General features: G+C 42.8%; 5 protein-coding genes, 1 long non-coding RNA gene and 1 other non-coding gene across 11 annotated transcripts; 4 read left to right on the forward strand and 3 right to left on the reverse strand.

Annotated features, from left to right (window-relative positions):
* Positions 1-13,234: 13,234 nt before the first annotated feature.
* Positions 13,235-13,933, reverse strand: LOC102518048 (mitochondrial import receptor subunit TOM6 homolog). Its single transcript, XM_006188120.3, has one exon. It carries the CDS (start codon positions 13,771-13,773, stop codon positions 13,549-13,551), a length of 225 nt encoding a protein of 74 aa, XP_006188182.1. The 5' UTR covers positions 13,774-13,933; the 3' UTR covers positions 13,235-13,548.
* Positions 13,934-14,891: 958 nt separating this feature from the next.
* LOC102518295 (histone H3.3A) lies at positions 14,892-23,163 on the reverse strand. 2 transcript variants are annotated; one of them, XM_032466588.1, is made up of 4 exons: positions 23,064-23,163; positions 21,375-21,528; positions 20,071-20,224; positions 14,892-15,539 (listed from the first exon to the last, which is right to left on the reverse strand). In XM_032466588.1, exons 2-4 carry the CDS (start codon positions 21,500-21,502, stop codon positions 15,411-15,413), a joined length of 411 nt encoding a protein of 136 aa, XP_032322479.1. In that variant the 5' UTR covers positions 21,503-21,528; positions 23,064-23,163; the 3' UTR covers positions 14,892-15,410. The 2 variants fall into 2 exon arrangements, with proteins under 2 accessions (XP_032322479.1, XP_032322480.1); XM_032466589.1 differs by having other exon boundaries at positions 21,375-21,525; positions 23,064-23,153.
* Positions 23,164-35,454: 12,291 nt separating this feature from the next.
* LOC116659268 lies at positions 35,455-40,140 on the reverse strand. The gene is made up of 3 exons (XR_004314511.1): positions 39,850-40,140; positions 36,637-36,827; positions 35,455-36,542 (listed from the first exon to the last, which is right to left on the reverse strand). It is a non-coding gene; the product is annotated as an uncharacterized LOC116659268 (long non-coding RNA).
* A 26,729-nt stretch (positions 40,141-66,869) lies between these two features.
* Positions 66,870-79,615, forward strand: SDE2 (SDE2 telomere maintenance homolog). Its single transcript, XM_006188122.3, has 7 exons — positions 66,870-67,060; positions 72,529-72,646; positions 73,671-73,782; positions 74,132-74,301; positions 75,101-75,215; positions 76,742-77,246; positions 79,152-79,615. The coding sequence occupies exons 1-7, from the start codon at positions 66,941-66,943 to the stop codon at positions 79,371-79,373; spliced, it is 1,362 nt and encodes a 453-aa protein (XP_006188184.1). The 5' UTR covers positions 66,870-66,940; the 3' UTR covers positions 79,374-79,615.
* A 1,512-nt stretch (positions 79,616-81,127) lies between these two features.
* LOC102510705 (left-right determination factor 2) lies at positions 81,128-110,582 on the forward strand. Of its 2 annotated transcripts, XM_032466591.1 has the most exons (5): positions 81,128-85,227; positions 88,846-88,965; positions 106,807-107,053; positions 107,253-107,495; positions 108,340-110,582. In XM_032466591.1, exons 2-5 carry the CDS (start codon positions 88,878-88,880, stop codon positions 108,701-108,703), a joined length of 942 nt encoding a protein of 313 aa, XP_032322482.1. In that variant the 5' UTR covers positions 81,128-85,227; positions 88,846-88,877; the 3' UTR covers positions 108,704-110,582. The 2 variants fall into 2 exon arrangements, with proteins under 2 accessions (XP_032322482.1, XP_032322481.1); XM_032466590.1 differs by lacking the exons at positions 81,128-85,227; positions 88,846-88,965 and adding an exon at positions 104,785-105,921.
* Positions 110,583-112,217: 1,635 nt separating this feature from the next.
* On the forward strand, positions 112,218-116,258 carry PYCR2 (pyrroline-5-carboxylate reductase 2). 3 transcript variants are annotated; one of them, XM_014562163.2, is made up of 7 exons: positions 112,218-112,442; positions 112,744-112,814; positions 113,826-114,005; positions 114,102-114,266; positions 114,531-114,623; positions 114,809-114,972; positions 115,529-116,258. In XM_014562163.2, exons 1-7 carry the CDS (start codon positions 112,376-112,378, stop codon positions 115,692-115,694), a joined length of 906 nt encoding a protein of 301 aa, XP_014417649.1. In that variant the 5' UTR covers positions 112,218-112,375; the 3' UTR covers positions 115,695-116,258. The 3 variants fall into 3 exon arrangements, with proteins under 3 accessions (XP_014417649.1, XP_014417650.1, XP_006188185.1); XM_006188123.3 differs by having other exon boundaries at positions 112,219-112,442; positions 114,102-114,323; XM_014562164.2 differs by lacking the exon at positions 113,826-114,005 and having other exon boundaries at positions 114,102-114,323.
* Positions 116,259-116,679: 421 nt separating this feature from the next.
* Positions 116,680-116,752, forward strand: TRNAV-AAC. The gene has a single exon. It is a non-coding gene; the product is annotated as a tRNA-Val (tRNA).
* The last annotated feature ends 5,823 nt before the right edge of the window (positions 116,753-122,575 follow it).

A 122,575-nucleotide genomic window follows, 5' to 3' on the forward strand; every position in this document is an offset into this window, starting at 1 on the left:
GTAAGATCCCTCACCCCAACTGCCTGTTAATTCCTGTTTTCTCCTTGCCCGGAGCAACCACTTATCTGTTTTCTGTGTCTATATAGATTTGGCTTTTCTGGACAGTTCTTATACATGGAATCATACACTAAGCAATCTCTTGTGTCTGGCTTCTTTCACTCTGCAGAATGTTTCCAAAGCTCATTCATGAAATAGTGTGTATCAGTACTTCATCCCTTTTTATTGCTGAGTGGTATTCCATCATTTGGATATATCACATTTTGTCTATCCACTGACTGGTTGATGGACACTTAGGTTGTTCCCAGTTTCTGGCTGTTATGAATAATGCTGCTAAGAAAATTTGTGTGTAGATACCTTAAATCTGTTTGTTTGTTTGTTTGTTTGTTTATTTATTTATTTATTTATTTATTTATTTATTTATTAAATCTGTTATTTTTGATCCTCACAATCCTGTGAGGTGGGTGTTACCATCCTTGCTTTATAAATGAGGATACTGAGGGTGATAGAGATTAAGTAATTTATCCAAGGGCACAAAGCTACCATATTTTATCCGTTCTAGAACATGGTTTTTTCCTATTTTCATATTCTGAAACCAGGATGCATCTTATAATCAATGGCTCATCATAGCTTATTCAGTAGCATTTTCCCCTTTCTTAATGGTAAGTAAAATATTAGTATATTTTACAATCAAGGGCATCTTAAATTTGATTTGATATTAAGAGGCTAACCTTAGTAGCCTCCCTTATATATAGTTCACCTTTGTGTAAGTCAAGACTCTTGTTTGCAAGTGACAGAAATCCAATTCAAAGGGAAACTTACCCTCAATAGTTGGGAAAGATCCTGGAAATAGGTCATTGGGTTGGACGAAGAGTGGCAGAGACCCTGAAAGTGGGACTCAACACTGCTAGGTCTCTGTTCATCTTTCATCTCTGCTCATTTTTACCAGTGGGCTCTCTTCCTCCATAGGGCAGCCCCAACTTAATAGTCCTGAGAGTAAGATAACTCCCCAAACCTCTCCTACCTCTGTGCATCAGTCCTAGGGAAGAACTCTGGTGACTTTGCTTGGTCATATGTCCAGCACTGGCCCAATCACTGAGGCCTGGGGAATGGTGTACTACAATGGTCCCGGCCTGGCTGACATGCTTTTCCTTGTGACCAGAAAGTCTGTTACCTGAAGAAGGGAAGTAGGAGTAAGTGAGCTGGGCACCACCACCATCACTCCACTATCACCTGGCATCACTCAGTGTCACTGCAGACATTACAGACTAAGGGGTGTTTAGAGAGAATATCTGAAGTTTATGGTTCATTCATTCTGTTGTGAGGTAATGTTCCAAAGAGGTTAATTATACATCCAAGAACTATGTTGTTTGAAGGATTTAATAAAGCAATGAAATATGCATGTAATATACTAGACATAATTATGTTTAAACTTCTCATCAAGTAAAGATTTGTTTGCAGACAGTTCTTTAATAGAAACATGAAAAAATCTTTTAGGGTACTAAACCTGTGAATTTGCCATGTTGAATTTAAGCCCCAAAGTACTGACTTATACATTTAGCTTTACTTTTAAACTGTGTGCTATCTCTTGCATCTCTCCCAGAAGATCTGACACCTTCCTACCTCCACCCTTTGGCTCACTTTCCCTTTAGCTGAACTTCCCATACCCCATTTCCACCTATCCAAATCCTACTTTCAGTTTAATGCTGCTGCCTCTGCAGGAGTCTTCCCTAATAGCTCCGTCTGAAGGCAATTTCCCCCTCATCTGGGTTCCCATAGCCCCCTTGCTGGGACCAGTTATATGACACTCATCAGAGAAGACATTAGAGCTGGATAATTTCCTGAGCATTGGTTGGGGTTTTCCTCTCAGTGTTTTAATTCACATTTTACGGAAGTAGCCAGGCTGTTCTGTACCCTTGCTTTAGGGAAGGTTAAGTCACAGGGCTTGAGACACTTCCAGCATTATTTGGGTAAAGACTAAGCTGCTATAACAAAGAGACCCCAAAATACAGTCGTTCAAACAAGATAGAAGTTTACATCTCTCTCATGTGCCAATGCAGAGGAGGCCAGCTGAAGTTCAAGATGGATCAGCTGCTCTGCTCCACATGGTTATTCAGGGATCCAGGCTTCCTCTATGCTGTTGTTACTCCATCTCCTTAAGTGTTATTCTCATCTGCATGGTTGCAGATGGGACATCATCCCGTCTATGTTCTAGCCCATGAGAAGGGGAGAGTTTAGAAAAGCACATGTCCAAGGCTTAGAAGTAGCACACGTCACCCACTCACATTCTACTGCCTGGAATTAAATCGAGTGGACACATCTAGTTGCAAGGAATGCTGAGAAATGACATCTCTAGCTGGAGCCATGTGTGCTAACATAACTTGATTACTCTAGAAGAAGGGGAGAAGATATTTTGAGGCATAGCTAGCAAGTTACTACATTCTCCTTTCTGGCTTTAGTTTTCCCAAAACTGGTGACATTGAAGAGATGATGCTGTATACCTGAAATTAACATTGTAAGTCTACTATACTTCAATAAAAAAATAAGAATTAAAAGAAAAAAAAAAAAGATGATGCTGGGTGGTCCAGGGGGTGGGGAGGGGTGACAAGCAGTAAGATTCCCCCAGAGGAGAGGTCTGGGGAAAGAATTTACCTATTGTCCCAGTTATCTATTGCCACATAATAAAACACCCCAAAACTTAGTGTTATACAATGACACCATTTATTTTGCTCAAAAATCTGCTACTTGGGCAGTGTTTGGTGGGGACCAATTGTCTCTGCTCTGCTTAGAATCAGCTTGGGCCTGGACTCAAAGGCTGAGACCTCAATCACATGTTTGGTTGATGCTGTCTGTTGGCTGGGACCTCAGCTGGACCTGCAGCCAAAACACCTACATGTGGCCTTTCCATGTGGCTGCTGGGATTTCTCACAGTGTGGGTCTTGGGTTCCAAAAGCAAGCATACTGGGAGAGAGCCACACAGAAGCATATGACCTTTTCCAATCTAGCCCCAGAAGTCATGCAGCATCACTTCTGCCATGTTCTATTCACTAGGAGTGAGTTGCCAAGGATGGCCCATGTTCAAGTGAAGGGCAATTAGACTCTACTTTTTGATGGAAGGAGTTTCAAAGAATTTGTGGACCATGCTTCGAAACCATCCCAGTTCTCATGGAGCCTGCTTGCTTTCAGTGCCTGGGAAGAGGGCAGTGTTTCAAAGGGCTGGCTGCTTGTAACAACAGGGAAGACAGATCCTAGACAAGGGAGGCTCAGCCTCACCCAAGAACCCTGACTTCATAAGTGGCATGGAAGCAGCAGGGCCTCCAGGCCTGTAGTGGCCTTGTGAACTGGGGTCATAGGAGTCCCTGCTGATACCACCATGGACCTATGACCAAAGACTGGAGACCATGTGGTACCCTACACTGCACACTACCCTGGGACGTGTACTTGCTAGGATGCTTTCCAACCTAAATAACAGCAAGTCCAATTGAAACTGATCTAAAAAATAAAGAGACCTACTCTGAAGTATTTACCTTAGAGAAATGAAAACTTATATTTGCCCCCAAACCTCTACACAAATATTTATAGTTTAATAAGCAACTTTAATAAGTTATTGAACTAGAAACAAATGTTCTTCAATGAGCAAATGCATAAACAGTTCATCCAAACCATGGAACACTGCTCAGCAAAAGAAACAAACTATGATACGTGCAACAACATGCAGGAATCTCAAAGGCATTGTGCTGAGTGAAAGAAGCTAGTGTTAGAATGTTATATACAGGCTGAGTCCGTTTACATGGTATTGTGGAAAAGGCAAAGCTATAAGGATGCAGAAGCTATTGGTGATTGCCAGGGGTTAGAGGCTGGGAAGACAGTTCAACTACAAAGGGAGAGCATGAGGGGATTTTGGGGGGGAGGGCGATGGAGCTGTTCTGTATCCTGATTTTGGTGATGATTACAAAAATCCATACATATGTTAAAACTCAGAAATTTATACACACACCTGAAAAAAAAGATAAATTTTTACTGTATGCAAATTCAAAAAATAAAATTGTGCTTTTCAACAAATGGTGCTGAAACAACAGGACATCCATATGCAAAAAAATGAATATGAATACAGATCTTTCACCCTTCACAGAAACTAGCTCTGACTGGATCACAGACCTAAATGTAAAATGTAAAACTATAAAACTCCTAGAAGATAACACTGGACAAAATCTAGGTGACATTGGTTACATTGATGATTTTTTAGATACAACACTTGACACTGGCTTGTCCCGTGGAATGGCATGTGAGGGACTGGGCTCCAGTGGGTTCAGAAGGCATGAGTAGGTTGTATGAGCAGGGTGCCCAGACGCCTCTAACAGCAACTCTTTCTTTTTCATTGCCTCTTTTCCCTTAATCCTAGGACTTCATAGAAAGTTACTAGTGATTAATTGGCTGAGAAGGAAAAAACTCAGATCTGGTTTACAGATGGTTCTGCACGATCTGCTGGCACCAACAGAAAGTGGACAGCTGTAACCTTATATCCCCACCCCAGGGTGGCCCTGAAGGACAATGAAAGAAAATCCTCCTAATGGGCGGGACTTCAAGAGGCACTTTGCTCCCTTTGCCTGGACTGGGAGATGGCCAGAAGTGTGGGTCTATATGGATTCATTGGCAGGAATGTGGAAGGAATATGATTGGAAGATTGGTGACAAGGAAGTCTGGGGGAGGAGCATATGGATGGATCTCTCCAAATGGGCACAGAAAATGAGGATATTTGTGCCCCATGTAACTGCTCACTAAAGGACATCTAGTTCAAAGGAGGCTTTTGCCAATCATGTGAACAAAACATGTTCTAAGGATGTTAGCCAGCCTCTGGCCACCCAGAGTGCTTGCTCAATGGGCCCATGTAACCAAGCAGCCATGGTGGCGGGGTTTGAGTCCAAGTCTATGCATGGACTTCCCCTCACCAATGCTGACTTGGCCATCAGCCAGCAGCAGAGACCAACACTGAGACCCTGATATGGGCTCATGGAGGGCCCAGCCAGCCACCTAGTGGCAGGTTGATTACTCTGGACCCTTCCACAATGGAAGAGGCAGAGATTTGTCCCCAGTGGACTATACATGTATTTGGGATAGGATGTGACTTTTCCTGCTCAAAATGTTTCTGCAAGCATCACCAGGCATGGATTTGTGGAGTGCCTTACTCACTGTCCTGCTATTCCATGCAACACTGTCTCACATCAAAGAAGTCACCTCACATCAAAAGAAGAACAGCAAAGGGCTGATGCCTATGGAATTAACCAGCTGAACCACATACCCCATCACTCAGAAGCAGGTGACCCAGTAGAAAGGTGGAATGGCTGACTGATGACCCAGTTATGGTGCCTATTGGGAGTCACCACTTTGAAGAGATGAGGTTCTGTCTTACAGGCTACAGTGGCTGCTCTGAATCAGAGACTGTCATGTATTGTCCCACAGCCACAATACCAGGGCCTGGGAGTCAGGGTGAGAGCAGCTCCTCTCACTGTTATCACATCTAACACCCCAGTTATGGTCCCAAGTTATATATCAATCAAGGGCTAGTCAGGAGACAGAAGTCAGCAGTTTATTTCCCCCCTTAACGGAGGCACTGGGGATTGAACCCAGGACCTCATGCACATCAAGGACTTGCTCCACCACTGAGTTATACCCCTCACCCCGACACAGCAGGGTTTTTTAAAAATAGAGAACATTTAACATAAAGAACTATTAAGTAGGTAAGAATCTAAGTAGTAAGTAAAAGTAAAAAGAAAACTTCAAGTTATCACAAAGGTAGCCACTGCGGGAAGCAGCCACCACCCTAGGCCTTGAGAATTAAAGTAGTTAGAATGATGAAAACAGAAACTCACAGAAGAGGTCCAGAGCTAACACATGGACCTCAGAGAAGAGGGCGCTGCTCGGCTGGTGTTAGTGTCTCTGAGCTGGAAAGAGGGGCCCTGTGGGTCTGGAACCCACACTTCTGAGGAGGGGACATTGTCCAAAGAGCACTAGGATTTCTAGTACATGGTCGTGGGGAAAGGTGCATGATGAGGATGTTGGAGAAACTGTGAACTGGATTTAGCTGCTGCTACAGGAAAAAACTGTTGCTGTGGGTTGAAGAATTGGGACTGGGGTGCTCCCAGAAACTGGAACCAGATGGAAAGCCCATGAGAAGCCTTACATGAGGGAACAAGACCCCCTTGCCTCCTCTAGCCTGGCAGTCTCCTGCTCTGCTCCCCTGGTAGAGCCAACTGGGGAGCCAGTGGGAAAGGAGAGGTGCTGCCCCACGTTGCCAAGCAGAAATGGCACAGGGCAGTCACAAGTAGGGCACAGACCACAAGGGGGTACATTTGTCGTTCCTGTTTGGAAGATTTTGCTTACTAAACCTGCAGGTGGGTCCATGTTTGTACATACCTCACAAAACCTAACAAATGTTTCATATGTTTCTTAATTTTCTAAATTCATCTTTTTACCAAGACTGAAGTCAAAACCTGTCTTATAATTCTGATTCTGCCCCTGAAAAGTTTTGTGATTGGTGCCTGTCATTTCACAGCTCTGAGCTTCAGTTTCCGTGTCTCTAAAACAAGGAAAACAATCCTTATTCCTTAGGGTTGCTGTGATGACGTGAGAATGAAATCTTAGCATGGTCCTTGGCACATAGTGAAGAAGATATTAAAAAAGATGTGTTCATATTGACTATGAAGCCAAATGTCTCCCTTTAAGTTATTGTCAACCATTTTCAACATTAAGTTCCAAGGGTCCCTGAAAATCCATTGTTCTTTGTTTCCCAAGAGTGGACCACTGGGAGACTCCTGCAGTGTCCCTACCAGCCAACTAGCAGAGCAGAAAGGAGGAAGGCTCTGAGGAGATTCCAGGTGGCACCCAGCTGAAATCCCCAGGAGTAGAGGTGGCATTCCCCTCTCTGGGTGTGTCCTTTCCTTAGGAAAATATCCTCCTGCTCTGCTGAGGACTGATTTAACCTGCTCTTTCTTTTGGACTCACTGCCAATTGCTTGATTCTGTAAGGAGGGAGGAAATGGTCATGTTAAACCCTCTGGGCAGAGGCTGGGTTGGTACCGAGGCCTGGGCAAGTCTGCCTTGAAGGTGGTATTCGTGCTGGGGTCTCCTCCTCAGGTCTTCCCAGGCCCTCTCCCCAGCCAGTGGGAGAAGATGAGCTGGGCCTTTAAGGTGCCCTCCAGAGAGCCCCCACCCCAGCCAGGACCTTTCTACTTTTGGTGTCCTCAAGACTTGACTCCTCCAGGATCTGGGATTCCCTCTTCCCCTGGGGTGGCCCTCCATCTTGCCCTGACCTCATATGACCTCATAATTTATGACTTTGCAAACTCCGCATGACTGGTTCCTACGTAAAATCCCATTCTAAAGCCTCACTGGGTGTCTCTGGTCCTGACCTGTATAAATCTTGTTCATCCTTGAGGCCACCGCGAACGCTAATCTGGCCAACTGCTCCTACCCCCAACCCCTTCCCTCAGAGATGGTGCCCCTCTCCTAGGTGTCCCCTAAGAACGCGCCTTCTCGGGACTACAGACCACCTGGTCATCCTTTCTTCCAACTCCTAGTGGGGAGTCTGAGTCAAAGACCGAGGCCCGGGATAATAAAACTTAATCAGAGCACTGGAAATCCGGCCGGTCAAGGGAGAGCCTGGGACACAGTCTCTTCCGCTGCAGGGAAGGCTGGGGGCACAGTGACTGTCCGCCAGAAGCCTGCGGCGTCCTGGGGTTTCCTCCCTTCTTGCTGATCAGTTTCAGCCAGGTCCAGGTGGTTTAAATACTGAAGCCCGCCTTCACAGGGCAGAAGGACGCAGTCGCCAGAGACAACTGCGGGCGTGGCGGAACCCGCAACTACTGCTCCCCGGAAACCGCAGCAAGAATTAACGCAGTATTTACATACTAATGCTTCTCCGTTCATAAATGTTGTATTTTCATCCATCTACTCCGGAGGCAGCTGAGAACTAACCAGCTTTGTTTTCCAAAGGGCCAAATGTAACCCCTAGGCGGGACATGCGGCATCTTCAGGCCTGCAGCTGCAGCTCGTGGGCCTCCAGAAGTCCACCGGGCTGGGCCGGGTGCGGGGAGGTCCCTGAGCTCAGAGCCGTGCGGGACGGCCCGCACCTCATCGGGGGAAAGAGCCCTAAAACTGAGGACCGGGAGAAGCTGCGGGGACAGGGAGGCTGAGGTCTCGGAAGCAGGACTCCTCGCGGGCGCGTGGCCCGGACAGGGACGGCAGAGGGCGTCCAGGGTCATGGGGGCATCCTTCCTAGGGGTGCGGGCGGGGAGTGTTGTAGGCAAGCGGGGAAACGCGGCAAGAGCTCACCATCCCAAAGCTCCCCGAGAGATGCTGCTGGCGGAAGGGAGTGGTATCGGAGGGGGCGTGGTGGGATCCCGAGGGGCGTGGTCTGGTGGAGCTGCCACCAGTGACAGGGAGGAACACTTGAGCGCTAAGAGCTGGCCTGATCTTAGGCGGAAAGGGGCTGGAAAGATCAGATTAGCTTTTTAGGAAGGTCCCTCTGGCTCTGGAGGGGTGGGGGGAGAGACCGCAGGGAGCGAGCCCAAGTCAGGAGGCGATTTCTGAAAAGTGTGATAAAAGGAAAAGCCCTCATTAGAGCGACAACAGTGGGCAAAGAAGGAAAGGGATGGGCTCGAGAGGGGTGGAGGACAGGCCTCCCGACCTGAGGTCGACGAGGTGTGGGCGACGAGGGGTAGGGAGGAACCTGAACGCTCAGATCTCGAGGCCCCGTCAGTGCCCCGCCCTCCGCCGGCTGCTCCCGAAGGCGGGATGGCAGCCTCAGCCTTTCCCATACCCTATTTCCCGAGACGAGGGCAGCGCTCCTCGGGAATCGGTCCTTGGCCGGCGCTGCTTCGGTCTCTGAGAGCCGCGAGTCGCGCGGAACGTGCAGGAAGGACCCGTTGCGCGGCCATCTGCTGACCAGTCTGGAGCCAGCGTGATTGCCTCGGCTCAGCTGACCACAAAGCCACGAGCTCTTTAACATGCCGTCAGGCCCCACAGGCCCCTTACCTGGCCCTCTTTGAGGATGCTCAAGGCTGGTGGCAGAAATCCTAGCCAACTCTCCCCATTCCATCTCCCTCCCCTACATTCGGAATCAGAACTGCTTATTTCAAGCCCAAACGTGTTGATGATTACCAGATCTATCATGAATTGAGCACTCACTGTTTGTGTGTGTTCTTGCTGTGTGCTAAGCATTTATTCATGCGTTCTCTCATAAATTCCCAGAAACTCCTGCCACTTTCGTCATTTTGGCTTTGCCGGCACCACTTGTACTATTATTTACTTATAAAAATTTTTAATCCGTTCAAAATTTAAAGAAGCGCTATCTGAAATCACAGGTTTGATGTACAACGTTTATTTTACTAATTCATATACAATATAGATATCCTTAAAATGTTCACTCATAAGCCACATTAAATCACCTCACTTTCCACCAGTGGTCCGTTTTTCAGATTGGTAAACTGAGCCTCGTGGAGGTTAAGTGTCCTACCCAAGGTTATGGCATAGGCCAAACTAGTTCCCTACTTAATGCCTGAAACTGCTGCAAACCAGACACTGGTGACAAAAGGATGCAACCTGGAGGGATCCAAACAGGGTGATTCTCGCAAAGTGGAACCACAGACACACAAATGTATCCAAGACACTAGGTCTGGGCAGAGATGGGAAGGTAGGAATACTCTTGAGTGTCGGTTCTCTCATCTCTGAAATGGAGATAACAGTCTACTTCTTGAGGTCCTTGTGAGAACTAAGTGAGATAAAGCAGAGTGTTTGGCACAGTGCTTGGCTTGGCACCGAGCAAGCCCTCAAATCCTACTGCTGCTATAAAAAGTCAGGTAGGGAGCTCTGAGGCCATGCTTGTCAGTGAGTGGCTCCTCTGCCAGAATATCTAAGATTCCACCAACTCCGCTCCCCCTTAGGCTACCAGTTAGTGGTTTGGTGCATATATTTCCAGACCCCTCCTATGCATGTACAAAACTCTCCAGAGGCTTCTCTCACTCAGTAAGTGCCCTTATTAGGTCCTATAAAATTCTACGGTGTCTGGTCCCCATTACATCTCTGATTTCCCTCCTACTCTGCTCACTTTCTCTGTCTCCCTGTGGTTCCTGAACACACCAGGCTTGCTTCCAACCAAACCCCCTTAGGGCCTGGAATACTCTTCTCTCACCTTGGTGTGGCTTGCTCTCTAATTTTCTTTAGATATTTACTCAAAAGACACCTCAGTGATGCCTATCCTGACCTAACTCCCAACACCGACCTCCCTTGTATCACAACACTTCTTACCCGTGTTATTTTTTTCTCTTTAGCACCTACCACTGTCTAATAAATTGTTCACAGTCCTCCCCTGGTATCTGTGTGGTATCTGTGGAGGATTGGTTCCAGGACCTGCCTCCCACACCAAAATTTGGGGATGCTCAAGTCCCACAGTGGGCCCTTGGTACTTGCGGATGTAGAACCCATGGATATCAAGGGCTCACTGTATATTTATTGAAAAAAATCTGCCTATAAGTGACCCACACAGTTCAAGCCTGTGTTGTTCAAGGGGAAAGGTTTGAACTGTGTGGGTCCACTGACGTGCAGATTTTTTTCACTAAATACACCCTACAGAACTACACGATCAGCTGTGATTGATTCCCTAGATGTGAAATCACAGATGTGGAGGGCCAGCTATGGGACTTGAGCATCCGAGATTTTGATATCCACTGTGGGTACTGGAATCAATCCTTGGAGATATGGAGGGATGACTGTTACTTTACTTCTTTATCCTTATTGCCTATTTCCCTTGCTAGAATGTGGCTCCATGGGACAGGGAAACTTTATTGTTCTGTTCACTTCAGTATTGCTGCAACAGTACTTGGCACATAGAAGGTGCTCCATGAATACTCACTGAATGAATAAAGCAAGGGAGATTGGGTGATTTGCCCAGTCCCACAGCTAGGAGAGTGGCAGTTTAGCTCCAGAGCCTGAACTCTTAATTGTGAAGCTATACTGCAAATAATTATTTCCTTTTAAAAATGTTTTCTCATTGACTAGAACTTGCCAAAGAATGTTTAGGAATAAGTGGTGAAAATAGTACTCATACTGGTTTTGAGAGAATGCCTCTTACCTATGATTTCATCACTAGTTATGTTGTTTACTGATCTGACTGACTTTACCATGATGTGGTGTAACACACTTAATCCGATTTCACTTAGAGACCAATGCTTAATGGCATAAGAACGATTGCTATCCAGAGGAGACCTAATAGGAAATGCATACTACTTAGAAAATGGGAAGTTGGAAACATTTTTCTCTATAACTTTGTAAGGGACATACATGCCGATTTGCTTTATCAGAATTTTAAATTCTAGTCCAGTGTTTATTGAATATTATCTGCCAAGCTTTGTGTTTTCACATCTACTTTTACTTAATCTTCAAAATAATAAATCAGTTACCATATATTAAGATTATAGAAGTTTAATGTTAAAATCTGAAGAAAAGCAGGAACATTCATTCTAGCATGAATCCAACTGATTTTTATTCAGGTTTACTATGTACCAGCACTCAGGCTATAATGGAAAAAGACAGTGAACCCCTGATCTTGTAGCATATTCTAGTGGAGGTAGAGCTGATAAAAAAGTAACTTCCAATTTTGATAAATCAGGAAATAAAGCCAAGGGATGTGACAAAGGGTATGCGGGCAGAGGGTTTGCCTGTGGTTTAGTAAGCAAGTGGTGGAAAGAGATTGACAAGGCGAGACCACATAAGGCCTCATGAGCCAGTTTAGATGTTACTCCGTGAGCAATGGGAAACCATTAGGTATTTTTAAGTGGGGAAATTATCTGAAATGATTTATGTTTTAAAAGCATTCTCTGAGGGCTGTGTGAAGAGGCCAGAGGGAATGAGTGGATGGATGCAGACTGATTTAAGTTATGGCAACAGTCCAGGTGAGAGATGATAGCAGCTCAGACTAAGATGGCAGAAGGGGTTAAGTGGAAAATTTTGGATGCACTTTTGGAGTAATAGTCAACAAGATTTAATGGAGGTGAGGGAAAGGGAGGAATTAAGGTGATACTTCAAGACTGAGCAGGTGGTGAGCAGCATGTTTCAAATGCAGAATTTTCTTGTACTTTCTATATCCCTCATTCCCAATTTTGTCTCCCCTCTCCCCCATGTTTCTACTGTCAAAACTTAACGTCTAGTACCTCCAACAAATTAACTGCTCTTTTATATATAACAGAGCATGGGAATCAGAGAGCAAGACCTTGGATTTAGTCTACCCAGGAACAAATTCCAATCTTCAATTTACTGCATGACCTTGGGCAAGTTTCTTCACTTGTAAAATAGTGTATATAATAGTGTCTACCTCATAGGGTTGTTGAGAATTTAAATTCGAGTTGGAGCAGCTTTATACCTTTACATACTCAGCATCTGGCAGATCGAGCTATTCAAATTTGCAGTTTAACTTATTTCCTCTCAGATTCTAGGCTGTCAAGATCAGAAGGGCAAGAGCTTGGGCATTGTTCAAGCACTCACTCACCTGACTATTTAGCTAAGGGAAGATTCCCCGCTATTTACCTAAGAGAATGACATTTCCAAATTCCTTCCTAAAAGTTCTTCCAGCATTCCCCGATTTTCCCAAGACCTACTTATCTGAAGTTATTTTTATTTTACCATACAATTTGATAAGGTTTTTCATCTGTAAAGTTGATTTAGACTTTAGGAACATTTTTCTGGGATCATGTATTAATCAGCTATTTTCCTAAGATACTTTATATTCAAAAGCTGGTTACCACCTTGTTGCAATGCTAAAAACTGAACTTAATACCTGAGTAGTGGGTTTAGCTATGGTCCCCACACATCACTTTAGGCCCAACTCCAATTCACTAGACACATTTCCTGGGTAAGTTGTCATGTAGCCAACTCCAAAGCATATTAGGGAAGAATTATCCGTCCATGTTAATGAGCATTAACCTAGGGATCAATGGACGTGGCAGATCACACACATCTAAGTCAAATAACCCTAAGCTGAAAACTATGCACACTGTTTGGACCCTAGTTAACTAATAATCCTCCCAAATTTAATTGCCTCATTATAAGCAGGAATGAGTTACCTACCTTAGAGAAATAATACCTGTCAAACATCAAGAGACCATGGTATATTGAGACAAGCTCAGTACATTGACCAGACATCTATGCACTTTTGAGTGCTAAGCGAAGCTTTTTTTTTTTTTTTGTCTTGGTTTAGTCTTTATTTCAGGTATTTGTTAAAATACCACTAGATTATTCCTCAGGGCAAGAGCAAAGATCATCCCCTGCAAAAACTTAGGAACTATGTACAGAATTTTATAGAACAGAGGACACTTTAGCTGAAGCCTGCCTACTGACCAGTGAAGGGTGTTCTGAGTGGACTCAGCAAAGAAAAGGAAATCAGGCACGGAAGGAAATCAAACTTCATCTGTCATCAGGACAAGTCTTGTGATGGTCACAATTGGAGGCTCTGTTTTTGGAAGGTTCGAGTACAGCACAGGGGTTCCGTGTGTCTTTATGCCTACACCCCTGGCTGAGGTGCCATTAGGTCAATGTCACTCAAATTCCTGGCCAGCCAGACTCCCACAGCAAAGAGCCCCAAATTGAGGATTAAGTTCCTCCGGAAGTCATTCCTATCCGTAGTGAAGCGGTAAACGCCCCGAAGCCAATCTCCCATGTTGTCTGAAATTTCTGGAGCTTCATTTGCCGAGGCCACAGTGTTCACGCCGACACCGCTGGAAGCCATAGCAGAAACTCCGCCTAAGCTATTCTTTATTAAACTTACTTTAAGTTCACTAAAACTTCTAGAGCAAAAAGACTGATTCTAAGAACCTAAAGGATGCTATCACGTATTTGTAAATAGTTGGTCCACAACAGATTCTAGCAGGCAACTTTTCCTACCTTAGACACCCATTTTCCGATTATTTTTTCAGGATTAGGCCATTTGTCCCTTTTCAAAACTGCAGAATACCAAACAGGTGACATTCAGCAACAATTGGCTCTCAGTAGTTTATAAGGCAATGAATAGATGCTCCTGCTAATAATCCAAGTAATTCTAGTGCCTGCCTGTAGAAGAATATACAAAGGATCACACTAAAAAGCAGGATCCCAGGTAAACAAATTAAAAACAGGCTGTAAAATTTTTTATCATTGGATTTTATAATGACCTATAATCTAAAAATGAAGTTACTGCTAAAAAGGAGCTTAAGACCAGTGTTTACTTTGTAAGCCCAAAGTTGTATCTTGACACAAATCTATTCTTAGCTCCAATTTGTTCATCTCACTTCACTTCCAGAGCATCTTCACTCTTATGTTAAACCAGTGTCAGTAGATTTAGGAATGTTGTCTGTGGTTCATCCTTATTTCACATCACCCCATTGCTAAATAAAATGCAGTGCTAAGAATAATTATAGGTACTTAATTTATAACTTTGGGGTTAACACAGTATCTTAAAATAGCCAGCTAATTTTTGAGCTCAAGCCTTACATCTGCAGTTAAATTACCATTTAACATTCAAAGTTTAATAGTGTATATTGTTTCTAAGTGTAGTTTTACTACTGATACAAATTTAACTATTTCTATGTGATTCTGTTGGCCAGCTAGGTTTGAGAACTGTTGGTTCAAAATACACATATCCAAAAAGTTTAAATTCAAAGAGTTTTGGCAAAGACTTACCATCTGCAAATTTTTAAAAATTAGGAAAGCCAGTAGCTTGTTTCCTTCCCATACAATGCTTATACTTCTCTTGAGTCTTATGTTTCAGATATAAAGCGACAAAACACTTGTACTAAAGTTATTCTGAATATGGAAATTTCAAGTGAATTAACTGTACAGGTAAGGTTGATAGTAAAGACCAAAAGCAGGTATAGTTTAATGTATTTTAATAGCAAACTTACAGGAACAGCACAGAAGACAGACAACATTAAAAACATGTACTTGCATGTAGGACAACTCAGTTAGAAAAGTATAGTGAATGGATGGAATCTACTGTATGATAAAAATGCTACAAACACCATTTAGTTGCCATCAATAAGAAATTTACTTATTTTAAAAAAATCCAAATGCTGGCATTGTCCAGAAAAATTTAACAGGTTTATTTATAATTGTTATAAAGTTGAACTGCTGAAACTTGTTCACTGAAACATTTTGACTTGCATTAATGCTTTATGTCCCCGCATTTATATTAAAAATTCACACACAAATGAAAATGGAAAAACTGCCAATACCTGATTTCTGTCCCCTATTTTTCCACTTGCAATCATATACTTAGGTACCTTTTGACCCCATGGAAAAAAAATATCTAACGTTCAGAACTACCAATAACAGGAAGAAGAGATTTTTTTTTTTTTTAAAGAATGAAATGTTTCCCATCATAGTGGATTCTTAAGCGCGTTCTCCACGTATGCGGCGTGCTAGCTGGATGTCTTTTGGCATAATTGTTACACGTTTGGCATGGATAGCACACAGGTTGGTGTCTTCAAAAAGGCCAACCAGATAGGCCTCACTTGCCTCCTACAACAGGGATAAAGGAAAAAAAAATTAATGTTACCATCATCAACGGTTAAAATACATCTGTATCAGTTAGAATGATAAAGTTTTAAAGCACTTTAAAAACCTACTTCAGAAGATGTTGACTATTTTACCAAATCCTTACATTTAAAAATCTGTGAGACAAGGCTAAAGGCAGCTTATAGAAAGTGAAAAACTCAATTCTGTAAACCTTTATCAAATACAAAAGTCAAATTATTTCATTTCTAAGAAAAGTTTAATCTTCTAATGTAATGTTATTTCTAGTAAACTGAAATGTGTGAAGTAAAGAAATCCAACTGAAACTCTTAACATTCTCATCCTTACACAGATATATGGAATCATGCATCCAATCTGAAGTAATACTCTTTCCTACCCCATCAAGTCCTCCTTTTTCTGAATCCTACCTACACTTCATTATGTTTCAACTTTTGCCTTGCCAAATAATCCAATATAGTTGACCACTGGTTTCCATCATACGGTCCTCATCTTCCTCTCCTTTAAAACCTCACAGTTTTACCACTAGAGCACGACAGGGTGCCAGAACACACCAGATTAGTGTCTTAGTTACACACAGTGACCTATTTTTCCCCCATGTTCCTCACTAACTGTATCTTTCTCTATGAACCACAACCTCTGCAATGGCATTTGTTGCCCTCCAGTATTAATACTGACCCTCTCTGGTTTTCCCCATTACACGGTAAGATTTTTTGAAGGTATCTTCTTATCCCTATTTTCGGTCAAAAACTGCTACCTATATGAATCATTCACCAACACTTGGCACGTAAAGAGGAAAAAGGGGAATTTCTACTTACAAATAACTCAAATCATTAGTACATCTTACAATTGTCTGAAATGTTGACGAATCCTTTAGTCTACGTTAAAATATCCGCTTACTTATTTTGAAATGAAGCTACTGTTTTATCAGTCCAAATGTTTTAGTGGATTAGGAGCACTAAATGAAAGATGTTACTGAGCCTCTCTATAAACAAGTTATTTCTCTGTGCATATGTTTAGAAAAAACATGGACTTTTATAGTTGCTATTTTGTCCTAATTTAAAAAATTATTTCCATTTGGAGCCTTTAGATAATGATAAAAACTAAAAGAGAAACACATACTTGAGCAATTCAAGCCCCACAACACTATATAATACACAAGATATACAGATGGGAAGAGCCAGATTTGCTTTTTACAAACATTTTGACTTTGCCATAAAACTTGAGACTCTGCTTTTAAAAGCACAAACACAGTGGGAGGATATAGCTCAGTAGCAGAGCATGTGATCAGCATGCATGAGGTCCTGGGTCCAACCCCCAGTACCTCCATTAAAAAATAAATAAATAAAAATAAGTACACCTAATTATCACCCCCCCAAGCATTAACACAGCGACAATTAATTCAAATGGTTTACATTATTGCATCTTATGAAAAATCATTTTCTTCACATTTAAACTCTCATCCTTTTTAGCCTTTTCTCTCTCTTCCATAAAAATCTGTTGCATCCAAATTTTATCATCCTTACATGTCTTTCTGCAGCATTTGTTATCAAGAGCTGTCTTATTTACCTATCCTTTAATGCCCAGCTCAAGACTATTCCATGAAGGAGAAAGCAAACACTCTTCTTGATCCTAGTTCTCAGGTGCAGGTAACTGAACTACTAACTCCTTGGCATTCAAAGTGGCCTTGTACACCAGCCATCTTTTAATGCCCTTAAATTACTTAACAAGAAAGCTCATTTTATACTCATAATGCCTTGCCCTCAAGTAGAGATTCCAGAAGTATTTGCTCATTTTTTAATATCTAACCCTATTTGAAACTTGCATCTTTTATATGTAATTAGTCCCCTGTACCTTACCTACTCTAAAGAATACATTAAAAGCCAAACTCCTGGGGTACGGTATAGCTCAGTGGTGGAGTGTGTGCTTAGCATGCACGAAGTCCTGAGTTCAATTCCCAGTAAATGAAGCAAGAAAAAACTCCCCAATAACACCTAATTCTCGTACCCCTACCCCCACAAAAAAAGGAAAAAAAAAAAAAAAAAAAAAGAGAGAGAGAGAAAATCCTTAAATATTCAGGGATTCATTCTTGGGATATTCCAGAGATGGGTAAAAAGTTTAGAAACATAGCATACTGTAGACTATTCTTATGGGTTCACAGCACATCAGATACTAGGACTTAAGCTCCTCTAGAAAGAAAACAGTTTAATTTTGTTTCACTCAGCATATCTCAAAATTATGCAAATCTAGAATGCTTCTGCAAAAGACAGCACTATGAGCTGCTATATGGACAAGCCAACAGGTCCTGCAATTCTGAGACCATTTAAGAGTGGAATGATCTATTGGCTCCTGTGGTACTACTCAAATGTGACGTGTGACAGCTGGGGCTCTCACTGCTGTCTTAGAACCTGGCTATCTGTTTTACAGGGTTGTGTCTGGTTAACTCTGGAAGAGTCAATACTCACAGGGAATATGATCGTGATCCATATTTTTCTAATTCTATTATCAACAGGTAACAGCAAAAGAAAAAATGTAACTGGAAGGAAATACTAATTTACAACATTTTGAGTATATTCAACGTCTAACTCTCCTACAATTTCAACCTACCAATGTCCATTTTTAACACAAGGATAGCTTAGTTCAAACTCTCAGTTATTAGGGGCAAAGACTAAATTTTAAGTTAGTTAATTCTTGATATCTACAGCAAATCTAAACTAATTTCTTCACCATCCTCACTGGACACTCCTCCTATTTAGTTGTATTACAAAGGTGTACACTGTTTAATTCTAAACGCAAAAATAGTGACTTGGAATTCTACTTCAACTGCTCCCTTCCATTGTCCTATTTCCATTAGCAAATTCTACATCTTTGTTATCGTAACAGAAATGAAGTCTATGTATAAAAAAAGCAAACACAAGACAAAAATACTTGTAACAAAGATTACTCTTCCAATAAAGTTAAGAGCTACCTAATGCTACAGAACTATAGGCAGCAGAGATGAATATTTTGCTCAAAACCAATACAACCACACTTACTGGCAAATATAAAATACACACCTTAATAACAGCAACATGAAAGTTTACACAGGAATTTAAAAAAAGACAATAGTCTTTTACCTAGATTGTTTAGTAATCCCCTTACAAGTCTCCATCATTGACACTTAAGCTCAACAATGTTGGACTTTGAAGTATAATGTTGTGTTCTTCAAGCATAGCCCTGCTAACTGTAACTACAAAATTAGCAGCTCTGGATCAATGTTTGAGAATATTAGTAATATCTCTATGTTTAAAACTAGTGGGGAAAATGCGATTAGCAATTGTAATAACAAACAAAATGGGACCTAGAGATAGTTAATGATTAAAACAGAAAATAAAAGTTTTAAGTAACAGCACTGGAAGATTTTAGTAGTTTGAAATTTCAGTAATTTCAATTCATTGACAATTTAATGGATGCCTACTCCTGGAATTCACCAATCAAATAAAGTTCAGACTAACCATAGAAACAGCTCAACCAATTACACTTCAGGGTAGAATCCACCTATCAAATTTTGCTCACACATAAAGGAAAAAGCTTGGCAACAGCAGCCTTGAAAAATCCTCCAATGGAGTGCATGTAGATTCTGGACCCTCCTCCAAAAGAAATTCTGATTCAGGTCTGTGGAGGAACCTAGCAATCTGCATTTTTGATCACCTCTAACCCCACTCTCTGATGGAGGTGGCAGTCTTACCATACTTTGGACTACAATGACCTAACAAATGCCAAACATATTAACATAAAAGGTTACTTAAGTGACTGATGTTAATTATACCCACATAATCAAGTATCTTATTTGTGGGCATTTCAAGCTTTAATCTTGGCACAAACCAATATTTAAAATACATAACCACAGCTAAAGCAGTATTTCTCAAAGTTCTGACACACTGGAGCTAAGATTAAATACATTGTTTCCCACTTAAGGGGAAATCCATAATCCCCGTTAGCAAACTATAAGTCTTCAAATTCCTGTATCTCCACAAGCCCAGTATCATCTTTAAGCACATCTTTTTTCCCCGTCATCAATCCAATCCTAACTACCACTCATGCCTCTTGTACCTCAATGCACAATTCTTTAATGCTGCCTATTCTCATCCAAGATACTATGTTCTCTCCACTTTGACTGCCTCTTCAGATCCAGGAAGCCATTTATTCCAACTTTCCTTTTATACCAGTCACTGTTTGAAACTAATTACCAATACAGACCTTTAGTCCCATGACCTTGTAATGTTCTGCAGCATCCGTAAGCCAAACCTGAGGGTTTTTGTTCCCCTAAACACTGCAATGTCTAAAATTTTTAAATTACATGTTCTGTGTATGATCTTGAGCAACTCAAAATTTCCGACGTCTCAACACTGAAATAAGTATCACCTACCTCACTGGTTTGTGATGATTAAATTGTACCATCTTATGCAAAGATTTAGAACTGCTCTTGGTACAAAGCAGGACTGCCAACTCTTAGAGCCTTTCCCACCCACTATTTTACCTGCAAAGCACCAATAGCCGCACTTTGGAAGCGCAGATCTGTTTTGAAGTCCTGAGCAATTTCCCGCACCAGACGCTGGAAGGGAAGTTTGCGAATCAGAAGTTCAGTGGACTTCTGATAACGTCTAATTTCACGGAGTGCCACGGTACCAGGCCTTTAAAACAAAACACATTAAAGTGGTTACCAAATACATAGAAAAACCTAAGAGAGATGAGCTTTATAGAGATCCACGTTTCAAAAAATAAATCACTCAACTATTCTTCAGCTTCTGTATCAATTTTCACTCATCAATTTATGAGCTGAATATTCAAGTCTATTAAGAATAACACAACAATATCTTTAAAGCAAAAAGCATACTATTAAAGTAGATTCCTGGCAGGGAGTTAAATAAAAGCCCTCTTTATTTTTTTCATCTTTAATAATATATACATATCACTAACTTCTGTTATCATTACAACTTGGGAAGATAATAGGTCATTAACAAAGTCAAAATTGTTCACTCTTCTCAAGGCACCACTCTCCTTCCCACCTGTACCCACAATTCTTCTGAAAGACTTACCAATACAACCCAATGAGCTTCATTTAAAAACATACTTGTGGTATTTAAGTTTGATTTCCCAGAACACCTTTACTTTGACTACTGCCCATCCCTCATGGTTAAATTGGAATACTCTGGATTGTATGGTGTGTCTTCCATATGGAAGTTTTTTTTAAACTAAGTAATTTACAGCAAGAAATTTACCCCAATTCTGACTTATTTCTTCTATTTTATGAGCTTTTATTTTAGGTTAACTGTAAAATCATTTGCAGAGTACCTAAATACGGACAACTTCCGCCCTCTAATGGCAGATGCCCTTAACAACACTGCTCAGGGTAGTTCAAAACTAAACGTGCTAATAGAAGGAAATAAACCAATTCAAGTAAATGAAGGACAAGAACTTAACATGCCCTCCAATCTTGATTATTTTACCAAAAGCAAGAGCATCCTGAAAAACGTATTTAAAAACTTACCTATTAAAAAAAAATACATTACTAACTTAACAGCTAAATAAAATGTTACTCTATTCTACTAACGTTATCAGTGATGAAACGCCTCCCTTAGCCTATGGGCAAGATTATGGCTTCAAAAATTAAACATGTTCTCAATAAAACCTAACACTAAGATTATATATATATTTTGGAGTATTAGTAAATCAGTTTCTCTAAAGCAAAAAGTATGTTCACTATACATCTTTTTTATTAGATTATACAGACACTGCTTCAGGAGATAAGACTGTCCCATTTTTTCCTCTTCTTTTTAATACCTGTAACGATGAGGTTTCTTCACCCCTCCAGTAGAGGGCGCACTCTTGCGAGCGGCTTTTGTAGCCAGTTGCTTCCTCGGTGCTTTACCACCGGTCGATTTGCGGGCGGTCTGCTTTGTACGAGCCATGGTATAGAGACCTCCTTACTTACCTACTAGTATCAAAAAAAAAAAAAAAAAAAAAAATCACCATACGCAACCACCAAACATACAGTTCACTACCACCGCCCCCCCCATCTGGATATTATGGTCAATATTAAAAAAAAAAAAGAAGTCCGTAATGTTATATAATTTGAAAAGGTGCAGATTTTATCTACCACCCAAATAAGACTTCCTGAAACAAACTGTAGTACTAGAAAATTGTTAGCATTAACACCCATTATCTCTCAAAATGCCGAATCTGAGCGATAAATGGCAAAACAAAAAGACCCCTAATAGCCTTCGCTTCAGTTTCTTTAATTAAAGTAGAAACTAGAAATATCTGTAAACATTCGACCGACAAAAGTCAAAAGAATGAAGCCACAAACCACAGAAAGGTCGAATCAAATTACAGCAAAAAAGGTTTTAGCCCCCCCCCGCAGCCCCCCCTTACGCCTGGCAGTTGATAGATTTCCTGTAAATATCTGCAAATATTCCTGGTTTTGCATCTCTACAGTTATGTTGACAAAAAGGCGTCTCAAAAAACAAGAGAAAGCAGCTACCACCAGCGAGCAGTCTACAAAGCACGTCCTCGCGTCCAGTCCTCACAGGCTTCGCAATGAAATAATAAAAAAAAAAAGTGCCCCGCACCCGGGCTTTAATTAACGCACAAGACCGGCCGACAGGTCCACCCCAGCACCACATAAACTTTTGGTTTCGCCTTCTCCGGCCCCTCGGCAGAGGGTCCCCCCCCAGCCTGCCCGCCTCGCTCCCAGCGTCTCGCGCAGGCACAAACTAGCCTCCCAGACCAGAACAAAATGGAAACAATCGCAAAACGTATCCGATTCCCTTCCAAAGAGACAAAACACCAAAACGCTCGAAAATCCCCTGATCCCCTGCCACGTGCCGCCCTCCAAAATGCAAAAGTTTTTTTTGCATTTCAAATGCATCAAGTTTCCGCTTCTCTAAAAAAGGAGAAAAAAATAGTTTCTCTTTAAAAATTTTTCCTCCTTTTTTGAAATGGGGAAGAGAGAAACGGGGGAAAAAATATGGTCGGTGACCAGAGAAGAGAGACAAGATGGTGAAGCTTAGCAACAACTGTGGGGAGGCAGCAAAAAGCGAGTTACCCCACGGTGGGAAGCAGCGGCGATTTTCACCCCTTTCCCGCCCGAAAACTGGGGGCCGGGGCCCAGGGGCGGTAGTTAAGAGGCCCGCGCGGGTCGTGGTGAAGGTCTGGGGTCCCGGGAAGGGGCGGCGGGCGGGATTTCACCGAAGAAAGAGGAGCCAGGGGCGCAGGGAGGAGGGAGAGCAGGCTCGGCGACGCGGCGGTTGCTGCTGTTGGGCTGAGGCGGCGAGAGACGGGGGAGCCGCCGGAGCCGCCGCCGCCTGAGGGGAGAGAGAAACTCGCTCCTCATCTCCATTTCTGGGCCAAAAAGTTTGTGGGCCAAGCCGGAGGGACCCTGGGTCCCCTCCCCGCACCTCCGGGGCCCGGCCCGGGGCTGACGGCAAGCGGGGCTCGGTTCCGGGGAAGCGGGCAGACGGGGAAACTTACCCCCCTTCTCCTTCGGCTGGAGCTCGGCAAGCTAGAGGCGGCGCTGGCGTTGGAGAGCGACGGCGGCGCGGCGGCGGCTGCGAACACAATTGAAAGATGGCTGACACCGAGGCTATCCCCCAACACACGCCGCCCCGCCCCCGCGCCGCGCGCCAACCAATCACACACAATGGAGGGAAGGCTCGGCTCCGCCCCCGCCCCTCGCTCGAGCCCCGCCCCTCCCCCTCCCCCCGCGCGGCAGTTCGCTGGCGCGCGCTCGCCCCTCCCCCGCGCGCCGCCCGCTCCCTCCTCCCGGCCGCCTCGCGCCGTGTGTGTACAAACACAAAAGACACGCCGAAGGGCCGTCGGCTCCTGCCGAGACGCCCGCCCGCCTACCCCCGTTTTAACTCCCGCTCCCCGGCCCCGCACTCCCACCCCGCTGCGTGCACACACGTCATCGAACTCAGGAAGCCCGGGTTTGGGGCGTCCAGGGGGAAGTCGAGGGGAGGGGCAGGCGGGCGGAGGCGCGGCCGGTGAACGCCCGGCCTGCGGGCGTCTCGGGCCGCGGCCGGGAGGGCGAGGGAGGGGTTGCCCAGCTCCCGCGCAGGCCCCGGCGCGCGTCCCCGAGGCTCCCCGGGCGGCGTGGGGGCGGGGAGGAGGACTCGGCCCGCGCGGTCGCCGCACCCCAGTTGAAAACACTGCCCAACAGGAAGCTTGCAAATAGAAACCTTGCGTCCCGCGCCCACTTTCGGATGGGGCTGCTTTAGCAGCTGGCAGAGAGGACGGACCGCCCTCTTCACGCTCTCGCTCCGGGCCAGGTGCAGCCGGCCCGCCCGCCGACAACTTTATTCACTGAAGACACCAGCTTGGGCCGAGGCGGGCCCCGCGGTGCGGGCTGCGGGCGGTCCGCCGGGGGCTCTGCCACCTAGGACGCCCGACCCCTCGCAGGTGGCATCTCCAGGGCGGAGGGGACTGGGCTCGCCTTCTTGGGTCAGGATGCCTGATGCAAGATGGCTGTATTTTGTAAGCCTCTAAAACAATGTATGGAATACAAAGCAAACTGCACCAGAGGCATGACGACCAGTCCTGGCAGCTCGTCCTATTAGCCATTTGGGCCGTTTCAGTATTTGGTAGAATTGCCAAATACAGGATAGTCAAATGTTGTCAGCAGCTTCTGCATAGTTTAGATGCGGCGGAAAACGGCAGAAATAAGGAAGACGTTTGGGGATTATTACGTTTATCCATTTTCCAATTTTCAGTAGCATAAGAAACAGACTTCACTGTTCAAGTTATCCACGTTGTCATTTCATTGGCTTTAGAATATCTGCACCATCCCTAGATGGTATTGGCAACACTCTGCAACTATGTGTGAAGGTTTTCAATAGAAGTGTCATGCAGACATCCCATAGGATAGTGAAGGAGATAAATTTTATAGATGTAGTCTAAAGATCTTATAAAGCATCTTAGTCATAAACATTATCCTGAAACAAATATATGGAAATCAGATATGAGGGAGGGAGTAGATTTGTCCAAGGTCACTTAAGTGAGGAACAAACCCAAGAGAAACAAACAAAAATCCAAGCCTCCTGTTTCATTATTATTTAATGAATGTTAAGTGTCTGTGGTTGCTGCGCAGAACACATGCAATCTGCAAGCCTATCCTAAAAGCACATATGCAAAAAAGCCTAGACGGAGCTGCCAGCTAAGATTTCCTATAATTCAGGCCAAGAAGAGGAGTTTTTTTGCTTGTTTTTTGTTTTGTTTTGAGGAAACCTAAATATTTGTTGGTTTTTTTCCAGGAGTTTTCCAGGAAGGCTGTTCTACATCAATTAAATTCATCGTATCTTTAAGAAATGTTAAACGACATGGGTAATGTTCTCTTTATATGCTAGATTTTTCCAGAGCTTCTATTTTTTGGCTTTACAAATATTTCTAAGGATGAGAAAGACTATTTTAAGTGAAAGAATTCTGCTCTTGGATTATCTGAACCAACTCAGCTGTCCATCTGTAAAATGGAAGTAACATTTATCTATATGAAGAGAGATCACCAAATTTTTTTCTAGTTGTAGAATTGAGCACATTTAGCACCTGGGTAGGTGTCTGGTTACCTACCTAGTGGCTTCTGGAAGTTCTCTCACTGAGTGAATATTGAGTGCCAACTATGTGCTAGGCACAATTCTGGTGCTGGAATACAGCAGTGAACAACACAAACCTTCCTGGGGCTTATGATCTCTGGAAGCATTGGCTTGCCCAGGGAAGTAGCACTTGGAAGAAGGGAAGGAAAGAAGTCCCTGGAGTCCTAAGAGTGGCAAAAACTGTAGCTGAGTGGAGAAGAGGACTTTAGAGTCAAGATGATGGGGGAAGGAAGGCTGTTAGGGCAAAAGGGACTCTAAAGGGGCACCCGGGTCAGTCTTGAGTTGGCTCTACTTCTAGAACTCTTGGGCTAATAATGGCCTCAAAATTTAGAGTTTAAAACACAATGGAGAGGAGGGGAGAAAAAGCTTTTTAGTTAAAACATTTTCCCCTAGAATCGAAAGCTTATGGTCACTAATTCAGACCTGTTTACAAGTAAAAGTTTAAAAAGTAGAATGGAAAGGACTTTAAAAGGACCACTGTTAATATCTGCTGGAGTCCTGTGTCAGTCAAATGCAGAGATTACTGCCACAAGGAGCTGCTGCTTCTGGCCACGCAGGTGCTATCCCCATGCACACTTTATCATGTTGATTTATCTGTCATATTTGTTTACTTGTTTATTATCTAGGACAGCAGTCTCATCTCTTTCTTTCCACTGCTCTAGCACTGCCACCTCCACTCCACTCCACCCCCAGTGTGGGACCTTTCCCTATTTGTTGAACCTCTTCATTAAGTGATCTCATCCTGTTGCATGGAATTTTCAAACATACACAAAAGTAGCATAGTATAATGTACCTATCAGCTGGCTTCAAAAGTGATCTACTCATGACCAGTCTTGTGTTTCGTCTATACTTCTACTCCTTCCACCTACCTCCCCGACTTGAATTATTTCAAAGGAAATCACAGATTTTATATAATTTCATCTATAGATACTTCAATGTGTTTCATAGGAGCCAAACATGTGGTTGATATGCCTGTTAAATCTCTTGTCATCTGTGATTCTTTCTGTTTGTATTTTGATGAAAAATATGTCCTGAGGCTTTGGATCCCAGTCCTCTCTCCATAACTGTCCCTCCTTAAGTCTTGCCCAGTAAATGGCATTATGATTTACTTAAATGCTCAAACAAAAAAGCACAGGCATCCTACTTAAGCCTCCCTTTCTTTCACACTTATAATCCTATTGGTCCTACCTCTCAAAAGCTTCTCAGAATGACCTACTCCTTTCCTCCTCTCCTTCTCATCTTTCACCTGGACCCATAGTCACTTCCAACATGACCTTTCTTTGTCCACTCTTGCCTTTCTGTATTCCATCCTCTGCACTACTGTGCAGTGATTAAATTTATAGCATGTAAATCAGATTAAGTCGCACCCTTGCATAAATCTATTCAGAGGCCTCCCGCAGCTACTCTTGGTTAAAGCATTTCATGACCTGCCCTCCCTCATAGAATTGTGCTCCCCCTCCCTAGTGGCCTTCTACTTCAGGCCAGTTACCTTATCTTTCAAGTTATTCCCTGCTGAGGGTCACTACACTTGTGTTTTGCAGCTTGAATGCTCTCCCCACGCTTTTCACAGGGCTGGCTCCTTCATCTTCTAAGGCAACATTTCCTACTTTCCTATGTCTCTTGAAAAAAGATCCTCTTTGTAAGGTACATGGAGGAAAGGTGCAGGGGATTTGGAGCCGTTCATATGGAACTTGATTAAAACTTTCATTATATATTTTTATATTATATAACCACTATAAGAGGAAATTGTTTTAAAGAAGATAATAAATATCAAACTTGTGTAAAACTCCCAAATAAAATGTTTTTAAAGTTTTTAATGAGAAGCGTTGAGCTTATGTCCATGAACATAATTTTTTTATATCAGGTTTTATACTTGAAGTGGCCATATGCCATTTCTGATCAAGATTTCATGATGAAGAGCTCTTCATATTCTTGAGGATCTCATCATTGAAAAACTTCAATATAATTGTTATCAGTCATTTAAAAAAGTATAACAGTTGAAGTTATATATTTAAAATTCTTCCCTTTTTTTTCAATGACAAATGTAATCTTGGAATTTCTTGTGAATGGATTTTGAATCCAATTAAATTTTTTAAAGATCAAGTATGTAAAAATGATGATGCAGCTCAAATTTGCAAAAGGCACATGAGTTGCTAAGCAGTCACTCTGCAGCTGCCTTGGTCACCACCAAAGAGATTCTATGCACTAAACGGGAGAGAAGCACCTGGCAGGAGGACAGAAATTCAAATCTGCTCCAGGAGGCTGTTCAGCCTTCTTGTCCCCAACCCTGTTTGGCTGAATTTTGGGCTACACCAACACATCTTGGGCACCCGGCACAGCATTCCTCGGTCTCCTTGCCCATGACAGGCAATACTCCCTGCCCTGCAGGATTAAGCAGGAATTCAGGGGCTGGAGTACTTCCTTGGCTGCCCTCAGCACATCACATGAGCAGCAGGTGGTAGGCACCGCTTATCTGCTCAGCACTGCAGCAACCATGGGACACAGGTGAGATCCATGCTGCTCAGGCTGCCTTCCTGGGAACCCCGGAAGGGGCTGCTCACAGCCAGGAGCCCTGGGCTGTATGGCTGAGAGGAAATATCTATCTCCTGGCACCTCCTTAGCCCAGAGTGAAGACCACTGGATGGCTCTGAGGTCTCGGCTCCAATGTTACCCTTAAGAGAGCCACCCTGAGTCCCTGTCTCCCTTGGCCCCACCCTTCATGTTATACTCAGTCACATTTACTTGCTTATTTCCTTCACAGCAACTCTCACAAGCTGACATTTTGTTGATTTGTTTGCTGATTTGTGGTCTCCTCGACTAGACTAAACTTAGTGGGAGCAAGGACATTGATTCACTGGTCCCCGTCAGGGCAACTTGCATAGTACCCAGCCTATGCCAGACATTTAATAAATATTTGATGGATGAATAAACAAGAAGTGACCATATTTCATAGAGTTTGGTAACCAATTGTAAAATGTATTTTGTTTGCAGGATATTCACATCTGAAAAAATGTACCTCTTAGAGTTAAAAAGCTATAATACCCTTCTCAGTAGTCTCATCGATATAAGGAAGATAAATATCTTTCTCACAAAAATTGTGAGGATGAAATCTGCCCATTTGACCAGGGCTAACTGTCACAATGTTTTATAAGTTTTGAACACTCACAAAATGATTAATGGTGTCTGTTCTTACCATTATATCCCGCTCACCAAGCAACCTTGGGATTGCAGTTGGATTTGTAGCTTGGAGGTGCCCTCCCCAGTATCCAGGAGATCGTCACATCTTTCTGTAAATGAATAAATGAGTGTCCCGGTTCAACATCAGTCTTGGTGGAGTGGGTTAGTGTAGGTCTTCCCTGAAGAAGGAATGCCAAGATGTTAAAGGGTTTCTGAGACAGCAGGGCCCAGAGTCATGCCTGAACCACAGTGAATTCCTACGTGTAGATGGCACCTGGCAAAGCTTCCTGGACATTAGACAGCCTTTGAGATACTCCCCAACACCTTCCTTCCAACTCCAGCATTCTGATATAATAATCTTGACACTTCTTAAGTATTAATAAACAGGTGAGAAAGTTCTATTTCATTAGAAAGAAATAGAATTTTCTCACTTTTGTTGCCTGTCTCAAGGACAAGGACTTGAGTTTTCAGGGAGCCCCAGACTGCCTGGTACCATTTTTTTAATGGTCCAGACAATGTTCTTCCCCTTTTTCCTACTATCAAAAAAGAAAGTAAATTCTTTCTTCTGTAACCCCCTTTCTCACTCCTAGCACTTATAAGAATACCACAAATACCAGACAAATTAACTTATCCGTATTAAGAAGTTTTTCTTTTTAATGGACTATTTTTTTCAATTATACTAATTTAAATTATAAAACATATCTTATCAAACCCTAAGTTTAAGACTTTACCTGGAAATGAACATTTCTAAGTCACCTTAGTCTAAACATCCATGTACCTCCCCTATAGTCTCAGATGGCTTGTCTCTCCCTAGGCTGGAATATGAGAGCTCAGGGCTCCTATGGCTCCCTGATGAGACAGTAAGCTTCCCTAGGACCACTTCCAACACTGACATCCAGCCACAGCAAGACCCATCCTGGACACACTGTCCACAGACTTCTAAGAGGGAGCTCTCCCCTACCCCTGTTCATCCTCAGACTCAGCTCCACTAGGGTTGCCAGATAAAATGCTGCCTGGGACATATTTATACTAAAAAATATTTCATTGTTTATCTGAAATTCAGATTTAACTGGGGATTCTGTATTTTTATTTGCTTCCCCCTGCTAAGGGGCTGTTTCAACTCTCCATGGCCCCAGCTCCCATTGCTCAGACTTCTCTGAACTTCTTTAGCAGCTGAATCGGAATTCCTTCCATCGGCCTGGAGGGCTGGTGTCCACGTGCATTCCTGCCACATCCATCCTTCCCTTCCTAGAAAGCAGATTAATAGCTTGGTGGTAGAACACATGCTTAGCATGCATGAGGTCTGGGTTCAATCCTCAGTATCTCCATTAAAAATTAAAAAAAAAAAAAAGAAGAAGACATAAAACCTAGAATCTATAAAGAAGAGATTTAACTCCGTAAAAATTAAAAAAAAAGAAAGAAAAGAGAAGGGAAAAAAGGCCTCTATAGTTAAGGTAAGGAGTTTCTAGGCCTTCTCAGTTCTCTTCTGGGACCTGTAAACCCTCCACAGTCATGGCAAAGCTCCGTAATAGAGCTAAGGTTATTACTCTGTTCTCCCTCCTAAATATCTTGCCAAAAATCTACCCCAGGAAGTGGTCTGGGGTCCTTGTCACAGCTTACCAGTGCCGTGAGGGTTGGCAATGCCACCTGAGTATAATTCTTATTTAGTCCTTCCCCCAGTAGAACCCATGCAATGACAACGGCCATGGCACAGCCAGGAGAAAAGGAGACCAAGTGGGAAAAGAGGGGACTTTGGAGTTGAAGTCCTAGCTCTGCCACTTATTACCAGCCTCTCTGGGTCTTGTTTCCTCATCTGTAAAATGAGTGAAATGATCTTAAAGTGTAATAATAATCCTAGCTTGCCTGGTCACTTTAAGGATTAGAAAGAGTAAGTACAGAGCACCTGACACAGAGTAGGGGCTCCAGGAACGGCAGTCATTGTGCCAGACCTGTCTTTACGACTTTCAAAAGGTATGATCTGCTATGTATCAGTGCAATTTAAAGTAGCTTTATTAATAGTACCCAAACACATGGGCAAACTAACACTTTCTGAAGCATGAAGGTCTGGGTTAGCTTTAGGGGATTTATCGTGCTTTGGCTTCAGTCCCCTACTAGGTAGATAGTCAGTGTCCCCCAGGACATAGTATGGGCCCAGTACATCTACATAAGGTTTAGGAAGAAGCTGAATTAAGTAATAGCTGCATTATTGGAAGCCCCACAACGGCCCCTACTCTCTGAGGTAGAACAGTAATTGTGGAATCAGAAGGAAGATCTTTCTGTGCTGGATCCAGAGTAGTTAACATCTGCGAGAGATTCTGACTTTGCCCGGGGGAACTTTCTGCCTGTGAGTAGCGTCCTTCCCTGGATATTCTCTCTCCGTCATCAAGGACGCCTCATTGCTACTCAAAATCAATAGAGAAATCCCCTTATTCGGAGAAGGCTCTCCCTGACTTTATATGTAACAATTATTTGGGGATGGTATCTTTGTGTTTTCTCCCAGAGTGATCAGCTTTTCCTTGCTTCTGGGTTATCTTGAACACCAAAAGTAGCTTCTTCACCCTTAGCTACCAGGAGTCACTGATGAAAGAGAAATCTGTTGTTATTCCAGAGACAAAATTTCTCTCCCTAGGTCCTTTAAACTTATCAGGAGGCAAAGAAACTCCAGCACATTAAACATGGGTTTTACAGAGATTTTTCGAAGTCTTTCTAAATGCACTATTGCCCTCCACAAATTTTCATTTGTGAGCATAGATGAATCCCTTCGCTTCCTAATCAGCCCAGTGCTTGGAAAATTTAGAGGTCAATATATGTGCCAGGAAATGGGAAAAGAAAATGGGAAAACATTGGTCTAAATAATTCTGGTTAAAAAATAGTAGTTATTTGGACTGAATAGATCTTTTTTTTTCTTACTTTATTGCAGTCTATGCTTTCCAAATTTTTATTTTTACAGTGAGACTATATTACTTCTATAGTTAGAAAAAACTGAAGTGCAAAAACTGGGAAAAGGCACTCGCGGCTCCTGACAGAGTGACTGGAAACAGCAGACACAGATAAATGGCTCTGCTCTGGAGTTTGCCTCTTACAAATGTGTGGCCAGAATCTGCCCACAGATCTGTGTAGGATGTACTAGCTGCTCACTAGGTGTGAACAAGAGCAATTCAGGTCAGTTCAGCAAGCATCTATTATGTGCCCATTGTGTGTCTGGCACTATACTAGGCACTTGCTACAAAGGCAAAAAGATAGACAGCCCCTGCCCTACTGAGAAAGGGATAATCTCAATATGGTATGGTGCGTTCTCCACGAAAGTCATCTCAGGAGTCCTGTGGGAGCACCAAACAAACCTCAGGGTCAGGGAGCATTTGGGAAGGGGTGACACCTCAATTTTCTTTAGATTAAAATAAATTTTAATATTTAAACTATTTTCTTATTATAAGGAAGAAAATGATTACAGATAACTACTAACAGTTAAGAGTTTGTATTTTCAGATATTTTGACCTCTTTCCAACATGATATTCATATATCAACATGCATAAACATGATATTATTATGCAAATTTTTCTTTTCTTTTCTTTTAAATAAAAAATAGGAATTTGCATTAGCCTTGAAGGATGAGTAGGAATAGATTAGGTAAAGAAGAGGTGAAAGGGTGTTTCAAGAAGAGGGAACAGCATGAGTAAAGTTAGTGAGGCAAGCATTTTCGTAAAACCAGGACATACGTAAGAAGGCAGGAAGTCTCAGGAGAGGAGGCTGGAAAATGACCAGGGACTTGGTCCTAGGTGGCTTTGCCTATCCGGCTAAGACACTTGGGCTGCTGGGGAGGGTAATGAGGGAAGAGACATGATCAGGTTTTCTTGTATGAATATCACATTGGCAGCAGGGTTAGTGGGGAGTTTGAGAGTTAAGACTGGAGGCAGTGGGGGAGGGTATAGCTGAAGGGTAGAGTGTGTGTCTAGCACCCACAAGGTCCTGGGTTTGTACCTCCATTAAAAATAAATGAATAAACCTAATTACCTCCCCCCTAAAAAATAATAAGTTTATGTAAAAATAAAAGGCTGGAGGCAAAGAATTTGTGACAAACATGGATAGACTTTGAGGGCATTATGCTAAGTGAAGTAAATCAGACAGAGAAAGTAAATACTGTAGGATCTCACTTATATGTGGAATCAAAAAACAAACAACCCGAAGCACAAAACCAAGCTCATAGATACAGAGAACCGATTGGTTGTTGTCAGAGATGGGGCATGGGGTGTGGAGGGGTGGTGTGGGGGTTGGTGAAATGGGTGAGGGGGTCAAAATTTCCAGTTATAAAATAAATAAGTCATGAGGATATAATGTATAACATGGTGACTGCAGTTAAAAATACTGTATTGCACATTTGAAGGTTGCTAAGAGAGTAAAGCTGAAACATTCTCATCACAAGTAAAAAATTTTCTAACAATGTATGGTGACAGATATAAAGTAGACTTACTGTGGTGGATCAAGTTACAATATGCAGCTGACCATCGAGCTATATGGGTTTGAACTGCATGGGTCCACTTATAATCAGATTTTTTTCAATAATAAATACCACAGTACTACATGACCATAGTTGGCTGAATCCACGTATGTGGAATTGTTGGAATATAGAGGGCTGACTGTAAAGTTATACACTGATTTTCGACTGCCAGAGTACATCACCTGTAACTCCTGAGTCATTCAAGAATCCACTGGATACAAATATTGAATCATTATATTGTATACCTAAAAGTAATCTAATGTTATATGTCAAGTATACCTCAACTTGAAAATTTTACCTCTATTCAACAAGTATAATTGAGCATCTACTAAGTACCAGACACTTTAAAAAAAAGACTGAAGGCAAATACATATTTTTCACACTTAAAGACATAGTCAGTTTCACCTCCCTAATTAACCCAAAAGGAATTTAGCCCTTCAGTAAAAGTAGTTTAATGATTTGATTATGCCAAACTCCAAGGGACTAAACATCCCTGCTTATCCTGTGCTTTCATCTGATGGACTCCTTCATCATCATCATAGTAATATAATAATAATAATAATAATAATAATAATAATAATAATAATAATAATAATAGTAATAGTAGTAGTAGTAGTAGTAGTAGTAGTAGTAGTAGTAAACATAACTAATGTTTATTGAGCATTTATGGCACTGTGCTGAGTACATTGGATATGTTTTCTCAAGTAATAAGTATATATTATTCTGCCCCATTTACAGATGATGAAACAGGCTAAGGAAGGCCAGACTAGCAAGAGGCAGATCTGGGAGTCCATGCCCTGTATCTGCTGCCTACATGATTTGCAAACTTTTATTTGACTACAGTTAGTCACAGTTATCAGAAATTTACCTTGAAAATCTTTAAAATGGCCACATTTCCAAATAGTTTTACCTGCTAAGAATTGGTCAGTTTTTCTAGGATGTCATATAAGTATACTAAGACCCGCACAAAAAGTTGCTAAAATCCAGAATAATGCCTAATGTTAAAAGTTGCAGTAATTTTCAGAGAGATTAGTATATAAATACAACAGTCGTCTAGTCAGGAGAGTGCATGTCAACCATTTGCCATGTATCATCAGTTAGCATATTAGCCTCATGGAACTTAGTAAATACCTTTCTGTCATTTTTACTTCCTCGGGGTATACAGCTACTGCTATTCCATTGCTTCCAGAGAGAGACAGTATCTGAAACTGGGGAGACCCAGCCAAGGAGCCCGAAGTTTGGTCACTGTGCTCCTGGAACATAGTTTTCCAGTGCTGCCAAGTGAGACTGAAGGACCAGCACATTTGATTCAAGCTTATTTAAAAAAAATTTTTTTAATAGAGTTACTGGGGATTGAACCAGGACCTCGTGCATGCTAAGTACACACTCTACCACTGAGCTATAACACTACTTGCCAGATTCAAGCTTATTAAATGGACAAAACCAATGTGAAGGGCCTGGCTCTTTGTAAGTGCCCTGTAAATGCTATTTTCACCTTCCCTTATCAGTAAATAGCTATTTAGTTGTATCTAGCCACCATTTATTGTTATATTAGAAAATAATAAAGTCTATATTTGCAACTCTGAGTAGAGTTGAAAAGACCATTGTGGGGCAGTAATGCTTTCCAAGGTATTTACATAGAAATCGGACCCATCGTGTGAGGCAGTGCACCTAGAATTGTTTGGAGTTTGGCTTCAGACTCAAATCTGCCAAAAGCCTTTTCTTCTGAAAAAGCTCTCCTAATTGGGATTGCTGCAGGCCATTTATTTACCTGCCATAGTTTTGTTTCCTAGCAGTCCTCAGATAAATCATTGGAAATTGTGGTTTGGAGCATCATTTAAGTGCCCCCACTCCCCCAAACATTTGGCTTAAAAAACACCCCTGGTCAGCTTACCATCATCAGTATCTGTTTATCACCCATTCTGTACCTGTACTTTCCCTTCTAAGATGGGGAGAGGCATAGCTCAATGAAACTATCATGAGAATCATTTCAAGTTTCATCTCAGCACATTGGTTTGTTGGTAGTGATGACGTGGAACAGACACCCTCAGACATTGCTGATGGTCGTATTGGTAGCACGACTTTTTTGGGAAGCAATTTGCAATATGTATCGAAGAGTCATTAGCATATTCATACTCTGAGCCTGAAATTCAACTTGTACTAAAGAAACTAAATAAAAATTTTAAATATGGAAAATACATTACAATGGTATATGTTGTAGATTTATGAAGACCTGTGAAAATTAAAAACAAATAGAAATATAATTAATATATTTTAGTAATCTCTTGAATGAAATATTGTCCTTTCGTTCTTTTAAAATGTTTATTAGCAATGCTTTGTAAAAAATGTAATGTTGGTTGGAGAATGGATATAAAATTGTGTATTTATTTTGGTAATATGCTGAGAAAATTATATACTTGTATATACCTATACAGCAGGATGGAGGTATTATGGGTGCTGTTTTTCTTCCTAATTTTCCAGAATTTTAATAATATGATTATATTATTTTTATAGTGGAAAGATTTTTTAATAAAAAAACTCTTATAAGTACAATTAGAACCATATGACATTATGATGAGAATTTTTAGAACTAAAAACACCAGGACACATGGCCAGACTTATGGTCTGGCAACAAGACATAGGATTTGAAATCGGGAATTATTCCCCCAGACCCAGGACACATACTTACATGTAAACCGGCAATGATGACTGTAAGCCAAAAGTGAATTGGTGACAGGGCTTTATTGGAGGGAACTCCTCTAGGCATTATGTCATCAAGTGAGTCAAGGCCACCCATGTTGCCTTAGTCCCAAGGTAGTGCAAGATGTCAGGGTACAAATAAAACTGATACCCTCCACAGCTAAAACAATGAATCTTTGGGGCAATTGTCTCATCCCAGAAACTCCTCTGTTGGTGGTGTCATCATTCTTCACAAAGGCAAGTTCTAACTAACATAAACATGGGTGCGGAAACATTACGATGTCTTATGCTGCTTTCTCCCTCTCCCCACCACGAATTCGCCTTGCTTGTCCTGGGAGAAGAGCCTTCCTCATAGAGCCAGCATCCAGGCTGGTGCCTGGAGAATACACCAGATGCTCACTGCCATTGTTGTTTTCTGGCTTCTCTCTCTCTTTTTTCCTTTTCTTTCACTTTCTTTCGTTCTTTCTCTTTCTCTGCTATTACATAGATTCCAAATTAAGTTTTAATAAAACGGTATTGTTGCATGTCCTGAAGATTCATTTGGTCATTTGTTCATTTATTAAAGGATTAATTTAAACAGGCAAAATTTATTACATACTGGAAATTAAAGAGCACAGAAAAGCGTCTCTCCCCCTGCCCCTCATTTTATAGGTTAAATCAGAAATTGCCGTGGGAAAGGGGGGGATCTGTATGCTTAGGACCTGATGCTCCCTCTGCATCCGTGTTGATAGGACACAGGTGGGGAAGAGGAGGGACTTAGGAGCTGCCTGCAGAGAGTAGGTCTCAAGGGTGTGCCTGACGAGGGCATTTGGAAGGCTGGTGACTCCTAGTGTGCTGAGATTAGCTGGATATTTACAGGGAGACTCAGAAACGGGAAGGAGAAGAGACTGAGGACAAACATCACACACTAGACAATATTGTTTGTGTCATAAGTGAGGCAACAGTAGCTTTTTTCTTCTTGGATCCGCCTCTGGATTTCATCTTTGGGTGGTTCTGCAAATAGAAAAGTAATCATGGCCACCTGCCTAAGAAGCTTTCTAGGAATTTATTGACCAGATTTCTTTGATGCCTGAGATTTGATGCTTACCACAAGTCACTCGGAGCACATTCATAAACAACAGACGTGAAGACAGCATTCACAGGGGCGGTGGATGCTGCTAATCACTTCTCTTCTTCCAGAGACTTGCAGTAGTGCAGGCCCACTCTTCACCCACTCAGCACAAATCTTGTTGGCCTGTGCGCTAGTCTGGCCTTGGTGTCTTGTCTTTGAGAGGATTTCTGGAGATTATCAAGGAAGAATGTTCTCCAGCTGAGAAGATGGGAATGCAAGGCGGATGAACCCCAAGTTCTTCTCTGTCAATAGAATTCTCCCCTCTGGGCTCTTCCTTTCTCTCTTCATCTCCTTTCCCCTCCTCTCTTCCGCTCTCCCTTCTCACTCCCTATTCTGGCCAAATGGATTGGGGAGGAGGGGAATGGCCAGGTCTGGGAAATCTATTCTTATTTCTTTTTCTCTCTCTAGCAAGCCTGAGGTTCCTTCATGGAAGTGCATCAGATGCTGAGGTCAATTTAAAAAACCAGCCCAGTCTGGAAGGGATCAGCTGGGTTCAGTGACCATCCCCAGACCCCTCCCATGTCTGGGAACAGAGCAGGAAGTGGGGGGAGGGCAGGGGCAGAGAGGCCCAGCTGGGTTGGTGGTGCCAAGGGGTTAGGGGTGAGGAAGGTCTTAGCCGTTCCAGAGGTGAATATTCAGAACTCAGCCCCTCTAACTCACTCCAAAAATTTTTAAATGAGTATGTTCATGTATAATTGAAAACTTGTGCTCTACACTGGAAATTGACACAACATTGTAAAATGACTATAGCTCAATAAAAAAAAAAAAGTAAAAAAAAATTTTTTTTAATGAAAAAATTTAATCACAAACAGTCCTACATTATAAAACATTTGGAAAATAGAGACTGGATCAAGAAAAGAAAAATTTACCCATATGTCCATCACCCTATTACAATCAGTCTTAGCATTCCAAAAACTTTTAGTTATTAATTCAAGTTGGTCAACATGAAGGTACCCACAAATTCTAAACTTAAAAAAAAAAAGACTCCATTTTGAGAATAAAATTAAGAAAAATGGCTGAGATTAGCCCTCAATAGAAATGGCCTAATTCATCACATTGTCTGAGATAAGTTTGTTGAGACATTTTGGCTTTCTCATCTGTAAAATGGTGCTTGAATTCCCTTCCTTTCCGAGTTGTCATGTGATTAAAACAAAATAATTTCCTAAGCACCAGCCCTTCATGTACAATTGGATGGTCCTCAAGCTTCTCCCATCAGAGATCAGGTTCAAATCCCTTTGTTAGATATCCACCCCCAAATTCACATCTTGAAGTCCTAACTCCCAATACGCTGGCATATGACCTTATTTGGAAATAGGGCTGTTGCAGATGAATTAGTTAAAATGAGGTTATACTGGAGCGAGGTGGGTCCCTGATCCAATAGGATTGGTGGCCTTATCAAAGGGGGAAATTGGGAGACAGACACACACAGAAGATGAGGTGAAGAGACACAGGGAAAAGACAGCCATCTACAAGCCAAAGGAGAAAGGCCTGGAATAGATCCTCCCTTCACAGCCCTCAGAAGGACTCAATCCTGTCCACACCTTGATTTCAGGCTCTGGCTCCAGAAACATGAGACATCTTCTTCTTGTAAGAGATACTTTTACTCATTTGTGATTGGTTCCAGAGAGGAACTTCCTGCAGAAGGTGGGCAGGCCAGCGAGAGCTTGGGGAAATTGATTTCCAGGCTGCCAAGGCCCACCTGACACTAAAGAAAGTTGGTGACACCCATGTGAGGCCTGAGAGTTTTGGAACATGCTTTCCCTTCATCTCTGGCACAGACAGATTCTGGTTCAGAATAACCTGTATTACCTTCTCTCTCTTGACCTGGACTTGACTGCCATTCATGAGACAACTAAGATGGGCATAATACCTTCTTGAAATTTTGCTTTATCAGAACTTCCTCAGGCCAGAGGCAAGCCAGCTGTGAATCACTGAAAATCACTGTGAAGAACTCTACAGAGGTTGACAAAGGATGCCCAATGTGGACAGAGCTCCAAAGAAATGGACTGACATTTCTTTTCCCAAGGCAGGACATTGGGAGATATAGATAGGACATCTTACCCCAGAGTCCTTTGGCCTCTTCGGATGGCTAACTTAACATTACTTGGTTTCTACCAAGGGAATTTTCACTGTGAAGAAGAGGGCAGCTGGGTTAAACATAAGAATATAGTTCGGAGGTGGAAGTACAGAGTCAAACATCTAGGGCTGACAATCCAGGAAACTTAAATATGGACAAGAGGTTAGAAGATATGGAATTACTGTTAATTTTATTAGGTGCAATAATGGTATGGGAATTATGTAAGAGATTGTATTTATTCTCCACAAGGAGAGGGAGAAGGGGAAAAAGACAGAGAGGGAGAGAAGAAAGAAAATATGGCAAAGGTGAGTTGTTGAATCTAGATGTAACTTTTCTGTTTGTTTAAATTTTTCATTAAAATGTTAGGTGTGGGGAAGAATAAAGGGTGAAAAAAATCCAGGGGAGAGACACGAGACGAACCAGGACAGAATCCAGAAGAATGACATAATTTTGAAACAGAGGTGGGAGAAGGCTCTGGAAAAAGACGGAGAACTTGGCAGATTGGAGACAGACCTGAGCAGAAAGTGGCCGAAAAGCATGGGCCGCCGTTTTCACCCTTTACTCAGTTCCTTTGTGGCCAGAGGATGTTCTGATAAAGCACAAGAAACTTGAACAAAACCATCCCAAATTTCTCTTTTTGCTTTGACAATGCAACATGAGAATGAAAATGCAAACTTACTTTACGGGAATACTAACTGTACAGGGATACAAACTGTAATGAGTTTTCTAACATGAAAGGATAGCCTGCCTGCCCACGGCTGATGGACTGGGCTGGGTATCTAACCTCAGGCCAGCAGATCCACCAGCTCTACTGTGAATCGGCTCCGAAGATTTTGTTAAAAAAAAAAAAAAAGAGTGGCCGTTAGAGAGAAAATTAAGCAGAAGACACTGGGCAGGAGAGATGAGCAGAGCAGCCACAGAGGAGGAGCTGAAGAAACCAGAAGCCCTAGGAGACCAGAGGAGCCTCCCTTCCTGTCCATCCTGTTCCTCGAGGCTCCTTCCGCTGCGTCCTGTTTCCTGCTCTTGAATCTGAGAACCTGCAGCACCGGCTGTTCCCCACAGCACCTCCTGCCCACTCAGCCTCTTTGGACTTAGCAAACTCACGTGGGTACCTGTTTCTTGCGACCCAAATCACCTGGCCTGGAGCAGCATCTCATCCTTACTTGTGGCGCTCCCCAGCTGTCCCTTCCCCGGGTTGCCAGAAGCATGGACCCACCCACATATGTCGTAACCCCGTCTGTACAGATGGAAACTGTATGATTCACGGCTGTGGTTCTAGCTCCCAGCCCAATCCCTGGTATATGGTAAACACACAAGGACAGTCTTTGAATGAACTAGATGCATCCCCTCCAACCTCAGCTGGGCTCCTTCTCAGCAACTTTTCACGGGCTCCTGCTCAGGTCTGTCTCCTTCCTTGCAGGGGCTGTTCCAATGACTCCAATCACCCATCCCTGCCACCTCTCCTGGCAGTAATAATAGCTGACACGTACTGAGCGCACATTGTGGGCCAGATGCTGTGCTGAGTGCTTTACATGTGTTAATTCCTTTAATCCTCCTAAAACCTAGGATGCAAATCCTGTTATTAGCATCCCCATTTTACAGATGAGAAAGCTGAGGCATGGAGACTAGGTTCCTTCTCCAACATTACAAAACAGTGATAATGAGGATTTGAACTAGGCAGTCTGGTTCCAGAGTCAACGTCCTTAACCCCTTATTAGTTTTGTGATAATAAAACCCAGCGGTGCTCAGCAGCCTCAATAAAGAGTAGAAAAGACACTTTATTCTTCAGAAAAGAACAAGACTCTTTGTTTGTTTTTGGAAGCATGGTTGTGAAAAGGAGTGATCAGTTTCTAGCTCTAGTGTCCAGCAGAATGCAACCAGTTACTGCCTCCTAGTTCACCAAGAAAATTGAGAGAATAGGATGTGAAGTCCGCTGACTCCTGTCTGCAGACATCTCCATTGGACCACCCGCACCCGCCTTCCTCAGGCTCAAAGAACATGGTATCCCCTCTCTTTAGCTGATCTGAGTCCCTCTGGTCTGCTCTGGGGGCTGACCTCATCAGATGATCATCCAGTGTCCTGGCAAAGGAGAGCTGGCCACTGAGCACCACTTGGGCTTAACTAAGAGAAGCTTGTTGAAGAGACCATCCCTGGGGGTGTGGGCAGGGTAGGAACAATTATCCTGGGGCCCTGGGAGAGCTGGCACTGTGAGAAGGGGTTGCCTGAGAAAGTGGGGGCCTTAAATGAGGTGGAGCAGAGTTGTGTTTGAGAAAACAGAACTTGGAACACAGAGCAGGACAGAGGAGGGAGGGTCTTGGATAAACGGAGGAGAGCCACTCAGACATTTGCTACTCTTGTATTATCAGCCTCTCCCCTTTCTATTGGCTTCTTTCCTCAGCTGTATTAAAGAGAAAGTTCCCTCAACACTATTTTCCCCTTTACTGCCACCTCTCCCCTTCCTTTAATGGACAAGCTCCTCTATGGAAGAGTTTATAATACTTGTCTTCATTTTCTTACTACCTGTTAACTCTTTTAAAAACCCCTACTGAGTTTTAGATTCCAAACATATATTACGTTATGCAAAATTTGAACACTACAAAAATATGTAACATAGAAAGATAAGTCTTCATTAATATTAGCCCCCCAACTCCACCCTGCACACACACACACACACACACACACACACACACACACACACACACACACACACATCAAAAATAACCATCATCAAAAGTTTGGGTGCACCCAATGTTCACAGCAGCACTATTTACAACAACCAAGACATGGAAGGAACCAAAATGCAACCAAATTTTGGAAGTAACCAAGTGTCCATCAACAGATGAATGGATAAAGAAAATGTGGCATATATATATATATATATATATATATAAAATATATATCTATAATGGAATACTACTCAGCCATAAAAAAGGATGAAATAATGCCATTTGCAGCAACATGAATGGACCTAAAGATTATCATACTAAGTGAAGTAAATCAGACAGGGAAAGACAAACATCATATGATATCACTTATATGTGGGATCTTAAAAAATGACACAAATGAATTTATTTACAAAACAGAAAAAGACTCACAGACATAGAAAAAAACTTACGGTTACTGGGGGGAATGGGGGGAGAGAAGGATAAATTGGGAGTTTGAGGTTGGCAGATACAAACTACTATGTACAGAATAGATAAACAATAAGGTCCTACTGTATAGCTTAGGGAACTATATTCAATGGCTTGTAGTAACCTGTAATGAAAAAAGATATGAAAAAGAATATATTATGTATATGTATAACTGAATCACTATACCATACACCAGAAACTAATACAACATTGTAAATCAACTGTACTTCAGTAAAAAAAAATTTTAAAGGTTTGATGCATATTTGTCTAACTTTTAGAAAATATATGTATATATGTGTAATCAGAATGGCTAAAATAAAACCTATAACAACACTAAATCCCAATGAGGATGCAGAGAAACCAGATCTTCAGACATTGCTGGTGGGAATGTAAAATGGTACAGCCACTCTGGGAGAGACAATGGCTGTTTCTTCCATTATTAAATATGCACTTACTGTATGATTCAGCAATTGCACTCCTGGGCATCTATCTTAGAGAAAATGACTTATGTTTACACAAAATCCTGTGCATTAATGTTTATAATAACTTTATGTGTAATTCCCTCAAACTGGAAACAACCCAAATGTCCAGACAGCTGAAAGGTTCAATAAACTGTGGTACATCCATACCACAGAATACTACTTAGTGATAAAAAAGAAGGAACTATTGATACACATAACAACCTGAATGGATCTCCAGAAAATTCTGCTGAGTGAAAAAAGTCAATTTCAAAAGTTTACATAGTATCTGATTCCATTTATATAACATTTTTGAAATGGCAAAATGATAGAGATAGAAAACAGGTTAGCAGTTGCCGAGGGTCAGGTAGATGGTAGGAGGCGGGTATGACTGAAGCCTTAAAGGGATATCACAAGGAATCTGTGTGATGGAGCAGTTCTTTTTTTTTTTTTTTTTTTTGTAGGGGGAGGTAATTAGGTTTATTCACTTAGTTATTTATTTGAATTAAATTTAATTTTAATGGCGATACTGGGGATTGTACCCAGGACCTTGTGCATGCTAGGCATGCACTCTACCCTGAGCTATATCTTCCCCCTCAGAACTGTTCATGACTATGTTGTTCATGAAAGTTGCCTGTGTGATAAACTGCATAGAGCCAAAAAGAGATACAAATGAGAGTGTGTAAAATTGGTGAAATCTGAATAAGGTTGATAGATTGAATCCATGTCCATGTCCTGGTTGCAATATTGTACTATAGTTATATAAAATTTTACTACTGGGGGAATATGGGTGAAGGATCTCTCTGTATTATTTTTTTCAAATAAGGTTTATTGAGCTATAATTCACATCCTATAACATTCACCCCTTTAACATATACAACTCAGAGGGTTTTAGTACATTCACAGAGTTGTGCAACCAGCACCACTATCTAATTTTAGACCATTTTCATTACCCTCAAAAGAAACCATGTACCTATCAGTAATCACTCCCCATTCCTCCTTCCTCCCTAACCCCTGACAACCACTAATCTACTTTCTATCTCTATAGATTTGCCTATGCTGGATATTTCTTATAAACAGAATCATAAAATATGTGGCCCTTAGATCTGGCTTCTTTTACTTAACATGTCCTCAAGGTTCATCCACATCGTAGCATGTATCAGCACTTCATTTCTTTTTACAGTTGAATAATAGTTCATTGTATGGAGCTGCTTCCACGCTTTGCTTATCCATTCATCAGTTGATGGACATTTGAGTTTTTTCCACTTTTTGGCCATTATGAATAATGCTGCTATGAACATTCTTATGAGTTTTTGTGTGAACACATGTTTTCAGTTCTTTTCAGTACATAACTAGGAGTGGGGTTGTTAAGTCATATGGTAACTCTACCTTTGACTTTTTGAGGGACTGCCAAGCTGTTTTTTAAAGAGCCTGCTCCGTTTTATATTCTCACCAGCCATTTATGAAGTTCTGATTTTGCCATATCCTCACCAACATTTGTTACTGTCTGTCTTTTATTATGACCATCCTGAGTGTGAAGTGGTATCTCATCATGATTCTGTATTATCTGACCATTTTTCTTCCCCCGTCATTCCTCTCTCCCCAGCCCCTACCTCCTCTCCTTTGGTGCCCACAGTCCCATATGCACATTGGCAGCTATTGGAGGACTCAGGACACAGTGTGTCACCTGTGCACACAGAGCTCCCTGACTAGGCTGCCTCTTCGTCACATGCTTGGCCATCCATCACAATGCTCGGCATGCAGCAGTCACTTAAGGAGTGTTTGTTAGATGAATACATGGGCAAAGCTCCCCAGAAAGTAACACCAATCGAGTAGAAATTTAAGGGGCTTCACCTAATGGCAGATGGCCTCATGGAGATAGAATGGAAGGTGCTTTGTGAGCAGCAGAAAGAGGGACAGCTGTAAAGGAAGAGACAAGAGAGGAAATGCCTTGGGGCTACCACTTGGGGACTTAGAGCCTTAGAATCTGCTAGAGAGTCTTCCTCCACTGCTGCCCAGGGGTGAAGAAGGAAGGAAGTGAAAAAGTAAGGGAAGATACAGAGAACTCAGTCTATCTCTGCTGTTCCTCCTTTGCTAAACTCAGCATCTAAATTCTAAATTTGGAAGCCCTTTATTTACTGAAAAGATGTTCAGGAACAACAGCCTCAAACACTTGGCACTTCTTTTCTCCTCGGGTGGAATGAGAACCTCTCTGAGCAAAGGCTGGACAATGGCTTTGCTGTGTCCACGGGAACTTTTCCCTCTGGGAATAATGCCTCTTCCCAATTATATGGGTATTTTGAGTGTGCTCATTTTGGGAAAAGTTCAAGAGCAATTCATATAAATGCAGTCTTTTGTAATTGTAAATTTATATTTGGGTAAAAGTTCATCTATAACAGGACTGAAAGAGAAAAAAATTATAGGACCCAAAGACAGATAAAACCCCCTGGAAGAAAGGTTAACCTTACCTAAGAAAAAGTTGAGTGAAATTCATTAGTTTCTTTCTACTTATATCTATTTTATAAATGTCTTAGAATGAGCATGTTTTATTTTTGTAAGAGGGAAAAAAAGCAGTACTTTTTTTTCAACTAAGAGAATTGCTAATCAGTGGACTTGGAGTAATGGTTATAAGGAAAGCAGGGGGCCTGAAGCCACCTTCCCCAGATTGATGGTTTATAGGATAAGGGACTGTATTTGTTTTCCATGCTGCATAACAAAGGACCACAAACTTACAGTGGCTTAAAACAACACCTATCTATTATCTAACACTCTGTGGGTTGGAAGTCTGGGTAGACACAGTATAGACATGACCCTCTGCAAGGCTGTCATCGTGGCATCAGCCAGGCTTCGGTTCCATCTGGAAATGTGGCCAGTGATGGATCTGCTTCCAAGCTCACTCACTGTTGGCAGAATTTAGCTCCCTGCTGCTGTAAGCCTGAGGGCCCAGCTTTTTGCTGACTGGAGGCTGGAGGCCATGCTTATCTCCAAGAAGCTGCTTACAGCTCCTTGTCATATGAGCCTCTTACAAAATGGCAGCTTGCTTCTGCAAAGCCCGTGAGGGAGAAAGAGAGCTAGCAAGAATGGAGTCTTATATAATACAACCTGATCACACACTGACATCCCATCACCACCATATTCTAGTGGTTAGAAGTATCATACTCAGGAAAGGGGACTATACAGGGTATGAGTACCAGGAATTGGGGGTCATGGGGACTACCTTGGAGTCTGTTTGCTCTAGGGAGCTCTAAAATTTTTGTGGGAAACACATCCCCTTGTTGCTGGTACATTCTGGTACATTCCAAAGGCTGTCCTACTGCAGGCATTTGTGATTCTTTACCTGGTAACTTTCCTCCCACACCACAAACAGATGTCCTGGGAGTTAATGTCACTAGGAGCAGGCCTCAGCCAATGACAGGTGGGAAATGGAGCTCCCCCAACTTCCTCACCTCTTGGGTAGGAAAACTCAGAGGTGTGTTCATTACTGTCTCCCAGAGTCCCCAGCAGGACTGAGCCCCAGTTACAGTTGCCACAACACTAACTTGCTTAATAATGTTCCTTGTCTGGGCTTCGTTCTTCCCTGCCTAACTCCACCACTTCCAGTCTTCCTGGGATCACCTCTCAAGTAAACTAGTTGCCCTCAGATCCTGTCTCAGGGTCCCATTCTGGGATAACCCAACCGAAGACACTGGAAGTCAATATTAATGTGAGTGGCAGAGGAAAGAACAGAAACAAAAACAGTTACAGGCTGAATTTAGGATTATCCTTGAAGTCTGTCTTAGTCCATTTGGACTGCTGTAACAAAATACCACAGACAGTGTAGCTTATAAACAACAGAAACTTATTTCTCACAGTTCTGGAGGCTGCAAAATCCAAGATCATGGCGTCGACAGTTTTGGTGCCTGGTGAAGATCCTCTTCCACGTTGCAGATTGCCGACTTCTTGCTGAGTCCTCACGGGGGGAAGGAGTGAGCTGGCCCTTTGGGGTCTCTTTTATTAGGAAACGAATCCCATTCATGAGGGCTCTCCCTTCATGACCTAATCGCCTATCAAAGGTCCCATGTCCTAATACCATCACCTTGGGCATCAGGTGTTTAACGTGTGAATTTTGGGGGATGGACACAAACATTCAGACCATAGCAGAGTCCAACAAAGGGAACCTGAAATCAGCAAGGACTAAGAATTAGAGAAAGAGCCTAGGGGGTCTGGAGGTGGAAAGGAGGAAACTGAAAAATCAGACACAATCTTCAACAAATGTACAAATGTAACCTTGCTGGGAATGGTTATATTTCCTACCTATAGTCATGTAATAGTCTAAGATTCATCGCAGTGTAATAAAGCAGGTTTTTGCACCCTGCATGGCTGCCTCTGAGTGCAACAATTTGGACACATCACAGAGGAAGGGCACAGAAGAGACAGCCTGCTTGGGTCCTCTGACAATTAAGAAAGTAATAGAAGTGTCCAGTAGTTTTGGGCTGCACCAGCATCCATTGCCATTTCTTGTTATTGTACCATGATTTTCCTTGAATGTCTTAAAGGTACTTCAAAATTGATGTCTCAAACCAAATCCCTGATTCTCCTTGCTACACTCCTGCTTCTTTCAGTGTTCCGTAGCTCGAGAGGGCGCCCCTGCCCACCGGGTGCGTGAGCTAAACATGCAAGCCTCGTTCTGGTTCCCTTTCTCACAATCTATCACCAAATCCTGCTGTTTTACCTTCTCAGTTTCTGTTGAGTTCATCCATTTCTCTCTGTCCCCACCGCTCCGAATGCCCCAGTGCAGTCCCTGCCATCTCTGGACTTCCAAACTATGTCACTTGCTGACGGCCAATCCCTCTAGGTGAAAGGCCCCTCTTGCAGCCTGGGTTCCCCTCCTTAGAATCCCACTCCAAGATACATATACTCTCACAGTCCTGCAGACCTTAACATTTTAACATTTAATCACAGTTGTAACATCAAATATTTATAAACATATTTTATTATGAAAAAAATGAAACAGAGAAACACAGAGACCACATCAAGCACCTGTGTAGTCATGACTCAGAATTACCAATGCCAACATGTTAACTTTCTGTCATATTTATTTCAAATATTTTCCCTCCCCTTTAAAATAAATCAAACATAAAACAGATGCATGAACAGTTCCCTTCCCCCTCACTACTGTTCTCTTTCCCTTGTCAGAGGAATGACTCTCAAAGAATTTCATTGTGTTTCTTTCCCATTTATGATTTTATGCTTTTAATGTGTGTTAAAACTAATCATGGTTATGTTTCTTTTGTTTGTATTTGTTTGTTCATTTTTATTTTTTATTGACGTGTAGTTGAGTTACAATGTTAGTTTCAGGTGTACAGCAAAGCAATTCAGTTATACATGTACATACATATCTATTTTTTCTTTTCAGATTCTTTTTCATTTTATGTTATTACAAGGAATTGAATATAATCCCCTGTGCTATACAGTAGATCCTTGTTGTTTATCTATTTTATATGTAGTAACGTATATCTGTTGTTCCTTTTGTTTTTTTAAATTATGTTAATGGCACTGTCCTGCTGCTAGAGATCACGTTCCCCTGAGTTGTCACCACAGAATTAATAAGGGGGCCCAAATGCCTGAGGCTTTCTGTGGGATACTTTTCCCCCCTCCGCCTCCAGTCTGTTACAGAGAGGATAAGGCTAAATAAACTTCAGATTAGTTGCTTCTAGATGCAGAGGGAGGACATAAAAGGGAAACAAACTCCTTTCTGAATGGTAATGCCAGCCAGTCTATTTCCTCCAGGCTGAGAATTATACCTTGCCGTGATGAAGGGTCCCGAGAACATTGTCAACTCAGCATCTTTGGCCAGGAAGGAAGTTATAGAATCTTAAGAGGTGAGGGATCTTGTGGCTTTATGTTGTCAGCATACTTGTCACCTTTACCTAAACTGATAGGGCCCATGGGCTCCACCATGGTGGAACTTAGAACCTGCCAATACCATGGTGGGATGGACAGCAGTGTTTGTTTATCTATAAAATATATACCTGTGGGGGTTGGAAAATGAGGCAGTGGGAAGATGTGACCTTTGGAGTCAGACAGACCTGGGTTCCCCTCCTGGTTCTGCCTCTTTCTGGCTGTGTGTTGCTTAAGCTTTAGTTTCCTCTTCCATAGCACCAGGAGAAAAGTCCCATTTTATGAAGCAGTAGAGAGAATTCAGTGAAAGCACTGAGTGCTTTGGGACAGGATTGGATTACCCTTTACATGAATTTGGAGAGAGTAAAATTTCCGATTCTGAGCTGTGCCTGGGAAAGGCAGCATGTGATGTGAAGATCAAATTCGGGCGACCACACCAGTCAACAAGGTCAGCCGGCCGCCACCATCATCTCATGGCTGGTAGGGGCTGGCCGCTGAGGGATCTGGCTTTGTTTTGATCCTATGAAGTAGCCACAATGATGGTTCAGTGTCTGGGAGTGGCCTCCTTCAGTCCTCCGCTGTATCACCTTTCTCGGCTCCATCCCAGTCCCATAGGGTGGAATTCACATTTGGAAGGAGAACAGTTTTCATTTTCAGAGGAACATGAATGCTGTGGCCTGGAGGTCACTATACAGCTCTGAAGCTTCTAAGGTAGCCTGTTCAACCCTGTCCTGAGTTAAAAAAGGCTGAAGACGCTGCTATCAAACATCTCAGAATCCTTCTCCCTTTTCCCAGCTGAAAGAGCAGTTCTGTCTATGGGTCTTTGGAGCCTGTCGTCTGTCTACGATTTGGCCTTTCATCTTGGGAAGGTCTCAATGGTCAGAGCAGCTGGGTTCTGTAATTCCACCTCTTGCTCTGCCTTTGGCCATGTGTAACTTTAGGCTGGGTAAACAATGCCAGAGGAAGCATACATTATTCAGGGAATGTGAGCTTGTAGGTCTCACGCCCACAGGATGTATCCTGCACTCATCAGACAGGTGTGTTGCAGGTGATGAGTGGGGCATCTTGTTTCAAACTACATGAAGCTAACAATAATCAGAGCAAGATGTCCAAATGATACTTCTGTGGATTATTTTCCATTTAGGAAAACACAAAGAAATTTTGGTGGACAGAGTTCAAGGTGGTAACTTCTCTACCTAACCCATCTTTTTAAAATCCTTTCAAGCTGGTTCCACAAGGTTTTAAATAAGTCACCCAGTTGTGTAGGTGGAGTATTCTCTTCTGGGAACTACTCCCAGTTGTGTGAAATACCATTTGAGATACACTCTTCTGTTACTCTGGTGCCACAGAGAAAGCATCATTAAAATCATGTTAGAAAATAAATAAACAAATCAAATCAAATCAAATCAAATCAAATCATGTTAGGATTTCAGATGAAAGACAGTTCCCAAGGCCAAGGGCTTCTTTGGGGCTACAATTACGCTTCACTATGTGCTGGTCACACATGAATTTTTGTTTGACTTGTAAACCTTAACAGGTTGTTGGTTAGTGATTAAAAAATATGTGAAATCATAAAATATATATATTTATCTTTCCCTCTTTAGTTATATTATTGCCCTGGAGCTAAGGTAGCAGGTATCAGAAATGTTTAACATATATTATAGTCCATGTCTTGTATTGTGTGCTCATTTTCAGATCCAGGCTTTGGCACAGATTTGAAATACACAGATGCCAATTAGGAAACTAAAATCCAGTCATTACTCAGAGATTAAATATTTCAACACAGTGTCTCAAACTATAATTAAAAGGCAGTGAGCTTCATTATTGGGAGAACAAAAACAGAGAGAGACAGACAACCATTTATGGAATTGTTCATATCTTCAATACAATCTACTCTACATTTTATCAACTTGTTTACAGCATTTCCAACCCTACAAATCAGTCTAAATAAAATGCCTTAAAATGATATATTTGTGAAATGGCCTTGGGAGAGGCAGAGTGGAAGCAGGTAGAAGAGGTGATGAGAACAAGACAGAGGGATAGATTTCTCCCCCAAAAAAAGGTTAAGAAAGAAAATGAAATAATTAAAATCCATTGTCTGTATTGAATTTTAAGTGGTGGTACCACTTAAATTTTGACCCAGATTTACTCTGTATTTTGTTGCATCATCCAACTCAAATTATAGTTGCAAGGGTATCAAGTACATATACAGTATGTGCATATCTTCAACATCTGCTAATTAAATTCACCGCTTTATAAATATCAAGATTTCTGTCATTTTATAAATAATGGGCCATATGTAACAGAATATATATAATCAGAAAAAAATGACTTTTTGAGAGAAATAAACTTAAAAATTCTAGTTCCCATTACCTAAACATTTGATCAATTGTCTTCTTATGATTTCATTTGCCTCTTTTTATCCTGTTATTTTGGCATGGTTTGAACACTTCCTTAATGGTTTTTTTAAAAAAGTTAAAAGAATTGATATAGGTAAAGTGCCTACAAGCACAAAGTATGCACAGTTATTATACTTCTTACTCTAGAAATTAAGAGAACTAAGAATATTTTGAAGGTGCTGAGAATATTTTACTATATATTTTAATACTCATACAACACAGTTATTTCCAAAGCAGGTCAGGAAACACCACACATTTCAATAACGCTTCATACTTCTGACTATATGGAGAGTGGGGCAAATAGACCTATGGTAGGAAGCTGTATTTAAACCAACTTGAGATTCACCTTGGTTAATTACATTTTCTGACAACTAGTGTGATGTCACAGCATCCAAAATGGAAACTAATTCCATAGGTAATAATATCCAATCCATAGACAATAAGGAACTTCCCTCAAATACTTACAAATATCTATATCTAAAAGAAATATTCATTTTTGGAGCTATGCTTTACAAAGAAAAATGTCTAAAGTATTTTCCTTCTTAGTCAGTACTCCTCTAAATTTTATTGTTGCAGGTAGGTATCAAAATATAGAAAATAGCATTCTACGATAGAATTAAATAGACTCTATTTCAACAATCAGAGAAATTTGATTATAGTCTGGGTGTTAGGAGAAACCAAAGAAGTACTGTTCTTTCTTGTAGGTGTGATATCGACATTACGGTCATGTAAGAACATATATATTTTTAAGAAAGGCCTACCTAAATACGTAGGAGTGAGTTGAAGAAATTTCTAGGGTTAAAAATATAATTTGGAGAAAAAGAAAGAAAGGGATAGTGCAGCAAAATCTTGCCAGTTGTTAAATCTGGGTGATGAAGGTTTATTGTTCTATTCTGTCCACTTTTGTGTAAATTTAAAAATTCAAAAATTTTAAAGTTTTACAAAAAAGACACTCAAATATTTGGTATAACAGTTTATTTTTTTCATAGGCAGAGCATGAATTAGATGGAGAGAGTTCTACTGTATTTGAGATTATCTGTTAAAGGATTTTCTCTAGCTCAGCAGTTCTCAAACTTGAGTAAGCTGATTAAAACTCACATTGCTGGGTCCCACCCTAGAACTTCTGATTCAATAGGTCTTTGCTGGGGCCCAAGAATTTGCATTTCTAACCAAATCCTATTTGGTGCTGATGCTGTTGGTCCATGGACCACACTTTGAGAACCAACACTCTAGCTAAACCAGCTCTTCTAAACCACCCTGCTTCACTTTTTTCTGTAACTAATTCCATTCCTTTTTTATTTCATGTCAAATGTAAGTTTTAACTGTTCACCTGGGCCAGTTCTGATCCTTCTTAACTTATTCTAGAATATACGGAGAGTTAAAATCTTGAGCATTTAGTATCAAGGCTCTTCACTGTTTGACCCCAATCTATTTAGCTTTCCAATCTTACCTTTCACTATTTTCCTGACTCCAGCAGTATCAGGCTACCTAACTTCTAAACAAGTCAGTCATATTCTTACCTCAGTACCTTTGCCCATGCTATCATCCCCTCCTGGAATGCACATTCACATATACCCTCCCACAATGAGTCCAGTCCAAATACCTCTTCCTCCATGAAGCTCTCCTGGGCTACCAGATCTCACCCACTGAAAACCTATCATTTTACACTAATCATATCCTATCTTGTAATAATTTTATATTACTATTCATTATATGCATACATCTTATCTCTTCAATAGACTGTAAACTCTTTGAGAGCAGGGGCTGTGCTTTATACAGAACTTCTTTGTACAGCCCACAGACTTTGCCCAGAACTATCGGTAAGTTCACTTGCCCTACAAATTGGGGAGGAAATACTTGCTTTTTTCTCTAAATTAAGTAATAGGATGGAACCTGAAGTCTACAGATGTAGAAGAAGCATCAGTGAGAGGCAACAGAATTCTAATATCTATTTACCTCCAAGTGCTATGAGAATAATTAATGTTTACACAGACAGGTCTCTGAGATGTTCAGATGAAAGGGGCTTTAAAAGAGTTGGGATGATGATGATGATCCCCGTGACTCTTTCAAAGCCTCTCATACCAAATTTCATAACACCCCTCAGGTTTTCTCAGGCTGGGAAGAGAGTCGAGGTGCCTAAGAGTTGACTTCCCAACAGCGCTCGGGATAGTCAGGGAAAACAAACTTTAAAATAAGGCTGGAGGTGTTGAAAATCCCAACATAACAAGCTCCTGGCTTCCTGAGCGAAACTGAAACCTGAATGCACCTTTTCACCCTCCAGCAGGGATGCTAGACTCTAGAGCTGGTTCTATGTTTTATATCATCTGATATCCTCTTCGGGATTCTCACTCATAGGCTCTCAGGTGTTAGGATTATGCCTGCAGTTACCTGGATTAGAACCTCCATGTTCAAGTTATTGCAACTCAAAGGCATTTTTGGTCTGAATATATATATATATATACACACATATATATATACACACCTGAGTTCTGCTCTTCAGGACGTATTCTCTCTCTCTCTCTCTCTCTCTCTCGTAGGTCTCTTGATTACTAATTGAAAATCTGTTTGTGGCTCAAGCTAGAGAATGTTGCATCAACATCTCAGCTCAGGTTTTCTCCTGAGAAACTTCCCTTGGTAATGACTTTCCTCTCTCTTTTTTCTTTGCTTTATTCCTGCATCATTGTTTTGGTTGACTTGGCTTGGTACCACGTTGGAAATAATTTATTAACCATAAAAAAAGTCTTCTCTGAATCCGTAACTATGACTACCTATGTTAGATGAAAAGAAAAGAGCTTCGATACTTTTACAGGCCAGGCAGACATGGGTACAGTTATAATTAAGCTGTAAATCACAACAAGATACTGTTAGAGCATGCCCCAAATGTGTTGGGAAAAGTTGAATGTCCTTACCTGCCAGCAGGAAAGAAAGAAAGAAAGAAAAAAAAAGAATAGTCCAGTCAGGCTTGACTAGACAGGGCTTATACCTGGTGTGATCATAAAACCACTCCTGGCCTGTATTTCCAGGAATAAAAAATCCAATGTGCAAAGAGCCAGGGTCATATTCCACACCAGATGCTAATTCCTTTCTTAGCAGCAAGATCAGATCAAACCATTTCTTGGCTGGCAAGAGGCAGGTTTGTCTAGACTAATACATGAGATTAGAAGTCTTCAGACTGCTATGCCTTGTATACCAAGACAGTCTGCAATTTAATTAAAACAACAACAAAAATCACATAAAAAGATTCCATTCAAGACCCTAAATTAGAATGTGTTGGTTGTGAGCCTGGATCTACCATCAGTTAACTGAGATCTCAGGGCTCCGTCCTCTGGCCTTGAAGCTTCATTGTTGACATTTGTCTCTGGAGAAGGACATCAATGTGGGTGGCCCTTGAATTCTGACTCAGACTTTAGGAAAACAAACAAACAAACAGTGGAGGAAGCCTGGATTCTCAATCTCTAACTGCCCTTTGAGCCCAATTCAGGATCTGCTTCTATGAAAGAAGGAAGTCTCTCTCCTGGGCGAATATAAATGAATGATAATTTAATGATGCCTCCTTCCCACATTGCTTTTATAGTGAAATGTTTCCTGATGGATACACAACTGGCTTGTGACCTTAGGAACACATATCTCCCAGTAAGTTGCTGACTGTGTGTCCTCATTATAGGATCTGATTGTGGAAGAGAACTTACAGAAATACAGGCAAGCTCCAATTTTTCCAATGGTTTCTTTTAAAATGCTCCAAAGTTAAACAGATCAAAGGACTTGCCACAATGATAGGGCCACAGTGTAACATGTTCTCTAGGTGTGGCTCCCAAGCATCTGGCAGCCACAGCATCACTTGGGAACTTGTTAAAAATGCAGATTCTCAGGCTTCACCCCAGACCCACAGAACCAGAAACCCTAGGGATGAGGCCCAGCAATTTGTTCAGATGGTGCTGAAGTTTGAGGACCACTGTCTATAGGAAAAACATGTATTTATTATAGAGACAGAAAGTTGGGGTAGGGAGGGATGCCTTATTGTCTGTCTTGAGAGCGCTTAATATTTATATAAATAGCCATTTTTCTCTTTTCTTTGCAACTCAATTTCTTCAAGTGAAAAAATTTTAATTACTGTATTTTGCCCTCTTAACCAAGAGAGGGCTCACGATGTAATACAAGAGCATTCTCTTCCTACCTGGCTTTCATCTCATGATGGAGCCCAGACTCTGGTCAGAGAAATGCACTCGTACCAGTACCAGGCCTCTCAGCCCTGGAGGTTGCCAGGAAAGAGCTTTTCCTATATAATTCAGAAGCAGCCGGGGCAGGTTGAGAGGAGAAATCTGCTTGTGTGCTCAAGAGGACCGCCCAGTCAGGAAACACCTGGTAGGGAAGTCCACAAATGGTCCGAGGAGCTGAGGGCCTGGGGCCTTGCAAAGCAAGGACAAACATCCCCAGTAACCTTCCATGGGCTGTTATCAAAATAAATAGTAAGGTAGGGTGTGCCCAAAGGGCTCCGGGTCCAGAGAAAGGCATGGTAATAAGGACCATTCGTGCCAACATGTATTTATTTCTTACATGTGAGTGACATTTTCCTATTTATCTTTCTGCCTTTACAAATTCAGCTGGGACTTCTTGAGGAAAGGGCCATTACTTGGACTTCAGAACCCTGGACTAGGTACCTAGTGAAGTCATTCAACACTGCCTGTGTGTGGAGACAAGTTAACTGCTTATTGAACTTGGGGAGAAAGTATAGTCTAATGGCTAGGGCTGGGAATCAGACTGCCTGGTTTCTGCATTAACTAGCTGTTTGAACTTGGGAGAGTTATTTAACTTCTTTGTGCCCCAGGATTTCTACAGAAAAAGAAAATCAGTAATAATGGTACTGATTTTTTTTTTTTAACCCTGCAAAACAACCTAGTGAGACTTAAAAGAGATAGCCCATATAAGTGTCTGGTATGTAGTAAGTATAAATAAAATCAAAGTCCCCAAACCCATCCTGACCCTTCTTGCGTCTGTGTTGTTGGTTCTGCCATTCTGCTCTTTGGAACCTCCCTGTGCCAGCCCTCACCAGCCAGAGATTGCCTGTGTCTCCTCATTCTCCCGAGTGGCCTCAAATGCCACTTCCTCCTCCCAGAACCCCTCTCGATCCCCTGTCCTGTCAACCACACAGTGCTGGGATTTTATATTTTTACGGTATTCATCACATGTTCCCTCAGATTTTATAACATACAAAGGGCCTCAGTTTACTTGCTCTGTTTCATTTCTGTATGCCTCTGAAGTGCCTAGTGAGAGGTGTCCTAGACCGAGCATATTGGTGTTAACGATGTTTTCTGTCACAAGGACTCAAAAACCCAACTCAGGTTGGCTTACAAAGTGAAAGAAATTTATTGCTCATGAAAGTGAAAAAATTCCTCAGGAAATAAATTCAGGCTTCAGGTGTGGTTCTGTCAAGGGCTCAGGCTGTGTGTTCTGGGATTCCTTTGGCTCTGGTTTCTGAGGTGGCATCTGTTCTCAGTATGACCAGTAGTAACAGGCTGGGCTACATACTTCTCAGTTCAAGTCTACTGGGAGATTGCATTTCCCCAAATAGCAAATGAGAGTCTTTAACTTCACTCTGGTCAGGCCAGTTTGCATCAGGTACTCATTCCTTAACTCATTAGGGATAACTGAGGCAAGGGCGTGGGATCACCCTGACCAATCAGAGCCTGCCCTGGAATGGGGGGGGGTGTCCAACTCCCCCCAAACTCCTGCTGTTTCACTGTGGGGATGGAAGGAGGAAGTGGTAGAGAAAAGATGCTGAGCAGAAAACCTCTTATTACCCACCAGAGTACTCAATCCACGCGGGTTACATAAAAGAGTGTGTGAACAAATAGCAGTATAAGTTTTCATCACACTGGTCTGCTAGTCTTTAAAATATCTTTGTCTGGCAGTTTCTAAGTAGCTTTTTAGCTTATACTGAAGTGCAGCAACAAAAATCACTGGCCTTGGAACATTTAGAACTCAACATACCTTCTCAAAGCCCATATCTCTTTATTTTATTTCATCTTTTTAACCTCAAAATTGGATTAAAGATATCCTTATTATTCAAGCATGTTTCTCGTTTATTTAGTTATTTTAAATCATGTAACTAGCACTCATAAACCCACCCCCAAGAGACACCTGCCTCCCTCCACCTCAAGGAAACTGTCATCCTGAATCTGTGCTCTCATTTATTTGCTTGTTTTTTTTATATCATTTTATTTCATCTCTAAGTATTCCTAAAAAGTACATTTTTATCCCAGTCATTTTTTAACTGTATAAAAAGGGTCTCAGGATATATGTAATATTTTTGAATTTATTTTTTTCACTCTGTATATTGCTAAGATTCAACCATATTGTTACGTGTAGCTGTGGTTCATCTACTGTAACTGCTGAATCATATTCCATTGTCAGAATAAAACAGAGTTTTCCATACCTTATTCTTTTGATGGGCATTTGAGTTGTTTTGGGATTTTTGCTGCAGTGAACAGGAGGTAGAATATTTGTAAAAGAGGATCAGTAGGGAACAATTTAACCTATACATAACAAAATGTATTGTGAAGATACAGTAATTAAAGCAGTGTGGTACTGGCCTAGGGACAGACAAACTGACCAGTGGAAAAAAAATGGGATGGTGTGAAACTTAGCTGTGTATCAGAGGTGGCATTTAAGACTAGTGGGGAAAGGAGAGACAATTCAATAAATGGATTTGGATAAAATTATTATCCATATGAAAAAGGATGAAGTTGAATCCCTACCTCAGACTACAAGATCAACACCAAATGGATTAAGATTTTAAATATTAAAAAAAAAACTAGTTAGAAAATACAGGTGAAACTTTTAGATCTTGGAGTTGGAAAAGACTTCTTAACAAAGATACAAAAAGCATTTAACTAAAAAGGGAAAAGCTGATAAATTTGACTATATTTAAAGTAAGAACATTTGTTTGCCTATAGATTGTATGCAAACAATCTCTAGGACTGAAGATTATTCTGCTGCTTTAAATCCTATCCCCATGATAAACCTTTTATAATTTGAGATTATATTTGAATATAAAAATCACAGCTGACTTTTTAGTTTTAAAGAGAACCATTGTTTCCTCCAAATTGTAATAGTCTTACTGGAGCCAAATTACCCTCTTCCCTGGACTTGGCTTACCTTAACCAGGTGCTCCCTCTTGCTTCCTGATTGCTCTCTCACTCCCACTTGGAATATGAATATCAGAGTCTTTATAGTCTGGAAATAGTGTTGAGAGAGAAAGGTAAAATCTGCTGCATTAAAACAAGCGGGACATTGTTCTCATCCTGAAATAAAAATTTGAAGTTCCTAAAAATAAAGTTTCCAAAGAAGCTAGTGAAAATTAATAAACATTCCTTCCTCAAATATTTGTTGAGCACCAACTGCCAGAAACTATGCCAGAAGCTAGAAGTACATGAATAAATAAGATGCAGTCCCTGTTCTTAAGGAGACCACACTCTGTCCCAGGAAGACAAGGAGATGATAGGGCAACGAGGGCTCTTGGCACTGTGTTAGAATTGTCATAGGGTCCAGTAGGGCACCAGACAAAAGATGGTCAGTCCTACCAGAAAGGGCAGGGAATGTTGAGGAAAGGTAGGCATAGGAGAAGCGTGAAAGATGCAATTTAAGGAAAGACATGAAAGTATGAATAATAAGGTAAATATAGAGAAACATTAAGGAGTCAGCATGGCTGAAGCACAGAGTCCAGTGGGGGAGGTTAGATGAGATCAAGATACAGCATTAGGCAGAAGCCAGTGGGTGTGTTAACTTTCGCCTAGAAGCCATGGGGTGCCACTGAAGAGTTCTGAACAGGGAGTGACATGGTTAAACTTGGTTTTAGGGAGCTCACTCTGGGGTACGGGTGGAGGGGACTGAGGATGGTGGCAGGGAGCTCACCCAGATCAGAGACCATGAACTGAAGCAAGGCCTTAGTGCTGGGCGAAGAAGGGCTGGGAGAGGTGTGGAGGCTTTGGGTGTTGATTCCATTTCAAAGAAAAGTTAATGGTATTTCCAGGAAGCCACTTTTACCCTAAAATCTGTCCTAGATATTGTCAGAATTATAACTCAGCCCCTCTTGTCTCATGGACAGCAAACAACAATTTTGAGGCACAAACAAGGTATATATCTGATATTACAATAATCACAGAAAGGAATGTAACTCAGGGTGACAGGCTCAGGCCTAATGTCTTTATCTATTTCTGCTTCCCATGAATATCATAGGCATTCAGCCCTTCTCATTGGGGTTTTCTATTTACGCAGATCTATGATGCAAACACGCAAGCATTTTCCAGCTTCATGCAGATAATAACAGAATAGCATTATGAATTTATAACACAGACATCGACAGGCTACACATGGAACCCAGATATATAAAAGGAAAGGCAAAGAAAAGGGATCTGGCAAGAAGTACATTGATGATAAAGACACAATAGAAATGAGTTCCTGAGTTCCTTTGCTCGGCACTTAACAGTGATCTTCAGGGTTTCTGGCGGAAAGAAGACACTCAAGATTCACCAAATGTCTTCTTATTTTTTCCTCCATGAGCTTCTTTCTTCTAGACAGTGGTCTCTCTGTGATTCCTCTGGGAGGACACTAGGTCACTCTGGGTAGACAGGGAACCAGCTATCCATTCTGCTTCCTCAGTGTCTCCCACCTGTCCTTTTTTTTGCCATCACTGCCTGCAGGCCTTCATTCCCTCTGACCTTGGCAACAGCCTGATTGTGAGACCTACTAGAAGGTCTTGATGCTGTGGAATTAGTCAGACCCAGGCTGAATTTCTCGTCAGACCCAAGTTGAATTCCTGGGTCTGACACCTAATTGTTGTGTGATCTAAGTCAAGCCACCTCAGCTTTCTGAGCCTGTTTCTATGTTTGTAAAATAGGGATAGCTACCCAAGAAAGGGTGATTATGGTGCTTGTTTTCTCTTCCAATCTCTCCTTGGGTCTATTATCCTAAAATTCAAATCTGAGCATGTCTCTTCTGTTCAAAACCTACTATGGTCTCTCCTTCCTTGCAGACTGAGGACTGGACATCTCAGCCTGCAGTTCAAAGCCCTGACCACCCCTCCAGCCATTCTCTTCTACGGCTTCCACCCTTTTTCCCAGCCTCACCTGCTCTTGCAGTAACTCCAACTTCTTGCACTCCCTGCACCCTGTGCTCTCCTCTTTGTGCCTTTCTTTAAAGTATGTGTGTGTTTACGTAATCAGCCTATCCAAGGCATACCCATTCAAAACCCAAGTTCTTTGCCTTCCTCTTTCTCTTTTCTATATGCCTACAGGATGCAGTTTGTGTGTGTCTGTTAGAGTGCCTATTATAGTACTTACGGTCTGAGACATTTTAAGAATGCTTTTTCATTTATTATGGTTTTAAAGCATCAGGAGAGTAGGCCCCTAACTTTTTAATTTTGGTATCTCTCTGTCCAGTCGCCCCTCTCTCCCCTCCCTTTTCCTATACTTAAGAAGTAAGAGATAAATGGTTGTTACACTGAACTGAACATTTCACTCCCACTGCAGGTCTCTAAATCTCCAGTATGAGCTATGATGATATAGAGGCTCATCGTGTCACAGTCAATTCCTTTGTGTTTATTGACTCTGCACATGGGCATGAAGATGACAAGTACCGTCACTGTGTTCACTTATTACCTTATCCCCCAAGAGGCAGAAAGAAGACTTAGCTCACCAGCACTGATCCTAATAGCTTAGAAAAAATATATATGGAAAGTAGATTTTGATGGGGTATGGAGGAAAAAGTGCATTTGTTTTTATGAATTAAAGCAAACTGAACTCCATAATACCCTGAGGAATCACCTTTGTGGTCAATGTCTCTGGTTTTTTATTTAGAATCCCTATAGACTAATATCCAAACTATATGAAGAACTCATACAACTCAGTAGCAAAATACCCTCAAATAATCAAATTTAAAAATGGACAAAGGACCTGGATAGACATTTTACCAAAGAAGATATACGAATGACCAACAGGGACGTGAAAAGGTGCTTAACACCACTAATCACAAGGGAAATGCAAATCACAAGCAGAATGAGATATCACCTCACACCTGTTAGAATTACTATTATCAAAAGGACAAAGGAAAACAAATGCTGGTGAGGACATGGGGAAAAAGGAAACTTTGTGCACTATTGGTGGGAATATAGATTGGTACGGCCACCATGGAAAACAGTACAGAGGTTCCTCAAAAAATTAAAAATAGAACTACTATATGATGTAGCAATTCCATCTCTGGGAATATATCTGAAGGAAATGAAAACACTATGTCAAAGAGGTAACTGCACCACCCATGTTCACAGCAGCATTATTTATAGTAGCCAAAACATGGAAACAACCTAAGCTTCCATGAGCGGATGAATGGATAAAGAAGTTGTGGTACATATACAATGGAATATTATTCAGCCATGAAGAAGAATGAAATCTTGCCATTTGCAACAACATTGATGGAACTTGGGGCATTATGCTAAGTGAAATAAGTCAGACAGAGAAAGACAAATACTGTATCATCTCACTTATATGTGGAATCTAAAAAAAAATTAAAGCTCACAGAAAAAGAGATCAGATTGGTGGTTGCCAGAGGTAAGGGTCAGTTGGGGGAATTAGATGAAGGTGGTCAAATGTTCAATTTCTAGTTATAAGGTAAATAAGTATGAGTGATGCAAGGTACAACATGATGGTTATAGTTAACAAAGCTGTGTGGTATATTTGAAAGTTGCTAAGAGAGTAGATCCTAAGAGTTCTCATCACTCTTAGGGAGAAAACTTTTTTTTTTCCCATATCTATATGAATTGATGGATGTTAACTAAACTTATTGTGGTAATCATTTCACAATATATTTGAGACAAATCATGCTGTACACTTTAAACTTATATAGTGCTCAATGTCAATTATAGCTCAATAAAACTGGAGGAAAAAAAGAAACCCCAAGGTTAACCATACTTCAGCTTCAGCTTTTTTACAATACTAATCCTAGGGCATGCTAATAGGTGTATCTAGAAAAGAAGTTCCATAGTCAAATAAGTTTGTGAAATATTAGCATAAAGATAACAGAATTTCTCAGGGCTTTGATTATGTTAATAAACTTTGTGCATCCCTAAGAGGGGCATATGGAACAGGAGTGTTCTCAAATTTATTTGTAAATGGAATCCTTTTATAATAGTGCATTGTTGTGAACTAGCAATTCATGGAACACACTTTGGGAAACACTGGTTTAATTTACTATTAATATGATCTGAAGACTATATATGAATTTTTTGCACCTCCTAATAGCAGCACAAAATATGCATTACTCCTCTCTTCTTCTACCAATGTCCAGAGGATTTTGACAGTGTTTACAAGATAAATATGCACTTCATGTCCTTAATGAATCCTTTATATGGCCCAGACACATGGGTTGTAGATTTTCAGTAAATATGCAAAGGAAAGCCCTCTACCAATTTATGGAAAATGAAAGAATTTTTGTATCATTTCCAATCTTATCTTCTTATCCAGAGTGGCACAGATTGTCTGTCTTTCAAAGCTCTCTGTAATTAAAAGGGAAGTTATGTGTTGAAATCGAAGTAACAAGGAGGAAGTTGTTTATTTGTACACAAAGCAGTCTGTCTTACCCTCTATTTGAAATATGTTAGAATACAAACGTTACTTGTAGGGAGAGCCGAAACTGCTGAGAATTTCACTGTCTGGGGCTTTCAGGAAACACGCTGTTTTGGATATCTGAGTTTTCTGGACTGCTGGGACTTAACCTATATTCTCATGAATGTTCAAAATTCTACTTTTTTTGGTGGATTTTTTAAAAAAAAATGTGTATTATGCCTTCTTGTTATCTTAACTAGGGTATACTTAGCATAACTGAGCCTTACCTCAATGCTTTCACTCTGCTGTGATGGAGGAATGTCTTTAGGGTCTCTTGTGGGGGATCATGTCGTTTGATCTATTAGGAAGTCCTCCCCAAGTCCTCCCTGGCATTAGTTTTACTACGTCTTTTTATATCACCCTGGCTGGCAACTATTACTTATTCTTGTCCTCGCACCAGCCTCTTGCAGCCCCCATTTTGCCCTCCATTCTTGTCTCCTCACTTCATAGAATTTACCTCATATTAATTTACTAACTTTTCTTAGGCTGTAAAGCAGAACAGGACACTTCTTAGACTGTTTTCTAAAACAAAAACAGCCTAGGGGTCTATGAGAAAAATACACAGACTTCAGCTGTGTAAGACTTTGGGCTTATTTTATTTCTTATTTTTAAAAAGTGTGTTCTTAGGTAGGTGAGTTAGCTGGAGAGCTGAGTTATTAAAATAAATTTAGTTAATTAATTTAACCTAGAATCCTAATTCAGTTGCCCAATGACCCCTGACATTTTAATTGATAAGGTACAACACCTTTCATTCAAAAAAAATCTCAAAGGATTTCACAGTATGAACTTTTACCATACCCTGTAGTACAAAGGTAAATTCTAACAACAGTTGTAGTGTAGCTCTTCAACCATTCAGAAGCAGAGGCACAAAGCAGTCAGATGACATTATTCTGGATGAGATGAACATTTGAAACCAGTAGACTGAGTAAAGCAGATTGCTCTCCCTAATTAGTGGGTGGGCCTCATCCAATCAGTTGAAGGCCTGAATAGAGCCAAAAGCCTGACCCTCCTATTAGTAAAGGAGAGTTCTTTCTGTCTGGCTGCCCTCAAATTGGAACATCAGCTTTTTTCTGCCTTCAGACTCGAACTGAAACATTGGCTTTTCCTGGGTCTTGAGCCTGTCAACCTTCATATTAAAACTACACCGTCGGCTCTCTTGGGTCTCCAGCTTGCTGACTCACCCTACAGATCTTGTGACTCATCAGCCTCCATAATTGCATGAGGTGTGAACCAATTCCTTATAAGTATCTCTCTCTCTTTCTATCTCTCTGTCTCTGTCTGTCTGTCTATCTCTCTCTATATTCTATTCAATTTGTTTCTCTGCAGAATCCTGACTAATACAGTGGACATATTCTAGTGTCAACTAATTAAAGGAAAAAATACTCCCAAAGACCTATCACTTCTCCAGCAGGGAAATTTCCCTTTGAAAGGCTTAGGTATGCAGCATTCATAAAGGACTGTGGATTTCTATAGACTAGAGAGAAGTTAAATTTCAATGTTGAAAAAATTCCAGGGCTGAAATACTAAATTTCTGGAAGATAGGTGCTATGCCAGTTTTGTTTTATAGTCCTAGTACGCTGCATAGCATGACAGAAATTTAAAATGTTTAATTTAACATTATTTGATGGTCATGTCAGAATGATGAGACAAAATAAGCCTGTGGAAACTACTGTGGTCAGGATAACGCAGACAAGGTGATGTCTAGGGCAATCAGGAGTGGTAGAATTTATTGATGTAAGTCCACTCTTGGTGAAGATCCTTTCTTCTTGCTAATACTGCAAAGAGGGAGGCTTCTACATTCAGCACTGACTGTGGGTCCGGCTTTTTAATCTCTGCTCTGCACCTCTACCCTACTCTAATCTTCTGCCCTCTCCAGATCCTTCCCAGCATCAGAACTAAACACAAACCTCTTCTACTTCTCAACTCCACCTCATCCTTGACGTGTCCTGTTTTCTTCTGTCCAATAAAGGAAGGAGGGTGGAGCTGTGCCTTCTTTGGCAGCCAAACATCTCGGGTCCTTGCTTTAGGCTCCACCTCCCACACTAACCACCACCCAGTGGGGACTACACAGCTCTTACCCAGAAGCTGTTTTTCCATCCTAGGAGCTGACTTCATTGTTCCTGGGGCTGGAGCCATTTACAAGGCGACACTTGCCAATTTGGGAGTTCATAGCAGTTTTGTGTTTGTGGCAAGGGAAAAGTGAGCCTGTACCACTGTCTTTTGTCATCAGGACGGCATTAAAAACCTCCCTTCCTCTCCTCGAGCACGAACACGGCTGAAAACACAGAAGTGCGACTTGCATGTCACCCATGGATATAGTCTGTGAATTCACTAGTTTAGGAGCTGTGCTGTTATTTATGAAAATTGCCAGGGTGTACAGCTCTGCTTCCTGTTCTTGCAGACCAGCATGACATTTTGGCTCAGTTGAGCCCCTGTCATGGGTTGCCACAGGCATTGTTTAGTGCTGTCATTTCCTGGCAGTGGACGATTATTCCACATTGCCTCAGGACGCTCTCACAGTGTTCTTGTGGCGGCTGAACCAGTCCTCAAAAAGCAAATGTATAGCTAGAGTCAATCTCTTGGAGAAGGTGGGCAGAAACAAAGCCAGTGTGGTTTATTGGAAAGAACATCAAATACAGTTCTAAGAGTACAGCTATACTCTTGATAGTAGAGGAACTGGCCCCCACCCACTCACCACTTAGTGTCACAACCTTACATGTGTCTTCTTGTCACTTCCCTACCTAATATTGTGAGGTGGGAAAGGTGGCAGCAGCTGTCTGTTTTTCCATAACCACTGACCAGCCTGGCCACATAACACCGTCTACTGGACACCACCACACACTCTCACCATCCAGCTACTCTGTCTTTCTAGATTTTTTTCCACTGATGCGCACTGTGTTCTTGGCCACAGCCCTAATTTTAGGTATTTCAACTTCCTCATTATTTAAATGTATTTAATAATGATCAATCCAAGTTGAATCTGTATCCTTAGGAGAGAAAGTGTTACATTAGTCAAACCATTTCTTCAGAGGTGTATTGGGAATAATTAGACTTCCTACCTTAGCAATTCATCAAACATCCAGCTAATATTTAATGTCTACATTGTGTATGTCACGGTGCTAGGTGCTTACTGTGAAGATTTCACAACAGATTACATATTGCTCAGGAGATTTTTGTCTTTGAAAAGTTAATAACATAGTTGTTTCATACTTTAAATGACAAATGCCTGTTCAATACCTGGGATTTTTTTTTTAACAATAGGAATTTAAATGCAACAAAGGGACAAAGGGTGAACAATTTCATTCAGACTTCAGCTTTTGGAAGGACTAGACATAATATTGGTGTAAACGATGTGGACTTTCCCTATTAGAAAAATATATACTTGGTGAGTCACCTACTGACCCCAGGGTCACCATGTCACCCTCTGCAAAATACTGCTCTCTAGGCACAGTATCTTTATTATTTTGTGTAATTTTTCTTTATCGCCTGGCATCCCCACGGAGGCCCTTTCTCTCTCATTTTCCCGCCGGTGTAAGAAATAAAGGCAACAGAATCTATAACTTCACAGTCCTTGAAATTCTATTTTTGTTCATATCACCACAGCTAAATGATTTCTGAATTGTTGTTGCTTTCCCTTCAACAGAGTTTCATTTGCCAAGTATCTGAGCAGCGGGAATTCGATTCTGTGGGCCGACATGTGTTTAGCATGCACAGATATCGCCTAAGAACTCTATCTTCACACTCGTAGCTTTTAGATTGTTTAGGATTTTAGAAATACCATAATCTCATCATATTAAATATGAACCGACTCCTTCAGATTCCCAGCGCCCGCAAGTTGGGCTATGCAAATCTGTGCGAGTGTGTTTCCATGGTGCGGAGTAAAAGTTATGGCAGGGATTTTTTGAAGCAGCATTACTATAAGCGTCACTCCTGCCACTGCCTTTCACAAGGGCCCACTTGCTGTGAAATATTTTGAAAACAGAGCTGAAGTGAAGATAACGCAGAACGCAAACAGGCGGAAATACGAATAAACTGAGCGTGGCTGACAGAAACCGAGAGGTTTGCAGTTTATGAAAAGGAAGAGAATGTTTGGTAAACCGGGAGGAAAAACCACCCACGGCTGTTGTTCAGAGACCTCCTGACCTCTGTTTTCCCCGCCCCAAGGGTTGGGGAGATCCCCAGGGCCGAGGAAGCGGCCCCCCAAAACCGCTTCCGGGACTGCAGCTTTCCTCCTCACGCCTCCAGAGAGCAGCGTCTTCTCAGGCCACAATTCCCTGAGATCCAAAAATAACTACACAGACGAGGGAAAAGGGCCAAAGCCTGCGGCAAAGGGAGGTGCTTGGTTACCGCCTTATCGCTTACAGCCAGAACGCTGGAAACCTAACCCAGAGCCAGCCTTTTATAGAGAGTCCCTGGAGCCCCGCCCTAGCAACTTCTCCTAGCAACGCCTCGCCCCGGTGCTCCGCGGTCTTATCGGCCTCCGCCAGGCCCTTCCTGTTCCCCTCCCCCCGTCAGCGCTGCTCGCGGCCCAGGGCACGTGACTATCCCCAGGGGAGGGGCGGGGCGAGCGGAAGACTGCGGGGCGGGGCGCTGGAAGGCGAGCTTAATGTCATCAAGTTGCGCCGGGCTAATTGTGGCGCTCGGCGCTTCCGGGAATCTCGCGGTTCCGCGACTAGGTGAAATGGCGGAGACAGCGGCGCCAGTGTGGCTTTGCGGCCCTGGCTTCGGGTGCAAGGCGCTGCGATGTCCCTCGGCCCCGTGCTCTGTACGAGATTTTATCTACCAACACTGCCAAGATCAGGTAAGGTTTGCGGTTCTTGGAAGGAAGGGGAAAGAGGTGAACAGAGGGCAGGATTGGGTGCGGGGATTGTCGGGAGCGCGTTATTTCTGTGAGGTTTTCAGTTTTTGAGGCTGAGGATTCCTCAGTTTTAAGGTGCTTCCAACTGATGCTGAAACCTTTCTTTGCTTTTGTTTTGTGGTAGTTTGTCTCACATAAAGGAGAAAACCCGATCGGTTCACAGGCGCTTAGTCTGGCCCTCTGTCTGGTTTAACAGAATTCCGTTAGGTACTCTTCATGCGTAAATGAGGCAGTTGGACCGAACGATTTTTAAGGCTCATTTTCTTACATTCACTCGGGTTATGTGACTGTCCACAGATAGCACAGCCCCGTTCACTCCAACCTAGAGAAGTATGTCATATCCAAACCTAGGCCAGAGGATGGTTGGAAAGGAAATGGATTCATCTGGTTACTGGTCGAGGCCAAGACTCATATATGTCCTGTCGAGGGCATCGTTTTTAGAGCCTGTCATTTAGATGTTTTCACTAATCATTTGATGCTCTTATTTGTTCAGGCATATTTTTGAAACCTATCATGGACTTCTAAAGTTACATATATGGTTTACTTAATTATCATGTAAGCAAACTTTTTACCAACTGTAAGATATTAAACCTGTTCAATTATTTACATAATTTGGTGGTCTCCCTGAATCTAATTTTAATGTTGGCACTTGATCTGGTACTGTTCTTCTTTATAATCACCCCTCCTTATCTGTACTTCCCTTGACTGTTTCTCTGCTTGTTATTTATAAGCTTAACACATTAACACTGCAGTTTAGATCAAATCTTTACTTGGACTGGTTCCGTGAAGAAGCAGTGTGTGTTTGCAAATAATATGGTTTCTCAGTTTCCCTATTTTTCTTTCTATACTGCAGTCCAGTTTAAAAACTGTCAGAACTGTTTTTACCATCTGAATAGGGAAATGTTTTCCAAAATAGTTGGATTTTAGTATCTCTGAAAATAACTCATGAGTACAGTTTTAAAATGACCCAAAACGAGACCAGAAAAAATAAGATCTTAATTATAAGGAATATTGGAAAAAATAATTTAAGACACAAGGAATATAAATGCATGGATTCAGTCATCTACTTAAAAAACGTGGCCATAATAGATAATGAACAGAAATACAAAACTTACAAAAGGGCATTTGATGAGATACTGGAACAAATAAAAATAGCTCAAGTGCATGTCTATGCTTTTAAAACAAAACTATTCTGACACATGATAAACTTGGTGTTAGCCTTCCCCGAGAAAGTGAAAAACAGACTATTCATCAAACAGTGCTATTCATCAGGCTAGAGTAACAGGCACAGATAAGACCAGCTGCAAAGTTAATAGGAAACAGTGTTTCTCCCAAGGACATGGTAAAGTGGTGAAATGTCATGACTCCCTTGAAAGTATCCTTTTTTCTTACTCTGTCAAACCTTACCTTGAAAATCATAGACTTTAAGAATAAACTCTGCTGTTTGAAGTTGTATCAGTAAGAATGAAGCATCCCACTCTTGCCTTGAGAATCTGAGTCTCTTTGATACAAAGAAGTGCTTTTCATTTACAGTCCAGGTGCAGAGCTTCAAATTAGGGATTTCTGGTCACAATATTCCACATTTATCTTAACTTTGTAGTTTCTAAGGAAAGAGGAGCTTGAATCTCCATCACAGTCTAGACCTGATGTTGACCTTTATACACACAGCCCTGCTTCATTGTGAGCCTCTCAAAATACTGTTTCATTTAAATTTTACCTAAAAATTCCACCCTTGCCCCAAGTCCTATAATAACTATCTTTTTATTTGTTGGTGAGACACCTCATGATTCCTCTGATATGCAGTTCCTCTTCATTGCAGTGGGTCAAGAAATTTGAGTTTGTTGGACTACAGGTTTGTCTCTGGTGACCTTGAACTGATTGACCTACGAAACATGTAATACTTTGTGCTTGAAATGCTTTATAATACACAAATGGTTAAAGACAGTTAAATTGATTCTAAATTTTCTTTGTTATTTTTTCGACTAGTGATTATTATTTGATAAGAATCTTAACAGGTAGAAAATGCAATTTTGTTAATCAGTTGTCTTGTTAAATAAGAAGTTCTGTTTGAAAATGAAGGATGGTGTATAATCTTTCTGTCTTCATGTTACAGTTTTAAAAAGTTATTTAGAATTGTAGGAATACCATACCCATTAGATATATAAAGTAGTTTTAAATTTCTAAATATCAAACATAGGAGGTGTATTACATGTCTCATTTAATTTTTACAACTCTTTAAAGTAAACAGTATTTTATAGACAAATACAGTCCTTTATGTTAATCACATCATGCGTGTAGCTTGAGCTCCTCTGCTCCTCTCTTCTGCTGTCATACTTGACTGGGAAAACTCCCTTCAGTTTAAATTCAGCTCTCCACCTATTTTCCCTGGCATTTGGGCAGTGACGGTGGTAGGGAAACTAATCACACAAACCAGTCTCACTGTAAATTCACAAATACCAACCATAGTGCTGCTTGGCAAATCTACTGTATTTCTCTAATCCAGAGTGGGCTTCCACTTGGTTGCAGGACTGTTAAGAATACTGATCCATGTAGCCCTTGGGCAGCTGGACAGAATCTCAGCCCATCTTTAGTACCTTTTATCATTTTCCCCAGAGTGTCATCCACACATTTTTCGTATATACTTTGGTGGGAAAAGAGTTGAGAAGCACTGCTCAGTTCATAACTGTCACTTTTTCAGGTTACTCTTTCCCATCTTCTCTCTTTAAATCTCCAATACTTCTTCCATCCCAGAGACCATACTTTATATTCATTGAGAAAGTGCAGGCAATGAGGAGAGTTTCGTCATGCTCACACCAGTGCCTTTACTTACCTGTGGTATAGTTAGACTTCTTATCTGTTACTGTGGATGAACTGTCATTATTTTACAAATAATTAGCTATTATCTTGCACTTTCTACAGTAATCCCTCTCCCTCACCTACTAAAAGACTTATTTTGGCATTAGTTTTCTCTCCTCTGCATTTCCCAGTGTTTTCTCTTTTTGCTGAATTGTTCCTACTAGTGGGCAAACATGAGCCCACATCCCCCCAGATATCACCTCATTTTCTCTGATTTTCTTTATAAAAAATAATCCTTAAACATGAAACTTTTTTTCCTTTAGAACCCACTCTAGTTAGGCTTTTTTGTTCCCATCACTCCGGTAGAACAGCTCTTTCTCATGCGTTCAGTGTCTTCTATGTTGCCATATCCAGTGATCAGTTTCCAGTTTTCATTTTGGTTGGCATGTCAGTGTCTTTGCACAACTGACTATTCCCTCCTTAATACACTTTTCTGACTTGCCCAAACATCACCCTCAGTTCTCTTCCACTTCACTGGCCTCTCCTTTCCTGTCTCTTTGGCTACTTCCCCCTCATCACCTTGATCTCTCGATCTTGGAGTGGTCCCTCTCTCATCTCTGGAGATTTTATCCATTCTCATAGCTCTCAGTACCATCAGTATGCTGATAACTTTCAAATGTAAATCTCCCGCCCAGACTTCTTTCCCCTTCCCCAAACTCCAGACTTATGTAGCTACCAGTCAGTCCACTTGGGATCTCTACTTGGCTGTCTAATAAACATCTCAAACTGAAAAATCCAAAATGAGACTAATTTTCTCCCTCAAACTTCCTTTTCCCATTAGTCAAACCAAATTTTTGGAATCACCTCAGATCTTCCTTTTGATGTTACTTCCCTCATCCAGAGCAATTAGCAAATCCTGTTGCCTTTACCTTCAGAGTATCCTCAGAATCTCACATTTCTCATCACCTCTGCCACTACTGCCCCAGTACAAATAGCCCTCATTTCTCATCTGGATTATCACAATAGCTTCTCAGTGATCTCTCTGCTTCTGTAGTCTTATTTTCAATTTAACGCTAGAGTAATCCTTTAAGTGTGTGACTCAGATCTCAATTTGTTCAAAACTACAATAGTTTTATTCAGAGTGACATCCAGAGTCCTTACAGTGGTTTTGAAGGCCTTATCGCTGCCCTTTTATGTACTTCATTGCAGCCACATTGGCTGCATTACTGTTCCTTGAATACTCAAATCTCATTCCTTTGCATTTGCTATTGCCTCTGTCTGGACTACTATTCCCCCAGGTAGCCACATGGATTGTTCTCTCACTTTCTTTAATTCTCTGCTTAAATGTCACTTGATCAGAGAGGCTTTCCTTGACTAACTATATATATTAAATAAATTACCACCACATCCATCCACATATCTTACCCTCTTTACCATGGGTATCACCACTTGACATAGTATATGATTTTTTGTTTGTTTGCTTTGTTTTTTGGGGGAGAAAGTAATTAGGTTTATTTATTTTTAATGGCAGTACTGGGGATTGAACCTAGGACTTCATGCACAATAAGCAGACACTCTACCACTGAGCCACACTCTCCCCTTGACATAGTATATGATTTGTTTGTTCATTATTTGTTTTCCTCCATAAGGCAGGATCTGTATTCACTGTGTTATTCACTGTAGTATTCCAGCATTTGAAAAGTACTTGGCAAATGGTAGGCACTTAGTATTTGCTGAATGAATGAATGGTCCCATTGAAATAGCTGTGTGACGTGGTTCAGAATGAATGTTCATAGTTTCCACTTAAGGAAGATACCAGTAATGCATTTTTCCTTTCTTTTGGTATTTAAATCTCTTCATTCTTGATGTTGCAGGTTTAGTGGTCAGCCTTCTAAGTTCCATGTAACTTTGGAAAATACTCCTCTGTTGTCTTATTTTATGACATCAGAAACTTATTTAGAAAGACTTACAATATTTATATTTTCTTGTTATTACTTGATGTGAGAATTTTTTTGAAATACATAGAATGGGTTTGGAGGAGTATACTTGGGCTTCTGCAGTGATTGGCTGGAACTCAGGGGGACACTGGCAGAAGAGATTAAGCACTGACTGCCAGCTGGTCCTAAAACTTACAGCTTATATAGGTATATTAAAAATTATACTTTGGTCTCTTTTCTTTCCCCTTCTTATCCCTACTTAATGTTTTTCAAGATGTATATTGTCACTTTTAAACTTGGGGCCACTCAGTGTTCAACTTGATGTTACCTGTTTTAAAAATAGAACCTCCAGAGTTACTGGATCTGAGCCCTGCATAATCTACCTTGACTCTTATTCCCTATTAGAGAAGGAGAAAGAGCAGTTTTAATTTTCACTCAAGAGATGGGAAGTTCTTCTGTATATCATGACTAGGTATTTAGGAACAAATCATACCTAGAATACATCATATGAAATGACTTTTTTCTTTTAGTAGTTTTTATTTTTTTCCTCAACACATATTAATTGAATGCACACTATCTCCTTGTAACTGGAGTAATAGAAACATAAGCTAGGTCCCTTCCTTCAAGAAACTTTAGTGTCTCCTAAACAGCATTGAAAGAACCCCAACTTGTCTCTAGGATGTTCCAGTGGAATACTTCTTTGTGAAATGCAACGGATTACTCGTTAACACCAGTGACACAGTGCAGCATGGGGCTGTTTATAGTTTGGAACCCAGACTTCGTGGTGGAAAAGGAGGTAGGATATTATGTTGACGGCTTAGTCAACGTCTGCATTCTTTACATTAATACATTAATTAATACATTAGGCATTCTTTAGCCATATGTATTAAATTAACAAACTCCTTGGTCTCTGTAGTCTACTAGCCTTGATTTGCCTTATGAAAGTCTTTGTTTACTTACCTAATTTTGAATATTTTTCTCTTTTAGTCTTTTTGAGGAAGATGCTGTATGATATAATTCCCACCTTCTCTCGGCAGATAGCTCTTAGGCACCCTAGGCTCTCCGACTCTGGGGAGGATTAGATAAAGAGAGGTGATCATTACTCTGTCCAATTTCCTGACGAATGCCAAAACAATCAAATCTTTCTACTTTTTTCAGGATTTTTGTCTATTTATTGTAGTTCCAAGGGAGATCTACAGTCACTTTATGAAATACAAGTATTTATAGATTGAGGTAGATTAAAGTCCTCGCTGTAGTAACTTGTCTAAAGGAGGGGAAAAGAGCGAAAAGTAAATATGAACAGTTCTTGGTGTTTCTCCTGATGCACTAGCATATAACAAAATCTACAGTGATTTGGTTTGGTTTCAAAGAGCCAACATCTCAGATTACAATCATCCTACCATTTGAAATTGTGTCAATAAGAATGAAGCTTGTCATTGTCAGTGAGTAACAGCCTAAAATTGCCTCTCCTTTTAAACTCATTTCAAAATCTCACCATATAATTTTTAAAATCCTTTATCTTGGAATCTTGGGATCTCTGGCACTAGATAAAGCCCTCTAAAATACCCCAGTGATGCAGGTACAATATTGCCGAAATATAAGACAAATTGCGAAAGGCATGAGATTGATCAACTTTATCAAGGTTATCAACTCTCTTACCTTTGCTACCTGCTTTAGAATCTCGGTGTACATTCTCTTTAAAACAAAAAAGAAAGTAGAGGTCACCTTTAATCTAGTGATATAGTACTATTTTCATAAATTCAGCTTTTACCTATCCTTGAACACTTTTTAACCTACTTTCTCCAAATATATTTGCTCAGGTTTTGGCTCTATGCTCCGAGCACTTGGTGCTCAGATTGAGAAGACCACCAATCGAGAAGCTTGCCGGGATCTCAGTGGAAGGAGACTACGAGATGTCAATCATGAAAAAGCGTAAGATGCTCACCTGTTGTTTTTTGTTTTTTGTTTTTTAAGAGAGAAACGTACTTTTCTGTCATTAGTGATTATATTCATGCCATGCATATCGGCATTGTAAACTTGAAATACTTATGGTCTAATTTACTGTTTTCAGATTTGATTTTCCCCTTATTTAGTAATTGTATCTTCGGGTTTTAATCAAGTCTGTAACAGTGTGCTAGTAGTAAGCATGGCACACCTTTTGAGGAAATATCACAGTATGAACAAGAATGCATTAATTTGTCTGGGTGGGACGGTTTATTTATATAAAAGCACGTGTGTATAATATATCCATTCAGATATATCTCTTCTCTCCCATTGCTAGAATGGCTGAATGGGTAAAACAACAAGCTGAGCGAGAGGCTGAAAAGGAGCAGAAACGCCTGGAACGCCTGCAGCGGAAGCTTGCAGAACCCAGGCACTGCTTCACCAGCCCCGACTACCAGCAGCAGTGCCATGAGATGGCTGAGCGACTGGAGGATTCCGTCCTCAAAGGTGAGAATGAGTGTTCCTTAGTGCCATCAGCAGGCACCGCTGAAGCCAGCTGTTCCAGGCTGTTCCACACTGCACACAAAGAACAGTTGTTAAGCCTTTTTTGGGTTACAGACCTCTGAGGAGCTGATGAAAGCTGTGGAATTTCTCGCCTCAATAATGAACACAGTATACCTTACAACCCAGGGGAAAAACTCACACACTCACGCATTTGACATAGTTGACCTCTGAGCTCTGTGGGCTCTAGGGCCCTAGGTAAGAACATTTTTTATGCTTCAAGGGGATAAGGTGAGTCTTCAGGCAGTGTCTATATGGCAACATATTTGCTTCCAGTTTAAGGTCACTTTTTTTTTTTTAGTGGTTTTTAGTGAGAATTATTGTCATTAACTTTTACATTTTTAGCATCCAGAGCATTTTGCTAGGGCTATTGTGCATATAGTTGAATAAGAAGGATCAAAAGAGTTTTGACATAACGGGGGGGAAAGTCAAATGTATGCAAATAATGAGCACAAGGGGGATGAATCATTAAGTTTGGAGAAGGCTAGGTGTGAACCTGCCAGCCTCAAAGTTACAAATTGGACATGGTGCTTTAAAAATCTGGCTCAAGAACCAGATTGCTTATTATTTTAAATCTGTAAATTTGAGATTAATTTCATTTTAAACATATTAAATTTTGGTATGTTAAGAAGTTTAAACCTGGAGCTTTAGATTGCAACTCTTTTTGCAGTCCAGATTATTTATAATTTCTCTAATTAAACTTAGTCCTGATACTAGAAACTGAGTTGTTAAAATTTCTGGTTAGGTATGCAGGCCACCTCCAGCAAGATGGTATCGGCAGAAATTGGTGAGAGTCGGAAACGGCCTAACAAACCAGAAACAGACAGAGGAGCCAGCGCAGGGAAAAGGAAATGCTTTTGGTAAGTGTGTTCATTTTTATTTCAAATAGATGTTTGAAGACTGAAGGGGGAAAAAAACCCCATTTTTCCTTGTGTTTATATCTCTGGAATATCTTGTTCAGAAACTTACGTACTATATTTCTTTCTTGTCTATTTGATGTAAACACACTTTTAAGTAATGTTTGTTGGAAGCCAAGAAATTTTCTGGAGTGCTTCAGTTCAGGTTTCAATGATTCTCACATTGTACACATTAGTAATGGTTTCTGCTTTGAATGCCACCAACAGAATTTAAATGAAATATTTTTCCTTACAGTGAAAAATCACATAAAAATAGCTTTATACCTGAATTACTATTTGGTATTGAAAGAGTTAACTTTCAGAAATTCCAGGTGGAAACCATGACTTTACTTTCCAGGTTGTTGTGTTTTCTCTGTGTTTTTTCACGGTCATCACTGAGGTCTTTGGTCACTTTGCCAGACCTCTTCTGACCACTTTTGCGCTTGTGGCTGAAAAGCACAATACTTTTTATTATCTTCTCATAGTTCTCCTGCCCTTCCCAGTTGGTCTTCTGGTTACCAGCTCAGTTCCTTTGGGCTAAGTTCTAGAAAATGGTAAGTCCAAATGGATCTTGGCTTCCTTGTTGGCCTCCCCTTTGGGAATAGAAAGATAATTATTAACCAAACACCGTGTAACTCTTTGAGTCCAGCATAGAATTTTTTGTGTTCTTTCTGAAATGGGAATTAAATATTCCTGAGAGAAAAGGTAGTGGTATTATCTGTGGACTTTTTTTAAAGCCAGGTTTGTTGAGGTATAATTTATGTATAGTAAAATTTACCCTTTTTGAACAGTTCTGCAAGTTTTGAAAAATGTACAATTTGTAGTCATATAGCCACCACCAAAATCAAGATACAGAGTATTTTCCATCACCCTAAGAAGTTCCCGATTATACCTTTGGAGTTAATTTCCTTCCTTCACCTCCACCCCTGGCAACCACTAATCACTGGTGTGATATTTGTTCCTATGGTTTTGTCTTTTGAGTCTGCTTCGTTCACTTAGCATAATGCTTTTGAGACCATTGATGGTATTAAATGTATCAGTAGTGCAGTCCTTTCTATTGCCAAGTATTATTACGTGATACGGCTGTACCACAATTTGTTTATCCATTCTCCAGTTTTTAGACATTTGGGTAGTTTCCAGTTTTGGGTGATTATGAATAAAACATAGAATTTTCTTCTAATTGTTTATTATTTTACCTAATTTTCAACCGTTGACATTCATACAATATAGGGGAAAAAAGCTTTAAGCAAAATTAATTTGTTTGAAGAGATTCACAACTTTAAAAAAGAGATCCTTTGGCTCTTTGGGATGTTGGTTCCAGTCTTGCTGAATTTTTCTTTTCCTTCTGTTTATACCTCTGGAACTCACTCTCCATCTCAAGCTAGCAGATACTTTTATTCAGAGTCTGTTTCCTGGACAAACTGCAACTCTTTTTTTTTTTTAAAGTAAAACATACAAATGATGTCAGACCTTTCTGTTGCTTCTGGTAGGTTGGGCATGGAAGGACTAGAGGCTGCAGAGGGGTCCAGCTCTGAGAGCTCAGATGATGACAGTCAAGAAACACCTACTACTTCAGGAATGAGCTTTCATGTTTCCAGAAATAGCAGAGATGGTGTTGAGATGGCAGCTGAGTTTCCTAGTAGTTCTCAGCCGGCAAGAGTATTGAGGACAGACACTAGATCACCAGAAAAGTTATACATCCCAGTGACTGATTCTGGGAACAATATTTCAGAAGACTTGTGTGCTGAGCTGGGAGAGGCATCTACCAAGGAGTGTATGGAAAGGAAGATGGCTGAAGAAACAGAGAAATCCCAGGAGAAAAAGGAGTCAGAGAGTAAAAAACCCACAGAAAAGGAATCAGCTGGAACTGGCCTGAGTAAGGAGAAAGAGACAAAAGAAATGACTGATGGGGAAAGAGCTGCCAAGGTAGCACCTGGAGAAGATAGGAAAAACATTCCTGTTGCCAAATTGGAAGAAGGCCAGTCAGGAAACACAGTAAGTAAATTTCGGGGGTGTTGACGTCTAGAGCCAAATCAGCTTAATCTCTGCAATAAGTCATTGAAATGAAAAATGTGCTTTTTCCCATCAACTGCTTAGTGGAAAGACTTGTTTAATAATCAGAAATATAGATGTTGGTGAAGCTTTCCATGTCCCTCCAAAATTCCTTAGTTGTTTCTTTCTTGTGTTTTTTTAAGCTCTGGAATTGGTATTGTTTTGCCACTAGGTGGTGTCCTTGGTTCCATATTTCATCAATTCTAAAGTGCACGTTTTTCACATTTTAATATCTCTGAATTTGGATATATATCATGTTATAGTTTAACTGGTATTGTTTATTCTTTCTTAATAACGCATGCAATGGTAAAGCATATTATGATGGATGGCATTTTAGATTTGATGAAATGTGCTCATTTTCCTATCACTAAATTTCTAGTTATTCAGTTTTTCTTTCTCATGTGAGTTATCATTTCAACACAGTTGTCACTTGGATGTGAAGATCTTTCCTGTGGAAGAGGAGCAGCTCCTTCTTAATTTATCATTAAATCTTAAGCCCCACATTCAGCCTTTTAAAAATTTATTTTGATGATACATGCTTTCCTTTAAATGGTTGATTATTTGCTATCGTCAGTGGACTGACTTTCAGCAAAAATCTATAATGCTTACTCTTTGATCTAATGATTTGCTTTTTTAGGATAGATGAGACCTGAACTATTTGGTTTCTTTTGATAAACACCAAAGTCTATCATTATTTGTTTAACTGACACCTTCCCTACCCCCAGTAAGTAAGCAGAAATGCATATATTGCTTTTTCTAGGGAAGATAGTGAAATTTCTTATGCTAAGGGCTTTAAATTGATCCTCATACTATCTCTGGAGTTATAAGCACATAGCTTTTATGTTACTTGTATATGTCAGGTGTTTATCTTGACCAAAGTCTTGGAAAATGAATAAAGGAAAATAGAACTTAACGTGACTTTAAATCTTTGAGCTTTTAACTGTGGAAGTTTTGTTCTCAGTATTGTAGAGTAGCTGTTGTATTTACAAGAACCATGTGCAACCATGTGTGATCCTCTAAAGACACATAGGTGGTGGCTTCAGATTTAGCCATAAATAATGAAGCCAAGATTCACTCCAGAAATCTAACAAAATGGCCTTTGGAAAAAAAAAAGAAGAAGAAGAAGAAGAAGAAAGATCAACTGCCCCAAAGTATCTGTCCCTAGAACTCTTCAATATTTTAAAAAAGCAACTTACTGTGAGAGAAAATTATTGTCCTTTGAATATGTTTTAAAAACAAGAAAACCCTAAATGTGAAAACTCATTCTTTGCAGAGCATCCATCATTAGAAGTATTTAGTTTTGTCTTAAAGGCTGTAATGGTACTTGGTGGGTAGAGCAGTTGCAGGTCTTTTGAACGGCATTTAAATTTGTCAAGTGATGTAAGTGAGAGTCACTCACTTTGACAGTCACTCTTAATTATTTGATTAGAATAGAAAGCTTAAGATTATGGAATTAATAGATTGACAGCCATAGGAATCTCACTAAAACTGAGCTGTATAGGGTGCTGCTCTTTTCTCTGGTCATAGTGTTGGAGGTAGGCTGGGTATATTTTGCTGTTTGAATTTTTACTGGGAAAATCAAAAAAGAGGAGTAATATTAAGAATCTGGGAAACCTGTAACTTCTGTTACTGTTCTGAATACTTGTTTCTAAATATAAAGATATAAAATTAATGTTTATTAATTATGTGTATTGAGAACATGTGTAGAATAACAGATGATTATTAACAATCAGTCACAAGATATGGCAAATTAAATGAAAATCCTTGAAAGATAGAATGTAGATGACAATTGAAAGTTTTATTTAGAGGAAGAGACCTATTTCAAATATTTCTTTTTCTTTTTCTCAGGGTATCGGTCAAGAAACTGTGGATTTACTGGCATTCAGCTCTGTTGCAGAATTGGAGTTGCTGGGTTTGGAGAAGCTCAAGTGTGAACTCATGGCTCTGGGGCTGAAGTGTGGGGGCACTCTCCAGGAGCGGGCGGCCAGGCTCTTCTCTGTCAGAGGAATGGCAAAGGAGCAGATAGACCCAGCTTTATTTGCCAAGCCTTTGAAAGGGAAGAAGAAGTGAATTTCATCAGCGCTGATTTCCTGTTTCTTTATAGTCTAGCACTTCTAACCTGCATAATGTTGACTCTTGGACATTGTTCCTATTGATATTAAAGGTGACTTTTTAATAACTCAGTTCTTAACAATCCTCTTTTTCATTGTTAGATTAATAGAGTTAATGTGTAAAACCATCTGGGCGTGGTGTTTTCTTTGTGGGAAGTTTTTTTATAACTAATTTCTTTAATAAATATAGGGCTTTTCAGAGTCTGGGTTTCATCTTGTGTCACTTAGGTAAGTTATATTTTCAAAGAATTTATCTACTTGGCCCAGTTATCAGATCTGTGTTCATAAAGTTATTCAGAAGTCTTTTCTATCCTTTTAAAAAGACATCAGTAAGAGTTGTGGTGATAACTTCTTTTTCAATCTGATACTGATAATTTCTGTTTTCTCTTTCTTGATCAACAGTCTAGCTAGGAGCTTATTGTTTTGCTGACAGTGATTTTCAAAGAGCCAACTTTTGCCTTATTGACTTTTCTTAACTGCTTTTAATTTCATTGATTTCTGCTTTTTATCATTTCCTTTCTTCTACTTAGCTTGAGTTTACTTTGCTCTTTTCTCTACCTTCTTACAGTAAGCCCTAGGTCATTGATTTTAGACTTTTGTCCTAGTAATAATATTTAAGTTATATATATATAATATATATATAATATTTAAAGTTTTTCTTTAAGTACTGTTTTAGCTGCATCTCAGAAATTTGAATATGTTGTATTTTATTATCACTCAATTTTGAGTATTTTCTAATTTTCGTATGAATTCCTTAACCCATGAATTCTCTATAAGTATGTTGTCTAATTAGCTTTTTTTTTTACTTTTTTTATTGAGTAATAGTCATTTTACAATGTTGTGTCAAATTCTAATGTATAATTAGCAATTTTAAAAATCCAATCTATTTAAACAAACAAAAAAAACCCTGAAACAGTTCACTCATTTCTCCCACCCTATACCCCCTGCCTATGACAATCATTAATCAGTTCTATGAATCTATAATCTTTGGGGGCGTGTTTTGTTTTAATTTAAAAAATTTTTTTAGATTCCACATATAAGAGAGGTCATACAGTATTTGTCTTTATCTGACTTACTTCACTTAGCATAATGCCCTCAAGGTCCATTCATGTTGTTGCAAATGACAAGGTTTAATTCTTTGCTATGGCTCAGGAATATTCCATTGTATATGTTTGCCACATCTTCATTCATCCATCATCCATCAATGGACACTTAGATTGTTTTTATATCTTGGCTATAATAAATAATACTGCTGTGAACATGAGATGCATGTATCTTTTTGAGTTAATGTTTTAATTTTCTTCAGATAAATACCTAGAAGTGGAATTGCTGGATTATATGGTAGTTCTATTTTTAATTTTTTGAGAAACCTTCATACTGTTTTCCATAGTGGCTGCACCAATTTACATTGCCACCAGCAGTGCACAAGGGTTCCCTTTTCTCCATATCCTTGCCAACACTTGTTAATTCTAGTCTTTATGATAACAGCCATTCTAATAGGTGTCAGGTGATATCTCACTGTGGTTTTGATTTGTGTTCCCCTGATTATTAATGATGCAGAGCATCTTTTCATGTACCTGTTGGCCATCCGTATGTCTTTGGAAAAATGTATTCAGATCTTCTGCCCATTTTCTAATTGGAGTGTTTGGTGTTTTGCTGTTGAGTTATATGAGTTCTTTATATACTTCTCCCATTCAATAGGGTGACTTTTCATTTTGTTGGTCATTTCTTTTGCTATGCAGAAGCTTTTTAGTTTGATTATAGTCCCACTTACTTATTTTTGCTTCTGTTGCTTTTACTTTTGATGTCAAAGAATCATTACCAAGACCTATGTCACAGAGCTTATCACTGTTTTTTCCTAGAAGTTTTATGGTTTCAGGTCTTATGTTCAAGTCTCTAATCCATTTGAGTTAATTTTTGTGTATGGTGAAAGAGAGCAAATGTTTGTTTTTTCTGCTAAATATTTTATTGTTACTTATTTCTACTTTTAATTCCGTTGTGGTCAGAAAATATCCTTCTTACACTTTTCAGTCCTTTTAATTTTCTTGAGACTTGTATATAACGACACAGTGTATGATCTGTCTAGCTGAATGTTGCATGTAAACTTGAAAAAGTGGCCTTAGAATCCTTGTCTGCTCGTTCTAACACTTGGATCATCTCAGGCTCAGTCTTTGTTGATTCTCTTGAGAACAGGTCTCATTTTCGTGGTTCTTCACAGGTCAGATAGTTTTCGGTTGTATCTTAGACATGGTAAGTGATGTTACAGAGATTCTGGATTCTGTTATATGCTTTCAAGAGTATTGTTCTTTTTTTGTTTGTTTCCTTTTAGCAGGCACCTAACTTAGCTGTACTCAAACTCTATACAGTCATCCCAGGTGGACAGCACCTCATATCTCAGTTGCTGCTTGTAATCTGCCCTGTGCTTGTGTGGGTCAGAGGGCAGAGTTTATACAGACAGAATTTAGGGCTTACTGTACATTGGCTCTGCCTTCCAGGACCTACTCCCTTACTTTCCTGCAGCTGTGATTTCTCTGAATTCTTTTCAGCAAGACTCTGCAGTTTTTCCATCAGAGTTGTAGCTGCCTGGCATGGCGTAGAGTAGGACCTAAAAACTAAAAATGGGAGACTTTCCCGGTGCTGTTCCTTTCCTCCAAGGGTAAACTCCCTTCAAGTATCTGCCTACTTCTGGTCATTCTCCAGTGTATTCAGATAGTTGTTTTTTATATTTTGTCCAAAGTTTATACTTACTAATTATAGTATGATTGGTCCAAAAGAAGATGCTCAGCCACATTAGAAGCAAAACCTCTGGGTTTTTTTGTTTTGCTTTGTGGGTCCTTGCCACAGGCTGTGAAAGAATTCAGGCAGCAGAGGCAGAGGGACAAATTGAATAGCCACTTTATTGCTCAGAAGAGGAAAAGGAAAGAAAGTGCTTGAGCAAGGAAAAGGTGTTCTATTGGGAAGCCAAGATGGCCAGTAGAGACAGCTCCAGGAGCCTTTAGTATTGCATTAAAAATATGTATGTGCGTGTATATATATATATATATATATGCTGCCTGCAGGCAAAGAGACCTTGACTGGCAAAGTAAAAAGACCATAATTCTGCAATTGCTCCTTTCTTGTAGCCTTAAAGGCTGGAAGTAAGGAGGTTCACAGTGAACAGAGACTGACCATTTTGCCATCATTATATATGGCTGTAGTTTGTCCAGCTCTCACTGGTCCACTTTTAGGGGTGTTAATGGGCTTCTGCTGGGGTCCATTTCAGTAGCTTACACGTTTTTCCCCCAGCTTAATTTGAGAAATAATTGACATATGTCACTGTATAAGTTTAAGGTATACAGCATGATGGTTTGACTTACATATATTGTAAAGTGATTATCACAATAGGTTCCGCTAACACCCATCTTCATATATATGTACACACACACAATAAAGGGGGAAAATAATTTCTCCTTGTGATGAGAACTCAGGATTTATTCTCAGCAACTTTCCTACGTACTACACAGCAGTGTTGGCTATAGTCGTCATGTCGTATATTCCATCCCTAGTACTTGTTTATCTTATAACTGGAATTTTATACCTTTTGACCATCTCCTTCTGCGACCCCACCATCTGCCTCTGGTACCCACAAGTTTGATCTCTCTTTTTTTTAAAATAAAATTGATTTTTTTTTAAGATTCCACGTATAAGTGACCTCATACAGGATTTGTCTTTCTCTGACTTATTTCACTTACTTGCTCACACTTTGATTTGGAGGTAGCAGCCTTTCTCTTTCCTCCATTTCTGGTACTTCCTTGTTACATTTTTTTGGTCACTTCAGTGGAAGTTTGCAAGAGGAAACTAAATATAGCTGCTCAGATTACTGTCTTGAACCAGCACCTGTTAGTGGATTTTCAAGATTAAAAGTGCCCACCAGAAAGTCCAGGAATTTAACAGCAGGTATTAACAACTCTAGGCTGGTTCTGATCAAAATCAGGAAGGAACTGACTTGATGCCACTCCTTGTATATCTGAACATGAGAAAGAGTATGGTGGAATCCTGGTGGCACTGTGTCACAAAGGTCCTCGCTCTAAACCATCAACCTGTTTCTGGGGAGAAGTCTAATTGAGGCAAGGAATCAGGAGTAGTAAGGAAAAGTAGTAAGGAATTAGGAATGTAGACAAATACTCAGTGAAATTGGGCATTCAATACTGAGAAGGACCCTGGTGCTGGATACCTCAGTTTACCAAGTAGAACATTTGGTACACTTCGTGGTTTAGCATAGAAATGACAACTAGTCTAGGAAGGCGTGTCATATCTCTGCCTGTTGAGGTTCTGCTCATCTTTCAAGACAGCTCATGTTACCTCCTCCAACTGTGAGTTTTTGTGAACAGAAACAGTGGACGGATTATGGAGTTTTCTGCAGATCTATAGTTTCCAAACACTGCTAAGTGTGCACGTCTATCAGTAAAACATCTGGAGGTGCGCCCTGCACATCCTGTCACTCACCTATTTAGAGCCCTCCATTTGGTTCCGATCTGCCTCTGAATAAAAGCCCTTACTTAGAATGGGCTGCAAGCTCTTCACAGTCGACACCCTTGCCCCTCTCTGACCTCATCTACTCTCTGCCTCACTCCACCTCAGCCAAGGTGGCCTCCTTGTTGTTCCTTGAACAAATCCACATACCAGGCACTCTGCTTCCAGAGCTCTGCACCAACTGTTCCCTCTGCCTGGAACATTCTCCAGATGTCTGCAGGTGTGGCTCCCTCACTTCTCTGATTTAAAATGGCAATTACCCTTCCCCACACACAGCCCAATTTTTCTTTCCTGCCTATTCTTTTTCATACTACCAATTTCATACTATTTATTTTACTTACTTACTAAATGTCCCCCCCTCCTTCCCTTCCTCCCCCATACAGATAAGCTCCTTTAAGGCAGAGATTTTTATGTTTTCTTAGTGCCTGTTACATAGAAGCTGCTCAAAAAATATTTATTGAATGAATGTACTACTGTCCTAATAGGATGTATTGTACAAAACAATAAATACAATTCTGAATATATTCACCATCCAACTGTGGCACATTCTATGGTGTGCATTTGAAACCTTTGCTTGTAGATGTGAAGTGCCTTCTAAGGTTATTGAGAAAAGTGGAACTGAATGTTTTGCCAAAATAAAATCTGAAAGCAATTGAAGTACGGACAGGAATGACAACCCTACAGAAAGGGATTCTGTTGCTGGCAGCCTGCCAAGCAAAAAAAAGCAACCAATTTCTGTGAAGAAGAGACTCCGCCTGTTGCCAGTAGAGGGTGCTGGACACTAGCAAACGTGAGCAGAAGCAGGGGCAGGATGGGAGCCTGCTTAGAGGTAAGGTGACAGACTCAGCGGCAGACAGATGGTCAGGTGCAGCTGGCCTGGATTTGGCCAAGATCTGTCCTTTCTGATTCTAGAGTTCCCGTATTTCACTTCAGCTTTCACTCTCCCAGATATGAATAAATCATTTACGGGCTTACTAAACATCCCGTACAATCACTTCTCTCCCCAACAAATGACACTTTCCTAACCATTTGATGTTTTCTGCGGGAGGAATTGAAGTATCCTTGTGTAACAATTGCTTTATTTTTGTGTAATTTTTAAAAATGGGGGGAGGGATATAGCTAAATTTTGTACAGCTCTGACATTGACTTCTGCCCCATCTCAGGTCACGTTAGTGGGAACTGTGTGCAGGGATGCGATGCTTCAGCCCGTACTCCTGCCCCTCATTGCCCTGAGACCAGCCAGCAAAAGAGGCCTTGGCCCAGAGTCAGCGTCCCATCCTGAAACACAGAGACACAAGGAAGTATGCTGTCTTCTCTTCTTTCCCTCTCGTCTCTGCAGACAGATTGTGGATAGGGGAGGGTATAGTGGTAGAGCGAGAAACCAGGTTAAGGGGTGGGGAGGACAAAATCCCAGCCTCTGCCCTGGAAAATGAGAGAAAAGTAGCTGCTTTTGTTTGAAGTCAATCCCCAAGTCACCCTAAGTGAGCATCGAGGCAGAGGGGGTTCCTCAGAAATGCCTCTTCCTCCCCTCCATTCACTTGGTGGAATTTGGGAGGCTCCTGGAACTGCCTGGAAATCCTGGATGGGTGCAGCCAGGCATGAGGAGGGGATTCCATCTGCCAGGCCCCTGGGGAGCTGGCAGGTCTGTGGAGCTGCCACAACATGCCTGGGAGTCCAGGGGACTGTGTTCCGGGGCTCCTTGAAGGCAGTAATAGGCCAAGGCTCCAATTCTGTCTTTGTCTAAATAGGCCAAGTGTGCACGTCGACTGGCATCACCACAGGCAATACCAGACCTCTGACTTAGAAAACTTAGAATTTATTTGAGTAAAATATTATCTCTTTGTATATTGGAATTCTACTTAAGATTCTATTTATAAAGATAGAGTTTATCAATAAAACAATTTTGAAATTGCCTGCATGCTGAAACAGGCTGGGCTTGGAGACTAGCAGTAAACTTATTTGTGGGTTTTAAAATCTTATTGTTGAAAAAAGGTTATTTTGTTTTCAATACAACAGTGTTAAAGGCAATTCTGAAAATTAAAACATATGAAATACTACGTTAGCACAACTTTTGGAATGCTTTCTAGTTACTCCACTTTGTATTCTGTTATTGTTATCCCATTGTATGTGTATACCACACTTTCCTTATCCATTAGAATTATCTTTTAAAATGCAAATCAGATCATATTCCTTTTTGGCTTACAACTCCTCAGTGGCTTCTCATGACCCTGAGTTGTACCCTTCCTTTGGCTGAGACCCCCTCCTTCAGCCTCTTCCCATCACCCCCTGTGCTCTGGCCATGAGGCTGCTTCGTGATCCCAGAATATGCCAAGCCCTTTCTCAGCCCCACACTAGCGTCTCCCTCTGCCTGGAACCATCTTCCCCACTCCCTTTCACACTGGTTCATTTTCCTTCCAGATGTTGCCTCCTCAGGGAGCCCTCCCCAGTCACTCTCTTTCATCCCCCCTGTTTACTTCCTTCACATTATCTGACTTTAGTGACTTGTTTGTTGTCTGTCTCCTCTCACTGGAATGGGAGCTTCACAAGACCTAGGCCTGGCCGTCTGGGTCACTGCTCAGTAAGGTGTGGGCTCAGGAAAGATGTTTTGATGAGCACCTGGCTGAATGGGCGCTGTCAGGCTGTTGGGGGGGGGGGCATGGCCTGCTGTGATTTGTTGTCACTTGCTCACTTGTCCTAAATGCTTATTTATAAAAACACTGCTATTAGAAGGTGGTGTAGGGAAGGACCTGAACTAGCCTGTTAGGAATCCAGGTTTTTCTCCCTCTCTTCCTAGTATCCATACCCTCCTGATTACGTAGCTGGACTGAAGATCTCAGTGTCTCCTTACAGCCAATCTAGGTAGGTGATGCTGACAGCATGCATCTTCTTAGTTCCTGACAATTTAAAGATGTCAGGAGACAGAGAAACTAAGAATTTTGGATAAAAATAAAGAGCTTTATAAAGAAATAAATCAAATCTTTTAACCACAGGAAAAAAGAAACCACGGGCAACATAAATAAATTATTTGAAAATTTTCCCCAGAGAAATAGCAAAATTTCCACTCATTTGCATTTAGAAGTTTGTAATGAGGGAAAATCTGTTCAATAAATAGAAAAAGTAACTGATTTTCAAATTACACATATCTATAGAAACACATAAAAATTCACAGTTAAAGACGAAGAGATCTTAAAATGAAAAGCCCTTACTTAATTTAGTGTGCAGGCAAATAGCTAAGTGATAAATGTACTGTGTATTTCTTATGTGTTGCAAATATCTCCTCCTACTCTCAGCTTGCCTTTTCATTAATGGTGTCTTAGAATAAACATGTTATTGAATATAACTGTACAGAACAGTGAATAAATCATACAGTACAATGTGAATGTTTCACAAATGAACTATATGACCAGCATCCAGATTGAGAATCAACATTACCAGCAATCCCTAGAGCCTGTTAATGCCTTCTCTGGTCACCACCCCTCCAAGGTAACCACTGTCCTGGCTTAATGTACACAGAAGATGAAGTTAGTTCTCTTTGGTGTATGTTTGCATGTGGGATTCAGAGCACTGATTTGGATAGCTGCCAGTCACTCGTGTTTGTTGCTTCTGTTGTGATGGTTTATCCATTCTATGATTGATGGATATCTGAGTAGTTTCCAGGTCAGAGGCATTACAAATAGAGCTGCTGTGAACATTCTTGTACATGCTTTTGATGAGCACATGGACATGTTTCTGTTGGGTATACACCTATGCTGGTCATAGGATGTATATAAATTCTCCTTTAGGAGATATTGGGAGAAATGCCAACATCTGGTACTTTTTGTCTTTTTTGTTACAGTGGGAGGATACTGGTATTGTCTTGTGTTTTTACTTGCATTTCCTTAATGACAGATGTAGTCAAACATCTTTTCATATGTTTATCGGCTACTTGGATAGCCTCTTGTGTGACACACCTGTTGTAGTTTTTTGCCCATTTTTCTGTTGGATTGTCTATTTTGTGTGACACACCTGTTGCAGTTTTGTGTGACACTCCTGTTGTAGTTTTTTGCCCATTTTTCTGTTGGATTGTCTATTTCATCTTACTGTTCTTTCCTTATTGACTTTTGGGAAGTCTTTCTATAGCCTGAATACAAGTCCGTTGTCAAGTATATAAATTGTGAATATCTTCTCCCATTCTCTGGCTTGATTTTTCACTCTTAACAGTGGCTCTTGAGGAACGGAAGTCTTAAATTTAATATAGCTTTATTTATTTTTTTTTCTTTTACGGGTTAACTCCTTTCTGTTTCTAGTTAATTAAAATATCTTTGGTAAGTAAATATCTCCAATTTTAATACAGTCGAATTGAGCAATCTTTTCTTTTATGATAGTTCTTTTAGTGTCCTACGTGTCTAAGGAGTCTTGCCCTACTCTGTGTTCATGAAGATAGGAACCCTGTGTTCTCTGTGATAAATCGTGTTCATATATTCATGGGTCTGTTTCTGACTCTCTTTTGTTCTATTACTATACCTGTCTAGCCCTACCAATACCACATTGTCTTAATTACATGAAAGACTTTAAAGACAAGTTGTCCCTTGAGATATAAGTGAGGATATTACCTCTTGGATATTTTCTGCAGCTAACATCTAAAATTATCCTTTTTCAACGTAAGATAGCCTAGAAGAAATAAAACAATAAATATGAAAAATAATTAAAATTGTAAGGAAGGGCAACTTAAACAATACTAAGGTGTCATTTTATGTCAGTATTTACTTAAGAAGTCTAGTTTGAAAATTCTCTGCACTGTTGAGGATTCTGGGAGACAGATACACTCATTTCATTGCCAGAGACTTAGAAAATGTGAACATTTCTTTTGGAGTGCAGCTGGGCAAACAGAGCATCAAAAGTGCCAGTACCACCTGTAAACCTACCCCTACTTCCTGCAGGTCAAAAGAAGAAAAGTGCTGCATGCAGAGAGATGTTTGTAATAGCGATGCTTCCAGTAGTGAAAACTGGAAACAACCTGTGTTGTGGCCACATGATGACATCTGAGAGCAGTCAAAATGGTGAGTATAGTAACTATACAAAACAGGAAAGAGTGTGAAATTCTACTAAATTAAAAACAAAATCCGTCACAACATTGTAAATCAACTATATTTCAATAAAAATTTAAAAATAAATTAAAAAAATGAAATAATTCTATAATCAGAAAATGCATTGAATATAATTTCATTTAATGTTTGAATAGTTAATATAGTCACATAGTACACAAATTTAAAATATTTTTAAAATTAAAAAATTTTTAAAAACCAAAATTCATCAAACCTTGATATAGACTATCTATTAAAATTTGGGGTATGTACAGATACAGGTTGTAAGGGAGTAAGAGGAGGAATGAAAATGATAGGATTATAGGTACAATTAATTATATCCCCCCCAACCCCATTTTCAGGTTTCAAAATGATCATCAGAAATCTGGCTGTTTGGGTGTTTTCAGCCACCAGCCTGGGGCAGGTTGCCTCTTTTTCCACCGCCCTGCCTGGCTGAATCCTACTCATTCTTCACATATCATTAAATGTTAGTGCATCATGGAGACCTGACACCCCTTCCTAAATTAGACCCTGGACACACACTTTCATTTTCTCTCCAAGTCCTCTGTACTTCTCCTTCGCAGCACTTTTCCTTTGCCTCTGGAACCAGGTGGCTTGAGTTTAAATCTCGGCTCAAGTCACTAACAAGTTACCCACCACTCTGTGCCTCAAGTTCCTCATCTGTGGAATGGAGATAATGACAGCACCTTCCTGAGAAGGTCGTGGTGAGGAGCTGTCCAACTGGAGCTTGTTAAATGCACTGTGTTCTGGGTTCACAGTGAGTGAATCTGTGGACTGAACTGTATCCCCCCAAAATTTGTACATGCAAGCCTTAACCTCCAAAGTGATGGTATTAGGAGTTGGAGTCTTCGGGGGATAATTAAGTTTAGATGAGGTTATGAAGGTGAGGCCCTCATGGTGGGATTTGCACCCTCATAGAAGAGATAGCAGAACCCTCTCTCTGCCATGTGAGGCACAGCAAGAAGGCAGCCTTCTGCACATCAGGAAGAGAGTTCTTACTAGAAAATAAATCAGTTGGCACCTTGACTTTGGATCTTCCAGCCTGCAGAACTGCAAGAAAATAATCGTCTACATAAGCAATAGAAAAAGTAGAAAAAGCAGTAAATGTTTGTAAAATGATTTTTAAACATTTGCTCATGATAAGCTCATGTCCTAACCCCTCCTCTCCTACCTGGGGCCTCATGGCCACTGCCTGAATCCTGTTTGGCCTGAAGTTAAAGGAGCAGGTGTTCTCCATTTGGTGACCCTGGGCAAGTCCTGTGACCTCTCTGGCCTTGATTTCTTCATTTAGGAGGACCCTGTGATCTCACAGGGTTTTGAGGAAGAGGACCACTGAGCAAAAGAACCTTGGAAATGCTTCAGATGTTGGGGTAACCACTGTGATTCCCTTAACAGCAGGGACCCCCTCCTCTCTCCCCACTGCCTGGCTGCTGGCCCAGGCTCAGGGTCAGGGTCAGGGTCAGAGTCAGGGAAATTGCCTCCTACCTCTCTACCTCTGTGCTGCCTAGGAGGGCTCCCCTGAGAGCCAGGCCAGGGGTGCTGGTGGGGGTCCTCTGGGCTACCCCTGCCCCAGTCAGTTTCCCCATTCCTCTCCCTTCCTCTTCTTCCCTTCCCCCACCATAACCTGAGTGGACAGAGACCCTGACAGGACTCACAAAAAAATTATTTTTTAAAGCCTTATTGAGATATTGACATATAAAAATTGCATATATTTAAGGTATACAACTTGATGTTTTGATGTACATATATATTGTGAAATGATCACCACAATCCAGCTAATGAACATATCTGTCACCTCTACGTTCTTGACCATTTTTGTGTGTGTTGAGAAGATTTAAGATACATCCTCTTAGCAGATATCAAGCATTCAATACAGTATGATTAATCACAGTCACCATGCCACAATTCGGTCTTCAGAATTTACTCATCTTTCATAACTGAAACTTTGTGCATTTGACCAACATCACCCTGCTTCCCCCTACCCCTACCCCCTGGCCCCCACCAGCTTTCTCTCTGCTTCTATGAGTTTGACTATTTCAGATTCCACATAAAGTGAGGCCACACAAGTATTTCTCTTTCTGTGTCTTGCTTATTTTGCTTAGCATAATGTCCTTCAGTTCCATCCCTATTTTTGCAAGTGACAGGATTTTCTTCTTTTTTTTTTTGTGGCTGAAAAATATTCCAATGTGTCACAATTCTTATCAGTAACAATCCCCAACCCTTGAACAGCTCTTGACAACTTTTGTCTGCAGGACCGCTTTATACATGAAATGTTCTTTTCATTTGAATGCTCAGAAGGAAATTTCTTTGATTGTGTGGGTTAATGAATATAGCTTATGCAGTCTAGAAGCACTTCCTTCTGAATGTTTTTCAAAGCTGTAAGGGCAGCAAAGCCAATCTGTAAACTTGTAAAAGTTCTACTGTGACATTTCAAGAAAGAATGGGATTCTTCCCCAGTGGGGGTCCCCTCTGGTATAAGGTGTAGGGGAGGGTGGTGTCCCGATGCACATTGTTTCTGAGGAACCACCAGGTGCTGGCCCTTTACTTCAGTTTCTCATCCCCAAAACTTCACGAAATAGGTATTCTTTCTCCCATTTTGTGGTGGATCATACTGAGTTGTCAGAGTGCTTAAATAACTTGCCCAAGCTTCTCAGCAGATAGGTTACTGGCAGAATTTATCTGTTGTAATTCCAGAGTTTGTGCATTGAAAGAACAAAGCAAAGCAAAACAAAAATCTCACTTTTCTGATTATTAAAAAAAGTGTTCGAGAGGAGGGTATAGCTTAAGTGGTAGAGCGCATGCTTAGCGTGCAGGAGGTCCGGGGTCGTGTATACACACACACACACACACACACACACACCACATTTTCTTTATCCAGTCATCTGTCCATGGACACTTAGGTTGTTTCCGTGTCTTGGCTATTGTGAATAGTGCTGCTGTGAACATTGGGGTGCACATATCTTTTCAAATTAGAGTTTTCTACAGATACATGCCCAGGAGAGGGATAGCTGGATCATATAGTAACTATTTTTAGTTTTTTAAGGAACCTCCATACTATCCTCCATAGTGGCTACACCAAATTACATTCCCACCAACAGTGCTACCCTACCTTCCAGTTGATTAAGCCTGTCTTCTTTCAGCTGCTCCACATTCCATGGATAGGATCCTGCTGAAGCAGTGGGGCCAGTTAAGTAGCCTCTTGAATCCCTTCCTTCTTTTGTTTTGTTTTGTTTTTAAAGCCCTTCCATAGTGTTTTCCATGTTTGGGGAACTATTTAAGTGCTTAAGAAATACTGATTCAAATAACCCTCCAAAGAAGGCTCTATTATCATCGTCCTCATTCAGTAGTTGTGGAAACTAAGGCACAGGGAGCAGCCCAAGGCCACCTGGCTTGTGACGAGGTGGAGCTGGGTTTGGGCTGGGCAATGTGGTTCAGGACCCTGTGAGCTGGGAGCAGGCGCTGGGGCCACTCAGAAGCAGGGAGGGGTTCCTGCTGTGTGAAGAAGCCAGTACCTCTGATTCAGGTCTCAGTCCCACATTCCCCGACTCATCACCCTTATTTCTTTTAGGCTCTGTCTTATTTCTTCAGGTGCCCTGAGCACCAGTTCATTGACACTGTTGCCAAGCCTGATCACATTAACAGGACTACAGGCAGCCTGGCCAGTGTCTTTGGGGGCATCAAGGATGACACCTGCTTTGCAGTCAAGGCTGCGGCACAGACGGGTCTGAAGGGACCATACCCGTGAGTCACTGTGCCCGGGCCCTTCTTCAGCCCCAAAGCTCAGTGGATGGCAAAGCTCAGTGTATCGGCCAGTTGGCACGGAAAGGTCCCAAACTGCAAAGGAAGGGAAATCTGACGTCTGCTGCTCCCTGGAAGCTACCGGGAATCCACACTAGCCTCAGCCCTGCCGCACTTATCACCCCAGGCAGCTGTGTGTTTACTGTGGGGTGGGCTCCCTGACGCTGGGGCCCTGTCTTTGTTTCCCGAGCTCTGAGGTGTCTGGTGATTGATAGGCGCTCAGTGAATGTTGATTGAATGAATGAACTGCGGATGGGATTAGCTGGCTGCCCAGAAGTAGCCCATCTACTGAGATTAGGAGATTGTTTACCCATGAGATTAAGGCACTCTGGGTGCAGCCTATACTGGTCAGGAGGCCTGGGTTCAAATCCCAGTGGGGTCCCTGACACTCACCTTGGATGAAATTAGTTTGTGTGTTTAGGCCTCAGTTTTTTTGTCTCAAAGTTTTTTTGTGAGGATGAAAATGAAACATATGTACTGGCTAGGAGTCCAGGTAGACATGAATGGTGGGCGCTGAGCCTTTGGGCTGGGATCACGGAGCCACAGGGTCCCTGTCTGCTCTTAGCCTTACTCCTTCTGAGGAAAGGTGACACCATTTGGGGGTCCAGGGTTGACTTTCCTCCCCTCCTCACAGATGCTTTTCCTGAAGGGGGTTCTGCACTCTTGACGGGGCTTCAGCCTCTGGGAGGCCAGAAGCTGACATTCAAAGACCTCCAGAGTCCGGCTGGACATGTCTCACACCAGCTGAGGCTGGACTCCAGTAAGTTCTCAACTTTCCTCCCACCTTTAACGATTAAGAGGCAACCACGGTGACGTGGCAAAGGTAGAGGAAGTAATAGGGTGCCAGGGAAGCAAGGTCCTATCTCTGCTGCATCCTTCTTGAAAACTCTCTTGACCTTCCGCCTTCTCTCTTTCCTGGCATTCTCCCACAGAGGCCTGAGAAGGGTGGCACTCAGCCTCCCTCCTTTAGCCTCCCTCAAAGGGAGATGGCTCCTCATTCTGGGACAACACAAACAAGTCCTCAGGACTGTGAGACCAGCCTTAGGGCCTTTGCCTCAGAGTCCTGTCCCCAGACTGCCTTGCAAAGGTCATCCCACCCACCTCAGGTGGAGGCTTCCTTCTTGCAAGGACTCTGCAGGCTTTGAAAAAAAAAAAAAAAGTAGTCTGTTTACAGACATCCAGTAACAGGCAATATTAACATATGGCAATAGCAACGTTTTCCTCTGAGAGGCTGCAGGCTGCAGGTGGTTGCATGAGGGTTCAGGGACATGGGCTGTGCTGTCCTGTTTGTTCTTAATTTTCCAAACAGCATGTCAGTTTCATTCGCAGTCTCACTGCCTCTCCCGGCTTCTGTGGGGCATGCTGGAGGCTTTCCTTCTGCAGGCTTTGGGCAAAGTGTTGGGCCCCAACATCCCAGTCCCTCAATTTGCACACCTTAGAGGCTTCCCCAGGCTCTGGGGACAGTGCGGGTGGGGAGGCTCCTTTCCTTAGAGAAGTTTTCCTCAGGAAAGAGTGAAGGGGCCACCCGGTTCTGTGCTCAGTGCCCCTGGGGGAGCCTAGAGGTCGCCCTTGGAGAAGGGACTCCGGTGATGTCCAGGGATGTCCCTTTTGTTCACAGTGCCCCAATCAGCTTCCCACTGCAGATGAGGCTGAAATGTACTTATCCCTGTACAGGAAGCACACTGACCTAAATTCACAATGGGGAGATGTGCCCTCAGATCTTTGCCAAAGAACAAGTTTTTATAGTGGAGACCCACAGCTCTACTTTCTTGAAAGTAATAAATAGTTGATTGCTTAGGTTGGTTCCCTTTGAAGGACAGACTCTAGAAGTAGACAAATATTATTTCGGAACATAAAATGCTCAAAAGTTATAATTAGTATTCTCAGAATGATTTTTTAATGGAAGTTTATAGTTGATTTACAATATTGTGTTAGTTTCAGGTGTACAGAAAAGTGATTCAGTTACACACACACACACACACACACACACATGTATTTTCCGGTTCTTTTCCATTATAAGTTTTTACAAGATAGTGACTATAGTTCCCTATGCTGTTCTGTAAATCCTTGTTGTGTATCTATTGTAGACATAGTAGTGTGTATCTGTTAATCCCATACTTCTGTTTTATCCCTCCCCCCAGCCTGTAGGTTGTCTTTTCATTTTGCATATGGTTTCCTTTGCTGTTGTAAAATAAAATTTTTATTTAAAATAAGAAACAGCAACAGAAGAGCTCGGCTATAAAGTTATGAATATTTTAGAATGTGAAGCCACGGGCAAAGACAATATATAAATATAAATAAATAAATAAATGACAGATGAAATGTAGCAGTTCAGTCAGGTCTAGGTAGAAAGAACAGAGACCATGGAGAGGGGATGGACAGGGTTGGGAAGATGAAATTTTATTAAAAGAAAAAAGAAGAGGAAGAGATTTCCCAAGGTTAAAGGACTTCAGATGAATAGGGCTTACAGATCTTGGAGTAAAGAAGACGTTCTTAAATAAGATGCAAAAAGGAAAGGATTACAGGCGTACCTCAGAGATACTGCAGGTTCAGTTCCGGACTACTGCAATGAAGCAAGAACTGCTCTAAAGTGATTCCAACTAATTTTTTGGTTTCTCAGTGCATATAAAAGTTATATTTACGCTATACTGTAATCTATTAAGTGTGAAATAGCATTATGTCTAAAACATTTACATATCTTACTTTAAAAGTTTTTTACTGCTAAAAAATGCTAATCATCATTGAGCTTTCAGCGAGTCATAATCTTTCTGCAATAGTAACATCAAAGATCACTGAACAGCAGAACAAATACAATAATAATGAAAAAGTTAGAAATATTGTGAGAATTACCAAAACGTGACACAGAGACATGAAGTGAGCAAGTGCTATTGGAAAATGTGGTTGAGACTCTTGATCGATGCAGGGTCACCACAAACCTTCAATTTGTTTTAAAAAAAAAAAGGTAATATCTCTGAAGGACAATAAAATGAGGTATGCCTGTCATACATTTGTATCAGTAAGATACAAAGTGCTAGAAACTTCAAAAGAAAACATAAAAAAGGGAATATCCCAGCCATGGTCTAGGAGAATATATCCACCATGCATATATAATCAAGAAAGGGTCTGTATCCAGAATATATAGAAAGCTGCTTGCAAATCAATAAGGAAAAGACAAACCACACACTATAAAAACAGGCAGAGGAAATCTAAATGGCCAATAAACATGGGAAAAGCTGTTCCATCTTACTGATAATCAGAGGAATGCACATAAAGGCAATACAATCCATTTTCATTCCCATCCCACATTGATTAGAGAAATGAAGGAGTTTAATTAAGACAGGATGAGGAATGTGAGGAAACAAACTCTCTTAGATACAATTGGATTGTCTGTTGTTCTTGGCTGGCAGTCTGACAGAATCTAACAAAGTGGTAAAATATGTACACTTTCTATCTAGTCCTCAGTATCTGTTTTAAAGAAACCCCCATATCCAGGTGCACAAAGAGGAATGCTCAAGAATTTGCACTGCAGCATTGTTTGTAATATGGAAGAAAATCTAAAAGTCCATCAGGGACTGTTTCTATACTTTGAAACATGACTGTGTAGAAAGGACTGTAATAGATCTAGGTGGGCCAACATGGAAATATCTTTAATATTGTTAAATGAGAAAAACCAAAGAGATACCTTCACCCCCATGTTCACTGCAGCATTATTTGCAATATCCAAAATATAATAACCACCTAAATGTCCATCAACAGATGAATGGATAAAGAAGAGGTGGTGTATATACAATGGAATATTATTCCGCATGAGAAAGAAGGAAACCCTGCCATTTGTGACAACATGGATGGACCTTGAGGACATCATGTGAAGTGAGATAAGTCAGACAGAGTAAGATAGTACTGTATGACATCACTTATATGTGGAATCTAAAAAAAAATTAAATTTATGAAAACAGAGAGTAGAATGGTGGTTACCAGGGGCTGAGAGTATGGGAATTGGAGAGAGGTTGTCTAAGTGTGCAAACTTGCAACTAATAGATAAATAAGTTCTGGAGATCTAATGCACAACAGAGTGATTATAGTCAACAATACTGTGTCATAAATTCCAAAGTTGTTTAGAGACTGAATCTTAATTATTCTCAACACAGAAAAGAAATAATAATTATGTGATGTGATAAAAGTGTTTCGTAACATTATTATAGTTTATATAAATGTACCAAACCAACATGTTTTACATCTCAAACTTATACAATGTTATATGTTAATTATATCTCAATAAAACATAATACTAAATTAAGAAATAAAATCCATGATGAAATGAAAAAAAAACTTAAAAAACAAGTTGCAGGGTACTGACTGGCATATATAAAATAGACAAACAAGTTTATACTGTATAGCACAGGAAACTATATTCAATATCTTGTAGTAGCTTATGGTGAAAAAGAACATGAAAACAAATACATGTGTATTCATGTATGACTGAAGCATTGTGCTGAACACCAGAAACTGAAAAATATTGTAAACTGACTATAATTCATTAAAAAAATTTGCAGGACACTGTGCAGTTTGACTCCCAATCATGTAAAAAAGAAAAAAGAATGCAATACACACACACACACACACACACACACACACACACATATTAATTCATGGAAAAAATGTTCAAAGGCATACACACCAAAATGATAGAAGTGGTTAATAACCTTGGAAGAGTTTGCAGGGAGGTAGGGAAGCTGAAGCAGCATTAGAATAAGGAAGCTTTTGTTCTATCAGTATTGTTTAAATCTTTTACAATGAGAACTTATTTATAGTTTCTTAATGAAAAAAATTGAAATTAAAAAAGCAAAGGCTTACAAGTGCTGAGGTGGATGAATAAAAGAAAAGACTTGGTTCTAAGCACAACTTTGTGAAATTATAGGATACCAAGGATATGAAGAAGGTTCAAAAGCTTCCAGAGAAAACAAACAATAATAATAATAATAATAACAGTAATACTAATAAATCATTAGAATGACATCTAACTTTTCACTACCCTGATTACTAGAAGTCAATAGAACAATGCCTCAAAACTTCTAGGTAAAAATGAATTTGAAAAGTAGAATTCTATTCCCAGCCAATCAAGTAAAAGGAACAAGTAAAGGCATTTTCAGAATTCAACCTCCCTTTCTGAGAAAGTTACTTGAAGATGTATCCCAGCAAAATGAAGGAGAAACTGAGAAAGAGGAAAACAAGGGGTGCAGAAAACAGTAGATCTGACCCAAAATAGCAGTGAAGGGAAGTACAATGACAACTGTGTAGCAGCTGAGAAGAGCCTTATCCAGATTTGAGCAGGAGAATGAAGGTCTCTGAAAGGAGGGATGATGCCTCTAGAAAAAAAGTTAGCTCCTTTGCAAACAGATAGATGGAGGAAAGGCTGAATAATTTTGAAGATATGGTGAAGGCAGAGTATTCTTTTGTCAACAAATATAAGAAAAGTAATCAGCAACTCTAAGAATAATGAAAAAATGGGGAAGGAAATCATGGTCCAAATATAAGGCAAATTAAATGAGGTAGATTAGAAATAATTGATGGACAATAAGAAAAGAGAATCCATTTGTCTTTGGTGGCAGAAATGCTTTTCTTTAGGTGGCCCAGAGTTTCTTTTTGAACCCATAGCAAGATAAATGTAATCTTAGCATCCTTTTTGGCCCTATAATATTTACATAATAATAGTAACATAAATACTATTTATTGGTTTTCAGCATTTAAAATCAACTTATAAACAAAGGACTGAGCAGAAGGTTAAGGTTACTAAGCTTGACATTGCAAATGCCAGGGTGTAGCTGGTTCAGGGTTGGGGGAGGAGAGTCGGGGTGGAGGTGGAAGACACAGCTGCTTCGTTGTCTTGTGTTATGTGGTGCAATATTAAGACGCTGTCTGATGCTCAAGGGTGGGCAATAGAGGTTTTCATATATTGTTTAAATTTGTAAAAGTGACAAAAAGAACTAAAATTACCAATACACTTATTAAAAATTAGAGAGGAGGATGGAATGCAAAGTGAGAGGAAAAGGAGCTAAATCTCATTTTTTTTTGTAGCAGAGAGTCAACAGCCATATCTAAATTAAGAAGTCAAGCACATGTTTATGGTTTGGGAGGTAAACTATCAGAAGTGATGTTTGAAGAGTGGGGAAGGATGGAGTGGGAGACAATTGCTTTCCATTATAAACCTTTCTTTGGTATTTGATTTAGTACCAGGTCTAAATGTCTAAAGACGTTTAGATATGTCTTTGAACAAATATAGACACACGTGCGCACACACACACACACACATTCATACACAAAAGGCTCTTAGGAAAACTCATCAGCTCCCACCAGGAACCTCTCAGAGCTCCAAGAGCAAGCAGCAGGCCAAATGCTCAAAGGACAGCTTAGAGTTGCATTGCAGAGGAAGCAAAAAGTGTTTCCTGGAGGTGTTGGGGCTGCTTGGTAGTTGGAGTGTCACATTCCCTAATGAACATGCAGGAAGGGGCTAAAACACGTCAGTAGCTTCTCACCAGAGTGGATGGCAAAAGCTCGTTTCCTTTCCATGATGGTTGCAGCGCTGAACTATTGACAAAATGCTGGAGTATCTGGGAAAAAGGATCTGGCCCAGCAGGACAGAGCTAATCCTAGAGATTTCCAAATGACTCCACGCTCGTTAATATGTATTTTGTTTACTTAGGCCACTTTTCCAATTACCTGTCAGAATGTGCAAATCCTTCCTCCCTGCTTAATCAGATATGCTCTGGAGATTAGAGAATAGGATAATGGTATCAATATCATAGTAATGATTATGCTATCAAATATCAGTGAATGATATCCACTATCAACACCACCACCCTCTACTAATGCTCTCCCCTGGTTTGGTGAGAACTCTGGCTCCACATGGATGAACTGTGTACCAACAGCCTAGAAAACATGATCTGATCCAGGCCTTAAAGACTTTTCCATCTAGAACATGGTGATCCTAAGGAAGGGCCAAGGCAATCATGTGAGTTCAGGAGAACCGGGGCCCAGCCTTGGCCGGGACAACTCCTGGCTGTGTCTCCCAGGGCAGGGAGGCAGTCGAGGGTGTGTTGTCAGGTAAAAACAGGAGAACACGTTACTTTACACCCATGTTATCACACACCTGGGCTTGTGTGGGTTCTGATGTCCTGCAAGCTCATATAAGATGCAGCTTTGGGGAAGCTGAGCAGGGGTTAGGTGTCAGTGTAGGAGACACTGCTCACTGTCTGTCCATCTGCCAAGTGTCTGTGTTTGTCAGCTTTAAAGTTGTATGTGTTGGTTATTAGTTTTCTGATCAATACTGGCCTTAATCTAGTCTCATGTTTCTAATTTCCCACTTAGATGTTTTTAGCAAAAAGGGCCTCATCCATCCATCCACTCTTTTCCTTTTCCCCCTGCTCCCCAACCCCCTGCCTCTCTCTGTCTCTCTTTCTTTTGTCAAATGCAGTTTGAGCACCAGTTATTTGCTAGGCACCATGCTAGGAATGATTACAAGATCCAACAGGAGGGTGTCCATCCCTCGCCGAGCTGGTGCCCTATGGGGAGAGCTCACTCCAGTGTATCTCTCCAGGGTGCCACAGGGAGAGTCATCCTACGGTTCTCACCAAGACCGAGGGCATCCAGAGAACATAGTGATGAACTGGGCTGGGAGGTAGTCAGAACATTAGGAAGGATTTTCATAAAGGAAGGGAAATATATGCTGAGACTTGCCAGATGAGAACATTTCAAGGATAAAAAAAGATGAGGAATGAGCCAAGAGATGACCCTCCGGGGGGTGCTCTGTGAGAGGCCAGAATGCTGAGTGGAGGGTGGCTGTGAGGGGCAGGGCATGGGGCTGGGAAAGCAGGCAGGGCCTCAGAGGAGGAGAAACCACTGTCTGTGCTCCATGTGGCCACGAAAGTGACAAGTTAGGGGTCACCCAGGCAGAGAGGCACGGTTCAGAATTAGCACCCTGGTTTCCGGCCTCCTATGCCACAGTTCTTGAATGTGAAAATATTCAGAAGTATTGCAGCTGGGGGGAAAGACACAAGGGGTTTTTGCAGGGGAAGGTGATGGAGGAGAAGAAACAGAAATTGAGAGAAAAATTGACAACAATTACAATTCACTAGATGGATTGACCTATATAATGTTAACTCTGGAGCATTAAATATTAAACATACTTTGCATGTAACAGGATTATGTTCAGAGTATTTAGAGGAAAAAAAGCCAAAATCCTTTCTGTTTGCTTGTTCTTACTCTCAGATTTTCAGGGAAAGCCCAGAAAAGACCTCAGGAAAAAGTTTTGTTCTATTTTGTTCTTGGTCATTTTCTTTCCTCTCATCACAGGCAATCAGGAAGCTGAGGAATCATCTGGAATGGGCGGGGTTACATTTCACTGAACAGGAAGATGGGATGCTTTTCTCTCCCAGGACTGCTATTGCCTCCCACCCAACCCCGTGCACAGAAGCTCTAACATTCAGGTTTCTGGTCCAGGCCCCCAGCCAAGTCCTTTAAGGAGGCCTGGGCTCGGGTCCAGGAATCTGTTGTTACATCAGCTTCTGGCATGATTCTGTGATTCTGGCAGAAATCACCATCCCCTGGGAATCCCCTGTGGAACAAACCCAGACCTGGGGGAAGGTGGGAGTTGCCAGAACAGGGGTTGTGGAGAGGCTGTCTGGGGTGAGTGGAGGGGAGGGATGAGGGGCCCACCCCTAAAGCTCAGGGGTAGCTGGCTTCGTGGCTCCATGATGGCCAAGCTGTGTGGAATGGCCAGGCTTGATAATGCCAGGTCGGGGAGAGCTGCTGCAGAAACCGTGGACTTGGGTGCGGGGAACCAAGCAAGCTGAAAGGCTGAATTATCTAAAGAACCTGGGTGGGAGGAGACTGGTTGTAAGTGCCCCCAGTCCTAATGTGTATGCATGCCAACAGATGGGAGCACTGAGAATCTGCATTCTTGTACAGCATTCATACGATTGCACTTAAAGCATTCACAGCCTAATATCTCTGGGGAAAAGAAAAGTCTTCACAAACTTTTAAAACTCCTAACAACACAGGTTTGTCAACAGTATGGATTTCTTCCACCTTAGCAAGCCTGTGGAGAGAGAGGTCAGATTTAGACGGGCTTTGTAAGTAGTCTCTCCTCCCACAAGGTCAGAAGAGGCTATTTTACAGTGGTTCCACTTTTGAAGCCCAACTGGACTCCACAGACTGCCAACCAGACCCTCCACCCAGATCCACACAGTCTGAGAGGATGCCTCGTTCCCAACTCTGCATGACAAAGGGCATCTGCCCTTCCTCCTGACCACTAATGAGTCCCTTGAAAACAGTCTCCCAATCCACATTCGCAGCCTTCTTTTGGCCACAAGCTAACTACCCAATTATTTTATTTCCCCAGCAAAGCTCCTCAGTCCGCCTGGAATCCACATTCAGGACCAGGAGCCTGTGTCCAGAAAGCCTCAGGAGTCTGGGGGATTTGCCCTCTGTCTGCTTCTCCTGCTTCCCCTCCCCAACTCGGACCTGACCCTGGATTGATTGAGTCCCCAGCTTGCCTGTGGCTGATGGATCACTTCGGGGGGTCATGCAGGACTGTGCACTGGAAATAGTTGGAGGGTTTGGAGAGATCTGGGGCTGGGAATTGGAAGACCTGACTTTATGCAGGCATCGTCATTAACTGGGTGAGCTCGAGGATGTTGTCACCTCTCTGAGCCTCTAAAAACCCAGAGGCAGGAGAATGGATTGGCCAGTCCATTTTAGCATTAAGCCCTCTGATTCTACAAAGTGACCAGGGAAGAAGAGAGATGGGGCACCTTGCTGGACAAACCCTATGGGTGTAACAGTTACTCCCAGGTTCTCTCTGCTTCAGGAAGGTCCTCAAGATTGGGAAGGATTCTCAATTTCTGAACCATGGACCACCTGCCCAGGCACCAGTGGCCCCTAGGTGCTCCCTAAGTACTGGGCCCCAGAAGCCCATCCACAGAGGCAGGACTGGTCCCAGTCATTTCCATTTCCCATGAAGGGCCCAGCTCTAGAGTCAACTCTGTGCTGGAAGGCCAGCCCAGGAGCACCAGTGAGACATCCGGGGACAGCAGAGAATCCAGCAGAGGAAGGTCCTTCCACTTAACTTTCTTCTCTGGAATATGAAGTTTCTGTTTAACTGGTCAGTTACCCCAGGTACAGAAGCAGCTTCTGGCCCCCAGGGACCCCCAGCGGTCCTCAGCCCTGAGGCATCTCCTCAGTGGGAGAGAGTCTCGTGTGGGCACGAGATGCTCAGGGAGCAGCAGCACAGGGGCCCAGCCTCCCTTGGCCCTGTGACAGCAGGTCCCTGCTGAAACTAGCACAGGGGCCGCAAGGCCTCATTGTGAGCTTCCAGGGAGCTCCTGGGGATCTAGATGTTGGTTGGGGGCCTGGCGAGGGGGCCATGGTGGGCAAGGGCAGCCTGGGTGTTATATCCTTGGCACCACCCTGGCCCCTGATAAGCCACAGCGCTTCCTCTCACCTATAGTGGACTATTGCATATTTATGGAACACCAGACCAAAACAGCTTCCGGGGACTGAGGGCCACAAGTCTCTGGTCGCCTGTAAATGCGACACTTCTGCACCTTTTGGCCTGAATTAAGGCCCAAATGTTTGCATGAAGTAAGTCCTTTCCCTGCTAATCACTTGCAAAGAAAGGCAACAGCTATTCTTTTGAAGAAGGCTACACTTGTCACTGGGAGAGCAGGAAGGCCTGCTCGGCCCAACCCAGAGGTGGCGCCTTAGATTTCCAGGGGTGTTGGAACAACGTTGTATATAAATTCCGAGATGGGATTTGAATTCCTCCTTGTGAGTTACACAAATTCTGAGGAAGTGGAGGTGGGAGAGGAGAGGAAAGGGGAACAGAGAAGCAGCAGAGGCCACAATTCTGTGCCCCCTAGAATCTCCCCTTGTTCAGCTGTCAGGATTTCTGTATTTCCTCTGACCTTGTCCTGTGTCCACATTTGACAGAATCTGTGTTTCCTCCCCTTCAAATAACCCTAGCTCTGGCACTTACTAGCTGTATGACCTTGGGCAAGTCAAGTAACAGTTTTATGCCTCAGTTTCTTCATCTACACAATGGGAGCAATAATGGAGAATTGTTGTGAGGATAAAGATCTAATGTATATAGAGCAGTCAGAACAGCACGCAGCCCATGAGCACTATTAGCCATTTTGATTATTATCAGAGTTATTATTATTCCTCCCCTTCCTCAAATTCTAAGTCCCCCTCCACCTTACTACTAAAACCCCTCTACATAAATGCACATGCACAGGTATATGTGTATGTCTATATATGGAGAAGGGGCTGAGGGGTGATCCCTGCTCACTGGGCCCCTCAGCCCCCAACCACAGTCTTCCTCCTCTTCCACCATCATTGCTTCACTCCCACATGACAGGCCATGGAGAAGTGAGGCTGTCGCATTTTAGGAAGGGCTGCCTCCTGCATATCCTCAAATCCCCTGTGCCAGGAGGGGCCTCCGGGACAGACGCCTGCATTGACCTCCTTGCTCTTCACTTGCTGAGCTGGTGCAGGCAGGTTGCTTCACCGTGCTGAGTTCTGACTTTGTATCTGGAAGATAAGCAGATGCTAACACCTGCCTCCTAGAACTTTTTTGGAAATACCCATTCAGAGTCCAGAACAGTGCCTGGCACATCATAAGACTGAAGAAATGACTGCTCTTCTTGTTATCATCATTTCCAGAAAAGCACACCTTGAGACTGCAATGAGCAGGCAACAAACCCTTATAGAGTGCTTCCTCTTGGCCAGGCACTGTGCCCGAATGTCCTGCATGTGTAATTTAATCTTCACACTAGCCCTATGAAGGAGAGGACTGCTATCGCCCCCTCCTTCAGAGAAGGAAACTGAGGCACTGAGAAGTTAAGGAACTTGTTAGCAAGTCACATAGCCAGCAAGTAGCAAGCCCCATATTTGAGCCCTGCTAGTCCAAAATGTGTGTTTGAGGAGGCACAGGGGCTCCATGTGCTCACACCTGTGGCTTTGGACAGGACATGACTTTGGGCAGCTCTGACCTCTGCATTCCAGGTTCTTATCCCTCATTCCATATCTGGGCATGACCTGGGCTCAAACTGAGCAGGATCACTGTGCAGGGGGCTCCCTGGAATGATGCTGCACCCACGGGGTCTCTCACTGCAGTCCTGTGGTTGCAAAGACACTTGCAGAAACGGCTTCTCCTGGCCCTGCTGAACAGAGAGAGCTGCCAGCTTTCCTGTCCTGATAGCCTCTGGCTTCCTTCTGTCATGGGGGAGGACAGGAGCGGGAGGGGGGCTTACAAGGACTGATGAATGGAGGGAGGTGACTCAAGGGGCTTCTGTGAAAGTGCCCTGTATGGGCCTGGATTGCAGGCAGGAATGCAGAACGCTTTCCCTCCTTCCTCTCAGTAAGCAAAGCTAGACCCAAACTAGTCTCTAGGACAGAGATTTAAATAGATTTAAACAGCTGGTTAATGGGACTCTCTTTTTCACAGAATAGGCTGGCTTTTTCATAGATGAGGACTAGGGTAGGGTCAGGGAAATTCAGCAGTCAATAAAATTATTATTGAGCTGCCAGACAGCAGTGGTCCGAGGCCCCAGGCCTGTGTGGCATCCAGACAGCCCTTTGTGCCCTTTCTAGACATCCCCCTCCTCAGGGTTCAGGGACCTGTCTGGCTGCTGAGCTCCCAGGAGGTCCAAGGGGTGTGATCTCCCTCCCTCTCTACCTCCCTCCCAGGCCCAGCCCAGGGCTGGCTATAAAGCCAGCCCAGCCTGGCTCTCAGCACATCCAGCTGGGACCCTCCTGGAGCCTCCTCCGGGAACACATCCACTCTCCTCCTTCTCCTGAGCAGCACCATGCAGCCCCTGTGGCTCTGCTGGGCACTCTGGGTGCTGCCCCTGGCCGGCCCCGGGGCGGCCCTGACCGAGGAGCAGGTCCTGAGCAGTCTGCTGCAGCAGCTGCACCTCAGCAAGGTCCCTGTCCTGGGCAAGGCCGACGTGGAGGGGCTGGTCATCCCTGCCCACGTGAGGGCCCAGTACGTGGCCCTGCTGCAGCGCAGCCACGGGACCCGCTCCCGGGGGAAGAGGTTCAGCCAGAACTTCCGAGGTGAGGCCCTCCCTCCCCACTGCACCCTGGTCCTCGTGGTGGGGGAGGGCTAAGACTGGATGTGCCTGCTCTGGGGAGGTGTCCACAGGACAGTGAGGAGAGATCATGAACTGGGACTGGGCCTGGGCCCTGGTCTCTGTTTGGACTGAGGGCCCCACCCCTTAGGGCCAGGAGAAGCTGTGTCAGGCTGGACCCACTTCCAAAGCCAAGGCATCAGAACAGAGAGAGGTGCAGAAGAGAAAGTAAAGCCAATGTGAGAAAGCGGCTGTGGCAAGACCCTGGCACAGCCTCAGGGAGCTCAGGTAGCATCAGGGATTCTCGGGTTCCATTTTCATACTGCAACTAGTGGACTGACTTTGAGCAAATGGCTTTAGAATCTTCTTTTTTGTTTTGTTTTGTTTCTCTGTTTGCTCCTCTGGAGCAACAGTTGGTGTAACTATATCTGACCCATCTCCCAGCGCTGTGAATATTAAAGTGTGTTATTCTGGATAGAAATGTGTAGGAACAATACTAAAGTAACACCGAGCTATTCAGCTTTAGGGACCCAGCCATCCTGAATGCTATTCAGCCTCTTACATCCCTGGGCCTGGACTCACCTCCTTAGTGCCCAGAGCTAGACCCAACGCCAGGTGCCCCCAGGTGAGGATTCTGATCCTCAACATCTCAGCTGAGGCAGCCCTGTCAGCCCTGCCAGCCTTCCTGCTGGGCAGAGATTGTTATAAACAAGGACCAGACCCAACGGGGGTTTGTAGGTAACTGGCCTTGGCCCAGGGAGACAGAACAGGGGCTAGTTTCTCCCTGCCTGGCCACCACCTCAGTGTCCTTGCACCCTCCGAGCTCCCCTGGCTCCCGGAGAGGCCCTGCTCACCCTGTTCGTGTCCCCAGAGGTGGCCGGCAGGTTCCTGGTATCTGAGGCCTCCACACACCTGCTGGTGTTCGCCATGGAGCAGCGGCTGCCGCCCAACAGCGAGCTGGTGCAGGCGGTGCTGCGCCTGTTCCAGGAGCCGGTCCCCAAGGCCGCGCTCCGCAGGCATGAGCGGCTCTTTCCGCGCAGCGACCGCGCCCGGGTCACCGTCCAGTGGCTGCACGTCCGCGACGACGGCTCCAACCGCACCTCCCTCATCGACTCCAGGTGGGGAGGTGGCGGCTGGGGTGTGGGGGTAGGAGGAGGACGGAGGAGGAGGGAGAAACAGGGAGTGGGCCAGGCGCGGGGTGGGGGCAGAGGGGAAGAAGGGGCCACCTGGCAGGGTGTGGGAGAGGCACTCCCGGGGCTGTCCTGAGCCGTCCCAGTCCCCAACTCTCAGCGCCAGCTTGTGTCTCTGTTGTCGCAGGCTGGTGTCCATCCACGAGAGCGGCTGGAAGGCCTTGGACGTGACCGAGGCAGTGAACTTCTGGCAGCAGCTGCACCGGCCCCGGCAGCCGCTGCTTCTGCAGGTGTCGGTGCAGCGGGAGCACCTGGGTCCGCTGGCCTCCAGCGCCCACAGGCTGATCCGCTTCACCTCCCAGGGGCCGTCGGGCGCCGGGCAGGGGGAGCCCCAGCTGGAGCTGCACACCCTGGACTTCAGGGACTACGGGTAGGCCCAGGGGCAGGACTCTAAGTAGACTGGGTGGTCCAGGAGCACCTTGGCTGGGATGCAGACAGCTTCAGGATGAAACTGAGTCCCTACTGCATTTTAGAGTTTCTAATGGTAGAAATGTTTACAACCCAAACATTTTATTGAAAAATAATTTCAGATATTTCCAATGGGTTTTTTTTCACAAAGGGTTTTATGTTGCCACTAATACACATACATTATTGTAATCATGTTTTCACCCTACCCCTTTCCCTCATTAATTTTGAAAAATATTAGCATTAATGGGGTTACTAAGGTTAAACAGCTTTCCTTTGGCCTTAGTGGATTTTTTTTCTTTGTGGGACAAGTTTGCTTTTTGGAGTGGATGGGGCTGTGTAGTAGAGTGGTTAATAACCATTAACCATTAATATGTTACTAACAGGCCTTTGGAATCAAACAGCCTGGGTTCCATTTAGCTCTGCCTTCTACTGGCTGCAGGACCTCTGGCGTGCCACTTAGCACCTTGAGGTCTCCATGTCCTCGTATGTAATAGGGATAATGCTGAAAGTGCCTCAAGGTACGTCTGAGGATGAAATGCAGGTATCCTCTAAGATAATAATTGTAAAGTACCTAGTTCAGTGCCTGACATATTAGGAGACCTTTAATAAACAGTAACTGATTTATGTTTTGGTTATGTTTATTCATTCAGCACTTATCACAAATATCAGTTTTTTTAAAAAAAATGAGAGGTGGATAATAAATCTCCCTCCAGCTGCCCCACTGGGCCCCACCGGGCCCCACCCTGGGCCCCCTGACCTCTGCCCTCCCAGCTGACCTCTGCCTTTGCCTCTCCTTGTCTCCACAGAGCTCAGGGAAATTGTGATCCTAAGGCGCCAATCACTGAGGGCACCCGCTGCTGCCGCCAGGAGATGTACATTGACCTGCAGGGATTGAAGTGGGCTGAGAACTGGGTCCTGGAGCCCCCGGGCTTCCTGGCCTATGAGTGTGTGGGCACCTGCCAGCAGCCCCCAGAGTCCCTTACCTTCAAGTGGCCATTTCTGGGGCCGCGACAGTGCATCGCCTCGGAGACGACCTCGCTGCCCATGATTGTCAGCATGGAGGAGGGAGGCAAGCGCAGGCCCCAGGTAGTCAGCCTGCCCAACATGAGGGTGCAGAAGTGCAGCTGTACCTGGGACGGGGCGCCCGTGCCAAGGAAGCTGGCGCCATAGGTGTCGGATATAGCCATGGTGGCCTCAGACTAAGACACGTGCACCAAAGCAGGTCTTGATATAGGTCTTAATTTTCTACTTAGTAAGTTAGCCCTGCCCCAGCTGAGTGTCCCTATTTTACCTTTCCTGCATGTTCTTCTGTTTCTTGTCCTCCTGCCCATCACCCACCCTAAGCACTTACATGAATAACTAATACAACCCTGATTGCTGAGCTATGAGAAGGAAATCTCAGCCTCCTTGTTTAAAAGATGTAGCCGAGCATGGACAGATTGTCAGCTGGGAGCTTCTGTTCTCTGACAAATTCTCAGTTGAGTATGGGCTAACAAACTCTACAATGAGAACTGGGGAAATAAACTGATTTATTCTATTACATGGTGAATTAAAACAAAACAAAACAGAACAAAACAAAACAAAATCCCTCTGTTTCCCTTAGGTAGGGAGGAGGTCTTAAAAAGAAGCCCCACTCACCAAAATGTTGACCAATTCTGGGCTTTTGTAAATATACTCAAGTGCCTGTTTCACTGAGAGAGTGCTGGGAGGGAGGATGAAGGGCTTCAGGCTTGGGGCAGTGGACAGGGAATCAGGGCACCTGGTTTCTGTATCTAATAGGATCATAAGCTGTGACCTCAAGCAAATGTAGAAGACTTTCGGCCACTATTTCCTCTTAAAAAGGAGAAATTGGGATTTCTCTCTAAGATTTCATTGCCCTGGGGATGAGACAGCCCTAACCTCACCCACTCCTCTGCTCCTCTGGAGACTGAGCATTGCCTGTGCATATTTCGGTTATTTCCCCCACCGTTTTAGAGAGCTTAACACTGGAACCCACATGTATTTACATATTTTAACTTAGCAAAAAAAAAAAAGAAAAAAAAAACAATTGAATGTAGATAATCTGCTGAAATAAAATAAAAGTAATCTTTCACTCTCTGTCTCTGTATTTAATTTCTAGTACCTTTTACACAGAAGAGAGAGAGCAATAAAAGGGAATGAGAGCAACATAATGATCTGAAGGAGGTGATCAAGGACCCTCAACCTCTAGGGGGCGCTGAAGATTGCAATGACAGTTTAGATTCTGCTTTTCATTTATAATATTTATACCTCCTCAGCTCTCATTCAAAAAACTGTATTGTGAAAAATCACTTAGTATGCCACATCCTTAGAAAGCACTTTAACCCTTGCAATAGTGGTTCTGGGGACAGGGCAGGCAGCAACAATAGTGTGGTAATAAGCAAACATTTACTGAGCATTCAGTATGAACCTGGGAGCTATGCTAGACAACTTCGTAGATATCATATCACTTAATTCTTGCACCTATTCCTTGAGGTAGGTCTTATTATTCCTATTTTTTTCAGATGAAGAAATCAAGGCTGAGGCAATACAAATCTGTTGACTCTCTACCCTCAAAATGCCCCAGTTATGCGTGGTCTGCTGATGACACAGACATTAGTTTACCTGTCATTTGGAAGCTGCCACATCTGGCAATTCTGCTACATTTACTATTCCCGCTCAGTGGGGTTTCCTTGTATCTGACATTGAAGTTTATGGATTCTCTGTTTTTACATACAAAGCTAGTTAATAGCAACTGAATAATGAAGGGAAAAAAGGAGCTAGCCTATGGAGAGCCAGGATTTGAGGACATGGCAAGAATATTGTAGGTAGAGAGAGAAGATTTGGCTCTGACTTGTAAATGTGTGTATGTAAATGACTTGTATAAGACATCAAAATGAAGACTTTCCACTTGGCATGCTGTGAGTTCCAGGGCATACAGTTGCCTTCTCTACAGGAAGGATATCAAAATCATCTGAAGAATTCTACCAGCTACTCAGTGATGTATCTGTGGCTCTAAAATCTCACTTGGAGGGCTCTAGGCTAAGGAAATAGTCACAGAGTTAGGCAAAGATTTTGTAGTATTAACAATAATTTAAAAAATTGATATAAATTTTGTGAAGACAAGGACTTTTGTCTGTTTTGTTCATGGCTGGATCCCAAGAAACTGGCTCAATAAGTACATATTGAATGAATTAATAGACTTAATGTTGATCTTTGGGAGAATGGTTGAATTAGTATGGTACATCCATATAATGGGATGCTAAGTAGTCACTAAAATCTTGGTTTAAATAAGTTTTCAGTGACATTGGAAAATGCTTATTGTATATCTAGTATAGAAATTTCAAAACCATATGGGGGAGAGGATATAGCTTAGTGGTAGAGTGCATGCTTAGCATGCACAAGGTCTTGGATTCAATCCCCAGTACCGCCATTAAAAAAGTAAATAAATAAATAAACCTAATTACCTCCTTCCCCCACCACCAAACCAAACGAAAACAAAACAAAAAAAACTGTATGTATATCATCTATTTCCAACGATAGAAAAGACATATATGCATAGAAAATAATGTGCAAGGAAACTGTCTGCAAGAAATGATCCTTAGAAAGTATGATTATGGGTGGTTTTGACTTTCTCACTTTTACTTTTTTGTATTTCCCCAAATTTTCTCGATATGCAAGTATTACTTTCCTAATCGGAGAAAGTTATAGATATGTAATTTTGCTTAATAGTAAGTATATGGTCGTCACTTTTAAGGGTGCAGACACGCAAGAACCGGGGACTTGCCCAGGAATGTGACCAACTAGAGGAAAAATGCAGAAAGCGGCCCGCTGCTGTGGGTGGGGGTGTGGATTATATGGAAAGGACTGTAGAAAAATTGGTAGAGAGGCAGCGGGAAACTAAGTCTCTCTCGCTCTTCTAAGCCCGCTAGGGACGCCACTTCCTTCCTCTGTATCGTTCTCTGTCACCTATTCCCCATAGTACTTACATTTATTAATGGTGAAGAAGTAAACATCACATTTGTGGAGCTTTTTAAAGCAAGTGGCGGAGGTCGGGGGTACTTAAGTCAGGTTCTAAGGAACCCATCATTTCCCAAAGGGGAACCGGTCCTACTTGCAGTCTAGTTACGAAGATTAATCCCGTGAACCAGGCAAGTTCAAGTGAGTAACTGCGGTTGCCCTCGCCGCCTCCACAATGGGGCCCGGGAGGGAGCGGGCGGAAGCTAGGGGCCTCCCAACTGGAAACCCAGTAATCCTCGGGCGCACCGAGGAGGCCGGCTCGGAGGCTGCCTCGGAGGCCGCAGGTCTCCACGCTCCCGTCCGAACCTCCGCCAGGAGCATCACATTTACCCGCTCAAATCGGCAACCTGGAGAATTCCTTTTGCCCACGAGGGGCGGCTGATGACCAGCACCAGAAATAATATTACCCAGACCTCCGCCAGAGATCAGCCCTGAGCCGTAGGTGGGTGCAAATAGCAACCTCCGCCCTGGAGTCGGGGCAGAGCTCCCTGGCCCGCAGGCCCAGGGACGCACTCGAGGCAGAGATCCCAGCTTCGCGCGCCGCGACCGACGTCCCGCCCGCCAATCCAGTTTGCGGGAGGCGGGCGCACTGCCCCGTCCCGGCCAAGGATTGGTCGCCGTAGCGAGGCGGGGCACGTTGGGCGTTGCGGCGCGGTCGGTGAGTGATTGAGAAGGGGTCGCGAGATCCGGCCCGGAAGCTGTCAGAAACTGCCGGAATCCGGCTCTGCGGCGGGGTGGCTGCTGGGCCGACCGTTCTCCGCTTTTCTCTTAGGGCACGTCTGAAGGGACTTCTTTGGCGGCCCGGCAGACACGGAGCTGGGGACCATGAGCGTGGGCTTTATCGGCGCTGGCCAGCTGGCCTGCGCCCTGGCGCGAGGCTTCACAGCCGCGGGTAAGCGCATGGAGGCGGGAGGCGGATGCGCGGACGGTCTCCAGCCTCGCCTTCGAACTACCCTCAACACCATTGACGTGAATGAATGAAGAAAGGGGAATTTGCGCCTGCTGGGGGAGAAGAGGCTCCTCTTAAGCAGCAAGAGAATATTACGCTCGCGTAAGGGATTGAAGGGAAGGGAGACATTAGCAACCGTCTCCCCAACGGTCAGAGCGTCGTGGATTTTGATTCTACTTTCCCAGGGAAAGCGGGGGAAACGGGTGGGCCATGATCCCCAGCTGAAAAGCCCTGTCTTCTGCAGGCATCCTGTCGGCTCACAAGATAATAGCCAGCTCCCCGGAAATGGACCTGCCCACGGTGTCCGCGCTCAGGGTAGGTGGGGCAGCGGGGATGTGGAGAAGAGGGTGGAGGCTTACGAGAAGGATGGCCGGATAAGCTGAGCCCCTGTATTGGTCCATGGCTGGCGCTGACGTCCCACCAGGAGCATCACAATCCTGCACCTTCCCTGGGGCAGCTCAGGGTGGCGGGAGCACCCTGGCAGACAGACTAGGGTTCATATCCAGACACTGGGCTGGTTAGGTTTGCTGAGGTTTTATGTGTGGAAAGAACCTGGCACATAGTAGGTACCCAATAAAATATTGGCTCTTCTTCATTAACTAAGTGACCTTAAGGTATTTGGCTACTCTGAGCATCAGTTTCCTTGTTTGTAAACGGAGACCACAGTAGGCACTTCGCTGAGCATAAACAAGTGTGTTCGGAAAGAACCTGGCAAATTAGTTCTTCTCTGTACGAAAAGCACATCCCCAGTTTTCACCCAAAACCTGGGCAATGTGGGAAAGGATGTCTAATGAGGCAGGTACCAGGCACTGTCTGTGTCTAGGATTGCTGATGTTACTGGCACTGGAGGGCCTGGCTTTTCAGTTGGGAGTCCTAGAGGGTGGGTGTCCTCCAGCCCACCCCTGGACCACACAGAGACCATGCAGTCTGACGGACAAGTTCCTGGGGTTGGGATAGGGCCCTGCTTCTGATCATTGGGCACTAGCATGTCACCTTTCCCTTGCTTGTGCCACTCTCCAGCTGTGGAGCCTTCTCACCCAGCATAGGGATGCCTGGGGTGCCAGAGATGTGGTGTCAATGGGGGACAGCCATTTCCTGGTTGCCATGGAGAAGCTTGTCCATTCCTAGCACCTGTGCTCATTTGCCCAGTAGCAACATTGGAAAACTTTGTGCCATTGGGGTTGGGGCAGGCCCTGAGGGGATAGGGCTAGGAATTCCAAGCTGCAGCTGGCAGAGTGGGCTTGGCAGGAGTTCAGCTGCTCCTTGGGGGTGCCCCGGCCTAGAGAGGCTGCCCCACACTGTGAGCCCGGCAGTCTCTTCCTGCAGAAGATGGGTGTAAACCTGACCCGAAGCAACAAGGAGACAGTGAGGCACAGCGATGTCTTGTTCCTGGCCGTGAAGCCACACATTATCCCCTTCATCCTGGATGAGATTGGGGCCGACGTCCAGGCCAGGCACATTGTGGTCTCCTGTGCAGCCGGTGTCACCATCAGCTCTGTGGAGAAGGTGCCCATCAGCCCTGGCGCCCCTCTGTGAAGGGAGGGGTGGGTGCTGGTGGGAGTGGTGCTCTGGCAACTCACTCGGTTCTCTGCCTTCCCCCAGAAGCTGATGGCGTTCCAGCCGGCCCCTAAGGTCATCCGCTGCATGACCAACACGCCTGTAGTGGTGCGGGAGGGCGCCACGGTGTACGCCACAGGCACCCATGCCCTGGTGGAGGACGGGCAGCTCCTGGAGCAGCTCATGAGCAGCGTGGGCTTCTGCACTGAGGTGGAGGAGGACCTGATAGATGCCGTCACGGGGCTTAGTGGCAGCGGGCCTGCCTATGTGAGGCCCTCACATACTTACTCAGCCTTCTGGGGACCCAGGGGCACAAGATGGATTGGCAGGCAGGCTTGGGCTGGGGTGTCTTGAGCAAGGCTGGCTGGTGGAGGAGGTTGATCCTTGAAGCTAGTTTTAATCATCAGGAAAAGTAGACCCTAGGGCATGCCCCCAAGCGCCTGCTGCACAGGGACTCAGCGAGTGTCTCCACAGGCATTCATGGCCCTGGACGCGTTGGCTGATGGTGGGGTGAAGATGGGCCTACCGCGGCGCCTGGCTGTCCGACTGGGTGCGCAGGCCTTGCTGGTCAGTATCTTCCCCCTGCGTGTTCTGGACCGTGGTGTGGGGATGGCAGTTCTTAGGGATTGCTGAGCTGGGGCAGAGCTTGGTTGGAAAGCTGGAATGGGGGTTGGTGAGGGGCATGGGTGTGGAGAAGCTCATCTCAAGGAGCACCAGCAGTTTTCTCCTCTAATACTCCCTTTTTGCCCTAGGGGGCTGCCAAGATGCTGCTGGACTCAGAGCAGCATCCAGGCCAGCTCAAGGACAATGTCTGCTCCCCTGGGGGGGCCACCATCCATGCCCTGCACTTCCTAGAGAGTGGGGGCTTCCGCTCCCTGCTCATCAATGCAGTTGAGGCTTCTTGCATCCGAACACGGTGAGTCTCTCCTTCTCCACCCAGGCCCTCTACTCGCAGCCATCCCCAGTCTGGGCTGCACACTGTCTTGGTGGAATCTGCCATCTTTGGTCCCGTTAGCAGTGCGGAGTCTGTGCTCTGTTAATAACCACGATTTATTAGACTTTGTTAACTAAGGGTTTGCAGGCCTTACTTACTTCATTTAATTCTCACCACAGTTCTCATAGCTGGGATTAGCTTTGACTTACAGATGAGGAAGTTGAGGCTCAGAGATACAATTTTTCCAAGATAAAACAGCTAATAAGTGATGGAGACGGGATTTGACTTAAAGTCTTTGACCCTCAATCCTGTGGTTTTCCACACTGTCCCCATATGATCACAGGTACCACTTGAAGCTCTGTATCTATGTAGTAACTTATATTTACTTAAATAGCACTTCTGAGAAGCTAGGGGCGGTGTTTGGTTGGGAGTTCTAGTTGTGGGTGGTATCAAGTCAACAAGAGTAGGGGGTTATGTGAATGGGGAAGCCTCGTGAAGCTCTGGCTCCTCCTTCAACCCCTTGGGGCTTTGTCTGCAGAGAGCTGCAGTCCATGGCTGACCAAGAAAAGATCTCCCCAGCTGCCCTCAAGAAGACTCTCCTGGACAGAGTGAAGCTGGAATCCCCCACGGTGTCCACGCTGGCCCCCTCCAGCCCAGGGAAGCTCCTCACAAGAAGCCCGGCACCAGGAGGCAAGAAGGACTAAGGCAGCCTCTGTCTGCCCTCCTCTCTGACCAGAGCCCTCGACCGAGGCGGCTGTGCAGGGCAAGGGCAGGCTCAATCTTCAGATCCTTGTGATAAGGACCTTCTTAGATCTGTTCCGACCACACAGCTCTAGTTCCCCCTTCCATCTCATGTTGGAAGATGCTCTGAAGGGGTAGCTGATGCTGGAAACCAGATGCAACCTTGCACATCTCATATGGTTGGAAGAGAGAGAGTCTGGGACCCCAGTCAGAGCCCCAGCTTGGTAGGAAGGTCTGGAGACCTTCAGCTGATGACCCCTTCCATTGGAGTCTTCCAGCCGGAGCCCAAGGCAGTGTCAGTTTGATGCTGAGTCAAGGAGATGAGAGGTACAAAACATGACAAGGGCTTTCTCTTTCCAGTTGATGAATGGAAAAGAAGTGAGTGACTTAGAATTATCACAATTAATCAGAAATGCACATATTAGACTATGTTATAGTCAACTCTTGCTTTATAGGTGTACCACTGGAAAAGTGTTATTCAATGCTACTGAGTTTAGCTGCTTTAATAAAATTTTATTTTTTATTACCGTGCTTTTCATATGCCTAATTTTAGGTCATCATTCCAGAGAACTCAAGGCCTTTGCCAGGTGTTCCTGGCATCTGCAGGAGAGCACTGCCTAAAGGCAAGAAGTAGGGATGAAAAGAAAGAACGGGCCAGGCCCTGAGAGCTGTAATGATACTCTGCTCCAGCCTGGCTCCCAGGGTCAGGGTCAGGGTCAGCAGATTGTGTTCTAGGATGGGTCCCGCTCATGGCAGAGAAGGGCCTAGTGGCCTGGGTCGGGGGTGGATGTTAAGTGAAAGAAGCCAATAGGAAAAGGCCACGGGTTGTATGAAATGTCTAGAAAATACAGATCTGTAGAGAGTAGCTGCCTAGGGCTGGGGTGGGAATGGGATGAGCGTGGGGTTTCTTTTGGAGCAATGAAATTTAAAATAAGATTGGTGGGAGAGGAGGGTATAGCTCAAGTGGTAGAGCACATGCTTAACATGCATGAGGTCCTGGGTTCAATCCCCAGTACCTCTATTAAATAAATAAATAAATAAAATTAGCTACCACCACAAAATAAAATGATAAAATAAGACTGTGGTTATGGTTGCACAGCTCTGTGTATTGATAATCATTGAATTAATATACTTCAAGTAAGTAAATTTTATATGTAAATTATACTTCATAAAGCTTTGAAAAAAAAAATGAAACAAGTTGCCCAAGTTTAATTAGCAAGGAAGTAGTGCCAGGACTCAAGTCCACCAAATTTGTCCTTTCTGATACCAAATTCTGTCCTTTCTGCACTAAGCCTGCTGGCAAGCTGTCCGAGGTGACAGGAGACACCCTGCGGCCATGCCATCCCCTTCCCGGGCCTAAGTCCACCAACCTACATTTACTGAGGACTTACTCTCCTCCAGGCCCTGGCTCCTGCCTTGGGTGTGTGGGGTCCACCTGGCTCAGGTGAGTCCTCACCTGCTAAGGAACCCTGCCCTTTGCTGTCAGGGCTAGATTTCACCAAAGGTGGCTGCGGCCCCAGCCCACCTGGGAGCGGAAGCAGAGGGCCATCCCTTGGAAAGCAGTTCTGGGCACCCTCCTGCGGGGCCTCAGGCCTGCCCCCCGCTGCCTGCTTTCTCCCAGGGCTGCCTGGCGCTGAAGCTGGAGCTGTAGTCAGAGCCAGGGGCTGACAACTCCCAGTGGAGACGCTGGACGTAGGTTCTAGAGGCTGTGGCCTGAGCCACCAGGAAAGTACCTGAGTGCGGCCTGCAAGCCTTTTAGGAGGAAGAGCAGGTGTCAGAAGTTAGCACGGCCTTTTCATTATGTGCTGACCGCTCCCTCTGTGCCCAGTGCCCTGCGAGGCCTGGTGTGCCCTAGTCAGTCAGACTCTGTCCTTGCTCTGAGTGGCACAAGGGCCGAGCACAGATGTGGACCCAGAGAAGAGAAGTGGAAAACACGAGAAGGCAAAGGAAAAGGCAGCACGAAGAGTGAGGAAGGCTGCCAATCACCCCTCTGCCCCCCCTCCCCCCAGCTCACTCCCACCTCCCCTGTCTGGACTCTGTGGGCAGCCACCCCCATTTCATAACTGACTTCTCTCAGGAGCCCCCAAACACTTCCTTATCTGTTGCCCCAGTTTTCCCTCTTGTGAAACAAGGGCACAAACCTCTGGCCCAAATGTTATCAATAATTACTTTGGGGAAGTGGGCTTGAGGTTGACTTCTCACTTGATTTTGTCCTGTTTATTTTACCTTAGATTGTTGATTGCAGTAAGCAGGCATGGTGTCCATAGTTAAAGATTAAAAGGTGTTTCTACTGCTCCCCACTGGCAGGCCCTGTGGGAAATAAACACATCCTCCTTCATCCTTGTCCCCAGGTGACTGTTACTAAGCAACACGCTGGAGAGGGACACTAGAGAGCTGACTGCGCTTCCCTCACCGTTCAGGGTGGTGTAGACAAGACTTTCTGAGTAACTAATGGAATACTTAGACTTAACCGGTGCTTTAATTTTACCAATAAACCTAGGCAGAATGGATATCATGACTATGTGAAATCAGTAGTGTTTTGAAAACAAAATGCACCTCTTTTCAAGGTCCAGGCGAGTGGATAGTATATAAGAAAAGGGGGAAATATGAAATTGGATGAAGAAACTAGGATACATGACACCAGGAAAAGGGGTACTGGTGGGGGTAGAGGGAATGAGGCAGATGGGGATGGGGCAGGAGTAAGATGTCTCATTATAAACCTTTTGTACTGTACTGATTTAGGAATCATATAAAGGTGTTACCTAGTCACCAAATATGTCTTCTAAACCTTTAGGGAGCTGCCAGGCAGTCCTGGCCATGCAGTACTCCGGCAGGATACATCACCCCAAGGTGGACAGTCAGGGCTGGAGCGCCCTGTCACTCTGGAACACTCGGCTTGAGTGTGTTTTCCTCGGCAAAGGTGGGTCCTCTGGGCCCCAGTCTTTTCCCACTAAGCCCACCATCTGAGTTACTAGCCCATGGGGTGGGCTGGAGCCCGGCTCCTGTGGAACCTGTGTTGTCCCCTCAATGACACTTACCAGGTCGTGTGATAATCATCTGTTTACCTGTCTGTCTCCCCCACCGTCCTAGTGCTTGACACCCAATAAACTCAGCTGAATGAATGCATGCAGGCATGAATGAATGAATGAATGAATGACAACGCTTCTGCTTAAGTGTCAGTTTGGGCTGTTTCTTGCTGTGCCTTGGGAGGCCTCTGATTTACTGGGGATGAAAGCCCCGCGCAGTTCCTAGCCTGTCTTTGGACCTGGTTATCCACTGTTTGTTGGGTTCCAACTTTCTTTTATTCAGTCAGCATTTACTGAGAACTTTTAAGATGCTGAGCTCGTGCTTGATTGGCTGGGATATGGGAAACACTTCGTGAATTCCTGGCTACACTGTCCCGGGGGCACCTCTGTTAGTGCAACCTGTCCCTCCCCCAGGGCTGCCTGAGATCTTCTTCAGTCTGTGGATACCTCAAAGGCATCTGCCCTTTCATATAGCTTTGGCTTCTTTAGGTAAGAGGGAAGCACCTCAGGGATGTTTAGGTAAAAAGGGGTTGGGATGGAAATCAATTTCATAATATTTTTCCATTTTAGGAGGGGTTATATGAATAAATGTTCTCTCCTCCTTGAAAATAAAAACAAAATGCATTAGGGCTGGAGCAGTAACTCGAGACTGGGTTAGACATTAGACTTTTCCTGTCCATCGAGGTACTTCAGTAGTAGGTGACCTGGAGAGGCTGAGACATGTCTGCACCTCTCAGTCACTGCTCCACCCTGAATTACAAGATGGAAATATTAAATTGGAATTTCATTTGTAGTATGTTCTCTGTTGTATCCCAGTAAAGATCCTTTTCCTTCTGCCAGCTTGGTTAATAAGTTTCTGGTAACAGAAAGAACAAAGGCCTGGGTTCTAATCTTCAATGGTCAGATGACTTTAGGCAAGTCATTCATCTGTTTTGGTTTCAATTTGTTATTATTTCGTTAAAGTGGAAAAATAACAGTCATTGCTGGTGCTTCTCCCACGGTCGTGGCTGCTTTGGGTCAAGCCTTAGTGAAGTATGACTCACAGCGCCACCTGGTGGCACCTCGGCGGATGACACCATTCCCTTGACCCAGTGGTGCCTCTGCTTCCCTCCCCAACGCTCTACCCGCCTCTTATCTGCAACCCCACGCTGCAGGGTTTCCTCTTTTCTGAGATGAGAAGCCCAACTGACATTCCTTGACAACCAGCTTCTCATTTACACCCTAAAACAGAAACTTCCCTAATAAACTATCCATGTTTTCTTCCTAAGTGTCAGGCACAGTGTTTCTTGTGCAAAATACATAATCTCCTTTAATCTTGAGTTGAATAGTTATGATGTAGTTATTACTTCCCCATTTTATTGATGGGAACGCTGAGGTTTGGTGATATGAGGAACACAGCCAGGGAAGGGAAAGGCCTGGGTGCTAAAAAATGAGACCCTTTTGGGGAAGCACTGAAGTGCCCTGCCTCAGGTGGGCACGGCTGCCCTCCCTGCCCTCACCGAGGGGCCCTCCTCCCAGAACACAGGGAGCAACCAGAAAACTAGGCTGGGGGAGGGGATGCAGGCATGGGATAATGTGTAGGGCCCCTGGTAGGTGCCTGGGAAGGGAAACTGGAACACAGGTGGGATCAGCAGGGCCTCATTACAGCCTTAAGTGGGGGGTGGGGACCCTGTTTTGTGGGTCCCAAGCCACTGGGAAACCTACTCAGAGAAGTAGACATTTTAATTTTTTCGTTTTAGTGTGAAAACAAATACAATTCATTCCTATCTGCCTTTTGAATTAAGAGAAAGTAATGAGAAATTAGCACTTACTGACTTCCTTTTACAACGCCACTGCCCACATCTCCCCAAAAAGGCTCCTTTCGCCCTAAACACATGTGTCTGTCTCTGCTGAACCCCTGCCCTCCACGGTCTTGCTCACACCGTCCCTACTACTGGGGATGTCTCCGCTCTCCTCCACCCTTTGGCCCAGCTCCTTCCCTTACTCCCAGCCTTTCACTGGTCCTTAGCATCCTGGGCCTTACTCTGTTAGTTATTCCTGTGGACACAGTACTTTGCTCACTAGTGGTGCTGTGAGCTGGCAAGGTGCTGTCACCCATCACATCCAATGGGATTCTCAGAAGATCTTGGGAGGCAGGTGGGGGGTGTGGGCACCCCCATCTCACATGGAGGAGCTAAGGCAACTGGGGGAGCTGGGTCTAGACACCAGTTTTTGGATTCCAGATCCTCTTTCCAATTTCCCCCACTCATTTCCCAGTCAGGCTCTCAGGTATAGTAGGTGGCTTTACACCACTAGGCCCTGGAGGAAATCTTGTCTTGGTTGCCCTGGCCCGATGGCCCAGCTGCAGAGGAAACGCTCCCCTGCGCCACTAGAGGGCGCCAGGCACTAGCCACTGAGCACCCAGGCCACCTGATTTCCTGCTGAAAAACCCGGATGGCCTATCCGCTGGGGAGAAATCCACACAGACACACAGACCCAGCTCCGTGCCCCGCGGGCCAGCTGCAGCAGGTAATTTCATGTATTCACAGAACAAAGCAGCTTAGTGTTGGTTGCAGAGGGAAGCACTTGAATTTTCTTCTGCTGAGCAACCTTTGCCCTCTTCTGCTCAGCATCCTCATCCCTGATGGGAAAGGCAGGACACTTGGCTGCCCACACCTGGGTCCCTCCCCTAGGCGTCCGCGGCTGAGGGAGATGAGCCTTCTCGAGTGCCCCTGTGTCCAGGCTCATAGGTCATCTCAATTAATGCACACCAGTCTTGCTCAAGAAGAAGCCTTGAGCAAGTAAGTATAACTATATGAGTGATGGATGTTTACTAAACTTATTGTGGTAATCATTTCATGATGTGTGCCAGTCAAATCATTATGTTGTACACCTTAAACTTATCCAGTGCTGTTGTCAATTCTATCTCAATAAAACCAGGGAGAAAAAAAGAAGCCTTGAGAGTCACTCAGTGGCCATGTGACCTTGGGCAGGTTGTGTACCCACCAGGAACTTATCTGCCACCTAAGGATGATAACAGTCCCCACCTTGAAGGGTTGAGATGAGGATTAAATGAGACAAAGAGCTGGGCTTGGTGTCTGGTCTGGGTGTGCCCATGATCCCTGTTCCTTGGGCACCGCTGGCTCCAGACCTGGTTCTCAAACCGTTGGTTGTCTGCCTTTTTAACTAAGGGACATGCAGAGGAAACTAGCTTTTATTGATTTCCATTTCCAATCTTTTTACCCTTGACTCTCCAAAATCTGGACCCCAGATCTACCCTTATCCATATGCCCCCCACTGGTTTTGCTCACCCCACTTCCTCCACTAGCAATGGCTTCTGCTTGTCTTTTTTGCTCCTCTAAATGTGGCAGACCCCCATCTCCCACTGAAACATCGGAATAAGAGATTCCAAGCCTCAGCCAGTGGGGGAGCCACTGCGCAGCATTGCCCTGGGAGCTCGACAAATGGTTGTTAATTTGAATTGAGCCAACTGTGGCCACAGCCAACATTCCCAGGTATCTAAGAAGATGGGCCAGAAGGAAGATGAAGATCAGAGAATACCTGCATGATTACCAGTCAATACGTGTTCAGTCAGATCTCATTATGGACTCATGAAATGCAGAATATTCAGGTACCAGGACCCTCCGTGGTTTGGTGTCAGTATCCTGAGACATTCAGGGTGGAGAGAGAAGCTGGCTTTCCTGTAACCTTGTACTTCCTCAGCTGTGCGAGGATTAACTGGGATGAGGTGTAAGAGGCACCTGGCTCGATCTGACTCACATGCCTTTATTCAGCCAGTCGTTTATTCAATCTGCACCTGTGGAGCACCGCTCTGTAGA

Source organism: Camelus ferus, chromosome 23, assembly GCF_009834535.1.
Source record: "Camelus ferus isolate YT-003-E chromosome 23, BCGSAC_Cfer_1.0, whole genome shotgun sequence".
In the NCBI taxonomy this organism is placed as follows: Eukaryota; Metazoa; Chordata; class Mammalia; order Artiodactyla; family Camelidae; genus Camelus; species Camelus ferus.

Bases quoted from the DNA above. Each gene is read 5' to 3' on its own strand.
- LOC102518048 (XM_006188120.3), bottom strand. From the start codon at position 13,773: ATGGCTTCCAGCGGTGTCGGCGTGAACACTGTGGCCTCGGCAAATGAA.
- LOC102518295 (XM_032466588.1), bottom strand. From the start codon at position 21,502: ATGGCTCGTACAAAGCAGACCGCCCGCAAATCGACCGGTGGTAAAGCA. The intron at 20,225-21,374 runs GTATTAAAAAGA...TTTGTTTTAAAG, and splicing joins AAGAAACCTCATCGTTACAG to GCCTGGTACCGTGGCACTCC. The intron at 15,540-20,070 runs GTAAAATAGTGG...TCCCTGTTGTAG, and splicing joins CGGCTATTGGTGCTTTGCAG to GAGGCAAGTGAGGCCTATCT.
- SDE2 (XM_006188122.3), top strand. From the start codon at position 66,941: ATGGCGGAGACAGCGGCGCCAGTGTGGCTTTGCGGCCCTGGCTTCGGG. The intron at 73,783-74,131 runs GTAAGATGCTCA...TCCCATTGCTAG, and splicing joins GATGTCAATCATGAAAAAGC to AATGGCTGAATGGGTAAAAC. The intron at 74,302-75,100 runs GTGAGAATGAGT...ATTTCTGGTTAG, and splicing joins GGAGGATTCCGTCCTCAAAG to GTATGCAGGCCACCTCCAGC.
- LOC102510705 (XM_032466590.1), top strand. From the start codon at position 105,672: ATGCAGCCCCTGTGGCTCTGCTGGGCACTCTGGGTGCTGCCCCTGGCC. The intron at 107,054-107,252 runs GTGGGGAGGTGG...CTGTTGTCGCAG, and splicing joins ACCTCCCTCATCGACTCCAG to GCTGGTGTCCATCCACGAGA. The intron at 107,496-108,339 runs GTAGGCCCAGGG...TTGTCTCCACAG, and splicing joins CTGGACTTCAGGGACTACGG to AGCTCAGGGAAATTGTGATC.
- PYCR2 (XM_006188123.3), top strand. From the start codon at position 112,376: ATGAGCGTGGGCTTTATCGGCGCTGGCCAGCTGGCCTGCGCCCTGGCG. The intron at 114,006-114,101 runs GTGCCCATCAGC...GCCTTCCCCCAG, and splicing joins CCATCAGCTCTGTGGAGAAG to AAGCTGATGGCGTTCCAGCC. The intron at 114,324-114,530 runs GTGAGGCCCTCA...GTGTCTCCACAG, and splicing joins GTGGCAGCGGGCCTGCCTAT to GCATTCATGGCCCTGGACGC.